The sequence below is a fragment of the Anopheles marshallii genome, chromosome 2 (genome assembly GCF_943734725.1).
Source record: "Anopheles marshallii chromosome 2, idAnoMarsDA_429_01, whole genome shotgun sequence".
Classification (NCBI taxonomy): domain Eukaryota; kingdom Metazoa; phylum Arthropoda; class Insecta; order Diptera; family Culicidae; genus Anopheles; species Anopheles marshallii.
This window is the reverse complement of record NC_071326.1, coordinates 75,890,168-76,019,022: the sequence shown is the minus strand read 5'-3', so window position 1 is coordinate 76,019,022 and position 128,855 is coordinate 75,890,168. Positions and strand designations below refer to the sequence as shown.

Below are 128,855 nucleotides of genomic sequence, written 5' to 3'. Positions count from 1 at the left end.
AGTGTCCGGCACACACATTCTGGTAGTGACAGATCACCCTTTTTGCCAGCACGAATCCACTGGCAGGCGTGGGAAATTCAAACTCTCGTGCTCCAGCCATCCAACGAACCGTTGACCGGGCGCGGTATCATCGATTCTTAATTTGGAATTGTAACGCACAAAAAAAGCACACACACACACACGATAAATATCGGCCACCAAGCGACGGAATGTAGAGTGTGAAACATTTTCCGGATTATTAGTACGGGTGTTTGGGAAAGTATCTGTGCGTGGCGGAGTGGTTCGCTGTTTCTCTTCCTGGTTGTTCGTATTAATATTAACGCACCTTTTATTTTTTTCGCACTCCATTCTGCACCGTGCAACAGGTTTGATCCATTTCCTATGATTTAACACGTACGAGGCGTCTCGTTGCATCCATTTCACCATTGGTTAGGGCTTTATGTTGTTGGAACCATAATTGAGATGAGATAGGCGAACGCATTGATGTCCTTTGGTTTGGGGGCAAAAGACCACAATTAAAAACGTTTGCTGAGCACAATTTTTGATTAAACATTTTTGTACACCAATTTTAAATTTATATGGAATTTAACCTTTTTTAAAGGTGGGTTTTTTTCCCTCCTGAAGTCCAAACCCTTAATAACTTCAGGATATAATAAATGTGAATATGTTTAGTTGATGTTTAGACAAATTATGTGGCCAAAGCCCAAAATGTGAAAGCATTAGGCGTATTTTGCACGGAACAACAATCATCGGTTTACTAAATTTTTTATTGTCATCAAGAATAATTCAATAGATGTGCCTCGTAAAGTACTCGATTATTGTAATATGCTTGTAAAACAATTATTCCTTTTCTTGTTTTTTTTCTTTGTATAGATTCTTTTTATACAATATGCATAAAAATTAAGTGTTGTTATGATAATGACTTTTTATCATTATCTTAAATGTTTATAAAACCTCATGAAAACAAACTGATTTCTATATTCTGGTGAAAATGAAATGATACAAATGATCTGATGATGAAATGATTAAAAGTCCGAGAAAATTCATCTTCTCTCGTCATACAATTCCATAAAGTACAATCATTTATTTTTAAAAGAATGAATGTAGATGCAAAAGGTTCCAAAGTAACATTCAAACGGGAAAATAATTTAAAGGCAAATCTCGCCACTAACTGATTATCAATTTAAGCTAAATGAACTAGTTAAAAAGCGAATTTGAATAACCCACCACTCCAATATGTCTGAGCAACGATCTAAAGCAAGCGGTGATGAAGTCATTATCACTCGTTAGCCCTGAACACCGATCGGTAACAAATTGCACCGCAGACCGAATAACCTTCCCGATATCTGCTTTAAAATTTGTCCGATCCCAAAACTCACAAACAACCCCTGCCAAAGCTATCAATCAACTCGCAGTTTCAACCCTCTTCAACAGATGTTCTTTTGGTGCTTTCGGGGTGGGGAAAATCATCACCACAAAGCGCATCATGATCACCGACCGTCCGTGCTGCGCTGTGGACGGCCAACAGTGAGAGAGAGAAAGGACCCACCGAACCGGCCGTACCCGGGCGTTGATTGATTTGTTTTCCCCAAAAATATGTTGCCCACGTCCATCCCCGAATGGACCGTGGTATGGTGACCGTTTTCCACGTGTCGGCCTCCAATCGCTCCCCAGAAGTTCGCCAATAACTTCGGCAAATAGCGAATGTTTAATCACGCCTAGTGTTTCAACGCAAAACACACAAACATATTCGCATGGCGTGGACCCCGTTGGCGTTGATTGTGGACCCAATCAGCTGGCCCTGCCTTTCGCTCGAGTCTTTCGCCGGTTTACCGATGCTCGCACAGCGCCCGGACGTGGTGCCGCAAATTGGCGCTGAAAAGTGAAAACAATTCAATTAACGGTTCGACATGGAAATGCACCAAAGATCCACCACGCAACGTACGATATGCTACGTGCTTATGCTCGTGGCTCGGCTTCGCTGATAGTGCCGATGTCGGTAAAGGGTGGGGAAAAGAAACAAAAAGAAGGCGAGAAAAGATCACTCCAAAGCCACTGGCTGGTTTGGCCGGTCGGAAGCAACATGGAAGCTGCGTTTGGAAGTGAACGATTGATTGGTTAGAGACGGAAACAACACGGCAGAGAGCTTATCACGTGACGCGTGTGGTGTTTAGGTGGAGAAAACAGCTCACTTCAAATTGTGAAATGAGCAGACTGGAGTGGAAATGTATGTTTACCACCCGTTGCCGGTGCAGATGCAGTGAGAAAGCGGTTCTTCTACCACCGCGTGCACCCACCGTCACATACCGAAACCCGAGAGCTCAAGGTCAACCCATGGCTTGCGGCTCCGGGGATTGGTAAAGTTTGTGCGATGGTAGCGAAACATTTCGAACTGAAAACACGCCACACACTGTTTACATTAAATTGCTTCAATTTCACCAGAACTCGACCGAATGGAAAGCTTTGCTCTGGAACGTTAAAGCTGCATTTGATCACGGATGCATGATCGCGTTTTATTTTGCTTTAGGGCTAACTTATCTCGAGTGTGATGAGTTTATTTGAAAGAACTGATTTTACTCAAGTGGTTCTCTAAATGTGCTTCATTAGCGGAAGATTTTAGTTAGACCACAAATATTCGAACTAATTTCTAATGCAAATAGTCTGCAGTGCTAAAAGATTACATCAAAACCTTTACTTTTCTAGAACGTTGCCTGCGTAAATTTCACATTGCACTAAATAGGTGACGGGTGAATGGGATATTGCAAAGACGGTGTACAACATATTCGTGAAAGTTTTGTTCGCTCATTGAATTGAAGTTTCTTCAAGGAAGTTTTCGCCTATTTTTTTGTTTTGTGGAGCAGATCTTTAGTTTTAGCTTTGAATTATTGAAGAATATTCTTCTGCTTGAAATTCGGACGACGAATTGAAAGTTATCGATGATTAAACTACTTTAGTACTAAACTAAACTAAACGCTCTATAGTTTATGATGGTTGCGGCAGCTTCCAGAATACATGTTGAAAATCACATGTATTCTCCCAATGCATCCCAATTCTTCATATATCTTCAAGTTACCAACCGTAGCATGAACCGTTTTCTGGAGTATGGTGTAGAAGCTGAAGACACATTTCGCCTTGATAGAGAAATGCAACGGTATCCAACCTCCATATAAGTCCTATGACATTGTCAAGCAGATCTCATCATCAATTGAAATCAAGAGATCGAGCGTCACGAAATAAATGTTCACCAGAACCGAATGTTCACGTGCAACTTCGTGGTTACATGTTACATGCCTTGATTAGTTTTTTATCCACCAATTTCTTAAATATCAGAATTTTTAGTAAATATTTTGTCCAGGAGTTACTTTTACGTTTGGTCGGTAGCCGGAAAGATGGAATCAAATCAGTTTACCTCTAATTTCACGCTTTTCCCATCGTTCAAAGTCAAGGCTGCTGTCGGGCGATCGGAACTAAGCAAATGGTTCTAATTTTCTTCCAGAAAAAGTAAAATATTGTAAATACTATATATTGACCACACCCAGAAGCACGAAGCTCCGTTTACTACATCTTAAACTACCACCAATACCTACTGTGATTGCTCAAACTAATGTTCCACAAAATCCAACAAAGATGTACTGTCAATCTTGCTTCTCCCTCTGGGAATTGTGCGAATTTCCTTGCGTATTCTCAGATATGTTTTGTTCCGTTGTTTTCCAACCATTCTACGCGTCTCCACATTCTTCGCTTCAGTCCAAGACAAACATCATTGTATGTTGTAACTACTACCAGCTTACCCAGACCTGTATCTTATCGTTCTTACAACACAAAAAAAAACAGCAAACGAACAGCTTCATCTATGAACAAAACAAAAACATAACGCGAACAAATTAAGCTTCTCTCGCCAGCAGTGGACGTAAACATACTAGCAAAAAAAAAAAGGTTCGAGATAAGCTCAGCAAGAAATGGTACGCGGTGCAGAGATGGCAAAGACATGCGTCTTACGATACGTTCTACACGCGTTCCGTCAGCCTCAACCGCCACGGTTTCGCTTTACCCACTCGGGTTGGAGGGAAAAAACCGGTTCGACCCATTCCACTGTCAGGCGAACACCAGCAACTAGCCTCAGCAACCATCCACAAAGCTTGAGGCATCGTGCTGCCGTTCCGCGGACGAATTGAAAGTCATCAATGTTTAATCAAAATTGCTCGCCAACCCGAAGCAGTTGCCGTTTTATTGTAGCGCTTTCCATGCTGGCGACCGCCCGTGCCGGTTGATCTGATAATGGATTTTTACAAACCCCACGGGAGGAATTGGCAACGGAATGGACAAACTTCCGAAGTGTAGCGCTTGGAAGCTTTCGTGTTTTATTTGTTTTATTTTGCTCCCTAGTCAGCAATAGCTCGCAACGAATAGCGAAGGCGCACTAATGAACAATTCTGCTTATAGTATTCACGCTGTTTTGGGGAGATATAAAGGTGACCATCTCTAAATGGAGGATAGCAATAAAAGCACACACCAACCAGTGCACCCGTGCAGGGAGGTTAGAAAGGCAGTGTAGAATAAAAAGAAAAAAAACTTCCCTCAATTGCAAATTGCACCACGACGTCACCCCGCGACTAGGGGTGGCAGTGCTCGCGCGCACACGCTCTTGTTGTCGGTCGTCAAAGAATGTGACAGAAAATTATGCTAACGATCTTCAGCTTTTTTCTTCGCACTCTTCTTTATTGCATCTCACTCGTACCGGTATTCATCTTCCTGATTCCGTCTTCCATTCCCTTCGGAGGAGACTGGTGTATTTTTTTCACCCCATTTCTGCAAGCATCTTTTCCACGTTCGGTCACTTAATCCGCGAAGGAATGGCTCTCGCCCCGGGAATGATGATACGAGCAAAGTTCCACTCGTCATCGTCAGCTGCAATGGATGGACGGGATGATTGTAAGATTCCATCAACGCTACCCAACGCGACTCGACTCCCGTTTTTTTCCTACTCTGCTAAGCAGAACGCTAGTCAAACGGGCAAAATAGCAAAAATTGTTCGACTTCTTCCGAACCCTCCAAACCCTCCCTTCCCTCCGGCGGCAAAAAGTTCTAAGGTCGATAATCAACCTGCAATGTACCGGGCACACAACAAGATGCTCTCGATTCGTAATAGTTGCCATTATGATGATTATAATTAGTGCTATAATTATTACGATTACCGAGCGGTTTCTGTCCAACACACCGGCGTCCGTACCACACGACCCCCGTCCCAGGGCGGTCACAAGCAATTCAACTGGCGACAGTTTTGTCCCATCCTTGCCTCTGCCGCACCGCCAATGGGTGGGCCATTGTCTTTTATGGTACCTAATTATGCGAGCAAAAGTTGTGTCCTTAAGGAAAATCGTTCCCATCAGGCGGGGAAGTTTTCTGGTTGCCTGCCCCGTGTAGGTTCGTTGTGGTTCCTATTTCGGTGGACGCCATTTTCACGCCCGTCCCGAGGGGAAGGAAAATGTTCAACCGGCACGCTAAACCGCCCATTACCAACACCCTGGACCAGTGCCGAATATCAATTGTCATCGTACCGGTCCGGGTGGGCGTTAAGCTTTTAGCAAATAAATGGACTATTACTTTCGAATCGCGGGAGAATTCTGCCAGGAAACTGATCTGAGCAGGCAACACTTCACAGGTACGGAAACTCACGGACCGGTGTACTTCGAATTTTGATTACACCGACAACCGGGGCGGTACGTCCCATCAATGGACGAGCGCAATGAAACTGATTGGTTGATGTGCGAAATGGAAAAGAAAAATACGCAAACACACACTGTGCTAAAGCTGCTCCTCGATTCCTTGGACGATGATGGCTCAAGATTACGACTATGACATCATCGGCTATTTGGACGACGGAGTGCCTTAAGACATGAAAGACGATCTCAGTGCTTCTTTTAATAAAGGAAAAAAGCCTCCACCGCTCGGATCTCCCGAGCCGTACGAAGAAGGTGAGACAAATTTAAAAGCATTGCATACACACAAACACACAGCCGGTATTATCGCAGCAGGTTTTTGGTGAAAATTACGAAACACCGAAAACCTGTTACCCGAAAACATCACCCGGTGGGACCAGCCCAGACCCAAATGGCGTCTAGGGACGCCGCTCCGCTTTGAAACGCTCGGAACGGATTAAAGGCGGTGATCTACTGCTTTGGCGGTGATCGTGCGCTCATCCGGTTGGAAGATTACCGCATCGTACAGCGCGGCGCAAACCCCATGAATGCAATAATTGGATTAGGGATGACGATTACAGCGCGTAGGGTAAATACGGAATGAGCTCAATTTAAAATCGAAAGTGCAAATCGTTCAATTCGGGCGGGAAAAGCTTATTTGCTTTATTTGTTCGCCTTTGGCGGGGAACCATCGCACTGTTAAAAGTAATCTGTTTGAGGAAATAATTTTCGATTGCAAATTATATTTTAACTGCTTAAAACCATGTAGACAACTTAAGGGTAATTTAAATATTTCTTCATTAACACATTGTTTTCATGATAATAAACTTATTGAACATATTACTTGCTAATAATGAAGTACTGGTTGTTCAAAGGGGTTATTTGATCTTATTGTAAAATATAACGTTAATTTGTTTTGTTAAAAAAAGGATTGCCTTAGCGCGATCTAGCTCATTCCTATGAGACCTTATTCATCGCGTTGAAGAAAAAAAAATAGTCTAATCAAAAATGAACACGGTGGTCTTATATAGTAGATGGAATAGCACGACCAACATGCCGCATGTGGCTCTTTACCACTTTCATTGTGGTTCTTCGTGGAAAGGATCCATCGGTGATGCTAACTATGCCCAACTTTTACCAAAAATTGTAACTGTATTGAGCTGTTCAATAAATTTTGGACATAGCTGAAACTTGCTTCGGCAACAGTAAGAACTTGGTATCTTTCTCTCCGCTTCTTTCGGATACTTGACGACTTTTCCATTATAGTTCAACCTATTATAAGAACTAAACACTTCTCATCGACTTTCTATTATTAGTTGGTACCACCAAGCGGAAACCATTGATTTGGTTTGGATGCTTAAAAGCATGTCCCTTCGGAGTTTTTTCATAATGTTTATATATTAATGTTGATTTGAGTTCTCAATCCAACTACTGGTGTAGTAATTTACCGACTGCTGATCTAATATTCAAAACTTTTTTTTTTAATGATGATAAAAATAATGAAAAACAAATAAAAAATAAATCGGTGTGGCAAGTTATTCAGGAATATACATGTAACCGTTCAGGGTTGCAAAAATACGCTTAAATTTGACATATTTCAGCCATTTGTTTGTTATTGTTTTTTTGAGTTCACTGTCTCAAAGATCCATTCGATTAAGCTAGAAATCGAATTTAAATTTAAACCTCTCCTGCACAAACACAGTAGAAATCGCCCTTAAAAGCAATCAAACTTCGCACAGAACGTAAGCTATGCCTGAAGGAAACAATCTTTGTCGACCACTAACATCACTCGCATGTTGGATGATAATCACCACGCAGTACAAAAAAAAAATGCGAGAGAAACAAAAACACTGCAACATCAAATCTGTTTGATTTATGATCGATCTCAGGGGCCACTCCTGTGGAGAACATGTGAACAATCGCCAAGCGCAGAAAACTCGCCGACTAGCTGATGGGATGCCGTTTCGGTCAATATTTGCGCAGCATCCCATACAGGCCGCAATTAGACCCTAATGGAGTTTGACATTTCACATTAGTTTTCACACCAAACCTCCCGTGTTCTCCACGTTGTTGCTTCCCCAACACCGGGACAGTGAGAAATTACAAAACTCCATCGACCGATTCAGTAACGATCCGCTGTTTATCCTCAGTGCAACAATCGCCTTTTCTGTCTGTAGCTGAAAGGTGAAGAAATGTCCAACTTCCCCTTATGCATCAGGTGCTAAACATGAGCAATTTTCATTTCCCTCCTGTTGAAAAAAAAACACATACATTGCTCAAAGGCACAAAGGGTACAGAGAAAAGCGAAAGTTACCCACTCGGTTGGCAGCATTTCGGTGGCAGTAAATGAGTTAGGAGCTAAGTACCGCGGGCGCACACTGTTTTGCCATGCATCGATCACCCGTTTCGTAACAGCTACTATGAGCCCGGCTGTCATTATCATCATACTCATCTGTCATTATTTCACTCGGTGCAGCCGATTTGGGCGGGCAAGGGCACCGCGCACCGAACGCCACTTGTCAGTGCTATTTCGTACCGTCGACAATGGGTATGAAGATGGGTAATATGATTGGTAATGCGGCACCCTAATAGTACATCCGGCACCGCCGAATGCGTAGAAAAGGTATTGAAATTTGGTAGATATCAATCGAATTTATTAAAACTTTTTGGGTGCCATTTTCGTGAGATCATTCACATCATCAGTATAGTTTAAAGGTAAAGACATCGTACAACGGGAATACTTACAGTAATGCCACAATTATTGATATGTATTAAAGTTTATTTAGCAATATTCAAAATAAAATAAAATTGTCCTTAACTTCATGGAATATGTGTCTCTCCCCTTTGTATAGCACTCTCAATGCAGGGCCGTATTTCAAAGCTCTGCTAAACACTCAGTTCCATTTCAAACTCAAACACTTTGAACGACTCTTAAGTATGATTTTTAAAACTAACTACCATAAGCAGTCCTCAAGAGACCAAAAGGCTCTGCTTGCCAGAACTTTTCACCGCACCAGTCGAGAATTAGTTTTTGTTTTATAAAAGCACTTTCTCTACGTACTTGCCATCCGCTTCTCCTTTCACGCGTCAAGCATCATGATGATCCGATGTACATCTGAGGTCGTCCCTTTCGACTCTAGGGGGTAACCGTTTGCTAACAACATCAAACTTCATAACAATAATAATAATAACGGTAGAAGTGGTCCCCAACTAGTCACTCAACTCAACCTGCTGGCTCTGGTGTGCCTGCATCGAGTGCACCTTAAACACAAACGAACGGCCAGTTCTGCGCATGCAACATGCAGAGCGCCCGATGCATGAGCTGCAAAGCACAATATTTAACGATAACTTCACCATGCACCGACACACCGATCGTTGGGCCATGGGCTAATGATTTCGGCTTTGATCGAGCACCATTAACGAGCTAATAGGTCGGCGACGGGGGCTACGCAATGGATATACCGCACTAAGCGCCGACAGTTCCCGGCCATCGGTATGGTCCTGTGGCTGCCGGACCCGAGCCGGACCAACTTTACGAGCAGCCACTCATTAGGGTCACCGAAAGTCTGTAATTCGTCTGACCTAGACCAGAAGTGCGCTCGGCTGATGATGAGCACCATCGGGCCACGGGATCGAGAGCCACAATGAGCAAGTTACTTGAATCGCTTTAAAAACACATCCATCCGCATTACAGGCCGAAGTTTGGCCGTACTCTAATAATCGCCACATAAAACGATATTCATCGCGAAAAATGTTCCTGCGAAGGGAGATACACTTACACTTTTCTGTTCCTGCGTACACCCAAAAGCAAACTCCCTGTTCCTTTAACGGCAGCATTAACAAGGGCAACCACGTCAAGTGGAGGATTTAAAGTAATTTATTAACAAGGCTTCTCGTTAGGAGCGCGGTCCAAAATTTGCTACCATATGTTTCCCCGTTTTTTGCGTGTATTTTGCTTATTAACAAAGCAAGAAAAGACAGTCGTTCTTTGCGCCAGTGATCCCACGGTGTCTCACACTGGTACGGGTCCATGGGACCAATTATGCATCCCTAATAGGCTTAAATTAATTGCCAAAGATAATTCTGCCCAAGCGCAAATGTGAACCATACCACCGTCTAATGTTCCACGCAGCAAAAAAAAAAAGGACAGAAACGGTTGGGGATGGAGTTGCAGTTTTTTCTCCCCCAACTTATTCTTCCCCCATTTGGTTGGTTGGTTTTTACCATTTCGCTCGAGCGCACGGAAATGAGACATGACATTTGCGGGAGAAATTATATACTTTATATAATCCCGACCTGCATCACGATCGTGTGCCCCATATGTTTCCCCGCTTTTTTTTTGTGTGCCTCAAACAAGCGGTTCACCATTAGCAGAGAAAGCAGAACCGGCAGTGAACCGGAAAGGAAAATTATAGATCACGACACGACACGGCGCATGCGGTACGGCTCAAGTACGTCGCCAACCGTGGATTACTGTGTGTACTTTTTTTTGTTTGTTTGTCGGGTCCCTTAGCATGTGCCCAGCTAATATACATGTTGATAAAGTGCGTCCCATAAAGTTTGCAGAAAAATATACAACCTAATGTGCGTTAAGTAGTTGTGGCTTCGATCGATACAAAACATGAACGTAAATAGAAATCCCGCTCGTTTCAATTAGCACAAAAGGCACATTTCCTAAACCGGCTTTGGTTGGTGGCTTAATTGCCGAGATCTTGCACCTCGGTAAGATATTAGCGAACGGATGGTTTTACGTCCGGAATTTACTTTCTGAGAACTGTTTTAAGTGATATTTATGGGTTACAATGCAGTTGAAAGGTTTTAATTGAAGATCTTAATTAACGTTTGCAATCAAACAAAAAATCATCTTTGTGTTTGCTATTAGCATTCAATATTTTATTTGTTAAGTCATTATTTGAATATATTTTTTGAAAAATGTATTTTTTCCTGTTGGTACACCAGTTAACCAAGTCAACCAACCAATTGTATTTGTATTAATTTCAAAATTTAGATCATAATAGAACATTTGTTGGAAGAAGCTAGCAAAAGATTAATTGTGTAATGCTAATCAAAGCTGGTCAAACTTGTTTTTTCTAAGATAATCGGTTATATTACGTTAGGAGCAGTCAAATCGATTGTATGTTTTCAATGCCTTCTTTATATTTGTATGTTTAAATGCTTTTACCTAAATGTACCCGGTGTAGAGACGTCACTGAGTCACATTTGATGTCTTCAATAATATGTCGATACCTTTCGTATCGTTTCATGCTATGATGCAAACATTCAAGCAAACAATGAGTGTTCAACTAGCACAATTTATTTAATTTTGAATATTGTATTTTTTCAAGCATCATCATTTGGAGTTTATAAGAAACCTTTAATTAAACAAATGTTAGAAGCTCATATTTAATTTAGGCTCTTTAATTTCAAGACTTCTTCATAAGCTTTTCAACATTATTTTCGGGAATTTTATTGTCAATTTTCGAGTCCTTAAGGGATACGGTGTCTTTACCCATTTCGTAGTAGAAAATATCTCTCAATGATGATTAATTGTCATACGCATTAAGACTTGGTCGTTTTCATGAGTAAAAATTATTTTAGCTAACTTCATTAATTGTTAAACACGTAATGTGGTCTCTGTAGGTCAATAATTTAGTCACAATAATATGCTACATCGTTTTTTTTAACTAAATACATCCCAGTGGTACGTAATATCAAACCAAATAGCATGCAACTTAGTACTCCATGTAGGTATGACCCACATTGGGTTGATATTATCATATTTTTCAATATTTTCATTTGACCATCTAGCAGCCAGAAGCCGAAATATCGATAGAATAAAAATTTGATGTTAAAATTTTCATTAATCAAGACACACGAATTAACCTTATCTCGATCTTGATTTTATGTAAAGCTAAACATTGAAAGTATTAAGCCCATGAAAATTGAATTAACACTAATTAAACCAAGTAAAATGGCTCCCGGTTTTGCTTGTTTTACTTCAAGGAACAATAATCCGCTTCTGGAACCATTTAAATTAATTTTAAACACGTTTTCTAAACTTCATGTTAAAATGATTTACTATGGCATACATTTCGTGCTCCAGCGTGTACGAGTTTCACGCCGCAAAACTTCAAACGCATGCAAACAAAGAATGAATATTCCATTAAAAGGTAAATGCTTGTTTGCACATTCATTCAACGTGCGGTTGGTAATCCATCGACTAGAACCGACCTCAACAGGAAGCCTATCAAAGAACAAAGTCAAACGAAACCGAAATGTTAAACAAATTTCAATCAAACACACTGTCTGCAAAGAAGGAATGCATACTCATAAATCGATTGTGAAACGGTCGCTCGCTAGACAAAATAGCTTCCTGCGCGATGCCCTCCATAAATAATAATTTAATCTGCCAACTGGCCACCGCCAGCTAATTTTCTCTGTGTGACCGTGAATCGCCAACCCCGGGTGACAAAATTATCACCAATCGAGAGCCATTTTCCAAACTGCTCGGCAAAGCGTAGTTCCGCGGCCGCACACAAACAATAAAGGCATTCAAAGCATCGGCACGACCGTAAAACAATTCGAAGACGAAACAAAACGCGCGGATTTTTTTTCTTTCTGTGTGCGACTTTTCGGTGGCAAACGCGGAAACGCAACCAGTATGGGCACCGGTTCGGTGTTATGTTATGACGTTTGCTGTGGGTCGCTTAAGAAGGTTTAAGCGAGGTTGACGTAATGACAGCAACCGGGTTGCTTAGACCAAGGTGCCGCATCGCTGCCACAACAGAAAACTTTAATCCTGTGCGTGAAAATGAATAAACAACAATCGGCCAAAGCGATTGTTAATAATTTCGATCCAGCTCGTTGGGTTTTCCGTCGCGTTCAAGGTTTTTTTTTTCTTTCCAAGCTGCTGGTTGGAAAAGTCATCGCGAGGTTGGCGAGGTGTGCGAAATTACATACCAAGTTGGACCGCGAGCGGATATAGCATCTTCCGGGGCGTGTTTTGTGTCGATGCCGCTTCACACTTGGGCGAGTTACGATGGGGATCAACCGAAGCGAGCTTCGTTAAGTAACCGACGCACTCGCCGTCGTGTCCTTCGGTACATTCCTTTTCTCTCCGTTAGAGGGCGTTGCTAGTATACTAATCTGTTCGCTTGTTTTCTCTTCCAATTGCAGATTTCTTTCCGATCTCCGATGGCCAAACGGATCGATCCGGATGAACTGATTTCCCCGCCGGGCATCTTCCCAGCTGATCGCTCCTGACATTCGGTACAATACGACACTTCAAAAACGTACTTTTTGCACACAGTTTCACCTAATAACATGCGCTTGTTTAAGGCGAAAAAATTACTCGACGGACCGCAAGCATTGGCTCGGGGTAGTGCATCTCCTGTGCCAGTTCTACTGCCTACCGAGGCGGCCAACAACGCCACCTATAATGACATTATCGTACTGGCCGGATCAGCACCCCAATCAGCCCAATCGAACGCACTGCTACTCCTGGGAACCGCTTCCAAATACGAGCCCGAGCTACCCTCGCTAGTGTGCGAAGAGGTGTCCGAAGGGCCGGAAACATCTTCCATCTTCCCCATTACTCCCCTCACGGATGCAACTGCAGCCTCCAACGTATCCGTACCTTCCGACGGCAATCAGCCGCCCACAGATCCACCGATGGCACCGATCCCGCACGCTGCATCGACCGATAACGTTTGCAGTATTAATAACGCTTCATCAGCCGAGTTGTCGCACGTACGCAATCAAGGTGTCGAGGCTCGGCTGATGCGGGAACACCTGCGACCGCGAACGCCGCCACCCGGCCATGGTCAACCAACAGCAACAATCGCCCGCAATGGCATCGGTAAGTTCTGAGCTGAATGATTTTCTTTATGTTGTTGTCCTATTTGTAAACTTCCCCTGGCCGTACTCACATACTCATACCACGTCCCAATAACCCGATTAAAAAGTGAATCAGACAGTGGTCATAGACCACAACTGTGACCGAAGAAGCGGGGCGAGCGTGCATTTCGTTTCTGTTGGAGTAATTAAACAGAGTTGGGGAGAAATTTGAACTGAGACGTAAACATAGTTCACTTAAACTATTAGCTGCCGGTTATTGCATTATTATTCCTTTATTTAATAATTGCTGAACTAAATTAACATAAATCCTTGGTAATTTCTATTATTTGGATCTCCTTGATTTAATTATTCGAGATTTTTATAGTGTGACTGACACGGATCTAAGAGAACCGGACCATGAGTATTGTTAATTCTTCACTATTTCTCAGTACAGTATCAACAGTATCAACAGTATCTTCGAATCTTCGGATATCTCTTGTACCTTACCCATACATCAGAGTAGAGAATTGGTATATTTGTTTAGAGGTTATACAGATTCTTCAGGATTTTTTTCGTTTTCTTGGCGTATCTTGCACCTCAAACAATAATGAAACGCTATTTAGAAGAAGTTTTCCCATTAGTTTCAGGCCTGTTATCAGATAGGTTGTGATAAATTACATCCATCCCTTTAAGATATTGGATCTTTTTAATTTATTGTAGGTTTTGCATCAATTGCCTCCACATGTTCAAATCTTTCCACAAAATTCAATGAATAAACCATAACTCTGCAATAATGGGCATTTATTCTAGCGCTCAATACAAGGAGTCTTACAATTTGTTCCATTAGATAACGTTATCCCAAGTTTAGTTAATACAATATTTCTAACTATTTCATAATTAGCAAACAGTTATCATCCCACCACTCTCTCTACGCTATTATTTACATAAACAGGCTTATGTTAAAGTTGTTCATAAAAATTACTTCATATCGTTAAGTCTTCTTTAAAATAAGAACTACATAAGTCAATCTTCAAAATTGGATTAAAAATTGAATAAAGCTGTACATGCGATATCCCTCAATTGAAGACATCAACGTACCCATTAATTTACATTAACTTTATTCTGCGAACGTTCACAATGCAATTATGAGTCATTCAACAATTACACGGCTTACCCTTCCATGATGGATTTTCCTGTAACAAATTAATTACCTTCAGATCAATGGAACGGTCAGATAATTGCAATCAAACTAATTTGCTATTTAAGATATAATTGGAACCATTAAACCAACCAAAACCATGCTTTTTGTATTGGGTTCGTTCTTGCACTAACGCAGCTAAACGGTTTCCATCTACTTTTGATCGAATGTAATAAATATCTAAATCAGTTTGTGTCACAAAAACAACACTCAAACGTCCCGCTCCGCCTATATACGAAGACAGATAACGATTGTAGCAGGGATTAATTAACAGAAACACGACTCGATAGATTGAGTACCAATCAATGTCCTAATAATGTTCAGCAGCATTATTTTTCCGACAATCTTACACCCCGCTGAGAGGAAAGCACCCGAACACTACTGGCAAGTTGCGCACTTTGTCTTGTGTGGAGCAGCAAAGCAGATTAGCTGCTGACCAGCCGATGCTTCCTTCAAAGCACAAAGCAAAGACGTCGTGGCGTGTGTGTGTGTGTGTGTGCGAGAGACACCTTGGCAAATATGTGTACAAATTAATCCGCAATCACATCGCACATATTCTGGGCCCAACCCCGAATAGGGTGGCACGATGTCCGGGTCCGTTCAACCCACTCGATGAACGGCGATTCTCATGTACGTTCTAATTAAGGAACGATTATAGCAAGCCCCTGGCCGTTTCGTACGCTCCACACACCGAAAGATGCTTCAGCAGGAGCAGCAAACCAAAGACACGCCAATTATTATGAAGAGGAAAAGCGAACCGAAACGGAACTCTGGTCCGTATCGGGTTGATGGTTTGGGGGTGTCGGTCGCTTGCGGTTAAGAACCATCCCGTACGTTATCGGGCACACCTGGAAGCGGTACTTTTAACGATGATGATACCGAGATCAATCTTATCTCATGCCCATCGGCGCTTCCCGTTTTCATATATGTATACATTATATCACACCGTCAGGAATGATCATCCGCACGCATCCCCATTTGCTTGGCTTCTGTTCGTTCCCGGCGGAAGGGCAAAGCCAGGAGCGAATTAAGATTGGGCAAGGTAAGGGTTGATTCATTCGTTAGATTACGTTCCAACCGGGTGCACAATAATGGATGGACGGTTGCATAAAATGGTGAATGGTTAGTTTTGCTCTCTTAGGCCGCACCGTACGACTGGGCCTGGGCCCAAAATCGTTATGCGAATGGAAGGAAATCCAATTATTTGTGCGGAATGAGCCCGAAAGTGGAAAAGCTTCCGAGACCTTCGAAGAAGGCAGCTTGTCAAAGATAACCGAGCAGCATGTATCGTGTTACACTGTCGGCAGGAAGGATGTTTATTGTTCAAATCGTTCGAATTGAACGATATTGAACAGGTATCAAGATGATTACAAGTGATTTAGGAGCTGCTCAGACATCCAAGGTGTTGTGTTACGTATTAACTCGAACGAAATGGAAATTGATGAAAGGAAATTTACACATCTTGGGAAACGAATGTTGTTTACCTCTTTTCCAAACGTTTTTTTTTCTCCATTGCAAACAAAAATTCAGGGTTTTAAAGTCGATGTACGAAATTTGGATAAATCTTTGTATTTTTGTTTAAACATTAACTTGTTTATGTATTAAAATTTAAGCTTTTTTTATTTAAATTCAGAAATAAATTCTTCTTAGTTTTCAATTCAATTCTTAATATTAAATATGTTGAGTTGAATGTTCTATATTTCTCGTTCTTGTTCAAATTGATACACAACTTCGAAGTAGGAATTCAGTCATACAATCAGAGAAATTGTATGAATTATTTTGTTGTTACTCGAATGCGTCACCCATATTTTAGAAACGTCGTTTGGAAAGAGAAACATGTGGCAGTAGATTTCGAAATCTCTTAGTTCCATTATTCTGTAAAAATCTTGTCGACTGGATCATTTTATTAGAAAAAAAACAACAACATCATTTGCTTTTAAGTAGACATAAAAATCACTCTATTGATGCTCTTCATGTTACCATCGATTATCAAATGAATTATAAAATTTCGCTTCATTTATTTATTGGGCAATCCGTTGATTTAATTCATCCTTCTTCTTGTTTTTGCCTGTAAGTCGGCAATTTTCCAACAAACTAAATTACCGACTACCGACTACGTAAAACAGAAATTACATCATAAATTGATGCTAACCCAGCGCCAATGCGCTTCCCAAAACCACAAACCTAAACAGACCTAAGCAATCCGTGTACCATCCGTACGGGGCCCCGACAGCAAGAGCATTAACGCATCCACGCATTTTGAAGTGGTACGAAAATTATGCACTCAATCCCACCCCCCCGAGCCAGCCGGGAAAAGTCCGGTCCGGGCGGAATGAAATCGAAACTCGAGTAGTCGAACACTTTACAGACTGATTTCCTTTCAATTAGGGTGCATTGAGGGGGGGAGAAAGGGAAGGGGAGGAGGGAAGAGAGCAAGATTTCTTTATGGTCACGAATCGTCCGACGGTCCCCTTCGTTGTGGATGATTTATTTTCCATCATCGTGTAAACGCTGCATCACCAAAACCGGAGCGTCCTTTTTCTGTTAATGTGCTCCACTTGGATGCACAATTTCCAATTCCGATTACCATCAACAAGATGGTGGCGAAAACAGGTAAGGAGAAAATATGGGTGTGTGGTAAGGGGGTACCCTCGTCACCATAAGCAACAGAAGTAGCATTATTATCGTCATCATCATCATCATCATCACCATCATCATCATCACAGGGCTCATTATTATTATCGCCAATCGGTGATCAGTGGCAACGGAGATATGGTTCCCGATCAAGCACGGTCACTTTTCCTATCGCTCGTTGTTGATTTGCCACCATCCATAACCAAACCACCTTCTTCGACAGGCAGGTCATTGACTCGCTTGCCGACGGGGAGTCGGTCAGTCAGTCAGAAAGTGGAAAACTGCACCCTGGTGAAGTAAAACAACCGCTCGCTCATTGACACCACGCTCCATGCAATTGTCCGGTCGCTCAAACACACGCGCACACACAAAGCAACGAGGACAATTTTCCAACCATTCACTCTCTGTTGCGAACCGTGGCTCTCGGTCTCGCCCACTACGCTGTACCGACTCCAATTTCCATCGAGATTTTTCACTCCAACGAGCATCTCAAAAGCATGGTGGGCTGGATGAATGGAATTATTTGCAAACGACCCAGTGCTTTTCACCGTTCGAGCAATTCCACTGCACTGGTGTTTGTGTGCCGTAAAATACCATAGCAACGCCGCTCTTAGGCCGCAGCACGGAAGCGGAAAAAAAATTATAACAGTGCACTGCAACGATCCAATTGAACTTGGACTTGAAAGACAAATGAAGCTATCATTCGGCCGGGTATGGAAAGTATCGCCGACACCGGCCACTTTCCATTTCCTTTTCTTCCACCACCTACCGAAATGGTTTTGAAAAGGAAAACTCAAAGAGCGAAATGAAGTGTCTTTTTGTTTTGCTGAAGTGCTTTTTTCGACGCTCCCCCGGCTGTAAGCCCAAGCTCACGATCATATTAGACGCACTATTGTTCATCAGCTGGTTGGAACGTGTTTTCGTGATAATCAAATTTATTTCTCTGTTGTACTATGATTTCGTTTTTTTAATCGCTTGAAGTCTGAAGAACAAAATACAAAGAAACAAAGATGATTTAAAAAATATGACAGCTTATTGGAGTAAATAGTAACAAAATTTGGTTTTCAACCATTTTTAATATCAATCAAATCCCCGGTTGTATGATGCCAAAGTTCAAAAGCTTCTTTGTTGAATATAATTATACACTTTCATGACTATAACATCCACTAAACAATGTCCACTGCGCAAGAGCTGGGTTCTTTTTAGCTGTCTGATTATTTTTATCTGAACTTTGAGCTAAGTTTGATTTTGCTGATAACATTTTATCCAAAGTCAGTGTTTTGTTGATGTACTCAGTAAATTATAGAAATACTAATAAAAAATTTTAATTTCACACACAATTAGTCAAAAGAGCATTTGTGTCGATTGCACAATGTTGTGAATAATGAAAATATTTTGAGCTCATATAGGTCACATGAAGATGGCCTGGAGAGTGATGTGATCTTTATCCCAGATGTGAGTCCAAATCGATCCCTTTAGCGTATTAGATGATACTCGTTGCAGGGAATAATCGGCTATTCCCATTCCTCAGGTATTATGTATTCTATTCCTCAAGGTCTCTTACGAAAAGGAGTTGTCTAGTTTCTTTAACATGATGTGACCAGCCTCCCCATAGTGCGAGCCCAAAATAGTCATTTAGTAAAACATGTAGAGTTACTGGTTAGACATAATCTCGAAAAATCTTACTAAGCACTTATCACAGCAACAAAAAATCCCATGTCGGAGTATTTTCTGACAGACTCCAGCTGTAAGTAGTACACCTAAGTACCACTAAAGTTGCTTACGGTCTAACGAATCTCTTCACTCCATTGCTGAAGCTCTCTTCGGTTTACATTGTGATAATATGTAAACATTCAACTATTCTAAAGCACTGTCCGCCACAGGCTTCGTGATGTTGTTCAGTTGACGGTTTGCTTAAAAGCAATGCAACCAAACCACTTTACTCAACTCAATAAAAACCTCCAACTGTAAACACCTGCAATCAACGAGCTAATAAACCTCCGCACATAATAAGCTGGCTAAAGCGCCACACGTTTGCACATCGACGGGTTCCATCTTCGTTCTGCAGCTAGAAATGAGCGCTGCTCATTCTACCGCACTTCCGAACCGATTATGCAACTCCCATTTTCCCTTCGCAATCCCAACCACCTGCCACCTTTTCCACCTCTAAGAGATCGGCCTAAGTAGATGTAGTTTGTTTTAAAATAACCTCCTGTAGCTAAAATAATCGCCTTTCGGTAGAACCGCCGTGCCTTTCCATTTTCCAAAACGGGTAACCCTGAACGATAGCTACCCACACATGCAAACACACACACACACACACACACACATGCTAAACACCTGCACACCTGTCCCTTCGATGCACTTCACGCGCTCACCGGCCTCACTTCGCTTCATTTCACCCTCTCTACGACCGGCGTCTAGGTACGCTCGCGGGCTTTCGGATGGTGACCGCCGTACCGGCGATGGTTCTCGAGGACGATCCGCCCCTGAGGGCCACCAAGGAGAGTAAGAACGGTAAGTACGGAAGCGCCCGAAAAGCAACGTGCCTCGCGCCCCCAAGGTCGTCCGCGCCCATCCATCCAGCCAACGACCGTACGGGCGGCCTCGGTGGCCGGCAGTTTCGAAATCGAATTCAGATCGAATCGGCACCGTTCGATTCGACTGCAACCGGTTTCACCCGTGATTGCGAGATACGCTCGGAATGTTGGACGCAATCACCCATTCGGCTGCACCAGCGCGCTTCTGCGATACAATGTTGCCCTCCGGTGGAGCTTCACTTTCGAACAGCGCGCGCTTCAACAACAATGTCTATTCCGGTTATTTTTATGAAACGACCCAGCTTGGACCGCATCAACCACACGGGTCATCATATTTTAATCTCTCAAGGCACTTTACATTTCTCAAACGCGATCGTCCTTTCGGAGCCGCGATGGTGTAAGGATTTGGACGATCGCTTCATTCGTTTCATCTCGTTTAAAAACCTTCGACTAAAATGTCAAACAGTTGCACACGGTCCAGCGAATGTTCGGAGTGGTTTGTTAATGTTTTTCTTGTCTTCCATCGGAAGTTATTGCTTCGAGCACTATATTTTCCATTCTATTGCCCGGCAAAGCTTGATTAGCTTCGCACTCGGTTCGAGGCCTGGTTTTATGCATCACTCTCAATCCTTTAGCGATTGAATGTGCCGTAAAGTTGTGGTTAAGAGTTAACAGATCAGTTCCAATCTGATTGATTTCAACCTGTTTTTTTTTTTAATGTACATGCATCCATCTTTTTTATCGACCCAACAGTGTTGTTCCGTTGGGTGGAAGCTTTAAAAAGATAAAACCATTATGACACATTTGGGTCAAGTTCGGGCCGACCGACTGACACCGCGGCCAACCTTTTATGGACGGCTAATTTGCATAATAAAATCCCATTTCGAGCATAAACGCTTGGTTCGGATGATGTTCGATATAATCGGCTTAATCGGGAATAAAATAGCTAAATTAAAACTAATTAGCCTATTATGTCGCGTTGCTAGTGGGTTGGTTCCCCGTAAAGCTCACTATCGATTAAACACGTTTCAGTGTCAATCATAGGAGCAATTTTCATGCGAATAGTTGTATGGGAATCAGGTTCGCATCAATTTTTTTTTCGGTGCTCTAACATGTGTGTCACTCATTTCACAGCTTCTAATTACATAAACTACAATTTTGACCACCAGACTCCCAGGCCTTTCGATTTGTTATACACAATTTCGTATAATAATTAAATGAAAATTCTACGAAGATATTCACTTCCACAAGCATATCCCTTCACATCTCTTCATATCAATCTGCAAAATCTCACATGAATGGCTTTGAATTTCTAGAACCTTTTTTGCCGTGTGGTGCTGAAGTCGAAACATTGCGGTAACTGTGGCCTGATATGAAATGTTGAGAACTATCTCAGTTCAATACCTCCCAGAATTGTTGTAACGTTGGTCTAGCTTAACTTGTGAAGTTGGCCTGAAAGCTTTATGTTTGGGAGTTGAAAACAACAACAGCGAAATGCTTTCAACGGAGCGCTTGGGCGAATCTCCTTAAATTCCTCAAATTAAGCATTGAAGGTACTGATGCCTGGAAAAAAGTTTTGCACTACAATAAAACAATTCTTAAAAATTCGAAGATTTTCTAAAAGTTTTGCAAACGCTGGATGATGTTGTCTCATTTGTTAACAAGAATCATAATCTACGAGTAAGTGACTTGTGGTGTGAGATAAACGCCATTTTAAGTGTACATTTAATATTAATTCAACGAAAAAACTACCTTTGACTACCACTCAAGATTATCAAGAATAAATTAACACAACCCCGGGATTTAGTGGGTTGAGAGAGCATATTTTCACAACTCCCTCATCTGATCAACTTGATTAACCAATTTGAAATGGGCATTACTTTTAATAATTTAACTTTTACTATCAATGTCCGTGAATCAGTCCTACAAGAAGTGGAGTTCCACGATCCAACCGAGATTAGACCCCATAACGGACACTCCACATTGATTCGTACGCTATCACATGAACAACCTACCCAGTCCAGTCCTCCCTGTTGCTAAAGCACATCAAGAAAACAGTGCAAAGTATAAGCAAATATCTTACGCTTTATTCGAACTATATAAATTTGAAACAAAATCCCATTTCTTTAATCCAATTTCTTTACCATAAAACAAAAACGTAAGCTTTAAGCCATTTCGTTAGAATAATTAATTGATGTGTCGTTAGCAAACGTTTCCTACATAAAAGCACCATATGATGCCATTTAGAACGCAGAAGGTGCAATTGCACACAGCAAGTTTCTTCAACTGCTGTGCCACATCGTTCACATTAAGCTTCGAGGCGTTGTCTGTTGTCAACAGTCTGCTCACCAGACAAGTACCCGGAACCCCACACGGTTAGTGTACCGGCCACAATCAAACACAAGTTTAAAAATGATTTCCGATTACCCCGAGATAGGATAATGAAAATGATGCAAACCGATGTGAGGCAACTCGGTTAGGGTTGGCCTCCTGCACGGAGCAACCGTCGGTTCGGTAGCAATGGCCGTACCGCTACGTGCAGACTCCTTCCGTAACAGTGCGCTTGTGACAATATTTCCAAGATATGCACCCACTACCACCGTGCGGCAAATTCCAATATAGAGCTACGCTCGTTGCATAATCATCGGACTTCTTCTGCACGGCCATGCATGCCAAAACCGCACCGAAACCCGCACAGCATCATCTTGGGGCCCGTACCTCACCTTCGACATTTACATACAGTCAACGGGCAGCTAGCAGCAACGTGGCTTCGAAAGATGAAATACCACAAACGAAACGGACACGAACGTCCTATCGATCGAGCCCTGGTCATGGTTCGAGTACGTACCGCACGTTTGCCAGCAGAAACAGACCATCCAGCGTGTCGGTACTTGTTTCCCGTAATGCATCCTTAGCCCAGCGGAGGAAGTGCGTGCCTGTGTGTGTGTGTGTGTGTGTGTGTGTGTGTGTAAAGTTATACAATCTAACTTAATGAAATCATGATCGAACCTGACGGGCCTTTCTTCCGGAGATGGTTTGCGTGTCGGAGCAAAATTTTAAATAAAGCTAAACCTTTCCATCCACTGCGGGAACGGTCAATTGCTGGGTACTGGGCAAAGGGATGCTGTCCATCACCGACACACACACACACACACACACACTCTTGGAGCATTTCCCCAATCATCGATAATATCTGATGGGTCTTTTGTTCTAGCGCCAGGGGAGATTTCCGGGACGTTGGAACGAAATTGCATGTATCGAATAGCACACTGTTCTTGTCGCACTGTGCTGTCCGATAGATACATGTAATCGTTATAAAAAGCATCTATAATGTTTTCACATACCGCATGCCGTGTAGAGAAATTTGATATTATTTCAGATACAATCTTGTTTCCTTTGAGAATTAAACAAACCACACGTGTTGCTTTCACGCCAAACTGGCAACAAATTATCCATGTGCTGTCCCGTTTAAATATAGATTCTTTATTTAATTACACATCAGTCCCTGCTAAAGCTTAAACCGGTTGGCTAATTCTGCACGTTCTAGCGTAAAGAGTGTAGGTTGAATAATCGATTGCGCCTGCCCTATCGAAGCAGGCGTTTGACATCATCAACTTTCAGCTAATTTGTGCACCGTACAACCTCGTACTCGGCGAAAAATGGAGAAAAACTAATACCAAACCAGCTCCTTCATCACAACCCACGTGGTGGCATTTTCAATTCAGTTTCTGCCAATTAAAACTGGGCCCACCTTCTCGCTCGCGTCGGCACGCTTGCCCGCCTGTAGCTTGCTGACCTTCGCACGATTGCCGCACTTTGCGAAGTCTCGCATTTTTTCCCTTGCACTGCGCTCCCGGAGACATCTCACGGTCACAGCCACAACAGCCGGATTGTGCTTGTTTAGATGTCGAGCATGAAGCCATTTAACGTCTTAATTACTTTACCCGCGACAATTCGCACCGGATTGATTACGTTGGCGGTACCCGGACGGGCCTGAGTTTCCTGATTTGCGTTTGCCGATAGGGGGAGAGTTCTTCAGAGATTTTATTTTTGGACAAACCATCTTCCGGCCGAACTGCCAAATGTCAATGTTTGGAATGTGGTGTCCTCGATTTCCATTTACGGTGGTGGTGTCTCGATACTCGTGTGGGCTCGGAAGTCTAAGCGGTCTAGGTACACATCCGGTGTGCAGCTTAAAGTGATCGAGCAAGTTAGCGTACGTTTAAATAGCTTCATCGATTGATTTTTTTTTTTTACCAAACAAACCGTAAAGAAACACAACTCGACAACTTTAAATACGAGCTTGAAGTCGCCTTCCGCAAACGCACCAACACCAGCGCCGGTGAGGAGTTGCCCGAGCACCGAGGAGAAAACAATACCCCCCGATAACCTCCTACGCGCCATGTATCATGAGCCATGACGGGGAAGAATATTCCCGCCCGATCGGCCGATTACACAATCCACATCAGGCAGTAGGAAAAGACTCACGCGCCTCCATGTAAGTTTGGGCTACGGAGGCGAATGCAAACACTCCGTGTCGAACAAAGTGGCAAACCAACATCAAGCATAAGGGCCTAGGAAATGATCATCGGGGGTGCCGATGTGCATGGCTCGTACACCACACCGGCTCGACCTCCAGCAACCGTACACCGCACCGCAGCCGGTGCATGAAAATGAAAGTAATAACAGCTATTTTGTAATACGTTACTTTCGATTTCCCGATCGGTAACGAAAATGTGCGGTGGTCTAACACGCTCCGGCCAGACCCTGCCGGCAAGATACCCGGCCTGCTGCTGTGCTCGAAGATCCCGTAAGGCTGAACAGCACTTTCTCCCGAAAGTTGAAGAACACGGTTTTGGGAACCGAAGCGCAGCCGGCCATAAAGGGCCGTCAACATCAACGGCGGTCTCCCTTATGCAATGCGGATGGTGCGAGGGCGTAAATTGTCGGGCGATAGATTGGGATAATTTATGGTTTTGTGAAGTCACGGGTGAACATTTGCACTTCGCCGAGAACGTTACACACAGCGATGGTGGCGCGTTTTTCAGCCCACCAGCAGAAGCGTTGTTTTTTGGGGGCTGCGGAAAGTGCACGGGATTTTTGGCGCACTGCAAAAAAGATAATTGTGGGGATATTTTATCTTCGGGAAAGGTTAAACGTTTGCGCTTATGGAACTTTCGCAAATTATGATTTATATCGAAAATTGCACAAGACGTTGCAACGTACCGCTGCAATAGTCGGAGAGGGAATTTCTCCTACAATCCTGGTCACGGCACCAACACACTAATTTGCCATAATTTTGTTTATAGCAAACCGTTATCACCTCTTCTGCTACAAAGAAGTTTTCGAAATGAAAAACCACAAAATTATCCCGAGATAGAAATGATTTAGTATCAATGATACCAAAAAAACAATAGAGCAATCAGACGTGTAAAATCTCCTCTTTTAAATGTAAATTAGTCAATAAAATGTGTTCAAGCAAAACTCCGCTTGATACAAACATCAATGGAAAGAGATTTTGAATGGTTGATGGCTTAGTAAAATCAACAGCATCAAAAAGATAGCCATTGACACATAGCTACCATTAGTAAATTATTCCCAACAAACCAATGCGATGGCGGGAAAATGGTAAACCCAATGAAAAAGGCCATCGTTTAACACCACCTCGGGGTGAAAGTAAAACGATTATTATGTGTTTGTGTCTAGTCGGCGCACAAAAAAAAAAAACAAACAACCATGTACGGCAATTGACGAGATGAAAGGAAGCGGAAGGGTTGGGGATTTGTTTTCCAGCTTCCCTCACACCCTTTTCTGCCATGTCGTTCGCGCTGGCTGCTATCAAAACTCCCTGTAGCAATTGTTGCTAAATATGACAGCTAAACAAACACAAACAGCTCCGGGTGTACCGAGCATCAACGTTTGTGGCTCACATCATGCGTATCGAATGTCCATTATAACGAACAAAAACTGCCCTCCGGCGATGCACCTGCAACAGGGTTGACGGGTAGGGGGTGACATTCCAGTGGCATCAAGCTGAGAACAGCGAACGTCAAGGATGAAATATTATTTTCCATCCAATCGCACCCGGTACACATGCACATTGTGGATCAATTTTTTCTCCGTCTCCCCACGTAAATGGTTTCGATATTGCGCTCGGATGCATTTATGCACTTTGGGTGCATCGCTCATCCAATACCAGCTAATCAGCATAATCCTATCAATGGTAAACTAGTTTTGTTATTTTTCGCATCTCATCTCGTGCCTTCATGCCAGTTTCCACCGACATCCCCTGCTCGCTGCATCCATTGCTCAGTGGAAAGCTTTCTAATCACTGACTCCAATAGGCAACTGGCAATGGTTTGCCCGATTGCACAACACCGGATGGTGTTCTCCTCACAGGCGGCCCACAGAGCGGGCACTCGGATGGGGCGGGTTTTGTTGATGGTTCCGATGTACACATCACACAACCCAGGATTGCGGGAAAGTTAAAACCTGTGGAAATAGAGCCGGCTTTTCTCGCCGTCCGGACAGCTCGTATACAACAGGCATGCCAATCTTTTAATAATTGACCGCATCACTGATCAATCTGCATAGTCTCAAATCAAGCAATGATTAGACCTTTCACCAGATACCATGCCGAAGAGCTGGTTTCGGTGAGAAGCCCCGAATGCCGACGAGCCCGTGGCTCCTAATTGGCCTCCAGTGTTTATATGTGCTTGTGATGCCTTTTTTTTTCTTGCCGCTGATGCTTTCCACTGTTTTGTTGCCGTTGGGTTGCATTTTCTAACCGGTTGCTTCATTCGATCTGCAGCAAATATAATTGCCCCCTCCGTTTTTTTTTTTGCCGCCAGAGTCACCATCATCATCTGCACGCTAAACAATCGCACATTGCTGTATGTTCGATGTTCACGCATCAACGCGCTCGCTGTACAGCTTCATTGAAATGGTTTTATGGCAAACTCAAACATGAACACAAACAAAACATCACGCTAAAGTTTATAACCTTTGTCAAGTATTTGAGTTTGCAGTGCTGTTGAAGCTTTGCGTTGCAGGAATTATGTAGCAAAACCTCTAATCAATATTGTGACGCAAAGCGAAGCTGTAACCCAATAAAGTAAACACACTACGACGAATTACGATTTATTATTTTTTTGGTTTTCAAATAAATTATTCAAAACCTGAGAACTGGGTGAGTTAGTTTTTAAGATTCTTCACACTGTTAAGCGGTTTTAAAGGATCTGATCCGCTTCAAGCCGATCCTGACCTCTTATAAAGCTGCATGATTCGATCGCTAAATGTTTAGTTCCATTCGATGAGTTGGAAAAATCTTCAGAGTCATTCGTTTGTATGTCCTCCTCGGGAGACACCACTCGACTCTCTAAAGATTCACGAAGCTGTAACTGCAGCTATTCACAGTTGATCACTTGGTTTAAGTTTGCATTCAGTTTAAAGATCCTTTCCGATCTGAAGAATATCGATCAGAATACATATCAGAAGGTCGTTTGTTCGTAAATCATTCTACGATTTTTTCGCATACAAAATTTTCTAATCTCAGAATTTTGATAATTATTGTTTGAAAAAATTAAAGATCTAAGGGTAGATTTTCACATAAGAAGATGTATTGATAACATAGGTAGGTTCATACAAATAATTATGCTTAAATAGACCAATGTAACACCCTGCTTCTAACACATTTACCACCCCGATGCTAATCGCCGTTCGGTTTGCTTTCCGTGCATTCACAGCGTTTGCACTTTCTTGCCGATTAGCTTAGAGATGCATTCACCAAAATCCCCGGTCCCCTTGCCTGGCGGCCTCAGCCACCACATTGATTGCATTTCAATAATTTCACTTTTCTCCCGCGACTAAAACGACAGCAGCACCGAAACACCGACCGCACCATTAGCCAGCCGTACATGCATCGGTGCACCGGGCGTACCAAGGTGGGTGTGCACCTGTGCACCGTTTCGATGTGTACTTCCACCAAATGCTGCATGCATACAAGCTTACAACATACTCGCCCGATGGCGAGCGAGCAAAACGGGAAAACTGGTTGGCGGCGGCGGTGGTGGTGGTTTTGGTCGACTTTGGAGGCCGATTTCCATATCGAACATGGCGTTGTTGAAGAACTTGATTAACATTCCAAAACCACAACATTACGGCAAAAATACCACCCGAACGCCATCGTGCCTCCCGCTCACACTATCTCGTTCCTCGGTTTGGACGTTGGTGGACATGGCCCGATAGTCAGGCCGGTTTCCTTTCGGTCGGTTAAGCGGAACTTTCGCATCGGTTTCGGAACAAGCCGCGCGCGCAATTCAATCCGATTCGATCCATTCCGACCGTGCTCGACCAGTCGCCAGTCTGTGCCCGTACACCGTACGAGTGGGATTTCCCGCTCCCGCGGAACCATTCGATGATTTTTTTTTTGTTTTTGTTATTCATTTCGCTTCTTCAAATCGTGGGACAAGTTAACGTTAAAAAAAAAAAAAATACGCGCGAAGAAGATTCGGTTCCGGGGCCCTAACTAATGCTAATCGGGTGCATCGAAAGTGTTTCCGCGGGAAGAACACACACGTCCGGCTCGGCAGTGTTGTTCCGGTGGTGAATGGTGCTGATAGTGCAGCAGCCACAGTGGTACAATCCGATTTGTGCATCGAGCTCATCGAGTAATACGCAAACAGCCTCAGGCCACCGGCGCAAATTGGCTCGTGAATTGGGCACCCAACCCGGGGAAATGTTCCCACTGCAGTCGCACGTGGCAAAGGTTCGTAGTGCTGTGCTCTGTTCTACGTTCTGGTCTCTTGCTCCCAAAGGTCACGGATACACCACCATCCCAACATCACACAAGCTGCTGATGAGCTGCTACGGCGGATCAGCGCCATCAGCATCGCAAACCAATTATCACCCTAAATATCCGATCCAATTAGTGTGAGTGCGACGATACCGAGATACCACTGGCGGCCGGTAAGGTCAAGTTTCCAAAAACCGTTTAATACCATTTGCTGTGCCCGTTGCTGCTGTTGGCCCTGAGCACGGCTTAAGTTCGCGCGAACTTTTCAGAACAAGTCGCGTGCGTGCCGCGAATGCGACCCGGGGATAAGATTAATGCAGTGTGCCGCCGTCGGTCAAGCGCGAGAGACCGAGCGGAATATAAACCCCGCCCCGAGCTCGAAGTGGCAGTGTGCGGGACGTGCCCATCCATAATGGCACGTACGGTGGCGTGTTTTGTGCGTATCCAGGGTTCGAACCAAAGTTCGGACTCGTGACAAACCTGTCCAAAAAGTGGTCACCGTAGATAGTGGCTTACGGATTATGACGATGTGCCGTGAGCTAGTTGAAGGATTGAGCGTAAGGTGGTGGCGAAGGTGAAGAATGTAAACATTACAGACGCGGATGTACACGTTGATAAATGGGCCAGAATGTTGGTGTTTTTTTCGGGTTTAAGAAAGGGAAGACAAAAAGTGCATTAAGTGCTACATGTAGCTGGCAAATACACTTAGCCCAAAACAGGTTGAAATGATTTTTTGTACGCTTTAGTCGCTATTTTTCAAAATCTTTTGGGAATAAATAAAGTGTACATCATATTCCCTTTTTTGGCTCACCGTTGGATTGAGATTTGAGTTAATAACGCCTGAGTGTACACAATTTAAGCACAAAGCAAACTCCCGAAACTTCGTCGAGCGTTAATAGTGATGAATAACACCGAGAATGCATACTTTCAGGCGCCCGTGAAGCTTTTCCAGCGGAGTATGGGTAGATTAACGTCTATGTGCATCTTAATTGCTCGAAATAAAGGAGAAAACCACTCCAGCTCGCTTCAACCGATCCTTCCGAGTAAACAAAGTAATAATGAAAAACAAACTAACCGAATCGTTACGTCGATGTGCGTACTAATTACATTAAAACCGAAACGCTGCTAATGTTAGCTACAGAAAAATGGTTATCTACGTCGGGCTCGTTAGAACGTGCCTGTGCCGGGTGCATTCTTTTGCTTGCAACAAAACCATCACCCGGGGAACACACTACCCCTTAACCTGGCCTCAATTGGGACGCGCGTCACAGAGGATGCATTCCATGCCGCAGCGCAATTAATTAACCCTCTGCCCACCGATTCACGCACGCAGCGGTGTGGCTCGTGCGAGCAGCATTTACAATTATTTCGCTTCGACACATCCCTTTCAAACGCGCCCTGTGTGCTCGCTCACAGGATTTCTGGTACCAGAAGCCATCCCACTTCTCGATCGCTGCTATTCCGGTGCACGCGGGAGCACAACACTTCAGCATCAAACATTCCGGAAAACACATCAATTAGCCGCATCAAAAGAAAGCATCCGGCTCGTGCAAGCAACCACCAACCAGTCGCAGTAGCGTTTAACGCAAAACCCGGGAGGCACCGAAGATGCTCTCGTCCACAAGGGCCTCTCACACCGGTTGGATGAGGCCGATGGGAAGATGGGCATGGTTGGGTGTTTGTTGGCGGCGCTACACAATTCCCCGTCTAATTGCTCCGATCGATGTGCACGGTTTGGCGCCGGCATCATCATCATCAATGCTCCCAACGCCGAGCCTAGCATCTCGCAATAATGGCCATTTGTATGTAGCGAAACAATTCGCCTCCTAATTATCAATTAAACTACTGCATGTTTGGGTTGCCATTACACCGACATCAGCATACCGGTGTTTATGATGTGATGGAGTTTCGGACCACTCGCTCCGAGGGCTCTCGCGTCTAACGGTGACAAACGGACCTACTAATCGCAGCGCCATCTGGTAGCGACAGAGAACAATCGGACGTTGTTCTGTTGCCTTCAGTCTACAGCAGGCTCAACGAAAGTCATCCAATGCGTACACATCGTATTATAGCAAACCCGTCCATGGTGAATCGGATCTGTTCCACACCATTAGCTTTGGCTTTTTGCTCTTCCCGAGCGCGCAGAACAGTTGCCTGATAGTTTTTGGCTTTGCTTTCTACCGTTTCGTGGGAGTTGATTCAGATGCACACAACATAAGCCACCCAAGCACAAGGTCCACATGTGGCTGACGGCGTACACATCAAATCTTTCCTTCCCGATGCTGTGTGTTGGCGCTAGTGGTGGGTCACACGATTCATTTCACGATCCGATCCGGAGTCGGGTGTGAACAGCGGGTAGAAACATCTAGAAAAAAACGCATCCAAATTTGCAATAAATACTACGGGAATCTCATAGGAAATTCAAGAAACCACAAGCAAACATGCCGAATAATTTAAGGGAAGCTGACGCATGGAAAACTGGACAAAAGTGAAAATTCTTAAATACTCATATGAAGATGGTGAGATAACCTACGAACACATTGCTAAAACTCCAAAGAATACTGTAAGAAAACTAGCCTGTTAATTGAATAATAGTGTCTTTAGTAGTGACACAAGAAACAAAAAATTCATAGTGGCTGGTGGTCAAATTCTTCTAAAATCCATGAAAATCTTCTAAAAATTTCTCATAAAAACATGCTTTAGACCACCAGAGAAGTGCTTTGAGTGAAACAGAAATCTATTTGGAACAAGTTGAAAGTGGTATGAAAACCTACTGCAGCCCACGTATCCAGGGCGAAAGAGCGCAACTCTCGACGAGATCACAAAATATGTTCAAAGAAGAAAAAAATGTTAGATACAAAAATCGCTTAAAAAGTCGCTTTATAGAATCTCTGAGGAGTCATTGCGTCTACTGGACCTACTGGGCCTAATTCGATCCAGTTCTGACCCGAACTCGCAGCACCCACGGACCTTCTTGTACCCATGGGCCACCCCGAACCTATTCGGGTCACTTACGGATGGCTCCGACCTCGCTACGTTCGGGTCGTCCCGTCCATCACTAGTTGGCACCCTTCATGAGCAATGTAGGAATAATGTTCCAGAGAACAAAACCAATAAAAAAAACAATTCCCAACAGTACCCTTCCCGCCCCGTAGGAGATTTGAGTAAAAGCTAATGAACCGTACTGAATTTTCACCCCGTTACGAGCACAACTAGATGCACCCCCACCGGACTTTAGCATGGGTCATGGGTTGTATTGCAACAAAGACACAGCAATGTCCGGCAGGAAACATGAACAGAAATCGGCAGGCTGGTTGGAAATATGCCACCACCGTATGACGTATTATTTCCACGAGGGCAGCATTTCGCGTGATGCGGGACAGTGTTGTCCACTCCCACCTGGAGAAGACGCGGAACTCGGGAATGCATCGGGCATAACAACAGCGGGCCATCAGACATTGGACCGGAAGGTGGTTGGATCCGGTTCTACTGCTCTGTTTTTCTCTAGACCCAGTCAAGCACGCCACCCAACATTCTTCTGGTCGGGGGGTTTTTTTTTTGTGTACCACTCGCAAAGTACGCACGGTGTATTGTGGCGCTCTTTCGCGTCAGCAGTTTCCGGTTTTTAGCCTCCACACACACACACTTTTTGGACGAGTGTTATTTGGAGTGGTTTTTGTTTTTGTAACCCTTCCCATCCCACTTTTCGACCATGGGGAAGGCATGTTGTTGTATTCGCTCTTCTTTTTTTTCCGATGATGTACAATTCGATTCGGTACGTGGTCACCAACGCCACCGACCTATAACATGAGCCCACACACACACGCTTCACAACGCGCCCGGGTCGCTCTCTAGTGATTGAAGCGCAGCACCTAAAAACCGCGGAGCACTTTTTCCACCGTGAAACAACAGCACATTCCACACAGCTTTTTTTTTTTCGCCGATCGGCCAATAGCCGAGGCCTTAATTCGTATCGAGCGCCTGTAATAACAAACGGTAGCCCAGCATTGGGAAGGGCAGCAAAAAGATCACACGGCAAGAACGTGCTGACACGTTGCTGTGCTTGTTGGGTGTGAGTGTGTGTTTTGCGTAGTCGCATCCGCTAGCATTGATGAAGTGGCGAAATCGTTTCACCTGTCGAAAAAAATGTGCCCTTCGCACATGGAAATGAACTTTGATGCCCTTTGCCTATCTACGGTGGTGGATGCTTGTGCACTCATTCTTTGGGGAGTTTGGGTAATATTGGACTGGGCCGATACGGAGGTAAAAAATACCTTGATTTTCTACAATTAAATCCTTCCGAGGTGGCCATCCTAGTTGAGATTGCGAGAACAACAGATTTTCCCACCATAAAGGTTATTGCGATAGCAAGATTTCTATTTAAGTTTATTACAAAAATCAGATCAACAATCCAGCCCGAAACCTAAACTCTACAAACCATAGTGGAACAGAAATCCCTTCAATCGCCTTCTAATTGCAGGGCTATTAAAGATGATAGCGTCCTATTAAACGGTTCACAAACAGATTAAGGTGAAACAAATAGGTCTTCCACTCACATTTGTTACCGAGCCCTGTTGCCATCTCCATGTCCCTCGTCTGGGATGCAATTTTTTTCTTCCCAGCCCATCGATGCAGCAACCAGCAATGTAACGAGTGTCCATCCATCCAGTGACGAAATCCGGTCCGTCCACATTTCACCCGCTGCGACCTAAATCATAATTAAACCCAGCATCGCCAATAAAATCAATCGCCTAATTGCACTTAACGTTCACCCGCTCGCAGCCCAATAAAGTCCCGGCACAACGGGCACACGGTGACGACGACGGCAATCCATCGTTGCGCGGCCACAGCATTCTGCCATACCCGTTCGGCCATAAATCGAAGCGACGCGCGTTCGCGACCAACTGCCGGGAAATAATTATTCTATTCTTGGTAATCGGCCCCAAAACCGGTCCCCGATATCGATCGGGAATCGCACGGCGGGACACCGCCAGCAAACGGTTTGCCTGTTGCTACGATCGGGAGCGGTGTGGACATCGAGCTCGGCAACCCGCGAGATCGTTAACAGATTTTACTTTCCGTGTATCGGGCATGGCCGTTCGTGTGGTGCGTGATACTATTTTGACAGGATCATTAACCTTGTGTGAGCCGTTACGCACCCGGGGAAAATGCGTGGTCAGCAGCGACAACTATTCGACCCGTCTTCCATCTGCACCCTGACCGCCCCTCCCCCCCGCAAAGAGGAGCAGAAATTTGTCATCCGATCTTTGCCCGATCTCGTATGCGCGTTCTAACGCGACACAATGTTGAACGATAGGCCGTCGCCTCTTGGCTCCCTTTCGCTGGAGGAGCTGGAATACCCGGGAATGATTTATTGGAACGCATCCACAGCTTCCCGCACAGCTTCCCTTTTGGGGCGCTATATAAGGAGACGGTTGCTAACGGTGCTCTAAGGTAGCACACCTTCGTGGAAGTGGACCGAGCTCGTTTAGGGTAAATGACAGCAGCGTAAGTCGCCTTCGATTGTGGACGGTACAAGATCGGAACTCCTTATCGATCAAGTTGCACCTATTAGGTCTAATAGGCTGAGCGTAATGGGTACAATACTTGATTTACCAACGTGGTCAAAACCCATCAACCGGTATGGTTCTTTGGGGCCAAACACACAAGAAACAGTTATGCATTAAAGGATTGTTGCATTTGCTCTGGTTCATTATTCTGTGCAGGAAGATTGGGATCAAAAATAGAGTATGAAGCTCCTAAATATGTTACAATCTGATTAAAGTATACAATAAAAGTAATAACTTCGAAGGTGATGATGAGAAAATTACTACCAAAGCCAAATTGAACAAGCATTCGACGAAACTCGTTTCAAGGTTCACATGATTGGCATCGTTGAAGTTGCCCAGAACCTTAACAAATCCAGAAGCTGGTTTCAAGAAGCAGTTGGTTTTCACCTCAGTCCTCATCTTTTATCAATTACTTCAAGAAACGTCCAACGAATTATTGGAGCAGGATTGCCCAAACATTCATCAATAGCTCCTATAGAGATCGTGCGATTTTAATTGCTACTGCGATGTTTTTCTATTAATGTTTTGTAAGTGACCGTGGACAGTACATTAGGTTTTCCTGTTCTGGAGCGTAGTAGCCTGGTTTCAGCTGTACCAACTCTGATAAACTTGTCAAATATTGAGCAGCGGCGTGATGGGAAGTAGTGAAGCAATTTCTGGAGGACTGGCTGTAACAAAACAGGCGCTAAAGGTTTGATGATAATGAATATTGACACATTCTTGTAATAGTAAGTTGATGTGACAACTATGAACGTGAGAGCCGCTGACTTTTTCTCAGATGTATACTTCGGTAATACTACTTTTCGAGCAAATGAATTGTAGTTTTAAAATATCATAAAGGTAATCCTTTCCTTCTCAAACCTCTGTTGGGGTACGTGTTGGGACCATCACCATCATCATCATCTCTAATAGGGCATAATAGCCCTAGGCTAGGCCAGAACAAAAGACAATGTCCAGCTTCGCAAATCCGGAATGCACTTCGCGTTCTAAAATTCCCCATTCTCTGCCGAAGTCTCGATGGAAAGCATATCTCTACTTCAGTGATCGTCGATCATAAACCGTTTCTTTGAGCACTTTTGTGTGGGAGATATCAACATTTACCTTCTTGTTGAACGATAGTCCCCAGTGAGTCATTTTTATCCCATTAAGTCTTATGGACACGATCTACATGACCACTGTAGCATCTTCTACCACATCGTTTGATCAGTTGCTACGATCGTCTGGCAAAACCACGAGGAATCCAAGCCTTTGGCCTTGATCTTCAACTTCTTCTGCACTGGTGGGATGATCAAAACTAGACTTTTGTTAAACACTATCTCCTTGCTCCAGGAAGGTGTTAACGATGTTATTGACTACATCCGGACCATACAAAATACGTCCTACGTGGTAAAATTAAGTTCAGTAAGTCAGAAATGGCAGGCGTGTCCTATAGGGTCATTAACGAATCCAAAAACCACTAAAGCCCTTTTCCATTTCAAAAATACCTACACGTTGTTTAAAAAATCAGTAGATCGCTAGACGAACGCGTAACCACGTGACTGTCACCCTAATGAACATGCTTCATTTCGATTGTTTAATGAAGAATTCAATTGCTAGCCGTCCGACACTTTACGTCCAGGAGCACCCTACCGGGGAGTACAACGTAAGAGGAGAGTAAATTTATGTCCTTGATTCCGTACACCATTTGCCATCCCAATTTAGCTCAAGTTACTTTGCGGAACGGTTTGCCGATATGCGTTTCCTTGCGAAGAACGTTACTGTTTCTGATTTCTTTTTGCCACTACTGGTCCCATAATCAACCTTTGTATCCTGCCCATGTGTGTGTGTGTGTGTGTGGTTGTGTGTGTGTGCGTGTGCTCCTTCCACATGCTGTGCAGTATGTTTTCATTGTTGCATGAGTTCTCAATTTCCCTTGTCCGCCCCTTTGACCGAGTGTGCCACGCACCCCCTTCACCCGGCAATAGGTAAACGAAATACGATCGTACGCCGTCGTCGGTGCCACAGCGAACTAAAATAAAAACCGAAACATTTTTCCGCATGTCTGCGCGCATTAGGAACTCGACACCTTACAGTGCAGCCGGAGTTCGGGCATCGTCTGGTACCGCGATGCAGTACCATTGCTTTCCCTCCGCACAGTACGCCCGATACCTTTCAAGCCTGCCTTGGTGTGTCGTCATCTCGAATATCCCAGCAGCACCACCAACAGCAGCAGCAGCCAGTCTGCCAAATGGCGCCCAGGGAATATAGGGTTACACGGCCGCCCTCCATCTGCATGCGCCAATAATCTTCCCGATCATTAAATGCATCATTCCCGGGGCCCGCTGGTTCAAGGTCTCAGGCCCGGTACACAGATAGGCGGCAGCAATGGATGGTTTTTTTTTTCCTTCTCCCGCAAAAAAACAGCAGACATCTCGCATGCATCCAGATGATGCAGCAAGTTGGCAGAGTGCACATCGCGACCGTCTTTGTGCACTCGGGGGAGGGGGTGGATGCTCACAATATTCTTACCCGTAGGAATCCGGAGTGTTTTTTTTTTTGTTATTTACAATTCTCCCCCACATATTTTTTTGCCGTTTCTGCCGTTGCTACATTCGTTGGAGGGGAAGCGATGGTAGTAAAAGCATCAGAATCGAACTGCAGGCAACGGCCGACACGATGCAGATGCTTTAAATCACAAATCGACAAATGATTGCCCAGAGCGAATTGAGGATAAAGCACAATTGTGCCATGTGCGATTGGGTCCGACACAATAGAGCACTTTTATCTTTTATCCCGGAAACCCGGGGAACAGAGATGAGCGAAAACCCACACGAAGCGAACGGTCTTTGTGCAGCTTTTACAATGTTATTATTCGGCGGGGAGGATTCGCTGGAATGCTGGGCCGTATGCAAAATGCCGTTCCCCGGCTATTGTTGGATCCGGCTTCACAATCGTATTGAATCTTATTTCTGAACATATTTATTCACCCTTTCATTCCGAAAACCGGTGAAATGTCGTGCCGTGAAGCTCAAAAGCGTTACGGCTTTCTCCAAATTGAAATGTTGCTCATATTGTGATTAATTATGCAGTTTGGTTAAATAATACTTTTCAATCAATTATCCACGAATTTATGAAACGTTTGGGGGAAAAAAAACTTCGAATGAGATTATTGCATATAAATCTAATTACTAGAATTTTACAGACATTGAAGTTCCAATATTTGTACATGATACATGGTACTTAACCAGCGTTAGGAGACCACTTCGCCGGTCTCGAACTGCTGCAGGAGTCCTCAAAACTGCTCACGGTACAGCTCCGTCGTCAGCCAATCCATTATCCTTTATATGGCGTACACATCAACGCCATCACTCCATCTTAATTTTACCTAAAAGGACTTTACAGGCTGGGTCGTCCGGTGTCATTCTCATGAAGTGTTCAGCCCACCAGAACCTGGCAAGTCTTATCCTGGCTCGTAGAGCTCGTCATTGTCGCGGCTCCTTCATTGTCCTTCTACACACTAGGGGCCAAAGATCCTTCTGAGCATCTTCCTCTCGAACGCGGCTAAGAGGGTTTCGTCAGTTTTGGACAACATCCATGACTCAGAGGCGTATGTGAGCACTGGAACTAAATAGGTTCTGGTTCTATATAGTCCCAACTTCGTTCGTCGCGACAGGTGTTTTGAGTGGAGAAGTTTTCTCAGACTGTAGTATGACCGGTTGGCAGCCAGCACCCTCACGCATATTTCAACATCAACGTAAGTTAGGATCTGTTGGCAGGGCCGTTGGTGGTGCCACCATCAACTTGGTTTTTGCTTTGTGAATCCAGAGGTTTTCTGACGCCTGCTTAAGTCATGTGGAAGCATCCGCTCCGTAGGTGAACCGTAAACCAATGATGTCTAGGTCACCAACGTATGCCAAGATCTGATTCGACCGGATAGAAGATGGTTCTCGAAGTTTCCACCTCCACTAGGTTGAACAGTACATAAACTAGCCCTTCTCCTTGACATAAACTCACATTAATACATAATACGTTTATAATAATATTGTATCTTCAACTCACATCTTTCGTTGCAGTGTTCACATGGGGTCGCAAAATGGGCAAAAAGTTCGATCTACTACGCCGTGGCAGCGATGCACACAAGCTAGCCGGACCCGGTAGTGTTGCACTCGTGTCCGTGGCTCCACCGGTAGTGCCACCGTCCTCCACGTCCGCAACCTCAATGTCCCCGATCAATGGTGCCACTTGCATCTCCTCCTCTTCCGAACCCTGCATCAGTACGATCTGCGGTGAACAGGAGAGTGCACGGAAGGGAAAATCCACCGTCCCGCTGAAGGCAAACCAAAGTCACCGTGCCACGAACGGTTCGTTCACCAGCAACGGGCACGACCCGCTGGTGAAGCTCAACTCCGAACGATCGTCGGGCACGTTCCGGAACTTCTTCTACCGTATGGGCTCCACCGGTATGCTAAATCACAAGTCGAACCACTATCAGAAGCAACAGTTCCTGCAACAGCAGCAGCAACAGCAACAGCATCAACAGCAGCAATCCCACCAACTGCTGCAACATATGTCACTCGCCCAAACCCAAGCGGATCTGAGCAAAATGGAGCAACAGCACCAGCAGATGCTGTATCGTAGCAGTTCGACCAGTCAGCTTAATAGCTCCTCGTACGTCAAGTGCGATGATCCTACCGATGGTGTTAATCTAGCTAACGGGCACTCGAAGACGACCGTCGGCAGCACTTCCCTATCGTCACAGCTTCACCTGACCGGGTTGCGTGACGCACACACCAACGGCAGTGGAACGGGTTCCACCCAAGAATCAGGCCCCTCGTCAGCGACGTCCTGTACGACAGCCACCAAATCTTCCAGCTGCGACGATATTGCACGTGTCGGGCAACCGTCAAACCCGGCGGAGGGCGCTCTGTCGAAGAAAAACCACTTCCCGTACGCCTTCCTGCGCTCGAAGCTTTCGGTACTGCCGGAAGAGAATGGCGGATCGGTCATCAACTATAGCCGTATTAAGGAGAATCTCCTGCGCACCGGGAACCGTGGTTCAATAGTGAGTCTTCGGTCGGATCTGGACAGTGTTTCGATTACGGACTCGCAGCTCAACATCTCCGGTGAGAGTGGTAGCGATGTGTTTCTGCCGGCTTCTACCACCGACAGTAAGTCTATCGGTACGAGCAGCGATGTTGGCATAATGTCGCGCAACAATTCGATCAAGACACTCACCGATACGGAGCACAGCTTCGTGCTGAACTATCAGCGGCTGAGCAGTTGCCTGAGCAGCAACGAGTCGGGCTATGATAGTGATGGTCGACATGCAGAGGATAAGATCGACGATACTAGCAATGCGTCACTAAACAGTAGTGTGAGTTCATCGCACCACCAACATCATCATCACCAGCAGCAACATTCGGCCGGTGGGCTTTCGACGTCCTTCAATGGTGGTGATGCGTACGTGGACGCGATCCGGACGAAAGATCAATCGTACGTGTTCGGTAGCCGGAGGCGTCTATCCTCGTCCTCTTCGTCGATCGTTTCCGGCGTTGGAGCGGGCGGTGGTTTCGACTGCGGTACGATACGCCGCCGGTTCCGGCAGATTAAGCTGGTCAAACAGCAGGGCGACGAAACGATCGGCATCGAGCTGACGCCGCAAACGATCGGGCTGGATGAGGGCGAGTGTGAGACGCGCTACCTGGTCACCGAGATCGATCCGGAAGGAATTGCTTACAAGTGAGTAGCGAGCTTTTCAGCTAACTAAATCATGCACACGGTGAAGCTAGTGCTCCAACTTAAGCCAACTTAGCAAGTCTTCTCGCATTGTATAATCTTCGTTCCTTTTATGAAGATGTCCAAATTTATTGAACAAAAGTAAATTCATTCCTCACCTACTTGCTATATACCGGACACACAGCAGCGTCTGTGCGATCCTCACGAAAATGGTGCTCGATACGTGTTTGCCATTTTGAAGCTTATGCAAAACAATCCATTTACCACATTATATCACGCGTTTTAAACTCATTACGAATCACTTTTGTTTGTTTCTTCCTCCCTACCCTACGTTCGCCCCACGATTCATTCACCAGGGATGGCCGATTGCGCATCGGCGACGAGATTGTGAACGTAAACGGGCATCATTTACGTGGCCTGCAGTCTCCCAGCACTGTCCAGCGTATCCTATCGACATTTGTCAACAATGTCGTAGATCTTGTCATTGCACATGACGAGTTAACTACGTTCAACTCTGACGCCAATCGTAAGATTAAGATCGATTCCCGGCCGAACGGGTCGACCGCCAGCGCGTCCGGTGCGATCTCGATCTCGACCACGCCGGACGGTTCGTCGGCGTCCTCGTCATCCTCGTCCTCACCGACGCGCGCATCGTCCAAGCCGTCCGTAACGGCGGTCGGTGGGGGCGGTGCCGGGCAGCCGAAACCGTTCCCGCTGACACCGATCTACGCACCGTCCGATTACGTGCCGGTGTACGCGAACCGCATCTCGATCTCGAACACGATCTGCGACGATGAAAAGTGGCAAATGATTAGCAAGCAGCGCTGCGAAGCACTGGCCAAGAACGGATACTCCCAGATACTCGGCGCGAAACGGCTCATCAAGGATAGTGATGAGGAGATGGTACCCGGTGCCGGTGGCGCTCATCCGTCCCAGCCGAAGCATCTTATCGATTCGAACGAAACGGGACTGTACTCCCTGTATCGGCCTGTTTCCCATGGCAGCATCAATCAATCGATACGGCATCTCACGAGCGGTGGCGAGGGTAACGGTTCACGTGCGTCCATTGCGGAAGGACATCCAACCGTGCTGGTACAGGTAATCTCCGACACGATACGTCGGAACGTTCCGATCGGTACGTCCCGAACAACGCAGCTCGACAGCTACCGCGGGACGAAGGTTCCAAAAAGTGAAGAAGATATCCCGCGATCAGTGCAGCGGATCCGGCTCAAGTCGGACGATGGCGATCTCGACAGCAAACCGGATGGTAATGTGCCGTTGCAGCGGTCGAAGACGGAGAACAACATTAGCGGTGCGCGGGAGGAGCTAGATTGCTCGCTAGATGGTACAAAGTTTGAAGCCGGCGTACGGATCCTCATCAACGAGGAGGGATCGTCTTATATTGAGGGTAACGTTATTGTTAGCGCTTAGTTGTGTTTTTCTTTTGCCCAGAAGTAAAGACCCTAATTGAATGTCTCTCACCTTTGCCAGGGATACACAAGTGCACCTATCTGACTGTCACCTTCTACAAGGGAGCCGGGATGAAATCGCTCGGGTTCAGCATTGTCGGTGGACGTGATTCGCCCCGCGGTAACATGGGCATCTACGTGAAGACCGTCTTTCCAAGCGGACAGGCTGCGCTCGATGGAACGTTAGTGGCGGGTAAGTCCGGAATCACATCGTACCATTAGCGCTAATCCAATAAAGCCGTATTGGTTCCACGCAGGAGATGAAATTCTATCCATCAACGACGTCGCCGTGCAGGGTATGAGCCACTGCGAAACGATTGCGCTGTTCAAGAATGTCAAGGAAGGACCGGTTGTGCTGAAGCTCGCCCGAAGAAGGTAACTTCCTATACCTCTCACGGTATACTGCAGAACTAAAAAATCCTAATTGAATTTTCGAAACTCCTTCCATCAGGTATCACCGGGCTAAGTCAGTCGATAATCTACCGAACTGAGCGATTTCATACACCGCTTCAACACGTAATCGTGCAACCCAGCAACGGTTTGGACTCGGAGGGGCAATCGCTAAAGCCCCACCAAACCACTCTATTATTTATTCCACCCACGAACCCCACGGACACTTCAATTCTAGTCACCTGTTCTGTATAGTGCTTTGGTGTGACCGTGTTCCGCGGCACAACGCGTGGCGGATTGTTTGTTTGTTTTTTTTTAGAGGAGTGCAAGCGACCTATCAGTAAGATTTCAGCAAAAGAGCAAAGCAATAACTATTCCAAACCCGATCGCACCGATCATCGGACAAAGAGAGTGTGTGTGTGTGTGTATGCGGGAGAAGGTGGAGAGTGGATTCGTACAGCACTAATGGCATACTAATTCGCACACACGTATATCCCCTCCTCTCATTTCCATTGTCATCTATCCTCTACGACAATGAGATAAGCCGCGATAGCTTGTCTCGTGCGTGAAACGAATTGCTCCGAATCGGACATAGTTTATGCGTGCGTGCGCGTGTGTGTGTGTATGTGTGTAAGACCAAACGTTCTACATGTAGGTTAAGAGTGCTCATTTCATTCCGTCCACTATCTCGCTCTTTGTACAAATCTCATAAACATATCTCGTAAAGTTAATAAAAATGAAACATTCATAACAAACAACCACTGCGGCGTTTAAAGGCTAGCTAATTTTCTATTCCCGTCACACCATGATCTACATAACCGTCGTTATTGGTGCCGTCGTCGGCTACACTCTGCTGCATCGGTTCGTCGCTTCCGTCCGCATTGCTGTCGTTTGATTTAGTGCTAACCTCGATGCGTCGCTTCTTGGCATAATGTTCGATGCGATTCTCCAGACTCTCTGAAAGTGCATGAGAAAGAAAACAAGGACGTGGATTCAGGTAAACGAGAATTGAAAGCAATGATATTCATATAAAATAAATGTATTCAGTGAAAAGGAACGAAACCTTCGATGAGCAAAATGAGAAATAGTATCTGAATGACCTGAGGACTGTTTTTTTAAGGTTTTCTTTATATCGGTACTGTAATACTTATAAGACAATTTTTCAATGGAGTTCCTTTTGTTTTACCGAGGAATTCTAATATCAGAAATTTTCCAAAATTTTATGCATCCTTTTTATGCACGGTTTGTGTTTAATTTGTTCTGGTTGTTTGTAAACAACGTTAACGCAAAACGAACTCTGGGGCTCTGTACCATCCACCCTTTTGTACATTTTGGATAAATAAACTACTTCACATAAAACAATTCGTATTTTGCAAGCTTACCACATTGTTGCCGTTGTAGCAAGGGACGATATTCTTTACTTTTTACCCCTTCGGTCAGTTGTGTTGCTTGACCTGACATGCGCCAAGATCCCACACGTTCCAATTCATGCAACATGTCACGAATCATTGTTGATCTATAAGAGAACAGGAGTTAATTTAAGTCGAGTTCGCAAAGAAACTACAGCTCGTTTCAATTCTCATACTTCACATTTTGTTTCATCCACAATCCCTGCAACTCGCAGATTGTTCGCACCACATTCTCATGTTTGAAGATCCAATTCCGCAAATCGCTTCCACCGTCCGATTCCTGCTGTTCTTCTCCGGCAGGTTGGATGCTTTTCTCGTTAAACTGACATTTGTACAGATTTAACGGCACATCGATTGCCATACTGTACTGTGGTTTGCAGGGATTCTTCTCAACATCCAACAATTCTTTCACCACGGACGGTTCTTCCTTTCCCTGTCCAACCAGCAACAGTACAGCCATGATGCATCGAACCTGATGCCAAAGGAATGCTTTACCCGTTAGCTCGACGCACAACATATTATAACTTTCATTATCCAGATAATCTTCTTGACACATTTGTATGCTAATTGCATCGATGCTTCTCACGAAGTTTACAACTCCATTTCCAACGTCCATTTTGCAGAAGTTTCGAAAATCATGTACCCCCACCAGATAACGAGCGCCCTCCTCCATCAAAGGTACATTCAAATCTCCTTGCGGAAAGAAATACCGGTACGTCCGCGATCGACAATCGAAGCGGGCACTATACGCAGGATTTACCATCGGCATCCAGGCAATGCAACGAATATCCACGGGCAGCACCCGATTAAGCATCGAACAATAATCGAGCTCACCCTCTAGATTGCTCTCTTCTAGCTGTTCTTCCGGTGAAAACTTGGAGCGAACATCCAAACTTATCACCTGACAAAACGCACTGACACCCTTATCCGTGCGCCCGCAACGATTGTAGTTCGAAGTTTCACGACCCTCGATCAGACATACCTTCTTCAGTGCAGCAAACAAGTGATGTTCTGGCGATATGAAAAACAAATGTTAAAAGTATTATTTCATTGTAATAAAGCGTGTATAGAACTGTCCCTACCTATCGTTTCAATGGAATCTTCCTGCGCTGCAAAACCTTGATAGTCCCAACCGAGATAATAAAGACGCAACAAAATGTGCCGTTTGAAGCATTTGCTAAAATCGAACGGACGATGCTTCTTCGTCGCTTTGCCATGTGTAGCTTCTTCATGAGATTTAAGGCTTTTCTGTACAATGCTTTTCAATTGAACGTTGTGTGCTTCAAGCTGTCTGATTTTAGTTATCAACTCCTGCAAAAAAAAAGTAGGAAACAACTCCTGAGTTAGGTATACAGTTAAAAACTAAGGTATTACTTCCGGGATGAATACCTCTTTGGAAAGCGATTGCAACTCCTCATCTGTTGCGGATTTCACCTTTTTATTCACTTTTACTTCCATAGTTAATGCAGAAAATTAACAGAACATAAGCAAATAGGATTACAATCGAAGAGAATGTATTCTGGGGAAAATCAAAACAAACCAAACCGGCGAGCCGCTTTGACAGCTGTCAAACGGCAAACATTTGGCTGCGTACGGCAGTAATGGCTGCCGTTGCAAGAGCGCAACCACAATACAATTTCGCTTCTAGTACTGCAAGTTTAATTATTCCGTTGGATACATCAGTGGCCGTTAATAAGATCACTCGTATATAAATTGTTTCAAACGAAGTATTTTACACCCGCCTAGCTCCATACAATTTCGATTAAACAAGAATAACCGCTTTCAGACAGTAGAAAGGCAATCGTTACGTAAGTAAATATTGTATAGCCTTATTTCGCTAACAAAAGTCCCCAAGTTTTTCGGATAGTTAAAAATTCTTCCAACAGCAGTCAATAAAAACGATAAAAAAACCATTTCTATGGAAATGAAACACCATGCGTTTTTCATTATATATTTCATTCAATTTTCGTTACGGTTTTTTTTTTTTACTTAGATTTTGCCAGCTTCACCACGTGGCGCGTACACCATTTGCTAATCTGTTCGCATTTTCGCTAGCCGATCCACTGACATGTAATACATTTGGTGACATACTAGGTTTGCCCTGTTTCCGCAGACGATTTTTCCTAAACTGGGGTTTTTTTTCTTATGTTTTTTTTGTCGTTTTCCTTTTTTTAGCCAGATTTTCCTGCATCCGGCTGTTCACTGCTTCACGTGGTATATGGAGTATATCGGTATATATGCGTTATCGTGTAACGGTACAATAATTCTGATAAGGATGAATAAAATAGAAATCAATTGTATTGATGTAGTCGTAACCGAGAGTAAAACACATCGACGTCATGCGTTCGGACGCGGATTGCACTGGCCCTTTTCACATATAGCTACCATCTTATAACTATGCATATTGGATTTTGCGTTCAGATTACCGTTACTATTTATATTATTGTATTTGGGATTAATGGCTTTTATCGTGCCGCCCGACATGCTAATAGCACCACCGCCGCCACCACCATTACCACCGTACCGGTTGCTGCCTCCACCGCCACGGTCGTAATCCTTGATCCTACCACCGCCACCACCGACATCGCCCCCATTTCGGCCGCCCTCGCCGGGCAACATTCCACCGTGCGAGGAACCGCCGTCGGTGTTCTTACCATTAAAGTAGTTGAACGTGTCGTAGGGGTTGAAGTGATCGTGCATGCCATTGTTGTCATTGATGCTCGAGATTTGATTGCCCTCGAGAAAGTTGAGCGAGAATATGGTCGGAAACAGGTAGAACACCAGAAAGATGAGCGCATACAGCACGAAGTGTAGCACGAAGCAGGTCCACACTAGCTTGATCTGAAACGGAAGGAGTTGCGGTTGTCAATGGCGAACTCGCCTGAGGCAACGCGGCACCAACTGTAGACAACGTACCTTGCCTTTCCTACTGTACTTGGTGAAGCTGAGGTATGGGGTGAGAGCTAGGGTGAAGGTGATACCGAACAACAGGCCCGATATCAAGCCGGTAAAGTTCTGCTGCCATGGTAAGGTACCCATACCGAACAGTAAACAGCCCAGAAAGAGCATCTTCAGCATCGCGTACTGTGGTTTCTTCAAATTTCGCCAGTGACACAGAATAAGTAGCACCAGCAGCGAGGATAGTGTGCCCGCTAAAGATGGTAAAGGACCAACCTGAAAGTGAAGGTAAAAGTTAGTGAAATAGCTCCAGTTCCAGAGCCTCCCACATTAGGCCAGATCCGCAGCCTCTACCTCTGCCTTGTAGGGCACGAAGATGGCACTGGTCAGGTTGCCAACGATACCCGAACCGATGTAAACTATCGCCGTTCGCAGTGATCCCAACAGACGCTCCAGATCCGCGAGGAGTATGTGTTGAAAGGCAACAGTGATTATGAGATGAACGATGCCAGCGTGTATGTAGAGTGACGTGAACAGCCGGTAGAACTGATCGGGAAGATCGGTCACGATGAACGGAAACATGCCGCACACATCGTTCAAGCACGAAACCTAACGAAATTCGCGAAAAGACATCACATTACTGCTTGGCGAACGTCCTGCCCCAACTCCGTCAAACACCCATACCTGTGAACACAGCGATGCTTCATCGTGAAAGTAACCGCGCACAAAGTCGCAGTACTCGCGCGTCGTAATGCGACACTCGCCCGATATTCCCATACAGCACGGATGGCCAATCACCTCGCAGACCATGTGCTCGGCAGTGTGATCCTTAAAGCGGAAGCGTTGCGTAAACTGATTGTTTTTCCGACAGATAGGCCACTTGGTGATGTCGTCCGGCCATTCGTGCGGTGCGATCGAGGCCGGCGCATCGCAGTACTTCGGATCGAGCCCGCAGACGCTGCCCGAGATGCGTCCGCCCGGTCCAGAGTCACCCGGGGACCATTTCTTCCACGTTGAGATGGTCTGAAGATGGGAGAGGTTAGACGTGAGAATAAAAGGCATGTCCAGCGTTTTGGGTGCCGATGGTGCCAGTACCGTAGGCCATAGTCCACGCACGGAACAGTCGGCCTGTGAGCTCTGCACACAGCCGGAATCATCGTTTCGTATGCAGCAGGCCGTTTCGCGTTCCTGCTTTCTCGTCTTCGATATGAGATCCATTATTTTGCCATCCCGGCGCATACAGGGCGCATACTTGGAGCCCAGGTGCACCAGGTCATCTCTTCGCGGTCCGATCCAAATGTTTCGTGGCTCGTAGTGTTGTACCTGGCAATAGGAAGAACAATTATAACTCGGAAAAGTGTGTCATCGCTAGCCGAATTTCCTTACCGTTTGCAAGCTCAAGCTAGTCACCAACACCTGGCTGCTCTTCTGCTCAAAGCCGATCCCGATCGGACCAACGCCGTAACACAGCAGTGTCAACAGCAGCACCAGAATTTGCGTCGTGTTGATCCAGTACGTGAAGAACGGTCGATAGTCATACCGATCGTCTAGCGCGTTTGGGCGCAGCAGTTTAATGCAATGGCGCGATGGACGTCTCGAGTTGTCCAGCACGCTCTCCAGTATCGAACCCGGTATACGCTGGCCGTAGAAAAACTGGAACATTGCATTGTTGCGGCCCGCTCGTGCGGCGGGATCCTGCAGATGAAGTTGCTCTTCAGCCGTACGCGTCCGCCACCCATTGCTCACCAGCGCACGGTCCGTCTCGAGCATGTAGATCTGATGCGAATTGTCCTGTACCGCTGCACCGAGCTCCTGCTCCTGTCCGGCAGGACCTCCCGCACCATTCCCGTTCTGAGCGCCACCGCCCGGGATGTCGAAAAACATCTCATCTTCCTGCACCGGCGTTAGCCCATCGTAGATATCGTTATCGTCGTTGTTCAGCGCCACATGTGCCGGCGCGAAGCTGCGCGACCACTGCTTCTGCCTGCGGGGAATTCTGTTACGGAGGCTCTGCACCACGAACACGATCCCGTTCAGCATCATGCGCGAAACGGACGGTTTCCGTTCGACCAGGAACTCTTCACTGCCCTCGTGTCGGTAGTACGGGTTGAAGCGCTGGCGGCGATTCTGCTCCGTTTCCGGCTCATCCTGGCTTTGGGCGGGCAGGATGTCCGGCCGGTCACTGTGCGTGAGATGATCGTTCATCACATCCGCGCTCGGTTCGTTGGGCCGCGCATTTGCCGGAAGTTCGTCTTTGAGCGAACCGAACCGCCGGATCGCGAAACGCTTCTGGCGATCTTCCCACTTTTGCTGCTCGTAATCTTCGTGCAGTTGATCGACACCGAAGAACTGTGATGTGCTCCGACGGAGATACTCCTTGATGCGTTGCTTGTGCGTTAAACGTTGTTGGCGTATCGCCTGTACGTTCCGCTGCAGAGTGGAAGGTGTGGAATCGGGTTGAAGCCGGGGAAGATGCATGTGCTGTAGCTGTTGTTGCTGCTGCTGCTGCTGCTGAACCTGAACCTGTTGCGCTTGTTGTTGAGCTTGTTGATGTGCTTGCTGGTGTTGCAGCTGCAGCTGTTGCTGGTGATGATGCTGTTGTTGTTGCTGCTGCTGCTGAGCATGTTGCTGCTGTAGCTGCTGAAGCTGCTGATAAAGCGGCTGCTGCTGTATCTGCTGATGGGCCTGAATGTGCTGCTGATGTTGGTACTGAATAATGATCGATGGGTTGCTACACGCGCTGTTCAGTGCGTGTGATTGCGCGATAATAAGCGACTGCTGTGCGTTTCTGCCATCATCGCCCGGTGTTGCGAGCGTATAATGCTGCTGTTGCTGCTGCTGGTGATGATGGTGGTGATGATGGTGATGGTGATGTGCGTACGATGCATGCGAAACGAGTGACGGTGGGCTGAGGGGCGATTGGCGCTCCATGTCGGACATCGACACGGACGAGATCGAGAGCGGTTGCGGACTGATCGGACCGGAGGTTTGTGTCGTTTGATGTACACCGGTCGCTTGTCGGAGACTGTTGCACTGGTAGCACTGCTCCTCGTCCGACGACGGTTGGTGACCGATCACCATCGGTTCGCTCATGATGCTTACCGGTGTGGCTGCCCGCAACATCGAATATTCGGGCTGCAGTGTCGGACGGCCCAGCGTACCACCTCCCGGGGGTTGCTGCGTGAATGTACAGATCGGCTGCTGACATTTGCCTCCGACCGGTCGTGCCCTTGGTGGCGTAGCGTAGTGATCCGTCGTGTCTTCCCCAAGCCCGGAACCGTCCGCTTTCGGTACCTTGAGACGGTAGGGTAGCGACTTGAGAAGTGATCCCGTCCCATTGCTACCTTGCGGGTGGTTGATGATGTTGATGCCACCACCGGATGCCATCAGCCCGGCCATCAGGCTCGCACCAAGGCCACCCGCCGTCGGTTCATGCTGGAAGTTCTCTGGAGGCGGTGGTGTCGGTATGTAACGCTTGACCGGTGTATGTACAGTCGAGGTGAGATAGTTGTAGCTTTCGGAGGTCGTTATCAGTGGCGCATTGCTGATGAGATAGTTGCCAAACTGGTCCAGCTTCGGTTGTGTCGTTTGCTGGGGTGGTGCCGATGCAGGCGGATCTCGGAACCGTTCCGGAACGGGATATCTCGTGCTGGGGGAGATGTAGAGAAAAACAAGCATGACAAATATTGCCCATCTGCCCAAGAATTTCAGACTGCCCAAGAATGGTATCGCTTACCGTGATCCCGGTGACATGGAGCGGTGATGTGGTCCATTGCGCGTTTCCGGATAGATGATGGAATTCGGTGCAGAGCTGGTCGAGTATCGGTCACTGGACATGCCACTCCCGGCATGACTGCCGTTCGTGGTCGGAGCGGCCGGTGAGATGCAGCACGGTCTCAGTGATTCCTCGACGGTGGCCCCATACCGATCAGTCACGGACGACACCGAAGATGCGGACGATGGCGGAAGGGTGGGCTGCGATGGTGGCGGTGGCTGTGGAGGATGTGGTGATTGGGCAACGTACGCGGTCAGGCGGGATCCCAGGTTCGAGTAGGATGACTCGCTAAAGCGCGATGGCGAAGATGTTGTGCCGCCGGTCGGTACCAACCCGGGCCCGCTCGTACCATCGCACAGCCCATCGTCGTAGTTGATAGTGGATGTGACGGTAAACTGCTGCTGATAGTGCTGGTGACCAAACGATGACCGGCGGCTACGGCTCATGCCTTCCGAGTGCGTCCCGTGTTTCGCCAAATGAACCGAACGCGTTCACTGTGGTGTGCTTGTCTTTACGCATCAATTCCACTGCTCCTTAGCACCGTACTGTTTGGCTGGGATTTGTTGCAAAGCAGGCGGCGCTTCTCCTTGGGACTCCTTCGACGGGCTACTCTATGACCACGGGATTTATTTTCTCTCTACTAACAAGCAAGTTTTATTACTTCTGTTGTGTTCTAGAAGCGAGTAGCGTACAGCTCATGCGATTCCGAAACGGACTGAAGCAGAGAAGTGGAACAAAAATCGATCCTACAGCTGCTGCATACTGCTCGCACACTAGCCAAGCCAGTCAACCCCAAAAATTTGTGCTATCCTATTCGACGACGGACTCGTAACCCGTACGGTAAGCAACCGCAAAATTTGACTAACGGAAAAATTTCACTAAAACACCATCGTCACTGGTCTGACCACACTATCCATCATCCGCGGACGCCTGTGCCCGTCTGGGGCAATGTGGTGCCATCGTCGTTGTTAGATTTTCACGCTGACTGCTGCCACACCAGACTCATCCACATACACCCGTATGGTACACCCGTTTCTCCGGACAAGGCTACTGCGATTTGGTGGTGATGCTTTTGCACCTGTTTAGCGATCGCCCGTACTAGCGAATTACTTTCCAAAATGGCTGAGTTGGCTAAAATAAACACACCCCAAACGCACCAGAGCACGGTTGCACACGGCTGTCGGCAGGTGTGGTGATACGAATGTTGACCACACCGTCACTATCCATCCTTTGCCATCCTCGCCCAACGATACCGCGTAATACCCAATGCGAGACACAGGGCAAAACTCCGATACAGAAAGCTGCCCGTCACATTCGCCTTGAAAATTGCACACCACCAGTCCGTATCCTACGCGGAGTGTGTATCTTCCGTGCTGTGCGACTCTGATGGCTCAAGTGATGGAGCAGAAAAATCCTTCGCCACCGTCTCTCACACACTCAGCCAGGACAGGACTACCCAACACACACAGTGAAACGCACGCACGCTCACACAACACAGCACGCACACTCACACACACACACACACAGCTATCCTCGCACGCCCATCTGCTTTGCTCGGGAACGATGGAGGACACGATGTCAGGTTCACGGAAATTGTGCTACACTTTTCCTTATTTTCACAACGGCACAAGGCGCATCACAGCTTTTCTTCATTTCCCTCCGCTAGACTACATCCTGCCGGTGGCGAATTGCCTTATCTTACCATCGCACGGTACGGTTTTTTCCATTCACAAATATCCCAAAACGCAAACTCACCCCGTAAGCGGAAACGGTACGGAACTACGAACTTTTCCAGCGCAACACACAGCGAGTATCGATTTTTGCTGCGGCACTGTTGGCAGCGCTCACATTTGACGGAAGAACCGTGTGGCATCCAGCGAAGGGGCGACTAAAAAATCACAACAAGCTTTCCCCTCACGCAGTAGGCGCGTACGTGCGTGTGCGGTGTATTGTTTTCCACCGTGTGCGCATGTGCGCGTAGCCGTATGGCATTATCCTTAACCGTTGCTTTTTGCCTTTTTAGCGCTGTGTTTTAGCTGTGCCACAGTCACGCAATTTGTTTTCCCCGCTTTTCCTCTTTTTTTTTGTTGTTGTTGGTTGTTGGATGTGGGTGGGGTGGTTTTTCGATGGAGGCGCAGATATTATTGCACAAACAAGTGGTTAACTGTGGTTGATCCGATGGAAGGAGAAATTACGGGTGGGGAGTTTTTATTGTTATCTTGTTGTGTTTTGGGACGTCATTTAGATTTAATTTTAATTTTCATTTGACATTTTAATTACTATTTACTATTTTGTACAACCCTATTTGGGATCTATTTTTCTATTATTAATTTACTAGCTGGCTAAAAAATTTAACAATTTTTGATAATCATTTTCAATTGTTTTAATTGGTTTTAACATTGTTTTTCATACTACAGTTATATTATTGATCATATTCCTCATTTGTTCTTTTTCTTACTTACCTGATTGTGTACTAATTTTTACAGTTGTTTATGAATTTGTTTCGTCATTCATTTCCTGCTTCATTTTTTGTTTATAACCCTTCCTTCTTCATTTGTGGTTTATTTAGGTTTGATATCAATTGCTCACTTTTATTCTTTTATTTCTTTCCCTATTTTGTTTTTTCTTTAACCATTTATTTGTATGTTTGTTTTTCATCTTGTGCTGTTCTGTTGTTAATTATTATCTCTCTTTTGTTATTAGTTTTATTTGCCGCCATTGCTGTGATTATATTATTTTTTTCCTTTCCAATAGTAAGTTTTTTCTTTCCTTATTTCTTTTTTTCTCTATTTTCTTTGAATGAAACACCCCAGGAGTTTTATTCGATTGTGTTCAAAAAATCAGTTCTTTGAACAAAAACACATAAATTTCGATTTTAAAATATATATCAGCATTTATTTCGATCATACACATTCCAGGCAACTGCAAACAAACTTTAAATAGCAAAACTGGAAGCTTCCGGCTTTCAACATACATTTGTGCTTTATTTAACCTACAGCCGCCGCCCACGTTAGCTCCGGTTTTGCACCGGGTGCAGTGTCCGGCTGTTAACGTTCGTCCTTAAACTTAACATTAAATAACAATCTTCGTTCCATTCTCACGTTTTTTGCACCACGCGTCATCGCGAATGCTTAATAATGCATTTGTTTCTTTTCTTTTGGTAACTCCTAGCTAATGGTAAGATAATAAGAGCGCTTGCGTTTTCCGTCGAAGTCCATCGTCTGAGGGTTTCGTTGTCCACTTTCGATTTTGGTACTTGTACTTGTGCGTGTACGTGTGCGTATCCGTGAATATTGTTTTACTCTTTCTTTTCCGGCTTTGGTACGGATGTGGACGGTCGTGCCGGTAAGGTCGGAGTATCCTTCAGGCTGACGTTTACGGCACTGGTTGGGGTGGAGGTATGTACTGCGGCCAGCTCGATCGGTGTGTGTACGGGTGAGTGCTGATGCTGTGATGCCGCTTCCGCCATCTGAAGCCCGATGGTGGCACCAATCTTGGCACTTGCCTGGCGGAAGCTATCACTCAACTTCAGCTGCACCACGTTGATGCACATAGACGTGAGGGCGAGCCCGAAGATGAGGTACAGTATGCTGCACATCATGTAGATCGGATGCTGCGGTACGTAGTCACCGAACCCGATCGTCGAGATCGAGATAAACACAAAGTAGAACGCCTCGAAGAAGCTCCAGTTTTCCCACCGGCAGTAGATGTTGGCACCGAACAGCATGTACGCAACCAAAATGACGATCGCGACCGATATTGGAAGATTGAACTCGTCGTCTATCTCAAAGGTTTCCGGTACGGGAGTGGTCGGCGTGTCCGGGATGGGGATGGTCTCGATGCCGGTGCCACCGACTGGTTGCGCTTCCGATGGTGGTCTTTGCGAAGGTTGTGGCTGTGGAGGTTGTGGAGGCTGTGGCGGCTGTACTGGAACAGCAGTTGTGGTCGTTGCACCTTGCAGTTCATTGTCTGTACTGGGTCGCCGAACCATATCGTACACAACGTTCAGCCCTTTCATCACTTCCTACAATTAGAATAATGGCATCAAATAGACTCCTACTTACAAAACGGAAACAGCGCAACTCACCTGCACCTGTGCCGTCTTCCGGACCTTTCGGAAGGAACCAGTATAGTATAGACGTCGCACATAGGCCCACATGAACTTGATACCCCTCGTGAATAGCTTGCCAAAGTCGGCCAATACAATCAGGAAGATGGGTATACCGATGATTGCGTATAAAATTGTAAGCGCTCGACCCGTTGTCGTTGATGGTGAAATGTGTCCATAGCCTAGAGCACGATTCAGAAAGGAAGATAAATGTCCTGTTAGCAAATCTTTTAACAAAACGCTTCAGCAAGTGAACTAAACACTATTGAAAGCACAACACAACAAATAGTTTATTATCAAAAATCGTTTCTTATTCTTCGAAAATGCTTCTTTACCGATCGTTGACACCACCGTAAGCGAGTAGATCACGCCATTTACAAAGTTCCACGCCGTATTACCGCTGTACGTCTTCATTCCCGCTTCGAAAGCAATCTGTAACTCTTCCTCAAACTTGCGCAAACGATTCCGTGCCGTTAACTTCCAGTCCTCTTCCCTGTTGGAATGAATGTCAAGTTGTAATTGTCTTACTACCGGGTAGCATCCCTCACGCGTCGTTACCTTTGATTGTGACTAGAAAGCCAAAGCTGATCGATGAATTCTCGTTTGACGCGCTTAACTCCACACTTGTACTGTGACTCGAACGTGCCCTCGGTCAACCGGAACGCAATACCTCCGACACCGCACAGTACAACCATTACGGCGAAGTAAAACAAACAGTGGTTCACCTGTATGCGCATCCGGACGATCTCTTCCGGCTGATCGTCCAGGAAGTCTTGCCACATTTCATACCACTCTTGGGCGAGCTGTCTCCAGGTGAAGACTTCACCGGGTTGCTCTGCGTACAGCACAAGAGGCCTACGTCGTTGGCGTACCTTTAGACCATTTTCCTCAAGTGTCACATCCTCGTCAACTTCAATCGCTTGCTTTTCTTCACTCTTTACTTCTGAGACATCTTCAGTTTTGGAGTCTTCCACTGGAGTTGCTTTTGATGGTTCAATCTCCACCTGCTTTTTTTCTTCCTCCTGTCCGCCAGCTCGTCTGTGTGTGAGCACCATTTCGGGCTCCGGAGAATCGCGCCGATTCTGGATCTCTGGCTCTTCCGGTTGAAAATCTGAAGGTAACTCCGATTCGGGCGATGTTATCCCATCCGTGCGGGGCGGTGCACGTCTAGCGCCCGGTTCAAGCTTTGACGATCGCGATCGTTTCGGCTTGCGAGGTGAAAACCGACGACGGATCGTTTGCTTCTTTCCCTCGTCGGACGACAGACGTCCCTCATCTTCGCTGGTCGATGCAGACCGGCTCGACGAGCGGGCCTTCGGTAGGATCAGTATCTTCTTTTTGCCAACGACCGGTGACAGGCTATCGGACGGTCGTGTTGGGGTACGGCTGCGGTGTGCTACGGACGGTGCCAACGGTGGCAACGGAGTGGCTTCGATGCTTTTAGCACGCTCCTCCTGCAGTTTGACCTTTAGCTTGCGGCTCTGCTCCTCAAGCAATTCTTCACGATACTTCTCGAAGCGCCTCAGTCGCATTCGATCGAGTTCACGCTTTTCCTGCAAGAATTTCAACTTTTCCAGTTCAAATTTACGCCGCTCTTCGTTGAATCGTTGCAGATTCGCTTGTAACGGTGCGGCTGGTGTTCCATCGGCATTTTCGCGTGATCGTTCGCTCTGGAAGCGTTCAATACGTTCGCGTCGCTTGCGAACCTCTGTGTCGGAGATGCGACCGCCATCGCTGGAATCATCCGTTTTTGGTTTACTAAAAGAAAATAATTAAGACAAGAGATCATCAGTGACTTTTAAATCTTGAAGGATTTCTAAGAACAAAGCTATGAAATTCAATTGATCGCGGCTTCAAATCGTCAATTGAGTTTGAAACTATTTTTGTCCCCAAGAATTCCCCGGTATCTCAGCAATGGGCGTCAATCACTGCTACACCAATAAGCCTCGTAATAAACACCTCAAAGCAGTTGCCAAACTTACCGTGCCGCCGATAGACTTCGCTTGGCTCGCCTTAATAGTGAGAATATTTCCGGACTGCTCGGTACATCGCCCTCATCGCGCGGCACCGATCGGCTCCGCGGTGCCACAGCGCTGGACAGTTTCTTCTCCTTGCGGGCCAGTATTTTGTTCCGATGCGAGCTACCGTACTCGATCGCCCGCTCGATCAAACTTTTCTTCGAAGAGGACGGACTGCTCTCGACCGTGCTACGGCCGCGGGCCGATTCGGAACCGCTCTGATCGTCACAAGAGTTCGACTGACTTCCAACACTGCCATCGCGCGTCGGATCCGGCGTTGATTCACGCTGCTGTCTGGCTGCCCGGCGGCGCCGTCTCGCCACTACCGGAACTGCACCGCTCCCGGCCGTATCCATCGGTCGGACGAATTTATTCACCAATAAACTAAGCACCACACTGCTGCTATTGCTTCAGGGCACGTACTCCCGATGGCAGCTGTCCCACGCGCTTGCACGACACTAATAACGGCGGCGGTTAAATATAATTTTCCACGCTCACGCTCGCTCGGATTTCTCGTTCGCTCCCAAATTTTCACTCCACAGCTTGTCACATACTGCTCACGAAATATGACCCCGTTTCCTGCCAGGATCAGGTGGAAATTTCAAATTCCTTCACCGTATTCATTCACAACCGTAGTGGAATCGTAGTTATCACACTAGCACTATTAGCGAACAATTTTCCGTTTTCCCGCAACAGTCTCAAGCACTTATACGCAACTGAACGCATTACGATGGAAAACTGATCACCTTCCCTGCTGGGGTTTCCATCCGGTGGAAAAATTCTCTCACGTCACACACGGCGAGCACGCAAGCACAACGAATGGAACCGTTCGGGACGGCCGCTCGAAGTGTTCTGCGGTTCGGAATGGGGCTAAAAATAAGCGAAACCATAGCGAAAAACTGTACCACTACGCGGAGAACGTTTTGGCCACCGGTTTGGGGGCTGTTTGCGTTGTACGTGTACACAGTACAAATGGAGCTTTTTCGTATACTCAATTTTCCCTATTTTCCTTTCACCCGAGCGCAATCGTTTGTGGACGAGTGAGCGAGCGAGCAATCCACCTTGCGGTCTTAACATGTGCTCTCGAACGCAAGATTTTGGTGGTGACGGCTAAATATCAGCTGTTTCGTGATTGTGCACTTGGAATGCAATCAATGAATCATGGGCAAACGTTTTCGTTATTGTTTTATTGCCCAATCCGCATGACCACAAATAACCTTCAAACGCCACAGTTTCGCAAGAGAGTGTCCGTGACATTGGTAGGTAATGCATTTCAAGGAAGCTAAGGTATTCAAATAAACACAAACAGACAGATTCCGTCATCACTGCAGTACGCTACCTTCAGTGCGCATCTCTGGGCAAAAATACGCATCTGCATGGAAAATGCATCATACCGGAGGTTCGAATGCGGAAGATGATTTTCCCCCGGGTACAAACTACCGACGAGAGGAAAAATTTTAGGAGCAAAATTATTTAATGTGATTTATCTAAATAAATCACCCACAGTTAGTATTATCTTTACTAATGGTGAAGCATTTGGAACAAACTAAACAAACGTTGCGCCCAAGGAACAATTTTCACTGCGTTTCACACCGGCTGACTCCACATACTGAGCGGCTCTTGGTAAGATATTACAGCGTTTCTCGGTCCAAGTCAACATTGCCGCCGTAAATCTCAACAGCGACGCTTTCAATGACAACATGGTTTGACACTTACTAAAAATTGCCAACAACATATTGTCAACATCGTGTGCTTTCCTATTTTCTTCCAAAGCAAGGAGCAGAAATTATACGCGTGGCCGTTGCATGATTAATTCGCATATGGCATCCAAGCAGCCGCTTAGAACAACAGTATAAAAAGTGTAGTGAAAAGTGATAACATTTTATGATAAATAAGATAAAATCTTAATTGATGCACTATAAAATGTGCATCAAATAATATAAAAAATGTTGCATAGCGTGTTTCTATTCACACTCGAAAACAGCTGTGGTGGAACCGCAGCCGCTTGTGCGAGACTGATTGTCGAGAGAGAATGAAAGCTAGACCCCCGCACAGCCTCTTTCTCGTTCCTTCCTCCTTCCTTTCACACCCCCTCGATGGGTCGAACAATCCTGCTATTCGGCTCGCTTGTCGACTCAAAAACGGCCAATCTTTCGCTTCGTGCCAACTTCGGTCCGTTCGAATGTGCTCCCTGGGCAGCTAAAAGAACGAACGCGTCACGAAAGCGTTAAACAGTGTGTTCTGTTAATTTAAGTACGTTTTGTTTTGTTTTATTTTTAGTCAATTTTGTTTTCAATGTTTTTTTTAAGTTCAGTAGTCTATTTACTTCTTTGATCGAATATACTAAGCAATAAAGACACATCATAAAATTGTAAAAAAATTACTTCCATCACACATGTTTGTTATTTACGAGGCATTTTATTAATTTTAAAGCAAAATATGTTGCCACGCTAGATGGCTACTTTTATGGGAATTTTTTGTCCTCCCCGACATCCTTTGGGACTTGAATTTTTCGTCTTCCCTGACATCCTATGTAAGAAGGACTGAGTACCGAGTACCTCTATACTTTGATCCCGGTTGTAAAATATTTTGTAACTAAGCTTTTTTCGAGCTGGTCAGGTGCGTTACATTTCTTGTAACGATGCCGATACACCAGGCTTAGCCAACACAACAGTGCAGGGTACTCGGATGAATCTTGATCATGATCAGTTCTTCGATATAAGTGAACAACCTCACTCAGTTCAGACGAAAGAATAATTTCGTCGACCTCAAGAGCAGACCCAGAGACTCTGAGCAGATATAATTGCAACGAAAGATTGCCAATAAGATAAGATAAACGGTCGGTCGGACCGATTCTGTGGTTTGACCCATGAAACGGAATAGGGCTAAAGATTAGAAATTTAAATCCATTTTTCCAGTGTTCCGTGGAAAATTGAATTTGAATTTGAAAATTTGAAAATCCAGTGTTCCGATATTTTGCGATGTAATCTAATTTGAATAAAAAACCGTAGCTGAAGGAATGAAGTAAGGTAACTAATGATATTATAGATATATATTGGGAAACTATAGAATCTTCATTAAAATTCTATTGAAGTTATCAAATGCGCTTGCTTGTTGACGTTATGACACGATTGAAAGTCTTATGACACGTTTTTGACAGAATTATTTTTCTTACAAATATTGTGCGAATCATAAAGTACTCACCAATGGTAGTGTAGATCGTACCACAGTAGAAGACGGCATTCCAGAAGGACCAGGTCTTTTTGTTCTGCTTGTTTTCGAACGATCCTTCCTTGTACGACTGGTACAACACGGCACTGTACTCCTCGACCAGATTTATTGCCCGTCCTTCCCAGATGTCCGGATCCGGATTCTGGCGGTAGTTGAAGAAAAATAAAACCCCCCCGATACACATTAACAATTTTCTTCCATTTTATTGCTTCAAACGGTCTAATTATCCAGTTCGGAACGGAAAACATACCTCTAGCTTCTCGCGATCTAGCGCCAGAATGCGTAGGTTTTTCGCCAGCATACGTTTCGCGTGGTTCACGTTCGTTTCCATCTTTTTTTCGTGCGTTCCTAGCGTCCCGACCAGCCAGTTAGGAGTCGTATATGTGTGTTGTCGTAGTGTTTTTTTTTTGTCAGCAGCCAAAATTACCCAGAAAAAAAATTAATTCCCGGAGGAAAACAATAAACAAGAGTACGATCGAATTAATATTTCCGCGAGACGACATACACAAGAGACGACACGAAGGCCACCGATTTTGGCGTAAATAAACATTTCTAATCGGTCGTCTCTGCGTGGCAGTAAACTTCTTCCGAAGTCGATCGGTGATCGGTTTGTCCGTGCCCGGTGGAACAGTGTCTAGTGTCGGGGAACGTGTATTTGCATTTACACTAGGCACTGCCACGGTTCGACTTTGTACTATTTGTTTAACAATAAACCGGGACCAGCTCGTAAAACCCAAAGCAATCAAACTCCCACCGACGCATAGTGACGTAATTATATTGACCTGGTAGGTAGAGTTGATCGTATGAATCAAAGGGAACAGTAAAATGCACACACACACACACATGGGAAATAGCAATAAAACCCCTCCCATTTTCCACCATCCTTAGCCATCCTTTACGCGAAGTCAAAGATTTCCATCAGCTGTCTTCCACCGCTGGGAAATTTCGCCTCAATGAACAAACACACAACAAGCTTTAAGAAAACAACGAGCGCCTGAGAGAGATGGCAACAAATACCCAACCCCCCCTTGCAAACTCAAATCTATTCTCACTCTTCCACCCTCTCAGCCGCTCCAAGTCCAAGTCTCGGCGATCGTGAAAAATCGTGCAAATGAACATCGCTTCTAGGTACCTCCGACGCTTTGCCGAGCGCCGGGGGCCATCGAATCGATGACGTATTCGAAGTCATTTTTCCTCACGTCAGAAGTAAGCTAGTGACCGGCCCCAGGTCCGAGAATTTATTTTTAAGCCATCGCCACCCCATAAACAAATCAAAAAACCATCCAACCGCGATCAGCGATGAAATTTGAGCTGGGTCTGCCGGCCGGAGCAGGTGGTGATCTCGCTGTCTGTTGAGCCGGCACCGGCAACAGGGGGAATGGAGGGGGCGGGAGTGGCGGTTCGGAGAAGGGGGAAATTATTGAGAAACGGATTTCCACCCCGTAATCGTTAAATTTTCCGCCTCCACCCCATTGAATAGAGCGGTTCGTGACCTGGAGGATAAATAATTAATGCAATCTTCGGGATCGGTCTGCATTTCCCGCGATCGCGTACCCTTGCGTTAGTCGGTTAGTGTTAAGGGGTAACATTAAACACACACAACCACACTTATACCACCCACTCCAAACCAAAACCAAGCCGGGATTAATGAAAATAAAGCGGTAGTCGGGAAATTGGTCACGATCAAACACGCGTACCGACGGTACCGGTTCGATGCGTTCCTGATTTATCAACCCGCCCAGTCCAGTGCAGTCGATCGTGAGCAAGGGTGCGCATCGATTAACGATCGATAAACAATCCTTCCACGGCCATCGCACAAAACCAGAACCGGAAGAAGGGGTATATTTCTCCCCAGCGGGCACGTTGTGGCACGTGTGGATGTGGTGCAACTTACCAGGGACACTAGTCGGTACGGGCAGCATAAGGCTGACATTAGCGGCAGCATCAGCAACAGCAGTAGTAGCGGAGAAGTCATCGACAGAATCGTTGAAACCGTTAGTAGCAACATCAACTTCCGGCAGATTATCGACCTCGCCTAAAGCCAGACGGCATTATGATGCGCATTAACAGTGCAATAATCAATATTTAGTGGAAATTGGGTATGCAAAAGCAGAAGATATTTGGCGAAGCACGTCATTCAACGCATTACATACGTCATTTCTGACCTCAAGCAAGGCTGGGGGGGGGAGGAAGATTTTAAAATGTCGTAACAAGCGCTTTACGATGCGAAGCAATTAATGCCGGTCTGTGATTGATGCAGGATGGTGTTGCGCGCTGAATAAACGTGTAAGTGAATTGGTTAGCGGAATGACTGTGACTGTGTGTATTATAACACGGGGAAAGCCCGCTATCTAGCGGAAGCGCAAAAGTGATGCAACGAAAGGTGATGAAAAATGGTAATTAAAGCATATGTGTCCGTTTCAAATTACTTTAATTTGCGCTTTGCTTTCGAAGGGGTGGGTTCGATGCTCGTTTTAATCACTAAATAAAAGTGTGAGCAGCAATGGGGTTGGCAAAGTTTCTCCGAAATTACTTAAATTCATCGCCTTTTTCTGTCTAATTTATGTTTTTCTATCTAATTTGTTACGCAAACTCGCCCTGGTAGCTGTTAGGCAGGAAAACATCGTTAAACTACTGAATTGCAAGGCTGATTGCATACATTTAGGCGCTTTTACCACTATGCCCATAAGAGTAGATGAGATAGGTGTATTCGTCGGTTTATATTATTTAAAATAAAAGCAATTGCCAACTATTTCTATACAAGTGTTGTTCAAACCGTACTACTACAGAAACTATACACTTTTTTATTCTATTAGCATCATTTATGTAACGAGGAAAGTTTCGAGCCTTTAATTACACATGCAACGGCATGCTGGAACGTTATATTTGGAATCAATTTATTCGTTGCGAGGGTGCTGCTAATAAGTCTTTCTATTCACATTCAAATGTGACTTTGTGATAAAAACTACAAAAATGTGTATGTTATTTTTTTAATAACCCAAACTAAAGATGGGCGACAAAGATGAAGAGAACTGTTGTTACTTTTAATAACAACATGTGTCCCACAATCCAAAATTGTTTAAAACTAGTTGGCATGTTCATGTCCTTTAAAGCTTAAAGTAATTTCATGGTCACATTACATGCTTTGAATTTAATGTTTAATCCTGTTCGTCTGGTTCTACTAAGAGAGCTGTTTTAGTGTGTCGCTGCTACAAGATTACACATGTTCAACACCCATTCAGATCCGTGTCCGTTCGACAGATTCTAAATCTATTTTCAAATGATGTTTCATCAGCATAAGTGATCATGAAGCATAATCCCTTCATAATCCTGTTCACCGTTTTGCTGACAATGCTTGTTGCGCTGTCCAAATCAGTGACATGTCGGCAAAGTAGAACATCTTCTCACTTTGCTTCTAGTGTCGCATTGTGTCGCTTGTTGTCCGATGCCGCGAAAGCAAACCACCTGCACGTAATGTTTCACGCGATCGTTTGTCAGCAGATCGTCCGTCATCGGCCGCATGATGACATTTGACAGCGTTGACATGTTCCCCAAAATAAAAAAGGGGGTCATCGACGATGAAGATGGAAAACTCAAACACCGGTGCCACGGGGTTTTTCCTTCCAATTTGCCGAGAAAATCCCCACCACCGTTTAGCACGCTTCGCAACTGAAAGCGAAACGCACTGTTTCGTTGGAACTGTTTGGCCGGCGTTGCGTTTCCCTGAATTCCTTCTCGAGAGGAAAAAAAAACCACAACCGCAGACCAAAGGCCCCAAAGGGGAAGATAATTTTAGCGGATGATTAACGGAAAATATTAGGCAAAATAAAAATAAATAAATGTGTGACCGCGTGCACATCACTGCGCTAACGACAGCCGATTTCGTGTGACGAGTCTTTCGCACCATCGCATCTGTTCCTACCAAAACCAATGCACAAACCTTTTGTGGGGCGACTTAGATGACTGGATGGAGCATAACGCGGAGGAATGGACCCCGCCGGGGGTCAGAGACATGATGGTAAATCGAGACAAAATAACAAAATAAAGCATAATGTCTGAACACACACCAACAAAAAAAAAACAGACCACCAGCACCAAAATGGTTCGTATGACTTTTGGCTAGCAGCAAACTGCAAACGCTGCGGCAGATGATAATGTCCGATGATGGTTGAGAATGACATCAAAACCCGTACTGTGCGTGTGTCGTCACGGATTTTGTTTTAAAATATAAATATATGCGCGTTGGGGCAAAAGGGAGTTTGAGAGTAGGCAAGTAGTAGCGGGAAAGCGGCCGTTTTATGGATGTTTAGTGCGTTGTCAAAATCGTTCTTCCTCACGTCAAGCAACAGAGCAGACACAACGTGCCCAATAAAAATCACATACAAATCGTTAAATGCGACGTTAGCAAAGGAGATGAAAATCTTACAACAACGTGATATTAAAGTGTTTTTTTGTAGCCTTTTTATAACTTTATAATTATACTTTGAACATAAATTTGGAACTCTTAAAGGCCTTGACTAACAAAAACAATAAATTTTTTTTGTAATAGTAATAATTTTTCCAAAACATTATGATTTAAAAATTAATGAAGAAAAAATAACTATCTCCAAAGCTGCTGTAATATTACCAACATATATTACTTAGTAGTGTTGTGCTTAATGAATCTTTTGGGAAGTGTCCTTCACATGAATCTTCAGTGAGGAGCCATTCAAAGCAGAATAAAATTCTTGAATCTTCAAGATTTTTAAGAATCAAATTATACATGAATCTCTAAGGATTCACAAATCTGTGGAACAGAGATTCAGTTTCATTCGTTCAGTTCAACACTAATTCTCATAATATTATAAAATAGTTAGAATATTTGAGGGACTCAATCTTGAAAATTTCGAAAATGATTGAAATTTTGAACAAATATAACCCATACCTTGCTTACATACGCTTTCTATCTCGATTTTCATAAGTCATCCACTAAAAGGTACCATAATGCAGACGAATGCTAGAAACCGCGCTATTCCCAATGCACTTCAATCCTTTTGCCCCAACCGAATATTTTTGGAGTACGACTTGATATCGCTCGGGGAAATTCGTCCAATCAGACATACATACCTTCAACAGCGATAAATAGAGCTGCACCAGCTACCGAGTACAGGAAGAGTATGAGGAAGAGGAAGAAATGGGTGAACCAATTCCGGGACCACTTGGTGATCTTGGTGTACATCCAGAAGACGGACTTTTCACCAACACCGAGCCCAGATTTGGCCGTGTTGACGGTAAAGTCCCGGAAGCCTTCGAACTGCTTAAACATGAACTCTCCCGCCTTGGCCGGATACATCGAGTAGTAGTCGGTGTAGTCGGGCTGTTCGGTGACGGTACCATCGGCACCGAGCGAGATCCTTGTGGGCGACCCGGGTGTTACCGGTATGCCCGGCTGGTAGAGCGGATTCTGGAGCATCTGCTGTTGTTGCTGTTGCTGGTGTAGTTGTTGGAAGTAGTGGGCCGGCGAATATTTGGCCGGTGTATGTTGCTGGGGTGCCACGTAGACTGGCGGCATGGTGAGATTAATTCGCGGCCGGGATCCAGCAGCGTTAGCGGATGCCTTCGAATCGGCCCCCTGAGTCATGGTGAGGCCTGCTCCGGACGTGCTACAGGACGCGCTTTCTTCTGCAAGTTCAATTTCTTTATCTAGCGAGCGGGAAAAATACACAACAACCGCACGAGAATATTACGTTGTTTTGATGTGCTGAAATATTCCGCCACTCTTTCACCACTTTCTCTTACAATCTAAACACCTCGGTAAGTTATTTGAGCTCTCGTACCGTAACACTCACACAAAAATTCGCTTGTTTTCTAAAATTATCACCACCATCAAAACATTCACTTTCTTTCGGCGAGACAAACGTTAGCCGTCGGGAAAGCTACGTTTTCGCTAGCACTCGAACACACGTTTCCACCGTAGCTTCATCGCGAATACTTTGCTCGTTTGCACTCCAGCGACATTTTCAGGTCACCGGCCGGTGTACGGGGACGGCGAAACAGACCGGCGGCGTTGTGCTCATTCTCAATGGACACCACCGTATGTCACACCAGACCGTGGCAAGGTCTATATTAAGGGACACTCCACTTTCGCCACTGCACCCCTCGCTCGGCCCAGTTGGGGTCAGGTCGTTGAGGTCGTTTTTTGTGGTCTCCAACCACAGTAGTCACACAGTACAGGCACAGTTGCTCACTATCTATCAATAACGATCGCTCGCCGGAACGATCGTTATGGCGACCCACACCCACACGTGACTGAAGAAGTGCTGCTTTTCATTAACGGCTCTGGCTGAAGCAACCTAGACAGAAAAAAAAAATACAAGACACCGTCGTCGGGAAAATGCATCAAACCAGGGTTCTGTAGGGGACCACAGTTTTCACAACTACCCCCCACATGAAACACCAATGGGCCCAATGGAATGCGTGTACAATTAACGCAACTGTCAAATAACGTCCAACCGAACGGTTAATGGGAATTTATTATCGAACAGTACGCAAAGTACGCGCGCGTTAGCTTGTGTTTTGTGGGTGTGCTCACTTCATTTTTCCTACGCAAGTTATTAATATATCCTTTGAATCACTCATATTGCGAACGTGTTAAGAAATCGGTTCTTTCGCCCCCGCTGTTTTGTTTATTTCTTTGTTTTGGGGTTGGTTGTGTCGTATTGGTGGAGCGTATGTACCGATGCAGCAGGATAATTCGTCCATTCGGGATGATCATTTTTCAAACCCTGTCACTACTGTAGGGCAGTGAAGTGACCTCGTGTTGAATGGTTACAAATATTTTCAACCGTCAAATCGTTCTGTTCTAAAAACTTGTTGTGACATGCTCTGGTGTTTCTTTTGCTTGTTAAATCAATGTTTTCCATACTTTCTTGTTTGTTTTAACATAGAAACAAATTTTCAATAATCTCTTAGCATTTCTATGCTGTTTTGATGGATGTTATGTTATTGTTTAGGAGAGATTATGTTAATGTTTCTATTAATCATCGTTCATCTGTTTTTTTATTTATCTGCCAAATATCTTTTATTATTTTTTATACATTTAAATTATAATTTTGGATATAGCAGTATGATTAATAGTTTGAAAAATACCTTTACGATGCTTAATGAAATTATTAATAATATTGTTTTGCAAACATGTTATTCATATTTGAAGTGCATAATTAAGCATTAAGATAAGTATGTTAAAGAATATTTGAAACTTTGAATACATTTTTTTTTTAATAATAAAAAATAATTTATTAAATTGATCATTTTTGAAAATATTACTATCGCACCAAGAACAATCACTCTGAAACCCCTGCAGAGCCTATAATGGTATGTGAACGTAGATACTTATTGTAACACTTGTGTTTAATTAACTATCAACTAGTCGTCAATACAGTAATATACATCAAGTTTGGTTTGGCTAATAATCTCGGCTTGGACTTGGACACTCTCTCAACTATGAACAATCCATACCACTGTAGACCGACGCAAGCCGAGACGAAAAAAAGTTACTAGGAAGGGACGATAATGAACTTATTTTTATTTCCACTATCACTGCACAGCACTTGTTACTGCAGGAAGTCCTGTCAAAAGGTCGCATACCTTCACTATGTTTGTAAACTAGACGCTTGCGTGTGAGTCACATCTCATGTCGCGATCAATACGGAAGGTTTCACCGTTGGTTAAGGTGCGCGTACTTCATATACGGTAATGCCATCGGCAGGTTATCTAGTTATGGTGATCGTTCGCCAGCTGATGCCGGGTTGAGGCTTGGTCAGTGTAGCTGTATTTTTCCCGATCTATTGCACCACACAGACAACCGACTCCAGCAATAAAGTTTCTACCAGCCGATTATGGAACTACCTTCACGTGCACACAATCGTATCGAATAAAATTTCATCCACGTTCACTGCACAGCATCCACCGGAGCGTACAATTTCACTTTCACACAATTGTTCCACCCGAAACCACCAGCACAACCCGAAGCTGCCACGACAAAAAAAGTGGTCTCCAAAAGCGGTTCCGTTCACGGTGCCGGCCAATCGTTAACTGGTGTGGTGTGTGGTATAAGCCCGACCACGTTGCGCTCGCTACTAGACGATCGGAGAGATGTGAGATGAAAATATTCACGTTGCGTGTAAATTTCGCTGACGCAATGAATGCAGCTTTCTCATTCTCACTCAAACACATTTACCTACCGAGTCCCGCCAGATCTACCTTCCAACCCGCTTCAGGGTTCCGTTCATGTCCTACCTGCTCCGAACAAAAAATCGGTCGCGTCTCGGACCCCTGCTCGAATTCGAATTATAAGGCAATGCTCAATGGAAAGGAAGCTGTTTGAAGTGGCATACGCGAAAAAGGACCCCTTTCCAAGGGGCTGTCTTATGAAGGGAGGAATACAACAGCAGCAAAAAAAAGACGATAATCGTATCCTTCTTGCATTCAGCTGCCGTACGGTTGTTGCTCGCGAAGTTTGCAACGGAAGCGACATCGAAGAAGCAAACGGTTGCCGTAGTTACAGTAAGGGTGTAGTTCTACTGCGGGCGAGAAAAAAAAACGATTTTAAACGAAATGATCGAGTTAATTTTTTTAAAAATGATTGAATAGCTTTATTCTTTCAAAGTGTACGATTTAGTCTTGAATAAATTTAAGTTTTTTATTTCGTTATTCTGTTTTTTTTTTTTCGATTTTTAGCCTCATTTTCGGTGTTGGGTGAATGTGATTCATTTTCATGAGCCTAAATGATTCTGATTCCGAAACTCTTTGATTTTAATTATTGATCACTATTCTAAAGATGGAATAATCCTATAAGAATGATAAACATTCAAGGAATTTTAAATTTAAGCATTTCAATTAGCTTCTGAAATAACAACTTCTTGGAGGTTGGAGGAATACAGCAGTCATGAATCTAAGAGGATTCATTCATATTTGAAGATTGAGGAATCTTGCCCAGCAATCTTGTTCGTTGAGGGTTTATTAATCTTTAAGGATTCATGAGTCTTTTGGTAGTCGTTTCGTGATTTGAATAACTCCTCGTTGAACTTCCATATGAAGAACTCTTCTCAAAAGTCTAATACAACTCATTTGCATTGATGTTCGTACAGCATGCACAAGGCATTTCCTATGCCCAAATTTATGGTTAGTCACTCAAAAGAATCGAATTTAATGTTAATGATACGAGCCGCTCATTAGTGTATTTGGTAGTAACTCTAGGTCCACTCGACACGACCGGTGCAAAATCACGGTCAATCTCCCGTTCGCATTACTGGCTATCCAGCTACGGTTAAAAAAAGTCAAATAAAGCCAGTTATTTGCAGGCCTAGACCTCTCGAAGTTGTAGTATTACCAAAAAAAAGAATCTGAGTCAAATTGTTGAATGAATCTTTGCAAATAAAAAAATAATTCTGAATCACTATTCTGAAGATCAATGAGTTCGCAAAGATCATAATTCTTCAAGGATTTTTTTTTCAAAATCTGAATTAAAATTATTTGTTGATTCATTAACATTTTGACGGTTCATACATCTTTGAGAATTCACGAACCTCTGAGGATTTATCAATCTTTGAGGATTCAGACATCTATCTCAGCGATCTTTTATTCATTAGAACGGCCTGGCCATATCGACATATTTTACCACGTAAGCCAGATAGTCAGTTCATGCGGGGGATTGGTCCTGATGGGATTATGGTCCGGTCCGTTCGTGTGAAGACCGGTGCCACTACCATAATGCCACCGGACCGCCCCAAACGTTTAAGTGCTGGTGCTCGCTTTAGAATGTAGCTATATTTTGTAATATAGATTTTAAAATAATTAGTGTTTAGTCTAGGGGCGGACACTAATATGATAAATCAAATCAAATAAAAAATCCAAATAATTTTTACCACAATACTAACATCCCTTTATTCTTCTTTTACTCGTAAGATAAGTAAAAGTAAAACCATAAAGCGGAGTATTTCATCTGTAACGCTGGCTGGCAAATGTCCAACGTGAAATGGATCCTTCCGCTACCTTTCCATTGGTTGAACAAACTTTGTTTCATCGATGAAAATGTTTTCATCTGCAACGGACTAATGTAAAACAAACATACACAAACACACACACACACACACACGCACACATTCCGTACAATCAATGCGTGAAATTGTTTTTCTTAAAAATAATCAAAGTGACCGTTATTAAAATTTATTTTAAAAGTGTGATTAAATTCCACGTTGCGTCACCGTCAATATACAAAAATACAATAATATCGACTTTATCATCCTGACCTAGGGAAACTACGAATATCGCCCGATTCAGGTGACATCAATTCGCGAATGAGCAATCTAATCACCATATGGCTAATTTTAATGGCTGTCCTCGACTTTTGTCGCTTACTCATTTGTAGCAGCAAAAATAGAATGCTCCATTAAGTTTACTAAATGCTGCACCATTCCACTGGAAAGCCGGAGATGAACTCACCATCCACAAATAGTGCCCGATCCTTGACGTTTGGTGGCGGCACACTGCTGTCTACTAGTTCACGGCTGTAATGCTGTAAATTTCGACCCGCTACCCGGTCATCCTTTTTCTTCGGATGGGATGAGTCAGTCGTTCTGTCCGGGGACGAACGTCATAAGGGGTGCAAATGTCGCGAAAAACGCGGAGACGGCGGTGATGCAGTTAGAGTGGATCATGTTTTCTTAGAATACAGTCCACCAGACGGTGTGTATGTGTCCCTCGGACATTTGCTTAAGTTGTGATCATAGCCGGACGGAACGATCGATCTGGGTATGGTTTTGTGGCTGTGTGTACATGCCGATGCACAAGACGAGCGAAACGAGCGAGCAAAAGGGGGGCGAGAACAAGCGATACGCACTAATTACCATGCGGACATGTCATCGGGGCGGGAAAAATGTCATCGAGGAAATGTTCGTGCCGATGGAAAAACCAACGCGAGGGGTTGAATATTTCTGTATTTTTAGCTAGCCATCGGTTCAGTGACATCAGTTTCGGGTGAGATTTCCATTAGTCGTAGCCGCAAACGAACGCCTCCTGGAATGTGCGCCTATGCGGCGGTTAGCCATAAGTGGTTTGTCATGTTTGGCGGAGTCGGACAGGGAGTTGACAGGTCGGGGCTGGTCACACATATATTTGCAGTGAGAGAGATAAGACTATGGGAAAGGTGAAACAATTATCAACTACACAAATCGATTTAGGGTTTCGTTCGGAAAATAGAAAATAGCCACAAATTTAAAATAAATGTTTGGAAATAGAACGATAACTTAAATAGTTAAAAGAACTTCAAGAAAACACCCATCTTATTTATTTTACGTTCAGGAAGTTGCATTTATTTCTCTTCATAGTGCTAAACATATACATCGATATCGAAAAAACGGGATGATGATTTGATTTTCCTTGCTTCTCACGTAACTAACACATCCGTCCCGGTCGTCCCGGAACGCGTCACTGCGCCCCATTCGCACGATACAGTCCCGCGATGGATTGCACGTGGTTTCTTAACAATGTAAAAAAAAATAGTAACAAAGACGGGCAGCGACAGAAAAATACGGTCCTTATTTCGCGCATACACACCTATAAAATATCGCTCAGGCGGAAAGAATTAACGATTTTCCTACACTAAATTTTCTCACCATCCTAATACACACGATCCTCCCCCCCGCGTTCATCTATACCCTATCAATCGGGGATGGGGGAAAAAAGTTTTGATTTCAGTTTCATTGAGCACTGTCCGTACGGTTTTTTTTTCGTCGTTTTGCACACTAAGGTTTGTAACTTATCTTGCTACCCTCTAACGCACGTCCGGTTAGTGGTGGTAATAGTGGTATTTGGGTTTGCTGTAGCATTAATCGTCGTAAAAGCGAGAGTATATATATATATATGTATATATATGTATGAATCCTTCTAGGATAGTAACGTGTTTTAGTTGTTTATGTGAATCTTTCTTAACCACTAAACTGCCAACAAAGTGGTGACACATTAGCGGCGTAGCGCACAACACCGTAACACACTTTAAGGGGGGTAATTGTGTTGCTTGACTTAACTAGCAGTACGTAGCTAACCTAGCGAATGGTGCAATTTAAGAACCGATCAGCTACAGCCATGTTCACAGAGTGTCTCCTCAGGAAGATCAACGATTTATATACACAAGAAAACAAAACATGCCTGAGCCGGTATCCGGAAAGAGTACCGATAGCTCAAACGAAACAACTGAAATATGCTCCAACGGGTGATGGCAAACAGCCACCGTACGGGTCATTATCTGGATATGAGTATCGATCTGTGAACGATAAGCTACATAGTTATTACAAACTTGTATCTACTAATCTCTGTAAATAAAAACCACATACAGTCCGGGATACGAACGCAACAGAAGCGTACTCTCCTGTGACAGAATCTTTCAAACTATTCAATTCCTCGCACGATTGACATTCGTTTTGTTTTTTTTTTTCTTTACCGTTTTTAATTAACATACACTTGTATTCTATCACAATTTGGAACCATCTGCTATTAACACTGGTGATCACCTCGTTCGAACTCCATGCCCTTATATGCGTTACAATCTCCAGCGGAATCTGTAACTTCAGAAGCAGTTCAGTGCTGTTCCTTCGATCCTCACAAAATTCATCGAGCCATCACACAAAACGAAGTCCAAACAAATACAACGGAATAAGGCGTCCTATGTAAGATGCGTGTTTGTCGCAATGACTCAGGTCCTAACGATGCGTTTACGGTGGTGGTGTTTTCTTTGTTGTTTATGCAAAGTGAAGAATGTTAAGCGAAGTTGTAATCACTGCGAACGAACCAGAACGAACTCGGATTACGTGCTCCGAGTGTCTGAAAGTCCCTATCCTATTACAAACACCTAGGTAATCTGAGCATGGGCGGCCTCTATCTACTGGCTAGAAGCTTTGGTCCTAAATACACGCACACAGTTCTGACATTGCTTTTTCTTACTTTTGTTTGCTGATTGATGGTGAAGGTGAACCATTCCTTCCTCGGCGGATTTTGGTTCGGTGGGTGAGTGGGTGGTGAGGAGGACACACAAATGGTCAGGTGCGAATGTATGCAAACCTTACCAGCCCTTACTTGAATCCTTCCTTCGCTCGTTTTTCCCACTCCGCCCGACGCTGCAGTATGCCCTTGAACTCGTTCATCTCACCGTTACCACCGTCCGTCTCGATGATGGTGGCCGTTGGCGCGTTGTTGTTGATGGCACCGACACCCCCTACACCGTTCGTACTGTTGAGCTGATTTAACGACGCGATCGTATGGCGGTTGGAGTTGATGGTGTTGTTGTTGCTGACGGTGGACTGATTCTCGCAAGCATCCGGCCCAGCTGGAGTGGTTGTTGACTTGACGAAGTTGTTGTTCACCGGTGACACCGTGACCGTTGCACTGGGTAGAAGCGTTTTGCGCACCTCCACGAACGAGGCGGCATTGCGTGGTTGTCCACCGTTGGTACCATTGGCGAAACGGTTCGGCACTCCAAACGGTTTACTGGTGACGCTTTTCCGTAGGATCGCTTCCCCGGATGTGGGCGCTTGTCCATTCTCGTTGGAACCATTTTTAAGCGCTACTCCATCCGTGCCGGTACATCCATTCTTAAGCGACCCATTCGTGGCGGGTGCTTGCAAAGGAGTCACCACGGATACCGCCTGCACAAGGGTTGTTGAAATGAGTTCCGGCTGCTGCTGCTGCTGTTGTTGCTGCAGGGATTGCTTCGACTGCTGCAAGCCTACCTTATCCAACTTTTCTTCGCTGGATTGGTTTTCCTTGTCACTGTCGATGCTGGATAGAGGTTTTCCACTATCCGTCACCTTGTAGTCGTCATCCGAGCGCAACTTTAACGATCGCCGAGCAAACACCTTCATCAACTCCGGTGTGCCGTCCTTATCCTTGCCCTCTTTCTCACCCACGACGAACTTCTTGCGCAGTACCACCAGCTCGTCACCACTGCTCGAGCCGCTGTTGTAGTTGGAATTGCCATTAGCACTTCCCGTGCTGCCACGCTTCTCCAGCAACTCTTCCGACGTGGACTTTTTCTTCTCGAACTTGATATCCTCCGAAGAGGACGATATCCGCCGCTCGTACTTGATCTTTTCCTCCGTCACCGAGGTGCGGCGCTGCAGGATCACCTTCCGATCGTCGCTCAGGTCCTGCGAGAGATTCATCGAGTTGCGCTTAGTTCCAGCCAGGTCCCCAGTTCCCCCACCACTGCCCTGCTTCCGGAAGGCTGGTGGACTCTTGGGAATACCTCCCTCCAGCACCAAACTGGAGCGGACCACCACCGATGGTGGAAGCGGTGGTTTCGACTCGGTGATTTCAATGTTCTCGTTGCTGAACCGTCGCTGCAGCTTTATGGCATCGTCTGGCGGTTGGTACTGCCCAGCACTGGCAGTGGGACTAGCAATGGCGGGTGAAGTTGGCGGAGCTGGTGTGGGTGAGGTTGTCAGAACAATGCTGCTCGTCTTGGCCGGACGACCAGTACCCTCGACGCGGTTCAGCTGAATCTTCATGAACTCCGGTACGTTCGCACCTATTTGACCGGCGGAGATATCATCTAACCGTTCATTGCTACTACCCTCATCCGAGCTCTTGATGATGCTGACAAACTGCGACGATACGAGCTTGTCAATGTTTTCCTCAATCTGCGAAATGTTCTGGTTCGATTTGTTCAAGATACTGGTCGGTTCGGGTGGCGTCAAGGTGTTTGTCGTCAGTACAATACTCTTCGGCTGATGGTCGACGTACTCTTCGCGCGGATTCAGCAGATTATTATCGTTAATCTCAAACTTCTGCAACGAAGCACTCGACGAGAGTAGCCGCGACTCTGCATCATCGTCAGCATTGCTGATGTAGTCCTTAAACACCCGCTGCTTCCCAGTGTTCATGTTTTCCGTCATGCTGAAGAACTTGTGCTCGGTCTCGAGGAAATTGTTGCTGAAATTACCCACCGACAGTGAGGCGCTCAGGTTCGGTAAGCTCGGCACCTGATGGCCGCCCGCTTGCAGCTGGTTCGACACGCTGTCCGTGTACGTGCGGAAGCTTTTCGACTTCTCTACCGATTTTGCTCGTTTGCTGGGACTTTCCTTGCTTGTTTCGGTCGCTTGTTGCGTTGTGATGGAAATTTTCGCCAATTTCTGCTGATACGAACTCAACCCGTACACCTTTGGGCTTTTAAGCCGTTCCCCGTGACTGACGTACTTCCGACCGTCGCTTTCCTCGTCGTCACCTTCGCCACCGTCCACACTACGCTCGGAGAACTTGCGCGTCTTGGAAACGAGATACTCCTCGCTCTTATGCAATGGTGCCTTTCCTTCACCAATAGTAAGCGAATGACCACTACCGGATGATGCGACAGACTGTCTGTTCACTTCCACGTTTGACGAGTAGCGTTGTGTGTGCTGTTGCTGCTGCTCCCTAGCATTCGCGTCGCGTTCTTCAGCGGAGAAGATATCCTTCGGAAAGACGCGCTGTCTTGCCGCCGGACCAGACTTGATCTTCTTGTATCCACTCAGCTCACCCAGTTCCGGCTCACCGACTACCAGCGACAGTTTCATAATCTGCTCCGTTGGAATGCAGTCTGAGATGGTGGGATCTCCTGAGCTTATGTAAACGCTGCTCGTGTTGTCTTCCTTCCGCGGAGAAGCCGTTACCGACGGTGACTCTTCCTTGCCCGATTCGTGCTTCTTCTTCTTGAAGCTGTAGTTCAGAATGCGCTTGAAGAATCCGTCGTCTTCCTTTCTCGAGGTGACAGCACCCGTTCCCTCCACCGTAAGATGATGCTCGGACGTGCGCTCAAACTCGTGGCTCTTTGAGATGTTCCTGTTGACGTATATGGAGGAACTCGTGGGTGCGTCACCGATCGAGAGTTTCGATGTGCTGATGTCTTTGGAGGGTGATCTTGGCATCGGGTGTGATGATAGCGGAGTTGATGTGCTGGGTGGCATAATTCCGTACGGCAGCGAATGGGCCTGCTCGTTTGCTTCCTTTGCTGGTGAAAAGTTGGAAGCAATATTTGTGGAGGACAGTTTTAACGATTCCTCGTTCACCTCGGGCGTCGCTGGCAACAGGGTTGACTGTACGGTAAGAGTGAAGGAAAAAATTCTCGTTAATTTTGTTATCAGTTATCACAGGCAAACACGGGCCATACCTCTCTTGGGCGAGTGCGAGCTCTGGTAGGGCCCTTTTTCTTTGGTCGTACGGCAAGCTTATGTTTCGCTGCGGAATGGCTCAGTTTCGATGAATCACCTAATGAGAAATTGATAACGTAAGGCTCAGATGTCGCATACTTGGTTCGCTTTCCCCATCTTACCACTTTCATCCATATTGTCTGACCGATTCATACTGATGGAACCGGAGGTGGACGAATCCAGGTGCAACAGGTTATGTCCGCTTGCGTTCGATGCGGATCGATCATCATCCATGTCCGAGCTCGTCATGCTCAGTATGCTAAGCGATCCTTCGCTCTTGTTCATTCCGCGGTCTTTGCGCTGCGGTGTGATGGGACTCATAGGCAGCCCGAGATCTTCGTCAGAAACTTCTCCCTGTCGATCTTTCCTTCGCTTACGCAACACGTCCGCCAGTTCGTTCTGCAATGAGACGCACCGAGGAGTGCATTCAATGTCTCGAGTTGGTCTAATCTCAAGATGCTAGCCAATATTTACCTTTAGCGTGATCGATAGACTGCTAGCAGTGCCGGCAGATTCGGAGAAAACACTATCGTGTGATTGTGAAAGTCCATCGCGGCTGATGTCACTGCAAAAGGGAAACAATGAGCGCTGATTATGTGCTGTGATTATAGCAACTAGCGGTAATTATACGGAAAATTTATTAAAGCTGTTCAAACACGACAAACAACATTCAATTGAACGCACTTACTATCCACATCCATCTTCACCAGGAAACACTACATCCCGAACTTACTTTATTACATCGCTTATCAGTGTCCGATATCGAAGCGCAACGGTTGGTGCTCGATCGATTTGGATCATTATTTCGTTCGATTGCCGATACAAATAAATCTCCCCGTTGTTTTGATTGCTGCACGATAAGAACTCCTAGTGGAATCGCCAAATGCGCCCTATCAACTATATGTCTCAATAGACTAAAACACACTAGCTTAGCTCGTGCGCTCCATTCGGGAAAGGAGTCCTCTTGAACACCAATTGCCAGTCAACTGTGCGGTCGATAAGATATAGGTGTGTCACACATGCAAGATAGCGCGGCGGGTTCGTTCAACGTTCAACACATTTTTGGATCACCTTGAGTTCCCTGAGGTTATCCCCACCGTTCTTATCACAGGAAGGAACTTACCTATCCACCAGTCGACCTTCGCTTAGACTGCGCTGGTAATCGGACATCTCCTTGTCTAGATCATCGGAGTTCCGTAGCCGGTAGGTTTCGCGCTTGAAGTACGCTCCCGCCCCGGCCTGCGATGTGCCCGGTGCCGCACCGGATGCGGACTCGTTGCGGATGGTGATCGGGACGCCGAAACCGGTCCGTGGCAGGGTTGCATCGGTCGTCGAACAGCCGGGCGTGGCAAAGTGTATGTGGGTTGGCCCCTTCGCACCGAGCTGACCCGGAGCACGGTCGGCGGACGATACGGTTCGGCGGCGAAAAATCCGCCGTAGGTTGCGCAGCGGATGGAACCGTTTCCGTTTGGTGGTATCGCTGGTGTTGGTGGGTGCTGGAGAGTACGCAAAAAAAAGAAAACAAATCAAATAAACACAATAAGCTGATGGGCCGGGTGACTGTAATGCTGATATACGGCACGGTGAGGTAAACAATGCGCAACCAAGTGTGAGATAAGACTCGCGGGGTTTCTATGAGGACTTCGGCTGTTACCTTTTAAGGCAATTGTTTCGCTCTCGATGCGGTCGCGATTGATTGCGTTGTACGCGCGTTTTGCTAAATTCAATACATCATTGATCGATGTCGACAGCTTGCGACCACTTACAGCAAGTGTGCTACGGCTCGAATCAATGCGCGGCTTGTGTGAGATTTGTTTCCACACAACAAGCGTCTCATCGAGTAGATAAAGCGTCTTCTCTCTATTGTTCGCTTATCGTCTCGTTTCATTAATATCTGACAACTGTTGGTTACTTTCTTGGAGATAATTTAATCTTTACAACCGCCTATCCGATTTATCTCTATCGGATCTATACTATCTAACGGCGGGAGAATTGGTCCCGCAAAGGCCACGGTCCAATTGCATCCAAACATACCGACCCAGCACACTGCTGTCGATTGGATCAACAATAAAGTCGATGTGTGTGCGCAGAGTAAATGACGCCAGATATGAGACTTGGACGATATTTACCGACACATATTTGCTCTGGCTTCCGTCCGACTCACGCTGACATTCCGTAGCCATTTACAAATATGAATGTAATCTCTCATAACATTGTAGAATATAACGTTCTTAGTACTAAGACGTGGGCAAATGCAATACAAATCACCAAAGTAAATCAAATCTAGTTTGATAAATAGAATAAGTCGTTAAACTAAGTCTTTTGATTACAAAATAAATATAGCAATGCTGTAGGTGAATTCTCGTCGTAAAATCTCACTGAGTGACGCTTCTATAGGAGAGCATGACATTCTACTGCTAGAACTTAACCATTATTGAGTAGGAGAGGCATAAGCAATTACTGTAATGGTCTCTTACGCAACGCTATAAATATTTATCCGTAAATGCAAAACATACTCGCACGGTAAATATAAACCCTTTTTATACGAGGGCTCTTCTCTAACCGTTCCATCAACAATAACACACGCCACTGTGTTGGTGTTTGGCTTAAAGAAGCCCGTTTAAACAATCGCATCATCGAGCACGCTCCATCAGCGTTGTAATGTGTGGATGTTCTACAACACCGCAATAACCTCAAACGCCTCACACTAAACTTCGCGATTGGTGACATCAGCTGTCAAACAGTGCATGTCATCGGCGCTGATCGAGCGGTAAACTTGAGACAGATATACCACGCAGCAGTAGTACGGGTGACGGGTGTGCCACACCGTTGGAATCGAAACCGGATACTACAGCCATAAATATGCCTATTACTACTGACCACCGCCAGGTGTAGGTGTCAAAATTATGGTCAATATAAATCAACCCAAACGGCACAACGCCGCTCTTGGAATCGGTGGGTCATTAAACATACGAAACATGGCACGTTGGGTCGCTTTGTCGGTGCGTTGTGATCCACTCGGTGGCCGTCACACGTCAGTGGATCAGTGGCTTAGACGAACCGACACTTCCACGGGAATTCCACGCAGCAAACTGATCGTCAAGTGAGCAGTTCATTCATAGTTCACATTTTACGATGCAACCCGACAAATATTGTAACCAAAGACCTTGTTCGGCCTAAATTCGGCCGCATTCATTCCCACTCATGGTAGGAGCTATCTCGCTTTTCCAATCGGAAAAGCGTCCCATTACGGTGGCGTACATTGACAGACAAAGCATCTGGGTAAGTACATCAAAAGAGACTCCTGTCTGTGTAGCCAACTTTACACACATTGAAATTATGCAAAGCCAAAGCCCACACGGTGCGGTGCACTCGCTTGTACCAGCGTAATGTCGTTAGCAGTGCTTTCGAGTCGTCGAGTTAATGTACGAATCTTCAAAAACCCGAAAAAAAAACCTCACAAAACCATCATGGCGAAACTACCCCCAAAAGTTGGAACTTTTGCCCTGTTGACGCCATAAGCCATAAGATAAAGCGTGAAAGAGCAACAGCAACCTAAAGGTTATGATGGCGGAAGTTAATTATTTACATTATTGTGATTAAGATTATTACCTTCGCCGAAGCAATGACCGATAACTCTCCGCCACCGGGTGCCTTTTGTGTATGGTTTTTTTTTTTTATATGACTGTTTCCTTCTTTTTGTTTCCTTTACTACCTGTAGTACTTATGATATGCTGCCCAACAGGCAGCGCGCACGAGCCCCGAGGCCCGAGATGGATAATGATGCTTGATCCGGAAAAAAAATTAATTCACCATTTGTTGTCTGCCCCGGCGGAGAAATTTCGACTTGGTACAAAATTGTCCAATTTTCCAACAATGTGCGTGTTTTTGTAGTTTTCTCCGTTGTTTATTTCTCAACAAAAAAAGTGTATTACCCATTATCCAGTGTCCGCATTCAAATGATTTCGTTTGCCGAAGCGAGGGCACAACAAAATCATCGGTTTGTGCCCTAGACCGGTAAACGAAAATGAAGCAAAAATCAGCATTAAAGGATCCACTCGTACACCGTACACCGTACCCGGAGTGGAGCGTTTCGATTGCAACTGCACGATTAAGCTGCAAATCTATTTGCGAAACGGTTTCGCAATCGGAGAGCTAAATTATATAAATGCACAATTAACGTATTTAAGAAAGGAAAACAACTTTTCATAGATAACATTTTGAGCGAAGACTCAAAAGTTATATCAAGTCGATCAAAAACATCCATTCATGAGCTGACATATTTTTATAAAAAGACAACACCACACAATTTTGGAGACAAAAATTGATATTAAACCCATTGTAATGAAAAACAACGGTCACGGATGACAGTTGACACCTATCAGAGGTTATGGTTTAAGACACCAAAAAACTGCATTCATATAAAATGCCTTTCAACGCAATCGCAATAGGATGAATGCATCGCGAACACAAAGCTTTTTTTTTAACAGTCTTTTATAAGATGTGCGGAAATGTTTTATTCAAAAATAGTATATGCCGATTTCGTAAAATGATTTTATAGCTTTACTTTCACTAAATGTAATAAAAACGCCATAAATGTCATCTTTTTCAAATGACTTTCAAAGCATTGCATTTGATATCGCAAACAAATACTATCCCACTTGTAATGGTTGACAGTTAATACCGCAGACAAATATTAAAGCCTCCCCCAAACGTCACTCGTTGATACTGAAGTGCACGAATCCAAGTCAACAATAGCAAGAAGGAAACTCAGATTAGATGTCGTTATCTGATCCGGGATCGAGCATCACGTGCACGTGCCAATCGTGAAGGGCACGAGGCCAACCAACCGGCAGTGCAAATGGTCGACCATTCTCAATTTCGTGCTCAATTCATCTTGCGCCCTCGCGCACATGGCGCCATTCGTCGGCCACGAGCCACGAAATGTGCAGTGGGGTACGCTGGTTATAAATTCGAAAGTATTACCTTCCGGCTTACGCAGGGCTTTAAAGGTTTCTTTTGTTTTACGTTTTGCCGAGGGCTTACAAGTGCAATCGACACCTTGAAGGATGTGTGGTTGTAGTGTTTTCATTGCAATCACAAGAAGTGATTTCAAGTCGGAATGTGGCGTGTAGGGTACGTTTAAGTTGTGGTAGATGAAATAGCCAATATTTTAATATAGTACCAGTACAATTTACAGAAATTGAATACATTTAAAACCAACTCTGTTTGGCTACAAAAAACGATCTGTCAAACATGGTTTACAACTGTCAAAATATACTTAGCTAATTTTCGATTATAGCACGCCATAATGCAACTGTCACGTCAAACAAAACTTCAGCCAAGTGTGATGTGGGATTCTCTTTTCGTACGTTTATAAACACTAATGAACAATAAAAACAAGCCACTTCAATTTTGAGATACTTGAATTTTCCAATCAAAATTTCCCAAACGCACTCATCCGTCAATCCATCAATCAACCGGTATACGGCAGGACCATAGGCGGTTGGCAAGCCGTTCGACCTTGACGCTGTTACACATCGCAAAACGCATTATCGCCATATCGAAACGATCCGCCGAAAAAGGCAGTGAATGTTGATACAAAATATAATGCACAATGGCGCCATTATCAACACGCCGGGCCACAGGAAAGTGGGCTATTGATTTTGAATTATTATTTTTTTTTTTCGTTTAGTTCCATCTTGGTTGGGCTACCATATGGCCAAACACACCACATGGAAGAAGCGGAAAAAGGAACACAGGTGTACCAACAAACCAAAACGTCCCGATACGAGATCTCGACCAGACCGAAACAGACAGGTGATCGTGTTCCGATCGTTGGATGCGCACTTCACTTTGTTTATGTGTTTATACGGCTTACGCTGGATGGGTGTGATGTGTGTGTGCTCTGCTTTTGCTTGAAAACAGATAAATCAAACCCCAGAGGCTGCTCCACACGCCCAAGGAAATGGAAGAAAAGTTCATCTACACAACTTTTACCAAAAAAAAACCTAGCTCAAATGAATTTCGTACGCGTGTGTGTGTGCGCGCGAAAAGTTGTGCAAATTTTGCACAACCACTATCGAAAAGAAAATGAACGAGAAACAAGAAGGAAACCTTAACCTTACAGAGCATTTGGAGGTTGGCGGCAGTAGTTCCACATTCGGGGTACGCTACCGTACACTCTTATTTGCCATTATCTTCTCCACCATCCCGTCTCGACCCCGTGCCAGACCGGGATGCCGGAAGGGGGATGATCCATCTTTAAACTTATTTCACCCAAATCTGCTTGCATCCAAATGGCTGTGTTGTTTTTTTTTTTTAATTTTTGATGCCGTTTTCCTTCTGTTTTGTTCGCGGTTAAGTATGCGGGAAAAGCGAGCAGTAGGTAGAAGTAGGTGCATTAATCATTTTGCTAAATTGTTCCGGGGCGGCTTTACTGGTGGCTGGCTACTTCCAGGGAAGCATTTTTTTTTTTTTGCTTTTCATTCCTCCCCTTTTTTCCTTTGGGGGAGGAATTTTGGGGCACAAAATAAAGGGGTGAAGGTAAGCTTTAAGGTGTGCTATTTTTTAAGGTTATCGTTATCTGTTTGCTTTGTAACTATTTTTGGGAAGTACGGTTCGAGCACCTTTCCTTCGCGATGGCAGCATCTTCAACCACAAAAAGACCTTGTGCCGAAAGCATAAAGATTTGACTCGTTTCTCCGAACTTCCTCTTGTTTAACAACCCCCGCCCCTTTCCCGCTTGACTTCCAGATTGTGGGAAGGTGATGGCGAGCAGGCGACTTTCTTATCAGCTGCTTTGTGTCTGTTTGTCTACCGCAGCACCAGTAGTAGCCCTCGACGACCTCTTGGCGTATCATAATCTACACAATTTTAATTTAATTTCCTTCCAAAGCTTAAGCTTACGGGACACCAGCTGTGGGCAATTAGCGTCGGGTGTAACGTTTCCCCCAGCCACCCACCACCCCACCCCAATTGAGCACACACGCACACGCGCACACCTTACGCCCTTCGCAAATCAGATTCTGCTCACTCGCACTTTTCTTTCCGCATACCGGCATGCCGGATCCCTTCCCAACGTGAGAAAGGAAGGCACCGATCGACACAGCCGGGCAGACGGTTTGGACGGCATTTTGGGAACTTTTCACATCATTACCATTGAATGATGGCCGGATGGCACACTTTCCCACACCCCGGCTTTTAGTACACAACTTGCGAGACTAGCCAAGTCAGGGGTAGGTTTTTGTTCAATTTTCTTCACACACTTCACACTGTCTTGTACGGGACGCTGTTTTCTTCAATCCCGGTTTGTAGCTTTTTTTTATTACACACTTGCAAAAGGAATGACGGAATTTATTTCACTCCACAGGAAAGCACACAAACACTAAGAGCTGTGTTTGGGAAGGTAGAAAGGAAGCTCCTTTGCACTAAAGCTACTACTAAACATAAATCATATCAATACTATAAACGCACACAAATTAGTTACTATAAAGAGCTATAAACACCTACGAAAACAGTAGCAGAAATTCATTTTTATAGCTATCCGAATACAAAGTATATTTAAACTCAAATCTGTATGAAATTCATTTTGTTAGCACACGTGGAAAAGGAAAATCAATATTAGATAAACCTTCCGTTCGCCCAAATCATCAAGGACACATTCAAAATAGAAAACTTCACACACGCACACTTCGGTTTCAAGCATTTGATTTTTTTTCTATACCTTCCCTACCGTCCACACACACTCTTGTTAAGGGCTTGGGAAAACCACCTTGGAACGAGACCACCCGCATTACCCACAGACACTAGGGAAGGAGCACTAGTTATGCTCCGCACCGATGGGGGAAAACACGCGACCATCTTCAAAACCCCATGAAGCTAATAAGAAAAGCCGCACAACTAAGCACAAATTGAATTCCGTCAACCACAACTAATCGGGAAAATTTCCTTCTTAACAATGTACACCCATCTATCACTATCCGTTTGACAGCTGTCAAATAAGGAGTTGGGTGTTTACTATCTCTATCTGGAGGAGATTTCTGTTGCACTAAAGTACGATTTCTTTCCAGCTTTAATAATCGGCAGTATCGGCTCAACGCAACTTTAAACAAACCGTACAACCCGATGCGATCGATAGATACCTTCACTAGGGCACACCGTGAATGGAGCTTTCGAGGTAAGGTTTACCCTTGATCGCGATCACGACTTTTTTTTTGTTTGCAGCACGAAACCCACGCGCCGAACGGGTGACGGGCAGCAACACACGTCCGCTGTAAGCCACTAGTCGAACACCAATGAATGGGGTGCCTGCGAACGTAGCCAAATACGCGCACCGCGAACCGTAACACCGAGATACACAGTGACGCGCACCGTGAAACCTTCGCCGCGCGAGTTCATTCCCAATCGCCGTGGCGCTAGAGTGTGGTTGTGCTGCTTAGGCAAACGATCGGCCCCGGGCACGCACACTCACTCCCGTGAAGTTCGTAGGTGGAAGTTCGTTAGTGGTTTTGCGCTTTGGCGAGCTTTTTTTTTTTGTTGCTGGGCATCACATCACGAGGCACCCACCGCACCGCCAGTGAGATCATCTTCGCCTTTAAAGGCGGTAGTGCGGTTAGTATTTACAAGTGCGCATCGAGTGGCTTTTAGTTTGTGCCGGTTTTTCTTCTTTCTTTGCTTTATTACAAGCACTTTCGGATGCAAATCGCTAATGCAAACAAATTGATTTGCGCGAGCGCGTGCACGCATATCAGAATCGCATCTAAAAAGCATTCTCGTTATTTGCGGTCGAACGGGTTTTTTGGGAGGGTTGTGAAACATGAACGGGTGGTTCGTTTGCATGTAATGCAATTGCAGAAAAATGGAGTAAAAATGGCCATGCATTAACGTTAAGTACAGCTGATATTCTTAAAATCGTCGAATGGTAATGCTTCATGTAGATAACTTCAAGACTTAATAGACATTTATGACATTTCATATACATCTGCTAGTGTTTATATGTATAGGGAGTCCCCGAGATGCGCGCTTTCCCTCCATTGTCATATAAAACATTAGTTTTTATTTTTTTTTTTGCTATTGATATCATACAGAGTAGAAAGTCAACCCTGTAATTATGAAGTATAAACAACATTGCATCAAGATTCGACCTTCGAATCTATTGCGGATTATAGCGGTCCGTTATAATAATGTATGTATTACACGCGTTACTAATTTGCCATAAATCAGTTAAAACTTTTTTATAGCATAACTTAATTACATATACTATGCTTAGAGAACACGCAAATTTTTCATTTTCATATAGTTTTTAAACTTTACTAGAAATAACTATAATTTCCAATAGTATCTAATTCCACCCAATTTTGTAACCAAATGTTTCGAACTTCATCATCTCTTATTTGAAAAATACAATAATTATATTCTAGCAACTTAGACAGAAAAACATGAAAAAAACAGTAGTATAGAAACGAATTAAATTCTGTTACCGTTTTTATTTCTAATTTCTATTAGTAAAATTAGAATTCTGCTATATTCTGCTAATAAAAAAAATTTCCTAAAAATCCTAAAGTGAAGAAGTAAAAACAAAGTGCAATAGAGAAAGAAACAATGCGTTTTATTTATTTGTTTCTTACTGCTAGTGAAAATACAGCAATAACCTTCGGGTGAGCATGAAATTTGCATGTCAATTTCTACAATCCTATCAACGCTTCCGACCACTTTCACCCTCATCAAACACTTCAGGTACGTTCGAAAGTGCATCCTCGGCCCGTCAATTGAGTTTTGCGAATTAAAACCCCATCTATTGCCAATTGCACACCCTAGTATGACCAATGGAAACGAGGGCCTTCACCTCGATTGACCTTTTTTTCCGGAGCATCCGAAAGCCGAGATTGGTAAAATGCATTGCACACATACACATCTTTGCCGTGCATTTCATCTTTCAATTACAAATGTTTGACGTCCATCACACACCAGAATGAAAGAAAAAAACTTCGTGCATTTGCCGAAAATTGAACAGCCGTAGCGATGCGTGAGGCATGAGCAACGGCTTTCACGTGGCTTCGTTCGGATGCGATAGGGTTTGATTGGTGCTGCCTTGTTCGATAGGATCTCGATCAATGGATAGTAAAGTTAGAAAACGTTATAAGCAAATGTACAGCTGACCGTACAATGTGCTCTGAGCGATGTTTTAGACGTGGCTCAAAATAAATCCATACAACTAAAAAAAATTATGCAGCTGCATCTTCGATCTTCGTTCCATTGCGTGACGAGACAAGAAAGGAACGAATGACCATTAAGAGCAACATATTTCTACCTCATTTAAGGAGTCAAATCTAAGGGCTCCCGATACGTGAGCGAATGGTAAGGATGATTTTCCACTCGTGATAAACACTCTCAATTTCCATCACCATTTCCTGGACAACCTTCTCTCATTGGACGTCAAAAGCTGCTTCTCACTTTTGTTCCGCCACAAACTTTTGGCGGCCGTTCACTCATGCTCACGTTGATGTTGTGATTCTTTTCTGTAGCTTATACGGGGGGGAGAGTTTTTTTTCAAAATCGAATTATAGGGAAAGCGCTGACCGTTTGGGTCACTGGCTGGGAAAGTCTTATCATACGCACGCACTTACACGCATCGCGGTTCGCTTCCGTGTTCGGCTTAGCGCTCACGATTATGCGCTTTGCGCTGACGTAATCGAACGATCAAACTCGAGCATGACATGAGTGATCATTATGCTGCGATTGTATGCATCTCTGTGAAACCGGATGTTGTCTCGGTGGAAGAGTTTTCTCACATAAGTTTAACTGCGGTGACCCCTGCTGTAAATGCTCTGTTCGACTGACCAACTGTCAACTAGGCTGAGGTTGGGAACTTGTCAAGCGACTTTACCACTTGGTTAGCACCTTTTGCTCCACATTTGCTAATCGCTCTTGAATGCTGTTTTTTTGTTTTATTTTTTTAGTCCGATGTTGTTTCTCTTTGTTGTGTCCTTTCCTTATCTATTCCCGCGGGTGTCCAATAAAAGAATTAAGCTTTGCTCTAGTTTAATTTATTTTTTTGTTTTTTCTGCTTTCCAACCCATCACTCATTTTTATTTACGTCTTCCCGCTTTTTTGTTTAACACATCCCATTTCTTCGCTGTGTCTAAATTCCTTTCGACACATTAGCCCGCGAGAGATTTGAACGGCTCCCGAAACACGAACCCCGACCCCAAGCCTAACGTAACCTAACACAGATGAGGAAAAATAACAAAAGAAACGAAAAAAAAACACTGCTCAGTTTTAAAACCTATCGTAAAGCTTCTTCGTAAACGTAGCAGAACCGTTAGACGAATTGCGTCGGTTTCTTGGCGGCATGGCCGTGCGCGCGTCAGTGCTCAAAATCGGTCGTTTAACATCAATGCGTACTCCACCATCACCCTGAAACATTTGCCCCCACACCTCACAAAAAGAGCCTCCTTTCGGTGGTACATTTTGGTGTAGCTTGTGTTTTACGCCCTAAGCATCCAGCGCCTTTAAAATCTACTTAAGGTCGTTCGGGTTTTACCTAGGGTGGAGTTGGGAACACTCGATGTTTTTTTTTCTTTCTTTCGTTTAGCATTTGTTCAATTGAAAACTGCTCCACTTGGTACGAACGTTTGTGTGCACGTGCTGATTAATTTAACTGCACGTTTTTTTCGTCGTCTCCTTTCTGCACTTGGGTGTAGCTTGCGGTTCGCTTTTTTTTGTATTGTATGGTTCAGGTTCGGCGCCGTAAAGGTGTACTGACGTTACTGTAAAGTTGCCGTTTTCGCTCAAACGCTATTGCAGCATTTGCGCTGGCAAACAGTTTATGTATGACGAAAGCAACACCCATGCATGTAAAACCCGGTGCGCGTAAAACAGAAGACGAGCCAACATTTACTACGGCTTCGTACAATGGGTTGGGTTTTGAAGGCCGTCAGGACATGATAGAAAAATTGATATTTCACATATGAAGTCGAGGGGGGAGGGAGAACAAGGTGTCCATAGCAAGCATCCAACTGGTGCACTTAAAAACAAGGGTGTTGAAAAACTGTTACGGTGCAGTGACGCAGGCGTGTGATTTGTAAGACAGCACAGTGTGGATTACTCATTTTGTGGGAATTAATTGGAATATCTCTCTCCAACGATCCGATCGTTTGCAACACCTTTTGCTTTCTTATTTATAAGGTTTATTAAACATAACATTAACTCTTGAAAATTATTCCAATGAGCTGATACCGTAAAGTTCTTTAAGCTTTGGGAGGAATATAGTCTCAGTAGCTTGAAAATCCGGGCGGTCCGGAGGTGTATTGGTAGCTGCGCCGGCCTTTGCACGATAGAACCGGTCCAAAACCCCATCCAGACTATTCCTCCATACGCAAGAATGGCTATCGTGCTGTGAGTAAACAAAGTCAAAGTAAGCCAGCAATGGCTTCGACTATGACCTATCAAAATCCTCTGACCTATCTTTGCATTATTATATTGCTAAATAAATTTAAAAAATTGCTCCGCTACCATAAAACCATAATAAAATCATGTGATCAGTAACAGTAAGTTTAAAGATTGACATTTCCAAAACCACAATGTAATGCACGAGTTGTTCAGCAGATCGTACGCAGAAATTCGAGCAGCTATTTTTACCCCGTAAGCTATGCAATCTGCAATACTTCTCCTCGAGTTCAGCTTCCTTTCAAAAAGCATACATTCGGGGGCCATTGGACAGTGGGAGACAGAGACTCGACAAAATTAAGTTTTTTTTTATTGATTACACGCCTATTAAGGATTCTTTGTTTTCTTTGGATGTCTCACAACTTGAACAAGTTTTCCTCAACCTTTCCATACTCAAATTAATTAGCTGAAATAGCTATCCATACTGTTAGTTTCTAAACATTGAAACAGCGCATAATATATAACACCCATCTGATCCCAGCATGATGATAAATGATAGTATATGATAATAAATAAGTAGTTTAGTAGTGAAGTAAATAGTATATATTTACTACGTAAAATATATAAATGAGGGGAACAAAACTTACCAGCTGTTTCCGGTGTCGTGATCGTGATCGGTATGTCTTGCACTTGTGCGGGTACGTTATCCAATGGTGGCGAGTTTTCGCGCACACATGACATCAAACCCGCTGACATCTGGGAAAAGAAAGTTACGAAAATCAGTCAACAAAGTTCCTCTCAAGAGTGCTCGTTTCGCGCACCAACCGTACGAAAGCAAGAATAGAAAAAAAACGTGTGCCTGTGGTAGAATCATGCATAATAAAGCGGCAAGTTAAAGGAAGTGCAATGCCATGCAGGGCGGGTTTGATTGATAAGGTCAATTTAGAACGAATCCGTTTAGGGCGATGGTCGACGGGCCGATTGCAAGGCAAGGTTCTTAACCGAGAAGGGTAAAACAATTCCCGCTAGCCACACGGATCCAGACGGAATGCACTTGATTATTGATAAAAAGCATGAGTGAGTGACTTGTACGAACGGTCAACAATATTATTGTCACGACCAAACAACGCCCAAGAAACTCGACACGGAAAGAACCTTGCGTTGCTACGATGCGCGTATCATTGACGGTCGGAGAATGTACTGCGCCGTGTCACTAAAACGGAACAAGGAAATGCATGCTGTGATAGCGCTTATGTGTGTGGTATGCTTTTTTTTGCTTCTTCTTTGTTTTACATACATAAGTCAGTCACATCTGACAGGCTTTAAGGAAGCAAAACGAAAAAAAGGAAAAGTAAAACATACAGATAAAGTAATGGCATAATGGACTATGAGCTGATAAACAATAGCTTATAAAGATATTTAAGCAGCTGCTACTGTCAAGTCCCATATTCGTTTTTAGTCATTTTTTTCGGAAAGTAGAAGAAAAAGAATGAAACAAGAAACCCGTAAATAAATATTAAAAAGCCAATAGTTAAGCATTGATAACGAAGTGGAACAAATATTGGAAACGAACACAACTATCGCAATTCAGAGAACAAATAAATCTTTAACGAAAACAATCCAATTTGACTAGAACGGTTGATTGTTAAAGTACTCACGCATCGAGTTTAGTACACAGAAGCATGTAAAGAGAGGGTTAGAGAAAGAGAAATAGAAAATACACACACATACAATATCCAGCTGATGGATCATACAACGCCAATCGGATAAGGTGAGAAAAATTGGGGACAAAAAAAAACACCCAAGAGGAAACAACGTGTTTACATAAAACATGTGGAAAATGGGGGATATAAATGTGATAAAATCTGTGTTCTATTCGCAACCAAGTTGTCCAGACTCTTCTTCGTGTTCGGTTGTTTGTTAACGGTCCTTGTAAGCACACAACTTTTGAATGTTGCTGAATGTTACCTATAAAGAGAAAGAGAGAAAAAAGTAACGAATTAATATGCAATCTTTAGATGCGTGTATAAATAAATGTTAAGCACGGGACAACCTTGTACTATTTTTACCTAATAGTTTCCGCGATCGGGTGCGATATGATAAATGAGATAATAAATACGATCTGACAGCGACAGCGTGCGGAAAACAACAAATATCGCTGAGAAAGCAGCACAATTGACAGTGAAATGAGCCACCAATCAGACCAAGGTGGTAGATCAGTAGGTAACGATGGTTTTCCGCTCCAGTTTGCACCTTCGGGCAAGTGTGGGGAGGGTGGGAGCAATTGGGGGCTAGCAAGGGGAGCCTTTTTTTTCGCACTAAACTCACTTCCACTGGCAATGCGTTTGATGGCTGGTGGAGCCGCTCATCATTTTTTTTTTTTGTGTGTGTGCCGCTAAAAGAGTGAAACCGACACCATTTGTGCGCGCTCGTTGGACGGATTTCCAAGGCTAACAAGGCGTTTGCTTGGTGTGGGAGGCTACCGGGGAGGGTGTTTGGGGGGCAAAATGCTCGCATCGGTTTTCATTCCAAGCGCGATTCGCGTGCACCGCTTCATGATGTTGCCAATCTGGTTGTGATGATGATTTAAATTAATCCGATTGCTAACTGAGCCTTAACAACGCGCTATCGCAGGAACATTTAATTGCTGGAAAATGGCAATCGGATCGATTTGATGCGCGGAGCAGATTTGCAGCGGCGTATCGATAAAGAAATATTGAGAAATGCAGCATGAAGCATGTTGGAAAGTAAGAAAAACAAAACAATGCTAATGGTCTTGTAAGCGGTGAAGGCACGAAAAAAAAAAAACGTGGCCATAATGGGAACATTAAAATTCATAACATATTTAAAGGCCTTCGAAACAATGCAAAATGTATGTTATTATAATGTGCTGTAGAATGGGATGTGGTGCAATTCGCAAAAATAATTTAATTAAAAAACACATGTTTGAGTGAGTAATTATGATTAACGCCCCGGTTACATTCGGCATTGGTGTTGAGATCCACGGTAGGTTGCTGATTGCCAACCAGTGTTTGTACCGTCTGAGGAAACTTCTCTGCTCAAACCTCCTGTCACGAATTTGTCCAGTAGAAATGAACTTTTTCTAAAACTGACGAAGCTGAGTATTGAATGCTTGGTAGGATTTTTGGCCGTGTATATGAGGAGAAGTCGCTACAATGACTAATTCTACTGGCTGATGAGGATGAACTCATCGTACAATGAAATAGACTCCTCAGGTTCCTGTAGGCTTGTCATGGACATAGTTGGACACCAGATAACCAAGCCCGCAAATTCTTGTTAGCTTTTCCCCAGGGAGGCCGTAAAGGCAGGCCCAAATTGAGGTGAAGTGATGGCGTTGTTGCGTCTTCCAGAAAGTCAGCGATATTAGATTAATTGGCGATTAACTCGAATTAATTGCTCAGCTGCCTCTACTTCCATTGTATTAAATTATTTTATTTATATAATATCATATTTATATATGATATCATTATTTCACCATTGTCCTTTTTCGTATAGGCAGTGCCACAAGTACCATGAGCAAATACTGTTTCTCAACGGCTCAAGATCTCACCAGTTTCCTTAGAGATTATGGAGAAAAATTGATGTTTTTTTTCTAGAAAAGCATATTTCTTATACATAGTCAAGGTTTCATATTGAAAAAAATGCACATTAAATATTTTTCATTAAAAACCTTTGCTGTTCACCATAACCGGCTAATTTCGTCAAATAAACGAACACCGGGATGAACGCCGTTCTGGTGAAAATATTTGGTTCAACACTTAACGGATCGTTTGTGAAGTCCTCAACTCGGCTGAGTATGAGAGTCTAAAATATTGGCAACCAATGGAATGGTCGGAATGGTTTTTCTCCCTACCAAAGAAATGGCATTTATCACAACAAGAAAATTATCGATAACATTACCCGAATACCATCGAACTCCAATCGTTTGCTTTAAGCAGTAGAAAGCAATTCCGCACCCTGCCTGCGGCCCGATTAGCAGCACCCATTAACGCCGATGCGGAATATGCTGCAAATCAATTTGCGAAAGACAACTATTACATCTCCACGCGGGTTGACCTTTCACCAAGATGGCGCCAGCTGTTCCATTGCTGGAGCCTCCTAACAGAAGCGCGAGTCCTCGCCCTTCTGCTGGAACTATTTCTACTCCGGGCTTCTACCCGGTTATGCACTCCATTACAATATCCCCCCATAGGCAAGCGCAATAGGAAATATTACCAGTCGCCATTTCGCTGCGGCCATGCACTACTTAGTGCAAGGGTAATTTATCATGCAACACGAGTCGACGAAGAAACGAGAGATGTGGAAGGGAAAGTAACACACAACCGGGTATTCTCTAAGACCGCGGCTCGAGAAATCTTTCCATACCGTACAACGGTTTCATTCGAGTAATGAAATTAACCTTTACATCCACGATGCCGATAGAGGCAAAACACACCTTTCGATGGCTCGATCTATGCCGAGCCGCCATCCAACAAGGTAAGGGTGGGGGTGGATATTGCAACTACTCCATTTCGCGGATCCCATCTGCAGGGCTCGGGCACCGTCAAGCGTATTGTGTAATGCACGTCACTGACGGTCTGCCGTACCGGTGCAGTTGTGTTTTCTCTTTCGTTTAACCTTTTTTTTATGTCTCTCCTTTATTTTCGCGTTCAAAAATAGATAAATAAACCTTTTTGCTTCGTGGGACATCATAGGTTGCCGGTTGGAGTTCCATACTGCCATGGGGCGCCATTTGACGCCATCGTTGAGGGAGGAAAACATCATTTACTGCCCGCCTGGCGATGGAGGTGTGGAACGAACGAACAGGGAATGATATTTCAAATAAGGAAGCGCCATTTTATTGATCTTTCGTGCTTCAGTTGAACGTTGGAATAATGCTTCTTTTTGTTGTTGGAGAAGGAACATGATTGCTTTTTTTTCCTTTTGTTCCTTATTTCAAATCACATGCATAAGGTTTTTAGCTGTTACTTTTTGTTATTGTTGATTTGTGTTTATTTCTATAAGTTTCGTATCAATATTTTAACAATGTTTTCAATTTTTTTATTTGTTTCCAAAATTGATAAGTATGTATGTTTAACAACAAAAATCATATGTTAAAATAACAAACTCAGTAAAACAAATAAAATGTTAGTATATAATACTAAAGATTCAAATATTTCATAAAACTCTATGTAGTGTAGAACACGGGTTTTCTCAACTAGCACTATGTTTGAACAAAGTTTAAACCTCGTGGTCTTCTGGATTGTTCGCAACTGATCCTTTATTTTTCCTGTAACTGTTAGCCCTTTGGCTCTAAACCCGTTTACGTCATGCGATCGACGAGTTTGACGTATGCGTTTACAATGACCGATCCAAAGCGTAATAATTTACACAACATATTCCCCGCGTTGAAATGATCATTTCAATTTTTACGATATAGGTAATAAACAAATTTCTGAGATAGCTCGTTTGTACTCTCCTCGCTTTGTTCTGACGGTAACTACTCTGGTAATTCTATCTTGCCCAGGGTGTTTTTGCACAATTCTACCTAACGGCCATTGAAATGGTGGGCAGTTCTGTTCTCTTACTAAGACCAATGCTCCTTCATTGATTTGGGTTTTACCGTTCCACTTTGATCTATTTTGAAGTTCTGGTAAATATTCTGACGACCACTGTTTCCAAAATTGTTGTAACATACTTTGAACTAACTGCCATCTAGACAACGTGGATAATTTCAAATTTAAGAACGAAGGTTCTGCTATAGAACGTATTTCTCTACCAATTAAAAAATGCGCTGGAGTGATAGTTGAGAAATCATTAGGGTCATCTGAACACGGTACTAGAGGTCTCGAATTAAGCACCGCTTCAATCTGCGTAAGAGTGGTGTACAGTTCTTCGTAAGACAGTTGATGTCCACCGACAACTCGAATCAAGTGATGCTTCACTTGTTTGACACCTGCCTCCCAAATTCCACCGAAATGAGGACTCCTCGGAGGAATGAATGACCACTGTATCCCATGGTTGTTACATTCGTTGATGATCATCTGTGCGTTGGCTTCATTGGTAAACATATTGGCCAAGTCTTCCAACTCGTTCCTGGCTCCAACAAAATTTGTGGCGTTATCTGAAAATATTCTAACAGGTAACCCTCTTCGACTGATGAATCGGCGCAACGCCGCTAAAAATGCATCTGTAGATAGATCGGACACGAGTTCGATGTGGATTGCACGAGTACTCATGCACACAAACAAGCTAACATATGCCTTCGTAATCAACGGTTTCCTTGCAGATGTGTATGATTTCACCCCAAATGGCCCAGCAAAATCAATACCAGTGTGATGAAAGGTTGGTGCAGGTTGCACCCGATATGATGGCAAATCACCCATCAATTGTGCAGTGCTGACTGGATTCGCTCTAAAACACGTAACACACTTAGCTATCACCTTACGAATTGTTGATTTCACTCTCAATGGCCAGTAACGCTGTCTTATCACTGCCAAAAGTCCTCTTTGTCCGAGATGCAAATTGGTGTTATGCAAATATCTCACAAGCATTTCGACCACAGGATGATGTGCTGGCAACAAAATTTGATGGCGACTATCATACGGAATGCACGCTCTTTTAATTCTGCCACCGACTCTTATTATACCATCAACAGAATCAACAAACGGTTTTAAATTAGCCAATTTATGTTTAGAGGATACTTCATCTACGGCTTTGAAAATGTCAGGAAATGACTCTTGTTGAATGTGCCGTATTACCAATTTCAAACCAACATCTAACTCATTCACCGATAATTGTCCTTTCGCAATCACTGTCCTTTTAGATATAACGAATTTTGCAAAACGCGCTACGTAGCTCATCACTCTTACCAACTTATTAAAGTCGCTTATCGATGAAAAATCTAATTTCACACCTTTCACCACAGATAACATTGTTCCAATCTTCAGTTCTGGAATGTCCACTTCTTCATATGACACAACACTAATTTCCTCTTCGCTACTGTTTCGTAAGAAGTCTGGCCCACTCCACCATAATTGATTTAGCAGAAGACGTTTCGGTATTTCACCTCGTGAAATTATGTCTGCTGGATTCTCCTTTGTGGATATATATCGCCATATATATCCATGGGTCAACGTTTGTATTTCACGAACTCGATTTGCTACATACAATTGCAATTGTTCGGGTGAACGGCGTATCCAGCACTCTACAATCTGAGAATCAGTCCATAGACATACACGATTGAACTGACAATCTATTGCGCTCACCACCTTGTCCGTGAGTCTAGCTAAAAGACGTGCTGCAAGCAATTCTGCACGAGGAGTGGTAATTGCTTTTTTCTTTCCCGATTTGCTTGGAAGGATTCGCGATTTGCTGCATATGAGATTCACTGTTATACTTCCTGTTTCACTAATACAACGACTGTACATGCATGCGCCATATGCGTCATCAGAAGCGTCTGAAAATCCGTGCAACTCCACGATGTAAGCATCTGATGTGAAAATCCATCTGGGTATTTGTAACTTATTGAGGCACGCAAGTTCACCTTTGAAACGTTTCCATTTTTTACTTATCTCTGCTGGCACTGTATCATCCCAACCTCCCTTTAGTTCATTGACCTCTCTCAATATTATTTTCGCACACGTTATGACTGGACCAACCAGTCCAAGCAAGTCGTACAGTTTGGCAACCTCACTCACTAGCTTCCGTCGAGTATTCACTTCTTCATCACTTGGACAAACCGAAAACGAGTACCAATCCTGACTAGGATTCCAAATTACTCCAAGTAATTTCACCGTTGTTGCAATTGTCTTATCACTAACGTCTAATTCACAACCTCGATCCCTTTCCGGAATGTTTTTTAACACTTCACTGTTGTTCGAGCACCACTTGTGCGCACCAAAGCAAGCCCTTTTCAATATTTTTTGGATGTCAGCTTGTAATTTGCAAGCTTCCACTAACTCATTAGCGCCCGTGATGATATCATCGACGTAGGTATTATATTGAAGAACATGTGCTGCTTGCGGAAATTCATCCTTATGGTCCATTGCGGTTTGCATCAACGATACAGTTGCAAGGAATGGTGAAGACGTTAAACCATAAGTCACCGTTTGCAACTCATACACGTCGATCGGATATTCCGTTGAAAAACGCCACAAAATCTTCTGAAATTGTGTGTCTGATGGTGCAACTCGAATTTGGCGATACATCTTTGGAATATCAGCAGTGATGGCATATCTATAGCTTCTGGAGTCTAACAATATTGAAAACAGTTCACGTTGTACTGTTGGACCCTTTCGTAAAATATCGTTGAGTGCTATGCCATTCGATGTAGGTGCTGATCCGTCGAACACTACTCGTAGCTTGGTGGTTGTGCTAGATGGTTTCAAGACACAATGATGTGGTATGTAGTATGATTCCTTTCCGTTATCTTCTTCCAAATGCGGAATTTTTCTCATATGACCCAATTGAATGTATTCACGCATGAATCTGGAGTACTGATCGTATAATTCTGGGTGTCTTGTTAGGCGTCTTTCTGTGGTGTTTAGCCGCTTCGTGGCCATCTCTTTTGAATCGCCTAACGTTTCACGATTGGGTTTAAATGGAAGATGTACCAAAAATCTACCATCAGTATCTCGATAGTGTGTACTTTGAAAATGGGCCATAGTTTCATCGTCATCTCGTGTTGGAACCTCTGCATCACACGCTTCTATCTTGTAAAACTTCGATAGTAAATCAGCTAGTATATCATCATTAGTTTCACAAAATGTCTTCGCAATTACTTGGACACCAGTGCTGATAACTCCTCCTGCTGTCCACCCCAACATAGTTTTTGTCAACATTGGCAGATTGTCTCCCAATTTCAACTGATCTTGTTCAATCAACTGCCAAAACCATTCCGCTCCGATCAGCAAATCTATCTTTCCTCTGATGTTGAATGTCGCATCCGCTAATTCGATATTCTCTGGAATGTGCCAATTCGTGACATCAAATGTACTCTGTGGTAAGTCGGTAGAAATCTTTGGAGTGATCAGTACGTTGACATCAAACTCATAATTTTTAACACAAGAAGCTATCTTCACGTCCATTGCTTGGTTAATCTTAACTTGCGTTCCGTTAAAGCCACTCACAACAAAATCGACATTTTGTCTCTGTTGACTCATGAGATCAGCTAACCGCGTTGTCATGAAACTCATCTGTGATCCCGAATCTAAGAGCGCTCTACTTAAATACGAGTTACCGTTTTTGTCGCATATCTTGACTATTGCAGTAGACAATAGCACTTGATTCCTAACATTATTAGCAGATTGAGATGCATGCAGAGTCGCTTTCTCGATTCCACTAGTGTGGTTGAGCTCACTTTGGGGTTTTGTTTCTATATACATGTCGTGGTGTTCTGTATCAGTTATCAATGTTGATATTGGATCAGTAACAGGTTTATGCAAGAGTGAATGGTGTCTTTTCCGACATGACCGGCAATTATACATCGACTTACAGTCTGACAAGCGATGTCCTTTCAACAAACAATTAAAGCACAAACCTAACGACTTCACCACATTAACCCGATCTGCTACGGTCATAGATCCAAATTTAACACAGTTAGAAACGGTATGTGCTTCCTGACAGATGTCACATCGTCGGGCTAGATTCTTGTGCACATTGGTAACAAGAGCTACTCCTTTAGATCTTGGTGCTTCCTTCTCAAATCGGGAATTAGTACGGTCCCTCTTTGCCATTAACAAAGCAGAGCTTTGATCATCGATGAATTTCAAAAATCTTACTAGCGTCAATTCATCCTCATTGCACTCAGCTCGCTTTTGACACCACAGTTGCTTCGTTTCCGAATCTAATTTGCTCACTAGTATGTGTATCAGCCAAATGTCTCGACTGTCCTGTTGCAATGCACCCAATGCGCGTATCACCTCATCCGATACATCATGTAACAGCCGTAAGCCGTCTGCGGATGGTCTATTCATTGGCGTCTGGTTTAAGAAGCGATCGATATGTTTAGCAGCAGCTTCCAGTGGCTTATTATACCGTTGTTTCAGCTTTTCTAAAGCAGGCTCGTAATTACCATCTTCGATCTTAAGGTGTGATATCAATGCAGCTGCTTCTCCTGATAAATTCGTCTTGAGGAAGTATAGTTTCTGGCTATCTTGTAGCGATACGTTTCGATGAATCGCACTGTCGAACAGATCATGAAATGAAGCCCATTTCAGTATATCTCCATCAAACGTCGGAAGGTTCATTCGAGGCAGCTTTAAATCGATCCGTGGAAGACTGTTGCCGACAGAAGTCGATTCTGCGTGTGGTTGAAATGTGGTGGAAACCACGCGTAAAAACTCAGCTTGCTGCTCAGCCAATAATTGAATGGCGTCCGCACCATTTTGTACGCCGTTTGGAGCACCATGTAGCGGTGAGCTAAAACGATTTTGAACAGTTAGTAAAGCTGTTTTTACCGCCACAATCGTTTCTTCAAACGTCGCTTGGTGCGAAATTAAATCGCTCCGTTCATCTTCCGTAGCACACTTTTCTACGATCTGCTCCTGCAGCTGCTCATATCGCTCCCAGAGGTCATCCACCCTTTGTAGGTTGACGCTCACTTTCACACCGTCGTACTCGGTCGCTATTAGTACTTGTGTTGCTTCTTTTATCTGCTGCACCCGTTCGTCTAACAACACGCGTTTCAATAAAAGCGTCTTCATGGTTGCCTAAATCCGGCTCGAAGGACCAAATGTAGTGTAGAACACGGGTTTTCTCAACTAGCACTATGTTTGAACAAAGTTTAAACCTCGTGGTCTTCTGGATTGTTCGCAACTGATCCTTTATTTTTCCTGTAACTGTTAGCCCTTTGGCTCTAAACCCGTTTACGTCATGCGATCGACGAGTTTGACGTATGCGTTTACAATGACCGATCCAAAGCGTAATAATTTACACAACACTCTACATAAACATGATAAATACTATTAAAAGAAGAAAATAAAACTAATGGAAAATGAACGACTAAAGAGATAGAAAAAAAGGTACAATTACCAAAGACATTTATCAAGCGAGTAGCTTAATAATACTTCACAATAAACACTAATAAGCACAGTCAACTTGGTAATAAATCATAAAGCTAGAATACGCTTTCTCTAACGCCATAAAAAAAAACGTTTCCACCAACAAAACGGTAACTTTATCGCCTCAAAAATATTAAAATCGAAAGTGCACTGGAAACTAGTTTCCATCCCCACTCGCAGCACATCGGACGCCCAACGAAACAGGAAGATGTAATAAAAACATGCTAATCCCGTTCCAATACTGTGCCCTGGTGCTTGGTCTACCTGGTTAGCTTTAGAAACGATGTACGGACGATGGACGGGTTCCGTTATCTTGCACCATGCAGAGCAGATTTAAGGAAAAGCTCCAGGGAAATATGTTCCGGGGCTGCAACCGTAGATAGCGCACCGAGCACCGGAGAACGGGGATTCGGGAGAAAAATGCGAAATCCGATGTAGCCTGCAGTGAGCTGATAGCTGTTACGCAAAACTGCAAGCACCGGCCCAAGCCTGTCCCACGATACGATACGGGAAGTTGAATAAACGCGAAAATCGTAGCGATGAGGATTTAGTGCTATTACCCGTAGTCACCAACTACGGTTTAGCGAATTGCGCCACACACCGCCACACCGCCCTGGCACAGATGATTCACCATTCGTTGCCTCGCGATCAGGTGTAGAAGCGATGGAGCTCCTCAAGCCTGGAGACCTGTTCCACCTTATTTATTGCTGACGCCCCGCAGGCACGCGGCACGGGGCTTGTGGAGGAGTGCGAAACGAAGGCGAAGAACAGCTTAATCTAACCGGGAAGCCGAACAAACTACCGGGGAGGGATGGACGTTTGGCTTAGCGCTGTGAATGCTAAACTACCGCAAACTGTGCGCGATGTGGAGCTGGGCCTAATAACTTGTCAACTTCGAAAAGTGGTTTCATAAGATGTAGGTTCTTTTCTCTTTCGGCATTGGAGGGAAGGAATCCTGTTAAAAAGATTAGGTACATAGCTGTTGGATAACATCGCAGGCTCTAGTTTGATTTAAATCATTGATAAATCACATAAAATATCAATGTTCACTCTCTTTTCGCTGTGTTTCTTACAAATAAAAATCACACACCACCCCCCATTCAACAAGAAAATCTTGATTTCCCTCATTCACACACCTTCAAATCCTTGAACGAAAGAAAATGAACACTCAACACTCGGTCGCAATCCACAGCTGCCCAATTAAAGACGCTCCGGTAACGATCATAACGCCCGACGCCAAATTGAAATTCGATCACCACCCCTCAGATGGACCTCTCCCGTCGGGTCTTTAGTAAAGCCTTATTTCGAGCTCGAAACCAACCCGCCATCGAAATGCGACTGATTGCGATCCGTTTGTTCGCTTGATTGCGTTCAACCGCGTGTGCAGCGTTGTTGCGATTATGAATTCCAAACCGCCCCGATCGGCCATTAGTAGCCGACCAGGGCGCTTTATGTCGTTACGCCGAATGTGTGCCGCCAAACGATGAACGAATGGGAGATTAATTTCGGTTTCCATTGGTAAAATTCACGATGCACAAAATTGAAAACGCCAGTGCCAGCAGCTGTACCCCCGTGGGTGGGTGGAATTGGCAGTGATGTGCGAAGTGGAATTTACACCCTCGCAGCCTCCGAACGATCGCGTGCAATGGTGTGATCGTGAGGAAATCTTCACACGAGCACCGTGTTTTGATGCAACGTACGGGTGCAGGCAAAAGGCCCAAGGCACAGCAATCGAACACATCACATGCGGCATCTTACCAACCCCATTGAGTGGGAGTTTAAAAAGGAAAACAAAAGCCTGTGTGGTCTGTGGTCTTTACGCTTCGGGGAGAATTATTATAATCGTTAAGAAACATCCATTGGGACATGGTGTACCATCAAAACGTATGCTAATTAATAAAGGTGTTCGCATCACGCATTATGTTTGCAAATGAGTTTCAAAACATCCAATTTTAGACAAAACGGGGCAATTCAAGCTCATCAAACGAACTCTGTTGGTTCATTGGAAAGACCACAAATCTTACGGTGATCTAAATAAATAAAATTATCGTCCATTAAATTAAAAAAAAAAACATATGAAAGTCTCCAAAACGATATTATATTCATGAGAGCGAACAAAACAAAAAACCCTGGTCTATTATGCAGTGCCGCAATTTATATAAATCGTTAACTCATTCACTTCCCTTAAAAGGTTTCAAGCTAGCCTGCTTTCCGTCCGCTCGCCAAAATGATGTCATACAACTTTTTGTTTTCCTCCACATCCAACCATCCAAATGACCCACAAAACTGATCTGTAAGCGACATCCAAATTACACTCACTTTAGTGACCGTTCCAAAACCACGTCCAGGACGAACCGGTTCTCAACAGCAAAATAAAAACATTCACTCCACTCCACTTACGCCTCATGCCGGTTGTCTGTTCCCGAACCATGCCGGGTGCGTATTAATGTTCGATTCATTTCTCTCAATAGAGTTCTCGTCCAATTTACGCAGACCCGGCCATACACACCGCATCGCATCCACTTCCGCCAACCGATTGACCCGTGGTGAAGTTTTTTGATTAAATTAGGTCAATTAATAAAGCGCGCAATAGAGAAGCAGCACGAGTTTTGTGGTCAGTTTCGCGGCCACCACAGGCCGCCGGGTCTTGGATTTGTGTTGGTGCTAGTGCCTTTCTTCTTCGACAAGATTCGCGATCAATCGATTCGTTTGTGTGCCTGCCAAAGCAACCAAGCAGTACGAACGGATCGACCCGGCGGAGGAAAGAAGCAGTAAATCCCTGGTAGGTGCGCTTTCACTTTGGAGCCTGCCTGCTTCTCGTCACACTGCATTGAAACAGCTGAACTTTGATACAGATCATACACACCATCACCACCAGTTACTGACTGGTGCTTTGCCCCAAAAAACCCCCACAGCCGTCTAAGGAACCCGTCAGTCCCTAGGCAAAGTTGAACGTGGGCTCTTCTCGGTCGAATTATGAACGTGACTGATTCGCATTTTGATGAACCTTCTTCATTTCTTCGCGAGCGATTTTTTGTCTTCTTCTACACGAACTGCCCTAACCTAAACATAGTTTTCTTCCTTTTTTCCCCATTTCATGCCGTTCCCCCGTAGATCCGTGCCGTGTCCGGCTTTGGCTTTGAAAAACGCGTTCCAACGCACACCCCAACATGCACACGCCAGTCTAGCCGGCAGATGGCGCCAATTAAGCGGTCTAGACCCTACCGAGCCCGGCACACAACGTACGTTTCTGCTCCTCTTGAAGTCCCCGGTCTCCCCCGTAAAGGTCCCGTAACGAAGGGAAAACTACTAAAAAGGCTATCGAACGAATGCATCTTGCACACGCACTGCAAGCCACGTCTGGGAGGGCTTTTCCTTCCGAAGGCCTTCCCCCCCCCAATCAGCTGCTGCTGCACCGGCGAACATCGCTTGACCTACGGCTTCTCGGATGCGTTACGCTCGTACGTCCAGTGTGTGCCACAAACGGTGAAAGCGACGATTAACGGTGATGTACAACTGCGTGGAAAGAAATTGTAACCGGTTTTGCGATATGGAGTAGAATTCGTTTTAGTTGCGCATTCTCTATGCTTACATTAGCTTAAGTTCTTGTTAAAATACATCGAATTGCTGCCTGTTTTTGGCTGCGAATTTGGAATTTCTTATTTTCGAGCTTAGGAAAGTTTTAGCAATTTCTGGATTCTTTGCAAGTTGAACTAGAATGTGTTAGTCAGACATGTTAAATACACAGTACGCTAAGTCTTTCAATCCGAAAGTAGTATCGGGATCATAGTCCAATTTCTACATGGAAATCAGCCCTCGTGCCATCATGAATTTGACAACATTAGTATAGAGGTAGATCTGGAATACTTCCAGATTCCTTCCAGTTTCTTTGGAACTTTTGGAAGCTGAAATCACAGACCTTGGCTCTCCAGAAGGTTTCTACATTTTGGAACGGCGAGCCAAAATGCGTCCGAGATCACTGGTGTAGAGGTAGATCTTGCATACTTGCAAATTTTATTGAACTTTTCGAAGCTGAAATCGATTATGTTCAAAGCTTTTTCTCGATTGAACTGGAAAACTGGAAGCATTACAAACGTAAGAATTGAAGAAGTTCTGAACAGAATCGATATCAGCAGCATTTTCAGAAAATAAGAACAGAATACGGACGGATGAGGACGCGTGCCTGTGCATTTGATTTATAAGGGTTTTTGCGATGACAATGCTTTGTCAAATCTATTGCTGAACGCTTTTCACATTAAAGAGGAAATGACGAGCATTTACTAGGAAATGACGAAGGGTTTCAATTGTTTATTTGGAATCAATATTTCTTTGAACAATATTCTAGAAAAAACAACTACGTCAGCATATTCTCCTATTCGAAACGGTCCGTAAAATTGTCCCATCCTGTTCGCTAGAACCCGAAACATTTGTATGGCAGGGAACTGGATTATGTGAGGTTTCATCCTTGATATAGCTAACAAAGCCATCCAGAGTTGTTAGCGAGAAATGAAATCTCTTTTATTATTAATTTCATTAAAACACAAACCTACTCATGTTTAATTACTGTCTTAGAGCATTATTTATTTCAAAAGCAATGAAACTTTCATCGCTGTTTGTTCACTATGCAAACGCATCAAATTTTATGTGCCAACGAACAAGCTCTAAAGAAGATGTTTCATATCTTGATGATTTCACACAACAAATCGTAACAATATCAAGGCGAACAAAATAAGATGTACGACCCACCGAAACATCTAGCAGCTTGATTTGATTAGCCAATGCCCAAATGCGGAAACCTTCAACCTGATCTCCATCACTTTCATTTCGCACTGCAGCATAATTTTACTTGCCGTAATTGCGAAATGAGCAACTTTATGTATGTCCGTTGTGCGTTTCCTTTCTAGCAGTATGTAGGCAGCATGTTTTAAATAATCAACAGCGCACCGATAAAGCTAACGAAATTAAAGAAAGTAAACATGTCTTAAGGGGTTGTTTCGTGGAAAAATTAGGCAGCATTGAATATTTGTACTGCAAGCCATACGGCGAACCACACATTGGGCAATAGAAAATGCACAAGCAAGGCGTTTCGTATCGCCGCGGTCTTCCATACCATTTTCTGCACGTTGATTAGCGAAGATCGAGGGAGAAAGGTTTTGTCGGACAATCGAAACCGAGCACCCGGTTAGAAAGCCGTGAAATTTCGTTTAACCGCCCAAAAGTCCAAAAAGCCTTCCACACAAAAAGGTAGCCGCAAAACTAACGCAAAAAAAAGAAATAACACTCAACACCCATCATCCCATAATGATCGACTTCATCATGCACACACCGCGCAGATCTTGGATGAAGATAGTTACAACAAATGAGGCTCGCACGTCATAGCACATCTCGCACGGGGTGGAAATATGCTTTCGTGACGAAAAACGCTGTTACGTACCGACAGAACAGTATGCGTAAAAGGGTGATGAGGATCGATTTTGAGTTGATTGAGTGTTTGACTGCCGAAATTCGTCACAGGCCAACGGTTCGCAAGGTGTGAAGTGTCTGTCCAGTTTTATTGGCATCACTCTGGAGTTTTTTTTGCTATTATTTTGGTAGGAAATAGAGCGTAAAGCGACACATTTGGCGATGAGAAGCAGTTGATGAATGGCGTATAATTTATCAAACGCATCAAACGGATGTGTAACTACCAAAATAAAAAAATTGCTCAACAAAATTGTTTTATTTTAGTTTTCATTCGTCCAATATATAACAATCACTTCTGAAAATCCTCTTTAAAACATTTTCAGGAGCTCCTTGATATTATCAGCACTATGTATTTAAAATAAATACTTTTCGTAGTTATGAATTAAACTGTGGCCGGATCGTACATCTTAAAATAAATGAATCATCAAAATTCAAAACATAAAACACCTTAAAGACTCTCTAAAACAAAGCCGCCCTTTTTCCATGGGTTATACCTGTTGCCCTGGCCTGCCAATTCCTCCTTCCCGGTACACGCGAAATCGAAAGTCATTGCTGATTGTGCCGTGGCTTTGATCCTCATCTTCCATTTTGACAATTTCATTTCGTTCCTGTCATGTTACCGTTTTCAGGTGTGTTTCGAACGCTTCCAACTCTTCACGAAACACATCCGACCATGTTGTACAGCGCTCTCGAAACCCCCTTAAAAATTCTGCGACTCACTTCCGTTCACGAGGGCACCATTTACCAACCATCAGAGCCGGTTTCGGTAGGAAAACCCCGAAATCGAAAAATAATATTCTACCTATTGGCCGCTTCCTGACCGTTCCTGAACGATTTTCATGCTTTTTTTTTTTTAATCGTACCGTAGAGCAATTGCACAGATTGCTGTTTGGTTTGAATGGAGGAAGCCAACAAAAAAAAACACATCAGCCCAGAACAGCCTGTACGCTTCGAGGCCGAACAATGCTCCAACAGCGGGAAACAGAATCTGTTCCAACACAGTCTAACCCGACACAATAATACTGAAGCGGAAAAACATTTCAGCTCACCAGATTAGAGCGTTTTCAGTGAGTTGATTTCAGTTTTTCCTCCCTTTTTTGATTCTACTTTTTGCTGGTTTAGTGCTATTAGTTGGGATGGAATTTGGGAATTTTTTTTTCTTCGGTGTGTGCTTTAATGGTTTGGTTGTTCTTTTCCGCACACACGTGTATGCGCTTGTGTAGCTTTATTGTGTCGGGTACAACGTACCCATTTCCCGCCACGACCAACGCACGAAACCCCATCAAGGCGGAACGACCTTGAAGTTTTCCCTTCTGCCTATGAGACGACGTCGAAACACGCATTCGAATGGGAATGGAAAAGTGTTTCCAGTTCTCTTTCCAACACACACACACACAGAAATGCTTGAATAAGAACACGAACACACGTTTATGATCGACCATGACGAAATAAATCGACCAGTGACCGCGTAGCATAAGCGCTAGGCAGTGTGACCAGGTCCCCGGTTAAATTGCCAACCCAGGAAATAATGATCGAATAATTGCTCTGTCACTACGCCATTCGTTTCAAGGTGCAATTTCGAGACACGGCCGGTTGTTCTTTCTCACCCTGCCCCGGGCAGCCCATTACACAACCGGGCATGATAATGCAACATATACGGGGGGGGCACCGGAGCTGACGGTGGTAAATATGCTTTGAATTCTTTTGTCTTGGGAGGCTCACATTCCATTGACCGACAATAGGACGTCCCACACGCAGCACGCACCCCGCAGAAGCATGTGCCTCGCCTTACAATTTTATGAGATCGTCGTGTGTGAGGGCGTATGCCGGTAAGCCTGCGATAATCGACAAAGAAAATGTGTTCCGTGAGAAAATGCAAAGAAGGTCCCCAGACGCACCCCGTTTGACAACGCGGTTGGCAGAGAGGTTTGCTCTGGCCTACTGCGCTACAATTTTGCGACGATAGAGCCCGTTTTTTTTTGCTGCCCATGAGCCTCCGACGATGATCGTGTAATCTATTGTTGATTGCTATTGACTTCAGGATGTAGGCGAAGGAGGGTCGGATGAGCCGGGGTGTGAAGAAAAGTAAACGTCAAGTGATTGGGTTCATTACGCACATAGTAATTTACATCTCAACAGTCATGAGCTGCATCTGTAATGCGGTGTTCTTGTTTGCAAATGATTCAATCAATTGTATGCTTTGCAATCTTAATGTTTTGATTGCTCTAACGGATTTTTTCTTTATGATAATGGTACATTTATACCTTCATAATACCTTTGGTCAACATTCTATATTTACTTTAGATTTAGTAGTCCAGGAATAGTGTTGAATGAATCTGATAATGATTCTTTATCGCACAAGGTTTATAGAAAGTTTAGACTTTTTCTTGATTGCTATAAAAAAATATCACAAAATATCATTATAGCCTGCATTATAGTGCCTTCATTACTGTTTTGGTGATATAATCTGCCACAACCGCCTTATCACCCCATCGTTTTGCTTAACAACTCTACAGCTTATCTCACGATATCTGTGTCTTTTGTCAATAATTAAGTTAGCTTATCACGTGACAATCTCTATTTATGTAGGCTAAACATAACTACCATCAACTTGCTTTCTTAACCCGCAGGCGAAAGCCTTCAACTTGAACTATCCGCTGATGGAATGTAGCCCAGCACATTTGTAACATTTTCGTTATCTAAAATCATCCGGTTGCCCTACATTAGACATGCAGCGGACTGTGGAGATCATTTCAACCCTTGCTCATTGCGAGAACTACCGCTGCAATTCTTAATGAGCAAACGGCACGTTATTTCACCATTTCAAGTAAAAACAAAGCACCGGGAGTAGAATACAGTTCCCCCACATGACCTACTGCAGCTATCCCAGGAGTGGAATCGTGAAATTAACAAACATACTCCTTCGAGCTTCACCCATATCATACTCCGGCGTGCATTAAGAATGGTGTATAAAGAGCAAGCGAGCTCAAGCAAGCCAGCTCATCACTTTCGTGCAGTAACGTGTAATGGGATGCAGATTTTGTATAGACGTCGCGCGTCCCGGCTGCACATGTCGCACCCACTGCACCCACAGCAAACGTCGAGAAGTGTGTTGCTACCCCGCTGCAGATAAGTGCTCAAAATTCAAGGCAAGTGAGAAACATTTTAATGATCACCACTGCTTGACCTACCGGCACATGAGGAGCAACCGTACAATTGCAATTTGCATCTACGGAGATTACTTCTGTTCGTTAACAGTCTGCTCGCTCTAGCAGAGATTTTATTATTTATTAAAATCAAAAGCAATGCAAACACTTTATATTGTTGAATAATTAAATTTAATTACATTACACTGTAAATTAATTTGCTCGTTTTTCAGGACTTTTTTGAATGATGTACCTCACCTTCAAGTTGCTCACACCACATTACGTAAATAATTGCAACCAAAGGTCGGTCTCACCCGCACCATCAGCCAGCCAACCATTTGACGAAAGCAGAGAAAAATTATGCACCGAACAAGCCGGAAAGTGAACCGGTTGAAGCGGAAAGTTGCTAAAAACAGAACCCAAACTCACCACCTTCGAATGGAAACGATGCGAACAGCCGGTCGGTGTTGACCTCGAGCCAATTCGAGTACCCCCCCTGCGAGTACCGGGTGTCGAAAGCCAGCAAAAATTCCAAATGCAGACAAACCAAGATGATCGCCAATTTTGTGGCTTTCGTAAGCTGCTCCGGCTCCGGTGGCCGGTTCGCACATCTTCGGGCCACAACACCATTGTGGCCGGCGGATGGCCCTGAAGGTGCAAACAAGACCGTCCCCGGTGGTTCGGTTTTCCAGCTTCGGTCCGGCGACGATGCAACGGCGAACGGTTGGAAACCAGTGTCACCCCGGGTAAGCAAGTGGCTGCATGGTTCTCACACTTGTTTTGGGCTGACCTTCACGGAACCCTACCCAGCCGGCTGACACAATGCAGTATAGACTGCAGGATGCAATTTGCATAAGCATGCAGTTTCTTGTTTCACGCTCTATAAAACTGTGTCTGTAGCTTCACACTACAGAGGGTTTGGTTTAAAGATTTGAACCATTGAAGAGTTTTTTAGCAGCATGATAATGTGTTGCTATAATCTGTGATCCACGGTAAATTAATTACCTTTTCAAGATACGTATAGAATACATCACTTTCTATCACTTTATCCGAAAATTGAACGGACTGATGGAACACTTTGATTTCAATGAGGATACACACATATTTAAGCAACGGATACGATACTGGCAATAATGACACTGTACAAGGGCTAGATGTAACTTAATATATAAGATTAATATTATAAGACTAGTGAAACCTGTATATGGCAGACTATTATCAAAATACAAATATAAATACTAATTATAGGAGGAACACAATTGTGTTATAACAAGATAAATTGCCGGTAAGTACGCCCGCTTGCCTTCGTATAGTAGACTCAGTTTATAGCGTCTACTTAACGCATTGCCTTTTATGTTTCACAGTTGTACTATATAAATTTAATTGTTCCCATTATTCGAGAAATATTCGAGAGTTATTTTCCCTTATTCCAGCAACACGGGTAGTCCCCGAAGGTACAATTCTATCATAGTGAACCACTGAGAATTTCGAATCCGCACACGGATCGTTTAAACGTGCAGGCCCTATAGTCGACTTCACTAATTTGCTCATAATGCATTCACCATTTCGAGTGACATTTTTAAGCAAAATTTTATCAAAACTTTTATCTCTTGATTTTCTTAGATTTTGTATTTTAGTATTTTTGTAGATCATGCTATGATCAGACTGAACTGTCTAATTTCATAATCCGAATATTTGCAAATCCGTGTTACATCAGGTACCGTGTACCTCATCGACAACCTTCACATTAAATAAATTATTTAAAAAAATCCAGTTCAATATTTTCAATGTAAAAGTATTTAACGTAAATTATTCTTTCCACAATGTAAATTTACTGTAGGGAAAACAAAAGATAAACATGAGAAAGAATGACTATCGTTTCTCTTGACAAACTCAGTAGCGAATCATTACCCCGATCTACTACAATGATTGATTCCACATGTAGCAACAGGCAGTCGACTTCCACTTGCGCCATATTGACCGACTCCGACCTTCAGACCATTGATGCTGACCAGATACAAACCCCTCCTCTCGCCGCATGCCGCCGGGGCAAATTGATGCTGATCAACTTCAATCACTACTTCTGCTTCCTTCGCCAGCGTTGCCACATGATTATTATTATCATTGTCCAATCGTACACTGTCATTCCTCCCGCGAATTCCATCAGGGACATGTCTGGGGAGCTGCCATTAATTTGGTGAATCAAGAATACCGTCTCCCCTCCACCGTACAATCAATCAGCGTTCAGAACATTGTGCCGCACCTCAAAAAGCACTCACCCCACCGAACCGGAGCTGATTGCAACAAGAGTACGTTCCGGGACAGTTGATCGCGGGTGCATTTTCGCATAGGGGTGATGTTGTTGCATCCCTCACGACATGAGACTCTCCCAGTCGTTCGATAGCAGGAAATTATCGGTACACAATGCCGAACAACAAGCGTTTAACCACGCACACACAAAAAAAAAACACCACCATCGATTGTCAACTGGACTTGGGGAACGAAACAACATGTTACAACGTACACGTACAACATGATGTGCTTGTTACGAATCGTTAAAGCGAATGTGCGATTGCTCATCAAACCTTCTAACATTGGATAGCCACTCCCTATAACAAACGCATTCTCAACGGTTAAACAAGGGAACAATAAAACTTTTACATTGCATCCCGTGCAGGGTAGGTCTGAAGGCCAGAACATGAGCAGATAAAATTCCTCGGCAGGTATTCAACGTTATACAATCGAAAATTCCCCGCATTCTCTAATAAATCTTATAAACCTCGCAATAAACCCAAAAATCGAATAGGTCAACCAGAAGGATTAATTAAATAATTGCATAAGTTCTCCTTACTTGTAAGCCAACAAAAGAGCACAGCAAATTATCCTTCTCCTTTTCGAATTGATGTAACTAATGAAAAGTTTTGATCATTTTCCCTACCTTCGTATGCGGTAACGTTGGGGCGGACAACTTTTTCATCTCCTTTTTATCCCCCCCACCCCCCTCGATGGTTCGATAACCATCAAAGCAAATCGAACAGTTAATTATGAAAACGGAAAAGTCAAAATGTGTATATAGGTGCTAGTGGATGCAGTCGTTACGGAGCGTTACGTTATTTCTCGAAATCCATTCAAATTGCAACCCCTTTAACGCTTAATTAGTACGAAGGAATGATACAAGGTTGGGATTCAAATAATTGAAAACATTTTCCTTATTAAAATAGTTCGATTTTTTTTTCTACCAACATTACATAAATCCGGACATATTTTAGTGCTTCCATTCTTACCTTGCCGGTTTGATGATCTTTTGCCGTTCCGCTTGAGAATGATTCAGCCCCACCAGATTTGGGCCACAGCACAGCTTCTCACTGTTCTTAACCGTTGAATACTCCACCCACGCCGAACGGGGTGGTCAATTTGCAGAAAATTATACCAAATAATAAAAAAAAAAAACAACACTTTTCTCACTTCAACGATCTAACACGTAAAGAACAGGATCGAGAGAAAGAAATTACACACAACGAAACAAAAAATAAAACACACCAAAACAAACGCGCACCCGCTGATTAACACTATTCTGAGCGGCTTTTCATTTGGTGTTTTTCCACCAAACTAGCGGGACGGGGAAAATGGGGATGGGTGGCGTGCGGCAACGAACCTGCACCAGTGCCCGAGCCCACATTTATCAATTACACTTTGTATATTTCCACCAACTCACAATCGCCATATACGTACAGCCATCCCCGCGGGTACGTGTGGAAAAACCTCTGGAAAAGCGCACGTAACCGCAACCGAACACACGCTTCTACACACCCAAACACTCACGGACACCGAGCCCACCGAGCTCACACTCTTAAAACTCCCGTTGGCCTCGATAGGAGCACTGGTTGGGCACCGCACCGTCCTCGACTGCCGGTGGGGCGGTTTCCATTCGCGGAGTTTCCGATATTTCACACTTCACCGCTATTGATCGGCCACGGTACGACTGCTACACTTTTCTCGGTTTGCTGCATCTGCCAGGTGGCGCATACACTACACTGCTGCACTGGTAGGTTTTTGGTTTTTCAGTTGTAGCCGTCTGTCTTTATCACTCTGCTTGCTATAACAATAAAAAAAAAACCGCACCGAAAAACCCCAAACCCAGAGGTGGATAAAAAAAAAGATGAAAAGATGTAGCGTTAAGTGTGGTGAGGAATAACCGCAAACCGCGAGAAGCGCGTTTTTCTTCGTCTACGGGGCGCCGTCAAGATGCTACACAACATTCTACGAGAACGGAACGATCGCCTGACGAGTCGATCGAGCGCAGCTAAAGAGAATCAATTCGAGCTTTATGTTCATTATCCGTCCAATTCAGCAACCGGACAGGGCTACACCCTTGCACGGCACCGTACGAGTACCAGTGGGGAAATGAAGACGTCACCGGCGAACCGGAACCGGCCGGCTTCAGCGCACCATTGCCGGTGCTGGAAGTGGTATCTCAGAAGGAGAACTCCCCCACTGCTACCGGGAAAGGATGAAAACAGGAAAACTAACTAACACCGAACAATCCCCAACACAAACGCACACGCGAGAGCGGGGATATCTAGGTTAAGCCCTCCTCGGAATGGCAAACTGATTCACTTTTCAAAATAACAGTGATTTTGACGAATTAAATGTTACCATCCGACCCGCACAACGCGCAACCGCTCAGGTGTTGTACGCGGACGGTGTGTTTCTTTATTGGTGCGCACCCTCGCACCTACATCGGGGATGATATTTATTTTCCAGCAAGCTTTGTGTTGCTGTTCATTGTTTTTTTCTTTTTGTTTAACGCACTAAAATCTTCCAAGAAATTCCAAGCCCACGCTCACTCACGTCACAATCGTCTTCTTGGAGAAAAGGTTTGAGCACTAGTAGCGGCAGTACCAGCAGCAGCAGCAACATCAGTACCATCTCATCAACACACGCCCCTCCTGCAGTGAATTTTTTCCCTTTATTATTATTTTGATTTCGATCGGCAACAGAAAGCCTACCCGTGGTGTCTGTATCGCAAAAATTGATGCGAATTGAAATTTAATTACCAAAACATATAACGCACGGTGCGGTACGTAGCGGTGCTGGGGCTCGATAATTTGGATGATGCGGATAGACTGCTCCGGTGTAGACGTAAATAACTGTCTACTTTTCGTTATACACTTTTTTTGCCGATCAGTATGCAAATTTGAAAGGGCGTGTTTTTCGTGCTTAGTGTATTAACGATGGATGTGTTTATGAAATTAAGCAGGGCGTGTTGAGGATCAATTTGGAGGTTTGTTCGTGTTCTACTAGTGTGATGAGATTATTCCATCCGGTGCTCGGTGAAGAATCTGTAAAAGAACAAACAAAAAACATAATTAATATTGACTTGCCACACAATTTACGGTAAATTTTGAAATCATAGTACTTTATGGCAGCATAAATATTGCTCACATATACACATTAATCTATTCAAGTACGATTTAGTCGAAGAGGATTTTCTAGACTGCATTCGCAAACAAAAAAATACAGACTTCAACTTGGGCAGAGAAAATCTAATTGAAGCTTTGAGCCTTGGTGAATATGTCCTTGGTCATGGAAACCCCACCTAGCCGAATGTTCGCCCTTCACCTATAATAGATACAGAATTTCCCCAAGATGATAAGATAACCAACCGACGATTTTTCCAGGTATGTTGAATGCAAGATCAGGATATTGCAATGCACTATCGTTTATACTTGAACATTAAAACGTCGACATCATTTATTGTTTGTTTGTTTGAACAAATTGAATGAAAACAGCAACAAGAATTATGAGACATTTATTGGATGTAATTAGAAGGCATTATCAATCATTCGTTTATTTGCTTGAATCTTAAACAATTAATTAGCTGAGCTTTCTAAGCCAAGTACTGGACATTTCGACGACTACCAATACACTTTGATCTCGATGATATAAGGTATTCTTTGAGCATGAGTTGGGTAAGACTAACGCCGTACCTGTGTATGAAATAGCAATCCGTTAGCCAATTGCCAAATCACATTATCTACAACTTCATAGGGTCGGAAAGTGATTTAAAAAATTAAATATATTTAATAAACGTATTGTCTGGTAGCGTAAGCCACTTATCATTCCCCAGTGAGGTCACGTCACTTCAAGCGAATGACACCGGAAAACTTTACGAAGACGACCCTACTGAGACTGATATGCGTTCATGTTCATGTTCATGCTATTTAATTACATTTCCTTTTTGCAGTGTAATTCCCAATGAACGCAGGATTTTAATACTTCCAACATATTAAGTCACTAATGTACGATTAATTAATCATCTTCACGGTTTGCCCTCGTGCGTACCTTAAGCTGTTAATTTCATTTTTTAATTATGAACATCGATCCGCCCATTACAGGGTGGGACCCGCAGCAGAGTTATGCAACCGTCCAGCTTCGCCAAGTTACCGGATTTTAACACTCCAAAATGCATTTCCACACACAAGTATCATCCCGTGACCGCTCATTAGAAAGCCCCAAGCTCCGAGACCAACCGATAATAACAACACAGCGGCGTTACCGTCGCGGACTACAAACATTGCCCAAAAAAAAAAAAAACCCGTGCTCATCTAAAACCGATTTCATTCGGTTCGCATACTTAATAATGCTCAAAAACAACTCAGCAGCAGAGTAAACGCTTCGTTTCGTCGGCCGGGACAGGTAGTAACGTTTAAAAAAAAATGTTTAAAATTTTATTATGTTTTTCCTGCCGCTTTTTCCATCCTATGCTTTTGCGGGCTCCATCCTTGGAAAAGCACAATCGAAGAAGCAGGCAAAGTTTTTAAACATACACTTCAGTTTGTTGCTTCTATCGTTTTTTTTTGTCTTTGTCTATCTAAAACGAAACACCGCACAGCTAAAAGAGCAATGATCACGATGAAAACAAGCTACGTCAGGAGAAATTTTCCAGCTGACTTTTTAGACAGCGTCACCGGTCCACGTGCGTCCGGCCCCCAGCCAAGCCTGGGTAATAACTGCTCGTTTTAACTCATTGACCTACCGCACACACTCATCCTCCTGTCCCGCTTCCCCCTTTCATCCCCTAATCACGATCGCAAACCGTCGATCGGCGCGCAAATAAACACAACATACACCGCGGGCGGGTTGACTGGAAGAGCGGAAAAAAGGGCAACAGCAACATCATAAACACAACTGTCCCTCCGCGTTGCACTATTCCGCTACGGTCGTGATCGCGTCCGTGTGCCGGACACCGTTCCAGTGGTTTTAGTGCCGTGTTACTTACTGTGCCACTGTGTTGGGTGGAGTGGTTGGTACGCCAAACGCACAGCACGCTCGTAACCGATCCAAACTCGATTCAGCCAACCATTTTTGCTTCGACGCGTACGAAATATCCGCGACCGTGAAAATGTGTGTACGTTGATTCATATTTCACCTCGCTGCTAGAAATGTCGTTGTAGGCATTCCATCATAGCGACTGTCTTTAATATTGGCCGCGAAAACAAAACCCGGGAAAAGCCGGTTTTCCTCGGCAGCAATGTTGTGAGCATGTGCGGGTGAGAGAAAATACTCCTAAAACGGATACACTTTTCATCGTAAACCAAAAAACCGTTCGTTTATATAAGGGAGCACTACGCTGTTGCTGTTGACTGTCTATAAAATCCAATAAACGAGGCCCGTTTTACTGCTAGCAATACAGAAGGATGGGCGACAATTCACATCTATCTGCAGCATAAATCAACGTACGCCTGAATATCATGCTCGGAAGCGATTTGTTATCCACTTCTGATAAAACAAACACCCCCCGAATAACCTTTAATCTAAAACACTACACATCGGCGCGACAATAGAGTCTGTTGTTGGTAGTATATTTTGCGTGACGGCAAACCACCGGCGTTTGATCGATAGACGACAGAGTGTGAGGCAATCCGTCGGTCGTGTTGTCGTGCTGTGGTACACTTTTATTTATTTAGTGCGCATTCTCGCGATTAGCAGCTTATATTTGGTGAAAATTAGAAACCCTCAGCTAAAAAGCCATCAACGAGACAGGAAGACACGGCGGTACTACGTTCGATGTATTGTAGTATAGGCAAACGGCACGAACGAATGGATCGGTTCTTCATCTGTGTAAACAACGTATGAGAGGAAGAACAGTACATGGAACACATTTATTTGCTATCAAATTGCGTTGCTTCACTGTGGGAAGAGTTTAGTACAATGGTATCGGTTAAAACTGCTGTTCGATGGGCTAGTTTATCGCATGTCAGTCCAATACATCCAAGAATCGATTCTCGTCGGAAATTTAACAAAACATCTTGAGAGATATTCGATCTCAGCTAAGCCGAAATGACTTATCTATATCCTAAAAAGTGAAGGTAAAATTACATGTATTTGACATTTGATACTTGTCATTTTAAAAGATTAATATATTTTTTGTACTCTCATAGCATCAGTGTAACCTTGCTCTCAAACTGGTAGGTCCCTAAAATGTAAATATCTTTCGCTTTCCTGCAATACTTCATCAAAAATTCTATCTGAACTTTAAGCTTCATGCAATTAAACTTCACGAATTAAAAAGGCGCATTTAAAAATCGAGGACAGGCGTACGCTTAACATAACCCTCATGAGATCAGCACATGCAATCCTCTCATTTTACGATCCAATGCACCGTGACCATCCTGATTATTTGTCTTTCCCTTTACGCTGTGCACGATGATCACGAACATGCTGAATGGTTTAAAATGGTTGCCAAACTACAATCGGTTCCCATTTCGTGTCCGCTCCGAACGGGGGGCTTTATTACGACAACAACAGATCGTGTGCGATCGTGTAGACCCACGATAACTAATCAGCGTTACCTTCACTGGAAATAGCAAGTAGCAAAGAACCAATTCTTGGCTCATTACATCAGTTGGATGTTCGAGACGTAACCGACCGAAATCGAAAGAACTTTAACGAAAAGCATGCGAATGCGATTAAGATCTTCAGTCTTTGGTTCGCTCACACGCAAGAACGCTCCAAACAAAATGGCGATCGTAAGGGAGCATGCGAAAAGAGTGAACTGCCCTGTCGCACCTCATTTCCCTTCCAGACAGGTTTCTGTTTAAACAACCGCAAAAGCTTACTACAAAAAAAAACTGTGTACTTGAAGTGCGATTGCTAAGCAAAAAGAAGCACGAAACAGGCAACATAACTGGCATCTCTTTGTAGTGACTTCTTATTTCTTCTGTACAGTTTTTCTTCTACAACTCCCGTCAGAGCCATTCTTTTCGGTGGTTTCGCTCGAACAGCCATTCAGTGCGGTGCATCTTCACGGTGTGCTCCTCTTTTGGTAGTATCTTCAAGGTACCTTTTTGCTGGTACACACAGCAAAGGTATCTTTCCCTAAAGCCACACTAGTCAGGCAGTCTGTTGGAATGGATACACTTTGTAGATGTCCACAAAAGCGTCTTTTAGTTGATGACTCAAACCACAGGCCTCATTGTAGGTTTAACTTGACAAAAAGTTACTCGTTTAGTCACGGGCGACCTACGGACATTGAAAACTAAAGCGCTATGAAGGTTGCGTGATTATTTGAACAGACTGTCAACAACTTGCTACGTTTATCGATTTTTCTGACAGATGCTTAACAATAAGTAACCATTATTAACATTGTGCGTGTTGCGATAAACAACTTAAATCATCAATGCTACATAAACAGAGGTACTGCGCGGAAATATGTTCAAGTAAGCAGAGCAGTACGTTCAATTACCGCTACAACTTTATTTCAACTACCGCACGTTAAGACTCCTCCGGTGCCGCTAGTTAACAGCCTACTACCACCATTATCTAAGTGACATTTACGATGACAGCACATTAACACGTCGAAGTGGCATTACCTGTCATCTTTCTCTCTCTCTGCTTTACGGATCACGCTGTGTCGATTCCTCCAAGCTTTCCCTGCAACTCCACATTCTCAATCGCACAAATCGATTGCAAACGTTTCGAATTAAATGTACTCCATTCACCGGAGAAACTTCTGCCCAGAAAAGTGGGTCACCGACCAGAACGTGGGCGTCGTAGTACCAACTCTACACCGAAAGTGTGTGTGTGTGTGTGCGTGTGTGTATGAGTCTTTATGTGAAGCCGACTCCATCATGGCAGAAGTTCCCGGGGCAGAATAGTAACACTAACTGTAGTTCTCCCTTCAAAAGTAATCGCTGCTCCGTAGAGCATTCCAAAAGCACAGGTCAACGGTAATGGCAGTAAAGCGGCAGACCAAAACGTAAGAAAGACCTCCAGAACTCGCTCGTCTCCAGGGCTGGTGGGCACCCTTCAGACCGAAGACCGAGAGATCCCCGAAGGTTCGCATTCACTTTGCAAATGGAGCAGTAAACCGGAGGCGACTTCTGGCCGCAACAACCGGTTTTCGTGCGCTGCTCTTGAAGCAAGTTTTCACCGAGAGACCCAAGAAAGTCTCCCGCATATTATATTTTCTTTCATCCCTTTTATTTTTGTTCACCAAACCACCACCACCGACCGGGAGGGGGTACAGGGTTATTGAACTGGATTTATAAGCGTATTAAAAGCACTAAAGTTGATACGCTGCAGAGCATCTGCCGCTTTGCCACACGTATTCGCACAACCGGGCCCCCGTCATCACCGTGGGCTTAGTGTCAAACAGTGCCAAACGAGTTCCTGCCCGCCTGCAGCAACCGGAGACAGTTTCAAGCCTTTTAACCCAGGAAACGTCTATGGGCATTTTCTCTAATGCTATTTCGCTTCACGTGAACGGATTAGCTGACTTCCATGTAGAAAAAAATGGTTCATTAGAATAGTGGCTTGAATGTTCTGCACCAACCGACCCGCAACCCATTCCGGACATCAGAAAGCCTACCAGAAATACCTCGTTGGGCTTGAGTAACGATACATATGGCTCACTGAGCACTGCGGCGTTGCCTAGGCGAAGGGCAAAGTGTAAACAAACTTGCTGCCCAAACATAAGGTTGAAAACGGGGGGTCCGGTGGATAGGTTTTGGAAAATGAAGCAGAAACGTGGTCACTACCTGCCGGTGGAATTATGCTGGGAAACATGAATGAGAACGACGCTGCTCGCTCGGAGAGTCGGAAAAGAGCCGTGCTGCCTAGGAGTATCGATAAATGCCGGCACAGCAGGTTAACGGGGCGATGGAGTTTCGGCGCTAGCATTTATAACCGAGGGTAGGAGCTTGAACAGCGCACAGAGCGAAGTTCCGTTTGCTGTCTGATTTATGAGATTAATAATGTTGAACCCTTTGCGACAGGTGCTTGTAGGTTCTTACCATTAAAAGGCTGTTTCCTGCTAGTCGCCCAATGTCACAGGGAATCATCAATGTCTAATGTTTTATTACGAGAACTTCGAGTTTTGTGCTCTAACTGATTTAGTTGACCGAACATCTTAAAATGATAAGGACTATTTTGACAACACCAATCCCGAGAGTGACTTCCAACAAACTCAACAAAACACCAATTCTACCTAACCTCTCAATCCTCAGCGTTGCTCTTAAGCTGCTGAAAAAACAATTCCCATTCCTTTTACTTATTTAACAATGTAATAGCATGTTGCATTTGTTTACTCAATGAAAAACCCTCAGGAACACTCAGCAGAATTCTTTATAAGCCAAATATGTTCCTTACGCGCCCCCATACACAAAAACTCCCCATTTGTCGATTCAGCCAATTTAACGTTCAATGACTCGCGGCAACTGCAACCCCGTCGAGTTGCAAACGCCCGTGCTGGTGCTCCTTCAGGCAAATATCGATAAGTGTGATCAGGAATGTAAATTTCCTTACAAAGTCTCAAACGAAAAGCGTCTTCACTCGTGTTCGCGTCCACCGCGATGCCAATTATCATGACAATCACTTCCGCCATCCGGATCTTCTCCAGGCAAAGAGCTACGCGCTGTTCAGTGCAAGTGGCCTCTTCGGTTGTGAAGCAGCAAGCTACCATCTCCCAATGCTTGTACCATCGTGTGTGATGGACGTTCAAAAAGTAGCATCTTCATGATGTTCCAAGGTTCACAATGAAAAGGTATTACATTTGTACCGTTCGGATAACAGACGAGAAAGACTTGAAAAATAAAATGTAACTTGTTGCTCGTTATTGATAAAAAAAACAACCATCTTGGCAAAGTATCTTGATATCTAAGTTATTGCCCTGGAGATCATTTTGTAGGGATATTTTTCACAGATGATTAGCTTTTTTCATGTGTGCATCCCGTTATCGAATCGAAAATAAAAAACGAATAGAAAACGCAATTGCTAATTGAAGATACGTGTACAGGGGCTGCCAATCTGCCAGCAGTTTGATTGGCATGCCAAACTGGGAATGACGCACATTTTGACATAGATAAGCGACACGCCGTCTCAGACGTGTAGCGATTAATATCTTGCAGCTAGTAAAAGGTGTACATAGAAATTCATTTCCTCGCGCATAAGTGGTCAAACGTGTTATGGACACGGTAAAACGTTGATAGATACTAATAGCAACACCCTTTTTAAATATTGCATATTAATTGGTCGATAGTTGGTATGACAGGATTATTGCAGCTCAATTTAAGGAAGATACAAACCATTTATCAGTAAAAAGCCTAAATCCTACAAAATCTGAGAGACAAACTGGCAATATCTTAGTAAGCGTTTATACTTGCGTATGGAACACTCAGTAGTAAGAAAGGTTATGCTATAAATTGCGTTGTGTCTGCCATTTGCCATAATAAGCCTTGGAATACTCAAATACCTATCTGATGATTCGAACCGTCACCGACTCAACTTGAGGTTTAATATTTGCTTAAGAAAAAGTGTTTATATGTTTATACTTATAGTTATACTCAAAAACTCATCAATTAATCACTTCACTGTGGCTCATTCAGAACGGAAACAAAAAAAAACACACACACACCCTTGGAAAACAATACCCTGTGTCGAGTGGTTACTTAAAACATAAAAACGGATAGCGGTCGAAAGGCAAACCGAAACACACTTCATCACACATCCAGCATAATGCACGGGCAAAAGAGCTGTTACTCATCACAGGAAAAATGAGCTGCTACACTTTGGGTGAGGAAAATATGGTCTCGCATCAGGCATGCAATCTTTGCACATAATGAACTGTCTCTACCCACTGCAGCTATCGCTATCGTACAGCGAAAATCGCAACTAGCACCACTAGCACAAACGATACAAATAAAAAAAAAACCAACCCCCCTGAAGATAGCACATGTTGCACGTACAACGTTCGATAATGTTCAAATGAGCTGAAGCTGGGGAGGAGCGACAACAGAGGGTGGTGGCAAATCCATCCAGCGGATCCGGACAGCATGCATTCAACCGGATGGTCTCTGGCTCTTCCATTGCGTTCTTCCCCATACACGCTATCACCAAAACGCACCGAGGTGGAAACGGTTCGTACCACGGATCCGCGTGTGTGCCCGCGATAGACCGGGAGTGAAATCATAAACGTTTTCCATTTGCCTGCACCATACGCGCCACTGCCAGTGCTGAAGCATGCAGCATGCAGTTGTTCAACTCACTCACTCCATTTCGGGCCGGCAGCAGCGTACGTGATAAGACCGCCTCGAGGCGCTGAAACAATGCAATTCATTAAACAGTAAACGATTTAGTGCGCCCCCCCCCCCCCCCCCCCCGGGGGCCGCAAAGTGTGTTGGGGATCCATATTGGAAAAGATTATTTACACCACAGTTGAGCCGCCTCGCACGAGATATTGCGAGGAGATGAGGAAAACCCACACTACACGTGCGAGCGCCCGCGCTCGAAACCGTTTCCATTTCGCGAAAATGCAACAATCAGCCCCACTGCTTTATGGCAGGGAGAAGAGATGAAGCGGGTCGGGCGGGTTGGAAATTTTCACAGCAACCTCCAATACTCGCCGCCTCCAATCGTGCTGTGTCGCTTCTTGGCTTCGCGAAAAATGTAACAGCTTGTCGGGGGGAACGGGCGAAAAATGGACCCAAACCGTACGCGTGTGTGTGGTGGTTGTGTGGATCAATTTCACTTTAAAGATCCAACAGCTCATCCTAACCAGCCCGCGGGGCCTGATCGGTGTCTAAGTAGAAACGGTTTAACAGTGCGATAATTGAAAGTTTGGCCATGGATTTCTGCACCGAACATGCGAAATGATGTTGCATAAACGCGAAACAAGCCGTGTGAGATATGTGTTTGAATTTTTGAGTTGTCGTTGTTTTTTTTTTGTTTTCCTTTGCAATTCCAGCCGGAAAAAGTCCGAGGTGCGTGCGAACGAAACGACGCTTTCGCATCGGCATTGTGAAACTGGTGCTCAAGTGGAGCACCTTCAGCTCGGAATGGGATTGAATCGATTTGATCATCTGTACGAAACTAATGCATCTAATGCGGTGACTGTTGGTCTACTTTTAAGCAAGATGCGCTACGTGGATTGAATCAGGAACGAGAAGTCGCCGAGCATCCAGCATGGTGCCAGAGCATGACTGGCAAATATAGGAGAATTTGGGTAGACACATTCTATCATTTCTACATTACACCCCTTTTCACAAATACAAAGCGACTAATGCATCTAGAAGATGTATGACATATTAAAGTCTTTAGATATTGAAAGAAAAATATTTCGTGAAAATATAAACGACAGATCAACCCTTTGCAGGTATATTTCAAAATATTGGAAACAATACCTACAAAAATAAAGATGGAAAGTTCGCAACATGGATGAGCTCCAACAGCTGGTTCATCGATCACCTCATGAGTATATCAGCGAAAGTACAATCTCGTAAAGCAGCTAGAGGTCGTTTAGTCCGTCCATCTAGTTAGAGATCTTAAAAGACTTGAAGGTATTTGTAGACGAAAAAAAGCTCCACGCTCATTCCAGCAAATAGTGCAATGACTCCATTTTCCAGCAGCGTCAGATGTCTAAGTCTGTGATCAAGTAAGGATTACTTACGAACATGCTGTTACGGTGTCTTCAACACATTTTGTTTTAACAAACCAGAAAGATACACGTCCATTTTTACGGGAAGTGCAAAATAAACATTTAGAAATGAATGTTCCTCTCCGACTTCCCGGGAGTTCTTTCCTATTTGCATAAACACATCCTATGCTGTTCGCACTAATTACTACTCTTTCACAGCTTCTGTTTAGGAACAACAGCAAGTACGTGACAAAATAGTTAAACAGTGGCAAAGTGCTCTAACTGCATGCACCATCCGCCATCTGTTCATAAATGGAAACTTCTTGGACATTTGGCAACACGAAAAAAAAACCGATCCTCCATTTGGCACTACCTTCCAGTGCAAACCCGTATCTCCGCAGCGGAGATCTCGTGCAAATCGTCCCACCCCGTTATCTTTGCATATTATCACGAATATGTGCTACCGTGCGCGTTGAAACACACTCCATTCCACCGTTGCTAAGCCTACCATCTTTTGGCCCATCCTGCATCACCATATATCAACGCTATCGTATCTGCTATCGCGGTACTACAGTTTGTGCAGGCACTCTACGCTTCTGTGCGATAAAATGCAGGCCTTTGGCAGACGTGTTCCGTACATTCGTGTGGGTATGTTTGCACTACACATCTCGTGTGCACAATTTTGTTTCCTCGACCATGGATCCGCAGGTAAGTAAAGGACTACAATATGCCCGTTTAGCACACCAAACGACGGCCAACGGTACAACCTGGGAAAAATGCTCACAGCACACGATGCAGTTGGGCACCGACGCTTCAAACCTTCAACGTCACACTGTCCGGTAGTGGCACGCTATCACACCTCCATTCCAAAGCGACGTGAAGCGCATGAAAAATGCATATCGTTTACTTCCCGGTTCTTTTCACTCTGTTCTCACTCTTCTCTTATCACCTGCTTTTATTTGCGTCCTCGTCAAAAAAAAAAAAATAGCTGCTTCTGCTCTAATGGTCTCACGTGCGCTTATCACGTTGAGTGTATGCAATAACAGCATAAGTTACTGTGCCAGGGCATTGTGCTCCGCAACGAGGATGAATCTCGTTACGATGCAAACGAACCTTCCGGGCAATATAGAACCGCCGCTCGATACCCACACCGATAGATCTTCCTCCCTTCTCTGTACAGCCAGTCAGTCGGGCAGAATAATTCCTTTAGTTCGCTTTTCTTCAGCTAATTCCTTCGTATCACTTCAGTTAATCGTTGGCAGAAGCAGCATCAGCACAGGAAGCATATGAATAGAAGTAAATTTTATGAAAAGTGGCACACCGGAGAGGCACCGCAGCCCAACAAGCTCAAGAAGCTTGTTTATGTTTTGCTTCAGCCATTGCTCAACGTTTGTTTGCGAAGCACTCGATAATGTTATTACGAACGATTCATGCTCTATAAAGATTTATGGCGAGGGTTCATTGCACGGTAAGTTTGTTTCTTTATAGCAAACAAAATGGAAACCAATTTTTATAAGAATCTTTTTTGTAAATATATTAAGTAGAATAAAGCATTCTTGAACGAACTTAATGGGAAGTTTGATGAGTCTTGCGAATCAGGAGTTGATTCTCGTCAGATCTGAAGATCAGTTACCGAACCAGCTGAAAATTTTCTCTATGTTCTCCCGATATTAATTCTGCTTCTTTATGGCACCATAATCTCGGATGACTTACGCCAGCCATACCTTTAGTTGACTTCCATTCATTCGCTGCTGGTTGGTTGAGGATTCGATGCCGGTCCGTTCGTAAATACCAAATAATACATTCGATTAATCGCTATAAAATCATGTTGATGATTATTTTTACTCTTTTAATATTGCAAATAAATTAGACCATTTTAAAATGTGGCCAATTACAATTGCCCTCACCAACCACATACCATGCTTAAGCGTGATCGGAATGGTACACCTCATTTGATGTATTAACTTTTTTTACCTCATACCATTACTTTTCGGGGAAAGTTCGAAACTGCAACATAAAAATCCACTTAATTAAACTTCAACTGGGCGATGCAAGCTTGAAGCATGTTCGTTTTTTGTGTAGCTAAAATTAATTTATTGCGAAATCGGGTGGAATGTACTGAATTTGAGTGAAACAAAAAAAAACAACCTTTTATTACAACACAACTTTGCGCAACTCTGCAACCCGTTTTGCATCGGAACCGCAATCTAGCCGAATTTTTGTGTGCGAATATGCTGTTCGGTGTGGGAAATTATGGTGCCCGTCACAGACCCATTCACAAAACCGCGTCACACTGCATATAGCCAATTCGATCTTGATCGATCAGAAGTGATTGACGTTAGGAAAAATGTATGAACGCTACCGCTAAGCGCGAACAAGCGAATCAATCTCACCCGGACGAGCCTCATCCAGACGATTAATTTTTTTTTCTTCCTTCGCATCGTCTTCAGATAGCATTACAGTTTGCTCATTATTAGTTTTCGCTTTTTCAAAACACCCGCCTCATCCAATCCCGGCCACACACCATTTTCCGTGTTCGTTCCCTATCGATTCGATTACGATTTCGACAGCGTGTTGGTTGGTTCGATCGCAACAGTTTTGCGATCGAACCGACCAACATCACGAGAGGATCACGATTTGTGTGATTTTATGTAACGCCGAGATGAAATTGAAAGTCCCGCTGGCTGCCGGTGGGTTGGAAAAATCGTTGAAATAAACGAAAAAATCACCCAAAACCCGTCTCCGGAACAAGGGAATGTGTGGGAAGTACCTGTAAGCGTGGTGGAAGTTAAACTGAACCCTGATTGATTCGTGAAGTGTTCTGTTTGCCCTGCACCACCATTCACAGCATTTGCCGCATCATTTCACGACTGTTTTGCTTACATAAAGGAGCAGAAAATTTGACCAAATCGCGAATGGAAAACATGCCATAAAAATACAGCAGGATCGCTATAAAAACAAAACAACAACCAAAATTATAGTGCTCAGTGTCCCGGGAAGTCTCGGTAATGAGATTAGTTTGTTCATTTTCACATAAACGGTCAGTTCGGCATTCGTGATGGAGTGATCATGGTGATCGTTTAAGGGAGTTGTTCGATGGCATCCGAAGTGGGTAATTATGGTTGTTATGGAAGATGGAATTAAACGATGCCATAATGCAAAGCCATACTTAAATTGTTTATGTTTCTTTGTTTGAAGAGTTCGTTTTGGTTTGTTAACCAATTAAAACCAATGTGGCTCACAATAGTCGAGAGCTAAACCCTCTGAATATGAACTACAAAGGAGAATATTTTCCGAGCTTGACTCCAGTGAAGGCGAGATTTTATGCAAAATAAACGGCAAGAACTGAATTTTACCAGCACAGCATAAATTTTTGCATCATGTGCTCAATTTAAACAAACTCTCTTTTCATAAGAGTCAAATCAAGCCCACGATTGAAGCTTAAGAAAAAAAATCTCACTTATTAAATCGAAACCATCCCACCGTTCCAATTTTCACCAATATTGCACCGATATTCGTTCGGATTCGTTTACGATCACTTTCTAACCGTGGTTAAGCGGCTCGTTACCTGCCCTGTCACAGGCTTTTCCTGCCTGCCCGGCTTTGTGACCAAACACCCCAGCTGGGACCGTGCATTTAGTGTGCCCTTTTTTCATTCGAAAGTACACTGCACCAGACAGCCTCATCTCGTCAAACAACAGGCATTCGCCACGGCCGCAATGGTCGCAATCGATTGATCGATTTGGTTTTCCTCCCGTCCACAGTTCACTTTTCCCGGCGGCAGCACCGAAGCGGCGGTTAATTTTATTGGTAAGCTTTATTGAACCGATGGGAAGGGTGATTGTACAATAGAAGCAAACACACGATAGGTACGATCGCGGCTGACAAAGTTGGGTGGATGGATCCAAAAATTTCCATTCCGTGCCCTTTTTATCGAGCGGCTTTTACTTTCTATCAGCCGAAAACCCACCGGTCGCCAGACCAGAGTCACCAATCAGCAGGGAAAATTTAAACCGCAACCAACCAACCACTTTGCTACCAGTTCTTGGGGGGGGGAGTTGCTTTTCACTTCACGGCGGGGCACCGTTCCGGGTACGAGAGGACCGCAAAATTTGCCGATTGGAAAAATTGGACCACAAAAACCCACATCGTCATCATCGCCAACAGAAACACACGCCGGTAAGTAACGCGCGGTGCAGTAAAAATTAATAGCACCACCATCAACGCCACCCGAAAGTAAACACACAACCTGCCGGCCTCCCTCCTTTCCAACGCATAACGGAACTGGCCGGGTGTGGAGAGATCTTACCGAACGGTCACATACTATTTTTCCGTGTTTCGAATCCTACGACAACGACGTCGACGATGGACCGGCGCGGTTGTAAATCATCGACGACACGGTTCCAAATTGACAGTGTACAGCGTAGAAGTTGCCGGAAGCTTCAATGAATGATGTCGGTGGGTAGATTACCTTTCCTACCGAGGGGTTCGATTTAATCGAAATAAAACCAGCTTTTCTTGTTCACATGTGACAATGTATCTCTCTCCAGGTTGTAGATTAATTAAAACCATATAACCGTTAATCCGGAAGATTTGAAACTTAACTTGTCTGATTTTAGTTTCGTTTGAAATAAAAAAAAAGTGATGGTGATGAAGTCCACACTCATGTAAGAAATCACGAACAACGATACCAAAATATTCTCCAAATATATTACAACACTCCATCACCATCACGTATTCTCCAACATCGCCACATGATATCACAATAATGGCAACCAATAACGTAGTTTTGCCTGTGAGTACGCTATTCGAGGTTATAAACGTGTTCGAAATATTGACAATTTAAATCAAATAAGTGTTTCAGGGTAGTTGCCGATTCAACGATACGCGGATTTTAAAATCATAACATCACAATTGTATATAAGTTGGTTGTATTCATTTACATTGTATTGCCCTCAGTTACAAAACATCTCTATGAAAAAAATGGAGGATAGCTTTAATGAAAAGTATTCCAATAGTATGTCATATATATAATTCGGCAAGAAAGAAGAAGTAAGAATTGGTATTGATGTTGACGGTACTGCTGGAGAAGAATCGCTTGGTGGCTTGCATCTGCGAGGTCTAAACATTCCAAGATTCTGACACGTACACATCAGGATGAATCTTGTCGATGGCTTTTTTTATTGAGTAGTATCGGCATTGAGAGCATTATTAGATGCAGATCAGCAACTTGAACATAACATCATAAGAAAAAATCATACTAGGTTACGATCATTCGATCTTGGTCACCAGTTGACAGAGTCTTCTCACGAAATACCCATGCCCGGAAATTGCTCACGAAGAATAAAGGTTATGATGTGTCACATCTACATCATGCACCATCATTCTCGTCTATATCGTTCAGTTAATTCCACAAGAAGTAAACCTCACCCGCTCTTCGTTGATGGTGATGGGTTCTCGAATAAGTGTAGACCGATGATGTCTTCGGCCCATAATGCTTTCAGTGATAGTGACAACAGTGAATTTCTGGGGAGTTGGTGGACATTTCATGGATTAGCGTTGTCCCAAATTAAACTTTTCTGAATGTTCATATATCTTATCATCTACAGCTGAGACTCGTAGCTGAATAAGGTAAAAAAAAAAGTTAGACTTTTTGTCTTAAAGAAAAATATTCTAAATTTCCCAAGATTCAATATTTGCGAATTTTAGTGTTCTTAGACACAAATAGAGTGTCTTAAAGACAACCTGCATACAGAAATCATTCTAGAATTAACATTTAACACAGTTTGCGCCCTAACGTTCGTTCACTTTCAGCATACTTGACTCAACTTATTAGTAATTCAAAACATCAAGATAATGTAACTTAGAACAAAGAAATTGTTCACATAAAAATGTAAAAGTACAGACGCAATCAAAACCTACCCGAAACCAATTATTAACAAAAATGCATTACCATAATTACACCCATCGTGACCGTTGTAAGATTCAGATAACACGCGTTGTCAACAAGAAAATGTGTTCTTTCCCAACGATTTTGTCACAATTTCCCACCGCTGGTATGTTGCTTTCGCCGAAAATTAATCAACATTTTCGAGCTTACCATAATAAACAAGCATCTTTCCCCATGTTTACCACCCTTCAAAATGGGATGAATCGTCTTCGGAACACACAAAACAACCGAAAAGGGCCGTCCCAAAGTCAGCCATGCTACACCTTGTGCGGTGAGCGTTTGTTTCGCGGGTTTAGAGCGTCTCCCCCCCCCAGAAAGGGGCAGGTGGCAACACCCCCACCGAGGGGTTTTCTTTGGCATGAGCTGTCTCTGAAAGACACATACACCGAAATACGCTGCGTGTAATGGATTTCACACGAAACCGTTCC

General features: G+C 44.2%; 6 protein-coding genes across 6 annotated transcripts; 1 reads left to right on the top strand and 5 right to left on the bottom strand.

Moving 5' to 3' along the window:
* The first annotated feature begins 13,022 nt into the window (after nucleotides 1-13,022).
* Nucleotides 13,023-41,946, top strand: LOC128706956 (uncharacterized). The gene is made up of 7 exons (XM_053801900.1): nucleotides 13,023-13,557; nucleotides 19,792-19,884; nucleotides 38,324-39,989; nucleotides 40,343-41,394; nucleotides 41,478-41,648; nucleotides 41,713-41,830; nucleotides 41,907-41,946. The coding sequence occupies exons 1-7, from the start codon at nucleotides 13,023-13,025 to the stop codon at nucleotides 41,944-41,946; spliced, it is 3,675 nt and encodes a 1,224-aa protein (XP_053657875.1).
* Nucleotides 41,947-42,626: 680 nt separating this feature from the next.
* Nucleotides 42,627-44,712, bottom strand: LOC128708016 (tRNA pseudouridine(38/39) synthase). Its single transcript, XM_053802973.1, has 5 exons — nucleotides 44,644-44,712; nucleotides 44,337-44,565; nucleotides 43,431-44,265; nucleotides 43,228-43,361; nucleotides 42,627-42,802 (listed from the first exon to the last, which is right to left on the bottom strand). Exons 1-5 carry the CDS (start codon nucleotides 44,710-44,712, stop codon nucleotides 42,627-42,629), a joined length of 1,443 nt encoding a protein of 480 aa, XP_053658948.1.
* Nucleotides 44,713-45,428: 716 nt separating this feature from the next.
* LOC128710104 (inactive rhomboid protein 1-like) lies at nucleotides 45,429-50,373 on the bottom strand. The gene is made up of 7 exons (XM_053805146.1): nucleotides 49,889-50,373; nucleotides 47,539-49,801; nucleotides 47,248-47,475; nucleotides 46,837-47,175; nucleotides 46,507-46,761; nucleotides 46,171-46,428; nucleotides 45,429-46,095 (listed from the first exon to the last, which is right to left on the bottom strand). Exons 1-7 carry the CDS (start codon nucleotides 50,371-50,373, stop codon nucleotides 45,592-45,594), a joined length of 4,332 nt encoding a protein of 1,443 aa, XP_053661121.1. The 3' UTR covers nucleotides 45,429-45,591.
* Nucleotides 50,374-53,225: 2,852 nt separating this feature from the next.
* LOC128719970 (uncharacterized) lies at nucleotides 53,226-56,409 on the bottom strand. The gene is made up of 5 exons (XM_053813613.1): nucleotides 56,018-56,409; nucleotides 54,594-55,793; nucleotides 54,371-54,528; nucleotides 54,015-54,217; nucleotides 53,226-53,951 (listed from the first exon to the last, which is right to left on the bottom strand). The coding sequence occupies exons 1-5, from the start codon at nucleotides 56,407-56,409 to the stop codon at nucleotides 53,226-53,228; spliced, it is 2,679 nt and encodes an 892-aa protein (XP_053669588.1).
* Nucleotides 56,410-72,390: 15,981 nt separating this feature from the next.
* On the bottom strand, nucleotides 72,391-88,647 carry LOC128719504 (serine-rich adhesin for platelets). Its single transcript, XM_053813130.1, has 7 exons — nucleotides 88,539-88,647; nucleotides 82,418-82,420; nucleotides 76,625-76,997; nucleotides 75,976-76,066; nucleotides 75,624-75,900; nucleotides 75,462-75,559; nucleotides 72,391-75,387 (listed from the first exon to the last, which is right to left on the bottom strand). The coding sequence occupies exons 1-7, from the start codon at nucleotides 88,645-88,647 to the stop codon at nucleotides 72,391-72,393; spliced, it is 3,948 nt and encodes a 1,315-aa protein (XP_053669105.1).
* A 1,164-nt stretch (nucleotides 88,648-89,811) lies between these two features.
* On the bottom strand, nucleotides 89,812-98,597 carry LOC128718594 (uncharacterized). The gene is made up of 2 exons (XM_053812215.1): nucleotides 97,674-98,597; nucleotides 89,812-89,859 (listed from the first exon to the last, which is right to left on the bottom strand). Exons 1-2 carry the CDS (start codon nucleotides 98,595-98,597, stop codon nucleotides 89,812-89,814), a joined length of 972 nt encoding a protein of 323 aa, XP_053668190.1.
* Nucleotides 98,598-128,855: the final 30,258 nt, after the last annotated feature.

Bases quoted from the DNA above. Each gene is read 5' to 3' on its own strand.
- LOC128719970 (XM_053813613.1), bottom strand. From the start codon at position 56,409: ATGGATACGGCCGGGAGCGGTGCAGTTCCGGTAGTGGCGAGACGGCGC. The intron at 54,529-54,593 runs GTAACGACGCGT...TCATTCCAACAG, and splicing joins CTTTCTAGTCACAATCAAAG to GGAAGAGGACTGGAAGTTAA. The intron at 53,952-54,014 runs GTGAGTTGCGCT...TTCTAATTGTAG, and splicing joins GGAAGACGGCACAGGTGCAG to GAAGTGATGAAAGGGCTGAA.
- LOC128708016 (XM_053802973.1), bottom strand. From the start codon at position 44,712: ATGGAAGTAAAAGTGAATAAAAAGGTGAAATCCGCAACAGATGAGGAG. The intron at 43,362-43,430 runs GTATGAGAATTG...GTTCTCTTATAG, and splicing joins TGGATGAAACAAAATGTGAA to ATCAACAATGATTCGTGACA. The intron at 42,803-43,227 runs GTAAGCTTGCAA...ATGCACTTTCAG, and splicing joins GCTACAACGGCAACAATGTG to AGAGTCTGGAGAATCGCATC.
- LOC128706956 (XM_053801900.1), top strand. From the start codon at position 13,023: ATGCGCTTGTTTAAGGCGAAAAAATTACTCGACGGACCGCAAGCATTG. The intron at 19,885-38,323 runs GTAAGTACGGAA...CTTTCGTTGCAG, and splicing joins CACCAAGGAGAGTAAGAACG to TGTTCACATGGGGTCGCAAA. The intron at 41,649-41,712 runs GTAAGTCCGGAA...GGTTCCACGCAG, and splicing joins CGATGGAACGTTAGTGGCGG to GAGATGAAATTCTATCCATC.
- LOC128710104 (XM_053805146.1), bottom strand. From the start codon at position 50,373: ATGAGCCGTAGCCGCCGGTCATCGTTTGGTCACCAGCACTATCAGCAG. The intron at 47,476-47,538 runs GTAAGGAAATTC...TCCTATTGCCAG, and splicing joins CTAGCTTGAGCTTGCAAACG to GTACAACACTACGAGCCACG. The intron at 46,429-46,506 runs GTAGAGGCTGCG...CTTCACTTTCAG, and splicing joins TCGTGCCCTACAAGGCAGAG to GTTGGTCCTTTACCATCTTT.
- LOC128719504 (XM_053813130.1), bottom strand. From the start codon at position 88,647: ATGTCAGCGGGTTTGATGTCATGTGTGCGCGAAAACTCGCCACCATTG. The intron at 76,067-76,624 runs GTAAGTTCCTTC...TCCCTTTTGCAG, and splicing joins GAAGGTCGACTGGTGGATAG to TGACATCAGCCGCGATGGAC. The intron at 75,560-75,623 runs GTAAGATGGGGA...ATTTCTCATTAG, and splicing joins AGACAATATGGATGAAAGTG to GTGATTCATCGAAACTGAGC.
- LOC128718594 (XM_053812215.1), bottom strand. From the start codon at position 98,597: ATGAAGACGCTTTTATTGAAACGCGTGTTGTTAGACGAACGGGTGCAG. The intron at 89,860-97,673 runs GTAAGATTTTTG...TTCTCTTTATAG, and splicing joins ATGAGGATGAATTGACGCTA to GTAACATTCAGCAACATTCA.